Genomic DNA, 144,179 nt, shown 5'->3' with positions numbered 1-144,179 from the left:
ATTTTGTGTTGGGTCAAACTTTTAAATAATACAAAAAGATGGATTTGATGTTCACTGAAAATGCCTTCTCCCCATCCATCAGCTTTTGAAAACACTGCCCCCATGTATGGACTCCCTTTCCTCTTCTCTGATTCTCCAAGTTATTAACACCTTTACCCTTCTGAGATTATTTTGAATTTATAATTTACTTACCTGTATATGTGTTGTCTTCCCCTGCCCCCAAAAAGAATCAATCATGAACTTTTTCATTTTTGCCTTTGTATCCCTATTGCCTCTCAAGGTGCCTGGCACACTGTAGACATCTCGTAAGTGCACATGGAATTGAAGTAAATTGATTTCACTAGTCTTCTATCTGTTAAGAATCACCAAAATTGTAAATAAATGAAACTATCATGAGTTAAGTTCTCTAAATCATTTGACTTTTGTTTTCTAAAAGAAATGGTATCAAATGAGGAAAAGTATTTATTGGCAAGAATGACTTGGAGTCAAAAATTTCATTTTATTTGTTTTGTTTCACTGGACTTGTGCCTTCACCAGTATAGGGATCTCTTTCTAGATCAATGCCTTCTCTGCAATCTCTCCTGAAAAGCAGAATAAATAACATAATCAGTTTTTTAAAGTGAAATCCATTATACTCTACATGTCTTAATGATCAGGAAGTACTTGTAAGAATACTCTATAACCATGGAATTTAAGTTGTTTGGACATGACAGCAAATTACTTCAAAAAGTCTCCTCCTTCCACACAATGTTCATAGCTCTTCTTTCCTGACTATTTCTCTCTCCAATAATAGACCCTTTCCTCTTTCAAAGTCAATTAAACTTTTATTTTAAAACTGGAATCATCTATATACTAAATACTGCTTTCTGAGCATAATGAATCAGTCAAAAGCATTGATTAAATCCTATTATGTTTCACTTATTATGTTAAGTGCTATAAATATGTTTCTTTTAAAAAAGGAAATAGTTCTTGCCTTTAAGGAGTTTATATTCTATTGAGGAAGATAACATATACACATTAATAAAAAAAGGAAATAGTTCTTGCCTTTAAGGAGTTTATATTCTATTGAGGAAGATAACATATACAAATTAATAAATAAAAAAACAAATTAATAAATACACAAAATATAAACAAAGTGAACACAAGGTAATTTCAGGACTGGGAAACATGAGCAGCTGGAAGGATCAAGAAAAGTCCTATGTAGGAGGAAGGAATGGAGCTTTGAACGGAAAATGCTAGGATTGTTCTCTTTTTCCAAATACTGAAAAGTACATATTGAACATTGGATTATTGTATCTTTGGCTTTCTAGCTTCATCAGATTAACCAGACAATTGCCTGATCTCAAATTCAGATGGATTATACCATACCTATTACCAAGCAGCTTCTAAGTGGGCTGCATTTGGTATCAGAAAACTCTCCTATTAACCGGTACCTAAAAGCTATGTAATCTCAAGGTAATCTTTTTTCCTCTCTTGGCCTCAGTTTCCTCACCTGTAAAATGAGAGTTGAATTAGATGGTCTCTATTGTCCTCCTTGTCTAAAAAGGAAAATTCTAGAGTTGAGTTTTGAGCAGTACAAGTAGAAGGAAGAATTATTGTATCCTCAGTTTTCTTCCTTCATAAATTAACCAGATAACTTTAATCTCGCTTAATTCAATATTTTACAGTTGTAGGCCATGGTTTTATTGTTTTGATTTAGGTTAGCTTTCTAACCTCTTCCACAGTCTGTGATGGTGGGGAGTAGGGGAAGAGAGGAGGACTGTTGTTAGGATGAGGGGAGAGTGATTCTCAAGAACTTCAAAACAGTGTAATCTATTCCCCTGTCACAACATCTTGAAAATTCATAAGATGAAATATTTCTCAGAAAGAATGGCTGTGAATAAGACTGTATTTAAAATAGCTATTCATGGAACTCTTCCTGAATGTGATTTTTAATATAAGATGACATCATGTTTGCTAGCAGCAGCCAGAGAGCTCAGCGACAGAATTGTTTTAACCAGTTTCTTCCCTTCTGTGATGACAGTGTAACATTTTTATAAAGTTTGCCACTTCCCTGTTTATGCTTTCCCTTTATTTCAAATATTAATTTTATTTGGTTTCTTTTGATTTTCATTTGAAATACCAAAATATATACATTGACTAATGAGGGAAACTTTTTAAAAGGCAAAGGAGCCTAGGACTATCCATGTCTGAGAAAATGAATCTTTCCCAGCAACACAATTCATCTAGGATTTGAGAGGTGCCCTATTTGGAATTGACTATATTTATGTTTTTATATATAATTTACATTGATCCTTTGATAACTTTAATTTCATCATTGCTTACCATTTTTACAGATCACTGCTCTTTATCTTGACTGTGTTCATTGTTTACTGCAGTGAGGAGGCTAGGTGTTACACGTCACACCGCACTGGGCTTGAGTCAGAAAGACCTGCATTTGAATCATGCTTCTGACAGGATTTACTAGATGTATTTACTACTGGCAAGACCCTGGCTAAGTCACATAATTTCTCTGAACTTTAGTTTCCTCCTCTGAAAAATGGGGATAATAATAGCACCTACCTCAATGGGTTCTTGAGGATCATATGAGATAACATGAGTGAAATGCTTCAGAAATCTCAAAGTGCTTTGTGGTTGTTCAGTCATCGTGACGTAGGCTAAAATGTTCCACAAACCCTGCCATGTAATTGTAAATAATCAAAAGAGCACAAAAACAATAACTAGTTAATTAGTATGGGGCTACCTTTCAGATAAGACATATGAGTTGCTTAGATTCACAATTTTAAGAAAACTCCTCAGATTAATCTTTAGATATATAATCTAGGTCCTTGGTCGGGGTCTCTGAACAGCGAGTACAGGTGGTTCAGTTTCCCAGGCGCATAGAAACTAGGTGTAGACAAAGCTCAATTTCCACAGGGCTTTCCTTAGAGTCTGTGCAAAATAGAGCAAACTTTGACCTAAAGTTGCCCCAGGGTATTTAACATATCGTTAGCATTCCATTTACTCCCTTGAGTGGGCAAACAGAATGAACCATGGGTAAAGCCAAGGGGATCAAAGTGAACCTTGGGTAAAGTGACTTCAGTTCCTTAGAAACACAGGGCAACAACTACCCAAACAGATGATCCCTTTCTTAGTAACTAATCAAGATTAAAAAAAAAAAAAAGCATTCTTAAAAATCTCTACTCACCTTTATTCTTACTCTTACCTTTAATTTTGCTTCTCACCTTTACCTTTGCTTACCTTAGTTACTGTATTGGCTATTTAACTGATTATAGCCACTCTGTTACCATAATAAATAATAATATTTGATTTTATAATAATATCTCTGATAATAAAGCTTGTTTCCTCCCAAATGGATTCAGTTTGAGCCATCGAACAATTCCTTGGATGAGATCCCAATCAGCATTGCCCACATCATTCCCAGTTAATGCTCAACTCTTCATGACCCTATTTGGGGTTTTCTTGGCAGATACTAGAGAAGTTTGCCATTTCTTTCCCCAGCTCATTTTACAGATGAGGAAACTGAGGCAAACAGGGTTAAGTGACTTGCCCTGGGTCACACACTGTTTCATGCCACATTTGAACTCAGGAAGATGAGTCTTCCTGACTCCAGGTCTGGCACTCAACCCACTATTGCCACTTAGCTGCCTTAAATTGCTACCTACATGCTATCTATTATTCATGTAGTTGAGTAGACAGAGATCTTGACCTTGGAGTCAGGAATGATTCGAGTTTAAATTCTGCTATAGACACTTTCTAGTTGTGTTCCTGTGGATGAGCTGTTTTAACCTCTTAAATCTTCAGTTTCTTCCTTTGCTTTTTTTTTAATGTTTTAAAAATATTTTTCTTTGTTTACATGATTCATTTTCTTTCTCTCCCCTCTTCCCTCCTCTCTCTCAGAACCAACAAGAAATTCCACTGGATTATAGAAATGTTACCACTTGGTACCTATTTCCACATTATTCATTTTTGCAATAGAGCAATCTTTTAAAACCAAAACCCACAATCATATACCCGTATAAACAAGTGGTAAGTCATGTTTTTCTTCTGTGTTCTCCCATAGATCTTTCTCTTGACTGGATAGTGTTCTTTCTCTGGGGATTGTCCTGGATCATTACACTACTACTAGTAGTAAAGGCCATTACATTGGACAATTCCACAGTGTTTCACTTTCTATGTATGAAGTTCTCTTGGTTCTGTTCCTTTCACTCTGCATCAGTTCATGGAAGTTCTTCCATTTCATGTAGAAATCCTCCAGTACATCATTCTTTATAGCACAATAGTTTCCTCCTTTGTAAAAAGGGTTTTTGTTGTTGTTGTTTAGTCTTTTCATCTGTGTCCAATTTTTCATGACCATATTTAGTGTTTTGTTGGCAAAGACACTAGAGTACCTTGCCTTTGCCTTTTCCTGCTCATTTTTAAAATGAGGAAATTGAGGCAAACAGGGTTATGTGACTTGCCCATAGTCACATAGCCAATAAATTTCTGCATTTGGAGTTGAATTCAGATCTTCCTGACTCTAGATTCTTGTGCTCTATACACAGGCCAACCTAGCTGTTCCCTAAGAAAAGAGGATAATAATACCTACAGTACCACATCAGTGACAGGATTACAAGGCAAAAAGTAGTAGACTAAATAGAATCTCTGACCCAGATCCCAAATATACAGTAATTTTCTCTAATATATAGGAATTGGGGCCTTTCTAATCCAGGACCCTGATATAAGATTTAATACAGTATGTGAAAAATAAATTCTCACAATTCATACCAGTCTTAGTTGATGACACCCTAGCACAAGAAGTAAAAAATCTCCAGTGATGTAGGATTTCAATTATCTAGATATCTGCTGGAAATGTCTGAGAGCAACTAATATATTTATATCTTGTATTAAAGATAATCACTTCATCCTTCAAAAGGTGAGGAAGAGACAGGAGAATTACTATGCTAGATCAGGTTCTTACCATAAAAGAAGGAAATAGAAATGATGGAAACCTTGGGACAAAGGACTACTCCATCATAGAATGTATAATAAGGAAGAAAAAGGAGAAGAAAACTGGGTATAGTCTATTGTTAAGAATAAAAAATTCAGAGAAAGTATAGATAGAATTAGTAACCTAATATTTCCTTAAAAAGAAAAGTCTTCTTGAAACAAAAATCTGAAGACACAATAGAAATTGTTACCCTTCTTAACAAGATGGAGAAATGCCAGTTAGATAATAGTAGATTTCTGTATTTTAGGGACTTGTTCAATGACTGAATCCAAGGATTAGTTATTATATTATAGTATATAAATTATTATTAATCATTATATTAGTTATAAATGGGCCAAAGTTAACCTGGAAGGAGTATCTTAGTAATTTTAATTTGGTTCTATGCTATTAAAAAATTTTAGACTTAGATGAAACAACAGAAGACATGCTTGTCAAGTTTCATGTGACATAATGCTAGAAAACAATCAACATGTTGAATAAGAGAGTCATGATTAAAAAGATCTTGAGAGATTATGGTGACAGGCAGAATAGAATAAGTTGACATTTCAAAGGGGTAAGCATCAAATTCTATATTAAATTTAAAAATTAACTTTTTACATACAGGATGAGGGAATTGTGGCTAGATAACATTTCCTGAGAAAAAGAGCTAAGGTTTTGTGGTTGTTTTTCAGTCATCTTCAATCATATCTGACTTCATGACCCCATTTGGGGTTTTTTTTTGGCAAAGATACTGGAGTGGTTTGCCATTTCCTTGTCCAGAAAGTTTTAGTTTATTGCAAGTTCAGTATGAGCCAACAGTGTGACATGGAAGACAAAAGAACTCATGCTGTCCTGGGCTATTAATAAGAAAACCTTAATATACAAATCCGTGGAATTGATAATTCAGCTATATTCTATCCTAGTCAAGATTCCTGCCTCTCCCCAACAGAATGGATAGATGAGAACAATTTGTTCCAATAGCCATGAAGGCTAAAACAGATTCTGTGAGTCTCTTATAGTTTGGATGGACCTTCAAGATGCCAAGGTCATCCACTGCCTCCTAAGTCATCACTAGTAGTCCTGACTTTTGTCTTGCCACTGGACTTTGATGACTCTGGAAGAAAAGGTGAGGCTGATGACTTTATGCAAATCTGCCCCACTTAGATCCAATTCATTTGCAAATCAGGACATCATGCCATGATGTCGCTGGACCTCTCCTAAAAATGTAGAATAAACAATAAAAACATCCCGAACAGATGACATTTGAAGTACAGCAATTTTAAGAAGGACACAAGCTACAACATGCCCAGAAGATGTTAAAAGGCAGATTTAATGGGCATTTGAAGGAACTGTGGATATAATCCCAAGACGAAAAGATATTGAGGAGGATGTTGTAATAGGTACAAAATAAGAACCTTAGGCAGGGATTCTCAAACTTTTTTGTGCCTTGGACCCTCTTTTGTTGGTCTGGTAAAACATATAATGCTTTTTCTATTGCAGGGAGGGGAGGGAAGTAGGGAGTCCCCTGGGACTTTTAATGTAACAAATAAATAAATATTTTAAAAGATATACAGATTATTTTTTAAAAGGCACATATGGACCTCCTCTCAGAATAATATTTTAAATGCTTAATGTAGTATTACAAAAGAAATAATGCTTTTTTCAATATAAGATCACAAATCCCAGATTAAGAATCCTTGACCCTGAACCAATGGCCAAATAAAAGCTAAGGATGGTATTAATGCAATTTAACTAAACTGTTATCAAGTGTTCACTATGTACAAGGTTTGGGGGTCTCTCCTTTTCCATTCTGAGTACAACTCACTGCCATTTGCAGTGTCTTAAGGGACAGCTAAGTGGCATAGCAGATATAGCACCAGGCCTGTAGTCAGGAAAACCTGAGCTCAATCTGGCCTCAGAGACATACTAGCCGTGACCCTGGGCAAGTCATTTAACCATGTTTGACTCAGTTCCCTCATATGTAGCATGAGCTGGAGAAGGAAATGGCAAGACACTCCAGTGTCTCTGCCAAGAAAACTTCAAATGAGGCCATGAAGAGATGACTGAAACAACTGAATAACCACAACAAAAGATAATTTGCTATATATTGATGGATGATCTATCTATCCATCTGTGTAAATAACAAACATTATTCATCCCCTTGTTTTTTCCCATGTAGATCATTATATAAAACTTTTTTGGATTCTTTATGATCTCATTTAAGAATATTCTAAATATCCTAAACAATCACTGCATGGTCATCTGTAAACTGAAATATCTAGAAGTTGTCTCCATTTATATAGAATGCTTCTTTTACTCATACCCTGATTTAGACCTCTTCTATAACACTGTTGGATATCTTTGGCCAAATCATTTTCAAGCCTTAGTTGATAATAATGATTAGAGTCATCAAACTGTTACCTCTGTTGTTATGTCTTTTAAAGAATTTTGAATATTGTTTTACATTTATGGAAGACAAAGTGTTGAAAAGAGCTTTAGGAAATATTTTGCTCTGTCAAGTCAAATACAGTAATATATACAAAAATAAACCAAGTGACATTTTGAATATTCTATACCTTTCAATAAGTTGTTTGATGGTAAAAAAAAAATGTCTGCTGTCACTAACAAAAGTCTGTCTTTTCTCTTTTAACTCTCTAATCAAGGATGCCCTTGATGTATATATAGATTATTCACAGAAAAAAAATTATAGAGATGGGAAAGAAGCCATATGGCTCATTTATGCTTGCTATCTTCCTTTTTTTCTTAAAGTGAGGCTTGAGAATCTTTTCTTCAAACACTTTGAAACTCTATCCCACAAGACTTTCAAAGATGTGTCATCTCCAGTACTCACCTCTGGGAATAGTTGGCCAAATCCAATTGCTTTTCCTCTAATTGTTTTCTTCAGCCACTTCCAAATTCTTTAAGCACATCTGGGACAATGATATTAAAAGAATGTAAATGTGGAGACTTTGCTACCCCTGATAGTAAATAGTTCATTTTAGAAAATTTCTTTAGAACTTTTCCATTTTTCACTCTCTTCCTCCTTCCTTCTCATTCTTAAAGGCCATTGGGATGATTTTGCTAGTCAGATCTCTATCTAAATTTTTAAAAAACATTTCTCTTTGTTGCTTCTTGCTGTTTTCTGAGGTAATACTGCTCATAATCCTCTACTTTCTTTCTCCAAAAGATTATACGAATGGGTTCATAACCTAACTCAGCAACCCCCTTACTTCCCATATAAAGCTTCCTCAGAGGGGAGAGAGAAGCTTTAAGGTAGGAAAATAGAGAAAAGATAGAAGTTTTAGCTACCATGAGGGGGATGATGGAGTCGAATTAGAGATATGAGGTGGCAGGAATGAGTCACAAATGCATGCCTTATTAATTGTCAATGAGCTACAGGCAAGCTCCAATCAATGGACTATTCTGAAGGCTTTTACCAGTCCAGAGATCCAGATTCAATACCACACGGGTCTGAGAGATGATAGAAAAAGATTAAAGATTTAGCAAGGACAGGCATCAGTGCGAGCTGGAAGGGAGGAAAAGCAGAAGAGAGCAAGGCGGAGCTGGCTGGGCCATATTTAATCTCTTTGATATGCAAATATACACAGTACACAGGGATGATCATCATTGGTTAATGACAAGGTATGAGTGTGGTTTCTCTTAACCAGGTGAGCACAAAGAAACCTGTGTTCCCGGCTAACCTGGGGGAAGCTGGGGTCAAGGGTCAGAGGCTTTCCCAGCCACGTGCAATACTGAGCATGCTCAAGACTGAGCATGCTCTCTTCTAAGACAATCTGTACACACTGTTTCCCTTGCCCATATCTAGGGGTAGACTGCTACACCATATCCCCATCTTAAAAACTGGGCCAAATGTTTGCTGACTAAGGAAGTTTTTAGACTCTTTTGATTTCCTCACAGCAGAATAATCCATTTGCATCAGTTTAACTTCTGTATTGTTGTAAGGATTAGCTCTTTGCTACAAACCAGGAACAGGAGATCCTACAGGACAGAAGCAGGGCCAAGATTCCAAAGCTCTGAAGAAAGCAGTTCCTGCCTGACAGTTGCTTCTCTGGAGGAGACAGGGGAGTTGGTGAAGTTGTTCTCTGGAGAAGGAGACTTTTAAGCTGCCAAGAGACTGGGACTTTCCTTCAAGCAAGTTTTCATCTTCTAGAAGTGGTAGAGAGAGTGGTTAACACTCCACACAGATGGACTGTGTGAGTGAAACCATTTCTCCCCTTCCTGAACCTGTGTGCCTTTGCTGATTTTCTATTGGGACTTCTGCCAGACCCAAGAGGACATCAGTCTATGAGACTTTCTTTGGCCCTTGTTCCTGTACCTACAAGTCCTTTTCTAATTTTAATAGAGTAATTAAGGTTTAATTAGTATAGTTTAGAAAGTAGACTTATAGGTAGGGAAATCATTAGTTAGTGGGGTTTAGTACTCTGACTTTGGGGGTAAAATCAGATCTTCCCAATTCTCTTCCTTTCCTTCCCTTAGCTTAAATAAACAGTTAGTTATATTCATCTATGTGCTTATTATTCTATATACTATTTCAGTATGGAATTCTTATAATCTGTATCAATTTCCTTTTTTCTATTTCTCACCCCCCCTTTGACATCATTAACTATTTTAAATAGTCCAAACTGGCATTGTTTTATTAGTATGCCATATTTTTTCTAGGAATCATGGCATAATGGATAGTAGGTCTCCAACTGTTAATTTATCAATGTCCTAAGACTATAAGAAATAGAAGTGTCTAGTGAGTTTCCTTACTCCACAAGTTAAGTTCCTATCCCTGTCTCTATCTTTTCTTCATTTTCATTCTTTCTTCTAGCATTGTATTCATTTTCATCTTTGTCTTAACAAATCAATGGTCCAACTATATGCAGACAGATGATTCAGGAATGACTCTACATCAGTAATGAATCATTCTTGTCTTTTAAAAGATAATTAGGTACATTTGGGGGAAGGTTATTCAGTTCTCATCATGCCCACAAATTTTTATCTCATAATAGAGCTGGTTGTTAGTATGAAAGGGTAGAGGTCAACACAAGTCATTTCAGTTCTATTGATGTTGAAATATGTGGGTAATGTGTATGGAAGGGGTTGTATAAGTGTTGTGTCAAGTTTGGATACACCATTCATAGGGTAGATCCAACAGGCAGCTTGTAGGCCAAATGCTATCTGACTAGCTGACAAATAGGTAAAAACATTAAAGATGTGGTTTATTAATATTCACATAAAAAAGGAAGGAAGGACCAGGACCAAAAGAGTTCCTAAGCTCTAAACTCTGGATACTCTTCTCCCCTCTCTATGAGCCTCGTGTGAGGCCATCTTTGAAGATCTTCTGGTTGCCTTTCACTCTACTCTCTTATCTATAAACCCCACACTATCCGACATAACTGGTATTCCAAATTAATGGTAAACAAGTTTATAGTTCATCAAAATATGATGGCTATGAATTCTTGGGGAGTTCACCCTCTTAGGCCTAAGCCAAGATGACTCCAAGCCTTTCCCACAGACAGGAAGAACTAAGAAAGGAAACTGAGGCAAAGCAAAAACAATTAGATAAGAAAAACAATGAAAATTCCCAGGCACCAAAAAAGTTACAACTAGAGAATAAGATATTAGACACTGCTGCAGCTACACTATTTCCTCTCAGGAATGTTACTAATTTCCAACCTGCAGTAGGAATAGTGCATGTGAGAGCTCATAAGCAATTCACAGCTGGAGGTCCATCAGACAGAGGAACCCAAAGTTTTTCAGAGAACCACATAAGACCATAAAGGAATTCAAGAGAGCTGTGAAACTGCATGATTCTGACTTTGCTGACTGTGAAATTTTGCTTCAAGAATTATTTACAAAAAGGGAGAGAAAATAATTTATAGATGAAACAATCCTGAACCAAGATTTGATACCATGGCTTCCTGAGACACAGAAATTTGAATTGAATTCAGTGGAGAGTTACAGGTTTTTAAATCAGGCTAGACAATGCCTAAATAGAGGCCATGAAGGCTAATGCCAAGAGACCTGACACCAGGTCAAAATTTAAGAAAATAAAACAGAAAGTTGGGGATAATCCTGCAACTTTCCTGGATAGACTAATTGAGGCTAGAGAACATCTTCTAGGAATGGACAACTTAATAGACCAGGACATAGCACACATTAGGAGACAATTTGTTAAAAATAGATGTAGTGCTGTTAGAAACTATTTCAGAACAAATTATCCTACCTGGGAGACCATGGAAGAATGGGTTGATGATAAAAATGGGTTGGTGATAAAAATGACCTAGTGGAAGAATTCAGAAATCAACTGAAAGAAACAAATAGAAAACTGAGGGAAACCAAAATAAAAGAAGTTAAAGCAATGGCAGCATTGAGATCCTATAAACCTAGGAATGGATACACACCTAGGCAACAAAGGTCCAACCTACCCCATTGTTTCCTCTGCAATAGGCTAGAACATTTCCTCTGTGATTGTTGGTTTAGGGGTCAATTCTTTAATTAATCAAATAGGGGCAATAGATTTTCAAATGGAAATGAGTGGAGACAAAATGGATATAGGTATAATAATAGCAGATATCCCCAATTTCAAAGGCAGGAACAGTCAAGTTGTTGCAACCATAATTATTGTCAGGGATCCCAACAAGGCCCAGATATTTATAGCATGCAAGAATTTATCAAGAATGGGGCTATACCTAAGTATTCCTAGATGACAGGAACTGGTTGCCAGAAACCAGAGCAAAAATGTGCAATGCTTTTATGAAGTTGTACCCATAAATGCAAAGAATGTGGAACCACAAGGCAACAGGAATTGGAAAATGGGAACAATGATAGCAACAGGAAAATACAAAATAACACCATTGCAGTTAATGCTGAGAGTACAGATGAAGAGCAATTAACAACACCTATTATACAAATAGTAGGAAGAGTAACAGAAATAATAACAATACCTAAAGTGAACAAAGAATAAATAGTAACTAGTAAGCAAGAAAGCAATGAATCCAAACCAGTAGTAGCAAGTGTGAACAATGATCCAAGACTAGCTGAAGGAAACTGTGGGAAAGATAAAAAGTCCTGGGATGACAAAAGCAAGAGAAACTCCTGGAAGTGCAAAGAAATGAAAGTAAATGAGGAGATAGGTTTAGACAATCAGGGGATAAACATAGACTTTCCAGATCCAACTGTATTAGTCCCAGTGATTGATACAGACATTATCACCACCAAATAGCACTGAGCCACACATATCACTGAAAGAGGGGGACCAAGTCTATGATCATCTTGTTGATGCTAGCGCCAGTAAGTCAATGTTACAATCTCCTCTTTGAGGACTGCAGGGTCATAGGGTCTATGAAAGTGGTTGAAACTATGGGTAGACCCCAGAGAGTAGCAAAATTACAGCCCCAAATGGTATCTTTTGGTCCCTTATCTGTTGATCATGCATTTCTTCTCATGCCTTCCTGTCCAATGAACCTAATGGGTAGGGATCTACTGTGCAAACTGAGAGCAACGATTCAGTGTACACCCTGTGGAAACATATCAATCCGTCTTCCAGAGGAACCTTTGAAAGCTTTTCCAATGCTTTTCTTATATTCAGTAGAGGGTGAGGGAGACACAGGGTTTATCTATCCAATACCTGAAGATATACATGAGGGTCTATGATCTAGTTCTTTTATTCATGTGGGGTTATTAAAGTCAGCAACCCCAGTCAGGGTGAGAACTAAAGGGGAACCTCTACCATACATACCACAATACAAACTAAGTAAAGAAGTGGTGGAAGGTATCATATCTATCATAGAATCATTAATACAGCAGAAGATAATAGTACAAACATTCTCAGAATATAATACATCAATCCTTCCTATTAAAAAAAAAAAGCAAAACTACATGAAAATGGCAGACCAGTTTACTAATTCATCCAAGATTTAAGGGCTATAAATGACCATATAATAAAAACTCACTCAATAGTACCAAGCCCAGCAACAATTATCTTCTCTATCCCAAGTCATGCTAGATATTTTACTGTAATGGACTTATGTTCTACTTTTTTATCCATCTCAATCTATGAAGAGTCTCAAAATATTTTTGCATTTACTTAGGAGAGGTTCAAATTTAAATGGACCCATCTGCCCCAAGGTTTCTCCAAAAGTCCATCTGTCTTCTCCCAAATCTTAAATAAAGATCTCAAAACAATTAAATTTATGGAGAACCAGCTAGCACATTTTGTGTATGAAATTCTCCTAGTGCCCCCTAATGCAAAAGTTTGTCTGAGAGACAATAAATTTCTTCTATGTGATCTCTATATAAGCATGGACATAAGATTTCCATGGCAAAACTATTGTGGTACTTGCCAAGGGTTGAATATTTAGCGTTTCTACTATTGGAAGGTTCTAGAAGTATTACCCAGAAAAGAATTACAGATATCCAGAAACTGAGTGCACCTAAAACTAAATAGAAACTCAGAGCAATTCTTGGGACAATGGGATTCTGCCATCAATAGATCCCTGGCTACACTGAGATAACTAAGTGTCTTACTGATTTAACAAGAAACTCAGAACCTGAACCTTTAAAGCTAAAACAAGAACATCTGCAAGTTCTTGCAAAGCTTAAGAAATCTATTTTAGCAGCCTCAGCACTTGGTATCCTAGACTATTCTAAAGATTTTCAGTTGTTTTTAAATGAAACCAGAGTAATAGCATCTGGAGTTCTGGCACAGACTCTGGGACAAAATTTCTGTCCAATTGCCTATTACAGTTCTCAGATCCAATCACAGCTGGCATGATGCCATGTCTCAGAGGTGTCACTGTGGTGGCAGTGTTAGTGTAGAAATCAATAGATTTAGTTTTGGGATCCCCATTAACGGTTTATTGTCTTCACCAAGTTGAATCACTTCTAAGGAAATATTGTACCCAAGCTTTTATGGGTCAAAGAATTTCAATGTAGGAGATTATCCTTTTAAGTAATGAGAACAAAAAATTAAAGAAGTGCAGTTTATTATTAAATTCAGCTACACTGATACCTGATTTGCCAAGTAATGGTGAACCAATGCATAACTGTAAGGAAGTAGTAAAATTAGTGGAACAACCAAGGCAAGACTTAAAATGTAAACCCATTGAAAATGCTGAACTGGTTTTATTTACCAATGGGTCTTCTTACATTTGCAATGGAATTCATTATACGGCAGCTGCAGTAGTCACAGAGTTTGAAACTCTGCAGTTTGCATCATTACCTAACAACATAAGTGCTCAGGGGGCAGAGTTAATAGAATTAAAGGAAGCTTGTAAACTTGCTGAGGGCAAAATTGTAAATATCTACATAGACTCTAAATATATGTTCTCCATATGCCATGTAATAGGGGCAATATGGAAAAACCATGGCTTTATAACATCTGAGGGAAAGCAGAGAGCTCAAGCAGAAATTATCACAGAATTGCTAGATGATATCCAAAAACCAAAGCAGATAACTATAATTCACTGCAGAGCACATGATTTGAGGAAATATTCAGTACCTAAAGGGAATTATAGGGCCACTGTGACAATATGCTGCTAGAAGAGGTCCAGCTTATGTTATGAATCTGTCCATCATAGTTAGTTGATCTCACAAAAGCTTATAAAGACTCTGAGATTCAGGCATGGCAGGAAAAGTTGGAGCAAGAAAAGTACATGGCATTTGACTCTCAGACATTGGAAAGCCAATCTTACCAAAAAGAGTTCTATTACCATATATGTAATTCCATCAATAGTAAAGGACATTTCAGCATCCAAGCCTTAGCAATTCAATTAAAAGAATATGGATAGCACCAGGAATCACCACAGTTGCAAATACAGTCTGTAATAGTTATTCTATCTGTCAAAAATTCAATCAGGTAGCATTTAGAAAGAAAGGGTTAGGAGGAAGATCATTAGCCTACTCTCTGTTTGAAAATTTGCAGATAAACTACATACATATGTCTAAAGCAGGGAAATACAAATATTGCTTAATCTTGGGGGATAGGTTAACACAATGGCCAGAGGCATATCCATCTACAACAAATACAGCAAGGTTTCTAGTGAAGATATCACTAAAGGAGATAATTCCTAGGTATGGAACCCCAGTTACCATAGACTTGGATTGGGAATCACATTTTACAAACAAGATATTGAATCAGCTGTATGAAAATCTAGGAATAAAAGCAAGATTTCATGTGTAATACCATCCACAGAGCTCTGGACAAGTTGAGAGGTTAAACAGAGATTAAAAACTATGGTGGGAAAACTTTGTACACAGATACATTTAAAATGGCCAGAAATTCTACCTTTAGCTTTATTTTACCTATGTACAAGGCCTCCAGAAGATTTACATATTTCCCCTCTGTAAGCAAAAACTTGTAAAACTGCTTATGTCTCAATGCTAGGAGGAGACATGCAGATAGCATCCTATATTACAGCTTTGTAAGACAGGATAAGAGAATTCCATGATATTGGACTGTTAGTTCAATCTGGACCATTGGACTATTCTTTGCACAATATAAAACCAGGAGATTTATTTTATATAAAAATCTTTGCAAAAACATCTGCAACACAAGAAGGTTGGGTTGGATAATTTACAGCTATAGTAACCTCACCTTCAGCAGTTACCTTAGAAAAAGAATCTTGGATTCATTGTTTGCATGTTAAATTAGCACACAGAGAAAACAGAGATGAAGAAGACATAGAGATAGAGACAAGAGAAGAAGGAGAAGAAGAGATAGAAAACAATTACATTGAGGAGAACTGAGAGATTCATCAGGTAACTTGAGTCTGCAAGCAGAAAGTTCTTAAGGGGACAAATCCAGTGGAAGAGAATAATAAAGCTGCCTGGAGGAGAACTGCATAGAAGCAGATGACAGCAAAAGGAGAAGCAGGCAGACGCAGATGACCTGATGCTGACAGAGTAGCAAAGACTTTATAGAAATCTGCAAAGAAGAGGAAGACAAGGAATGGACACAAGACTGTGAGAATAAATGTGTCATTAAACAGTGCATTTCCAAATTAGCTACATGCACTGAGAGGGCAACACAGCAAAGCACTGTGGAGTGCTTAGGGCGTGTTGGAGCACAAAAGACAACACGGCCATAACGACTTTTCGTGCTACTGGACCCAGGCTTCCAACGCCAAGAGTGGGACTGTCTCTGTGCATCAACTTTTCCACTTAAATCTCCTTCACGCACAAGTGTCTTTGTGCACACTCATCTATCATAGATGAAAACCCACAAAGACAATTGTCATCCTCGGTTACCGAGAGACTACTACTACTACTACATGCAATACTACATAAGGTTAACAAGACCTGGAAACAGAAGAATAATCAACAGGCAACATGAGAAGAGGAGAAGCTAAATACAAGCACATAAAGGGATATATGTTTCACTAAATTTTATAAGATCTTTATTAGCTACTATATCCCTGTAAAAATAGATATTTATGAAGTGGTTAATATAACTGTAGGAGTGTTACATATATATATTAGATTCAATAAGGTCTTAACTAAATAAAAGGTCTGATTGAGATATTCTACTTGGGTAATATCAGAGAACATAAAGGGATAAATGTAGGCTTCAGATTCACAAAAAAGTGATGACATGCAATACATATTACACACACATGTACATAGCTCTGTAATATATGTACATACTTATAAAATAGGGATAACATAAGTATAATATAGAGAATATGCATACATGTAAATAAATGTACATGTGTATATATGATTTTGTGTAGTCTGTATATGTATATAAGGTATATAAATTTAATGTCCATAGTTGCTATAATACAGGAATTTTACATATCTGTACATCCATATATACATATAGGTTATTTAAAATAGGTATGTGCATAGTTAAAATGATTGGAAAACCTTAGATTCATAAGATAGAATACTTAGTTCAAAGTTCTCTGTAGACAGTTTTGGTTTTATATAATAGCAATAGCATTTAGCATAGAAAGAGTTTGTTTAGAATTGTTCAGCTTAGATTTTTAAAATACATTTTGCATAAGTTTATTTTTAGTCAGATTGTGTTTTTTTGTAAAAGCTTATGCTACATTGTGTTTATTGTAATTTTTCCATTTTTCCCATTTTTCTATTTTTATACATTGCTATACTATTTTTTAGATAAGATTGCTTTTTGTATTAGTTTAGCAGCATAGGTTTTATTACAAACTATTTTGGCAAAAGTTTTGTATTTGCATTTTGACTTTTGGGATTTTATTCCATTCTTTTATACTTTGAGGTTTGTATTTGTATTCAGAAATTTTCTTTCTTGTTGTGTTTTTGCAAATGTTTATACTTTGCTTGATCTTTGTAGCAGTTGTTGTAAACCCCTTTCCTTTCTCTTCCTTTCCCTTGTTCCAATCTCTAAAGTAGGAAAGTTAAGATAGGATTAGGTAAATAAGTATAGATGTTTGTTATTTGGGGGTAAGAATTTAGATTAGGGATACAATAAGAGGAATTAAGTTTGTTGGTGACAGACAACAAAACGATGTTTATCAAAATGAGTTTTTGTCTGTGGAAGAAAGAAAGTTTGCAAGAGACTAAAGGCAAGAGTTTGCAAAAAGGGTCTTGCCACATGCACAGAACTTTATAGTCTTTATTCTAGAGCCTGGGAAAGAGATAAAACTGGACACAGGGAGACAGTTGGAGTCCCTGAAGGAGATTGGAGGGGTTACTTACTGTGGCTTGGTTTATCTGAGCCAAGTGGGAGTTGACCTACCTGTTTCCTGAGGAGCTGAAGGTTCCTGCTTTCCTGCTTTCCTTTCTTAGTTGTTTATAATTTTCTTGCATCTGGTCTAATGTTTCCTTCATTGCCATTACTAGTTGCTTTAATTCATTGTCTTTTAGGTTTAAGCATTCCCTGTCTTTATTTCATAAAATAATATGATGACCGATTGTTAAGTTTGATAGGTAAAACCATAAGGAACAGTAGCCCTGGGACAAATGAAAAGACTTTTCTTAATGAGAGATCCAGTATAGGAGTGTTGGCATGAGTTCCTAAAACAATGTAACACTGGCCTGGTATTTCAACCAGTAAGAAATTGTAGAGCAGCTTAACATAGTTGTAAATTAGTTTTATTACTGCCATCATTGTTTACTTGCTATTTTTTTTACTTAGTTCTTTACTTACTTGTTATTTGCAGTTTGGTTTTTATGTACTGGCCCTTTAAATTTCAAAAGCCAGACTGCAGAAAAAAAGAAAAAAAAACTTGAGGTTTGGCTGGCTAGGTGATTGACCAAACCCCTTGTTGCTAGGCAGATTTCATCCAATGTTCTAATGTGCTATTCGATAATTTTTTAAAATGGCTGCCTAACTGCGTCACAGAATTACTTCACACAGACCTTTGAGTTTCCCGCAGGTCGAAACCTGTCAATAGGCCAAAAATTGATTTTTTTAGCCTAAAAAGTCCTAGATTTTATAGACTCTTCCCTTTGCCAATTGAAATAGGTGGGTAATATGTATGGAAGGGTTTGTATAAGTGCTATATCAACACCACTCAGAGGGTAGACCCAATAGGCAGTTTGTAGGCCAAATGCTATCTGAATAGCTGACAAATAGGTAAGAAAAATTAAAGATGTGGTTTATTAATATTCACGTAAAAGAGGGAGGACCAGGCCCAAAGGAGTCCCTAAGCTCTAAACTCTGGATAATCCTCCCCCTTTCTATAGGCCTTGTGAGAGGCCTTCTTCAAAGATCTGGCTGCCTTTCACTCTACTCTCTATCTATAAATCCCACACTAAATAAACTATCTGACCCAACTGGTCCTCCAAATTAATGGTAGACAAGTTTATAATTTGTCAAAACATGATAGCTCTGAACTCTTGGTGAGTTTACCCTCTTAAGCCTAAGACAAGATGGTTTCAGGTCTTTCCCACAGACAGGCTTTACTGGGTACTGGCAGTTCTCTTTCAGCAGCCAAGAAACATTCAGGACACAGGATCTCACAGGAACTCAGGTAGATGAAATTGTGGAGACAGGGTTGACAGGATCTCAGGTTAACAGGAAAGTAGTAACCTTTGGCTCCCCAATTCCCACTTGGCTCAGACAAACCAAGCCACAGAAAGTAACCTCTCCAATCTCCTTCAGGGACAGGAACCCATGGCTCCAACTATCTCCCTGTGTCCAGTTTTATCTCTTCCCCAGGCTCTACACTGGAAACTAAAAAATTCTGTGCATTTGACAAGACTCTCTTTGCAAACTCTTGCCTTTAGTTTCTTTTACAAAGTCTTTCTTTCTTTTTCTTCCTCCTTTTTTCTTTCTCTCTCTCTTTCTTTCTTTCGTTCTTAGAAAGGAAAACTGAATTAAGCTCTGAACTTTTGACCACTGAGGTGGAGCAAACAGCAGTTGGAAGGTTAGAATGAAATTGATGAACAATGATGACAGTGGGGGTCAGGGGTGGGACTTTGAGAGTGACAGTTGCTCTTGAAGAAAGGCTCTTTTTCCTGGCCCTCGGCCTGGAAGGAACACTCTCTCCCTGACTCTGGATAGAAGTACCTTTATTCCTGGGTTTTCATAACTGTGTGCTCTACCTGGATTCCTGCATTGAACAAAAGAATTTAAGCCTTCAATTTTAAGGGGAGCAGATTGAACTGTAAGGCCGGTCTTTAGGGGCGTCAGCCTGAAGAGACAGGCCCAACCAGCTCTGAAAGTCAGAACCTTTTCTTCCTTTTGCTGTCTACTGCTAAAGCCTTTGAACTTAAGAAAACTAGCACAGATTAGCATAGAAAGGAATAAAAAAAGACCCTCCACCAGCCTGTGAGGCTCAAAAGCTGAGAGAGGCTCAAACCCAATCTAGGGAAATCCTGATTCCCTCTTCCCTGATATCTTCCCAATACAAACTTATTAAATTCATCTTGAGTTAAATAACCCACAGTCAGATACGAGGACTGTCATTTCAGGGGGACATAGAGGGAATTGAACCCAAGGATAGCCATTCAATCATAAACAATCCTTATCCGACCCCTGCTGGGTGACCTTGGTCTGGTGGGAGGCTTGTCCCTCAGGGGAGTCTGTGCTTACCTGCTCTGGGGTGTCTTCAACATCAATCAATAGAGAAGACATCCTCTCCGGCTATCATAGTTGGCCCATTTCTCCAGAACTCCATTTTGCAAAGATAGCCTCTCAGCAGGGGGTATCTCTCTCCTTTTACCACACCAGCATCCATATTCCCTCTATCCCTTCAACTCCTCCATTCCCTGTTAAAAACCTTCCTTATCCCCTGTACTTTTTCAATCCCTACAATTCCTTTAACTATTACTTTCTTTTTTTCTCACAATGTCCTGGTCCATAACACTCCTAAAGCATATTTTCCAATATTTTTATTTTCCTCTGCCTTCTCATATGTCCACTTTTGCCATGAAATCACAAAGTATCAAATACAAGAGGACCACATTATCTAATGTTTTAGAAAAAGGTCACTGTAGTGAATCCACTTAAATGTAGGAATCAATATTTCTTAATAGTGAAAAAAATGTTTCATTAAGATTTTATCTTGCAAATAATTGAAAATTATGAAAGTCTTATTTTATATTTAACAAAATATAAGTTTTAATTATTACTTGTTCTTATTCTTACAACAAACAAAAAATAAATCAAGCATTTTTTTTCATGTTTTATTTTTCCTGACAAAATTCAAATAGCATAAATTATTTCACTTCAACTTGAATTTTTGAAGCAGCATCATAAAAAGAATTGTCATTACAAAAGCATTTGAAAGCTATATAAAATTTCTCAAGGGCCTCTCAATTCTTTGACATTCAAATTATTTTCTTTTTAAGCATCTACTGAAAATCAGGAGGAGACTGGGATCATTGACTCTCCTCTTGGCTTTTCTACATCTACACATTTGTGCCACTTGTCATCCTGGCCTAGAACACATTTCCTCTTTACCTCCACCTGTTGAAATATCACTTTTTTCAAAGTCTGAGTCAGTGACTACCTCTGCTGTGAAGCTTTCTCTTATCTTTTCTTAGCTGAAAATATTTTTTCTCTCCTCAGATTTTCTTAAGAGCATTTTATGTATGGAGAACAAAACAGAGAGTTATAAAACTATTTTTACTATTGCTTGGTCTTGTTTCCCAAGGAGATCAGGGAAAAAGGGAAAAAACCCTACATGTTCTAAAATATTTATAGCAGTTCTCTTGGTGGCAGAGAATTAGAAATTGAGGGGGTCTCCACCAATTAGGGAATGGCTAAACAAATTGTAGTATGTGATTGTGATAGAATACTACTGCACAATAGGAAATAACAAGTAGACCAATTAGGAAAAAAACAAACAAACTTGGAAACAACTACAAGGGATAATGAAGAGTGAAATGAATAGAACCAAGAGAACATTATATACAGCTGCAGATTTAATACTTGAAGAATAACATGTGAGTATCACCTCCAGAAAGAGAACTAAAAAATGAAAACAATCTACACATGCATATTTGTTTGCTGGCTGATACCTTCTATGATATGGGGAGGAAAGGGAGGGACTGAGATACTTGGAAATAAACACTATTATTTAAAAAAATTTTTTTAAGTATTTTAGATTTCTCCTTTGTCTTATCATAGTCTACCTAGTTATATGCTTCTCTGTGTGCCTGTTATATCTTTCCTGTTGAACTGTAAGTTCATTGAGGTGTCTAAGACTTATTTTCTAGTCAGGTCATTTTTTATACTAGTATACCTCACAATGCCTTTGTAGAGTGCTTAACAAATATTTTGTCAAATTGAATTTGTATTCTCATCAACAGTGGCTTAACATATTTTATATTTCTTTCAGGTTCATATCATTGAGAACATATGGGCATAATGTGCATAACCTTTTCATATGGAAACTGAGATACTGGTGGTGATTGACCTTTCATGCCCCTGAAAAATCTTTTGAATTTTGACAAAATAACATCATCACCATTTTGCATTAGGATTTAGAATAATGCTTTTAGAGTTGAAAAGGATCTCAGGGATCATCTAATACAACATTGACTCTATGGACTAGAATGGATTCATTCTAGTGTAAAGTAGGGAGAAAAATTTGAATAGATATTGGTCAATTCTTTAATGACTATTAAAATAACAATATTAATTTGGAGGAGTTTAGGATGGAAAACACATAGGGATTAACATATAAATATTTTGCTTTTTTTCAAAAGAGAGGAGAAGGAGGTCTTTGGGAAAGGAAGAGAGGGAGAAGGAGGTCTTACAACTTAATCCCTTAGTTTAAAACTCCTAACTAATAATCCTATCTTATCTTATCCTAAACGCCTAAGGGTCAGTCCAACAGAAAGTTCAGAGAGCTTACATATAGAGTCTTTTGGCAAGTAGAGTCTGGAGTCCAGATAAGGAGTCCTAGATGGTCCAGAGAATGGTCAGAGTTCCCAATATTGTCCCTTAGTCCACCTAAGGATATTGAAAAACTCCTGTCCACTCCTACTTCAGAAGGCTGCTTGTAGGATGATCCAAAGATGTCCCCAGGAGCACAGATCAGCAACTTCCAGCTTCTGTAAGCCCCCAAGAAAGTCTAAAAGTCTCCTTAACTGTTTGGAACTTTCCCCCTGCCAGCTCTGAAGATTCTCTGGGATTCTGTGTTTCATGGCCTGCCTGTCAAATCCTTGTAATTCATCTCTACAGTCCACCCTTTGCACAAAGCCTAAATTGGGTTGAAAACACTATTTTGGCATTTGTGCACAACCTAAATTACTTACAGATTCCCTAAACTAAGATATCTGCCCAAAACAAGATACCACTTACACTCAACTATTTTTACCTAATACTAACCTATCCTGGGGATTTTATCAAGGAAAGGGAAAAAAGGAATTAAATAATGAACAAGTACAAATTTCAAACATATGCAAAAGCACTAGCAAATAACTTCAAAACCAAAAGATGAACACAACTTCTATGGAAACATTAAACTCATAAATACTACTCTTATCTACTAATACAGAAAATTCTACTACTGTTGTAATGCATTAACACCAAAGTATTATGTATTCATTTTTTTAAATTTTGAGGTCTAGTTTTGTACCCTCCTTAGCCTCACCTGCACCCACTGAAAAAGCAAATATACTATCAGTTATACATGTGAAGTCTTGCAAAATTCCATATTAGCAATGTGGTGGAAAAAAATGAAAAAAGTAAAAAGTAATCTTCAATCTGCACTCAGAGTTCATCATTTCTCTCTTTCTGAAGATGGATAGCATTTTTCATGAGTTCTTTGCAATTGTCTTGATCACAGTTGATCATCCTTACAATATTGATGTGTTACTGTGTACAATGTTCTTCTGAATCTGTTCACTTCACTTTGCATCAGTTCATAAGAATCTTCCCTGGTTTTTCTGAAACCATTAGCCCAACAATATTCTATCACAATCATATATCACAACTTGTTCAGCCCTTCCCCAATTGACAGGTATCCCCTCAATTTTACAATTCTTTGCCACCAAAAAAGAAAAAGATGCTATAAATATTTTTGTACATATAGGTCATTTTCCTTTTTCTTTAGTCTCTTTGGGATACAAATCTAGCAGTAGTATTGGTAGATCAAAGGGTATGCACGGTTTTATATATCTTGGTGGCCTTTCTGTAAATTTATATCATGAGTATTAAAATGAGATGATCAAGTATCTCATGAAAGATAATTCTTATTACTTTTGACAACCAAGTCTAGCTCCATAAACTACTTTGTCTTCCCACTGACAATTTGTATTTGCAAGCCATTTGCCCATGTAGCTGTAATTGCTTTTATAATTATAATATATTTATAATGAAAATGAGAAGATTATATTTTTCATTTCTCTCAGTAGCATGCTAACTTTTTCATCACTGGATAAAGAGTTTGCCAACAGTTAAATCAATTTTTATTTTTTTAAATACTTTTTTTTCTCTAATTACATGTATAACTATTTTTTTTAAACATTTTTCCCCTTTTGAGTCTTGAATTCTCTCTCCTTCCCTTTCCTCCCCCTTCTCTGAGTCAGTAAGCCATTTGATATGAATTTTACATGTGTAATTGTGCAAAACATTTTTCCATATTAATTCTTTTGCCGAAGAAAACAGAGAGAGATAGAGAGAGAATGAAATATGGTAAGGTAAGCTTTGGTTTAGAGTCAGACTCTACCAGTTCTTTCTCTGGAGGCAGATGGCATTTTTTGTCACCAGTCTTGAATCATTGCATTGCTGAAAAGAGCCAAGTTATTCACAGTTGTTCATCTTACAATATTGCTGTTACTATGTACAATGTTGATCTGGTTCTAGTCATTTTATTCTGTATCAGTTCATGTAATCTTTCCAGGTTTTTCTGAAATCTTCCTGCTTTTCAATTTCCCAATTGATGGGCATCCCCTCAATTTCTGATTCTTTATTTGTACAAAATACTTATAATAAAATAAGTTACTATAAGTCCTTTTCCTTTTTGTCTATTTTCTCTTTGGGAAAGACCTTGTATTGGTACTGCTGGGCCAAAGGATATGCATGATATTGTAGCTTTGGGGAGGCAGGGTGAGGGAATAGTTCCTAAATGCTTTCCCAAATAGTTGAATCAGTTCACAACTTCATAATAGTGATTTAGAATTTCAATTTCTTTTGGTCCTTTTCTGTCATGATAGCCAATCTTTTAGGTGTAAGGTGGTACCTCAGAATAGTTTTAATTTGTATTTCTCTAATTAATAGTGATTTAAAGCATTTTTTCCATGACTATAGATAGCTTTGATTACTTCAACTGAAAACTGACCATTCATATCCTTTGTCCACTTATCAATTGGTGAATGAATGACTTGGGAACTTGGGAATGATGTCTTTAGGAAAATGTCGCAGGAATGGGAATGTCCATCACGGGAATTTCCAAGGGACCTAAGAATTTGGGGTCTTATATACACTTTGGAGAATAAAGGAAAGGAAGGACAATTGATTGGCTTACATAGAGACCAAGGAAAGAAGAGTTTAGCCAGAGACTGAACTACCTGGGAGAGACCTATGGGAGAAACTTTTAAGATGAAAAGATACTTAAGATTTGATTATATATACTACAATCTAAGCTGAGATCATTTGGTTCTTGAAGGTTTATTGTTCAGTGTAGGACAAACCTACAAATCCCATCTAGGGTAATTTAGGAGAGCCTGAGAATTTCATAAAAACAGCTTGTCACCATTAAGAAGAACATTGAAGAAAAACCCAGAAAAAAAACGGAGATTTCAAACTGTTCAGTTGTCATATAAGTTTACTGGAGGTTCATATTCAAAGAAGATAGAGAATTCATTGATTTATTTTACTAATTTCCAAGAAGATAGAATGCTTTTACCCAGGCAACCTTTAGGTCAAAACCAGCCAATAAAAGCACAAAAGCTAACTGGCTAGTAGTGATCCCAAAATGCAATAATAATTTTCTTCCATGCTTCTGGATTTGAAAGAAAACAATTCAGAAGGGAGTGTGCCAAAGGAGTGGCTAGGAAGAAAGTTACATTCCTAGAGCTGAACCCCAGAGAAGCCTCATCCCCACCAAGCAATTCAGGGAAGTAAAGGGACTTACAGCTCCACCTGTTTACTGCCTACCAGTCCAGGAAACACTATAATATGCAAGTTGTCCCCATTTTAGAATGAAAGCTTTTATGGGATGATTTCATTTATGTCTAACCCTGCAGCCTAACAATTAATGAACTTAATAATGACTTACATAATAAATCCTTATTGACTGAATGCCTAGTTGGGAAACCAAGAAAACTTTTTGATTTACAATGACTTCTACTGAAATGTAAATAACTGATAATCAAAACTAAAACAAGAATTTGCAGGACTGAAACACAAACAACCTTTGCCTCAGTTTTGCATGTAGCTGGCTGTCTCTGAACTTCCCTTAGATTTTGCAGAAAGGGCCCTTAGTGAGTTTTACAAAATATATCTCTCATTCTACTATAATGGAAAGACTCCCTGGGCAGAATGTAATTGAAGTGGGTATTGCATGTAAATAAAACATTTTGAGCCATAGCAATGCCCAAAGACTATCTAAAGCTACTGAATTTATTTGAGCAGAACTCATTGGATAAGCAATAAGAACTCCATTTGCCTCTTCCTGGAAACCTAGAACGATTCTTAAATTAGATGAAGAAAATCATCTAGTTTACTAGTTGAGAGTTAAGGAGGAAGAGTAAATGTGACAGAAAGAAAAACAATTCTTTTAACTATTCCATTTTCTTAGCTTGACTACTTAAGTAGACCTTATTCCACATATGATGTGGATGTGTATTGTTTAACTACTAGAAATGAAGAATACTTCTGATATTTTTGCTACAAATCTTGTAGGACCATAATTAAAATATGCCTAACAGAAAACATAACTTGGAGTTACTTAAATACATAACCTTCTGAACAAGAAAATTTTAAATCACCTTTAAAAAAATATACCCTTAAATTACTTTTCTGCCTCACGCTGTGTTCTTTGGAAGAGTAAGTGCCAAAATTTCCAGGAAAATGTTGATCTTTTATACTACTAAGAAAATTAAATAGGAACTAAAATGTTCTCTCAGTAAGATATGCAAAAGGATGCCTGAACAATTTGGAAGCAACCCATGCTTCTGCTCCCTTGTTTTGGGTCTTTGCTAAAAAGATAGAATGAAGTAAAAGGAGTTAGTCCTCTGTTTCAGGGCCCTGATTTGTTTCCATTTTAATGTAAATCTGGCCTTAAAAAATGTGGCATAAAATCTTTATTGATTCTGCAACCCCACCAATTAGGCACCTTTTTTGGTTTGAAATTGCTTTGTATTACTTTGTATTGTCAGCCTTCCATAAAGAGAAATACCAAAATTTCAAAACAAAGGTCTTTAATCAAGGCAAAAGAATTGCAAGTCAGAACTTAAGACAGCACCAAAGTACTAGAGTGCCTGGGAGGGCCAGTAAGGGCAGGGTTTCAATACACTTCAGGTGAGAGGGTGTCTCATAGAAGGCAGAGCCTCTTGACATAACTTGTTTTACAAAATAAACAAGTCCATAGTGAAAACTGAGGAGGCTGGTCATCTGATCAGAACAACAGGTTCCAGATCCCACAATGAGGAGTTTCCAGAGAAATCATAATACTGGCTTCAACAGGTTAAAGCTTACTTTGACCCTGGAATCAAGTAGCCTCTTTGATGTCTGCATTTGACAGTGCAACCTGGAAAAACACAGAACCAACACACAGTCATGTGCACACACAACACCAATACCACACCAAGCTAAGCTCTGACACCGAGAACAGTGTCTTCAGGAAAATGTCCCACAGATGGGAATTTCCATCAAAATGAATCACTTAGGGTCTTGTATACACTTTAGGGCATATAGCAAAGGAAGGACAACGGACCAGTTACACAGGGTTTTGGGAAAGAGGTTGTAGTCTAAGGCTAGAGTATTTAGGAGAGGGTCAGTTCTGGAGTTCCTTGAAGGCAAGTTACCATGGGGCAGAGGTAAATTTTTGGAGTTAGTAAAACAAGATTATCAACAATATTTATTTTGTACTCATCTTCTTGTTCTAGAACTTCAGGGCAATTTTCCTTAATTGCTTGAAGTATAGTGTCTAGGCTCTTTTATTTTTTATCATAACTTTTGGGTAGTATGACAATTATTATCTCTCTGATCTGTTTTATAGATTAGTTGCTTTTTTAATGAGATATTTCACTTTCTCCTTTATTTTTTCATTTCTTTGGTTTTTAATATTTCTTGATGGTGTTATATGAAATCAATATAGTTTGCCCTTGCCGCATTTTAATTTTTAAGGAGTTACTTTTTTTGGTAAGTTTTTAGATTTCCTCTTCTAATTCATTGACTTTCTTTTCACAGTTTTCTTGCTTTTCTTGCATTACTTTTATTTCTTTGACCAATTTCTCAACTTCTCATTTTATTTTTGAAGTCTTTTTAAAGCTCTTCCAATAACTTTTTTAGGACTTATGACTATTTTGACCTGAACAGAAAATTTGATGCCCAAGCACAGAACTCAAGAGAATCATCAAAAGTTAATTAAAAAAGAGGGGAAAAAAGAAAAACAAAACAAAAACAACAACTTTTTAAAAAAGAGATCCAATAAGTTAAAATGATATGTATCCCTATAAGAAAAGAGGTCATTGGTAACTCTTAAAAATTGTTATTATCACCTGGGCAGTTAGAAGAATTACACTTAGAGGGAACAGTGGCAAACTGTATAAGATGAAAGGACAAGACATAAATAGATATATAGATATATGTATGCATAAATACATATATACATGTGTGTATATATATGTTTATATATACACACACAACTAGAGCTATAAAAAGGTTACTTCTAAAAGAAATGGGAAAATAAACAAAAGGGGGTAAATTTATATGTCACAAAGAAGCTTATGAAGGGAGGAGGGAGAACATCAATACATTGGAAGGGTAAAGAGGTAGGAGATAGGAAATACTCAACTCTTACATGCATTGAAATTGACTCAAAGAGGGAAGACCAATCCAATCCATTGGGGCAGAGAATTGATTTGAGCCCTATAGGGAAGTTGAAAGGTAACAAATGGACTGGTCAGGAGGGAAGCAGTACATCAGAGGGAGAGGGTGGGGGTAGTTTAAAAAGACTGTAAAGAAAATGGGGGGGATAAGAAGGGAAGGGGGGTAGAAAGGGAAGTAAGATAATAGTGGAAATTAGGGGGACTGATTAAAAACAAAACATTGGCATAGAAGGAAACAGTGAAAGAAGAAAAGGCAGGACTAGGAATAGAAATCAAAATGCAGGGAAATACACAGCTGATAATCATAACTGTGAAAGTGAATGGAATTAACTCACTCATAAAATGCAAGCAAATAGCAGAGTGGATTAGAATCCAAAACCCTACCATATGCTGTCTACAAGAAACACACACAAGGAAAGTAGACACGCATAGGGTAAGAGGATGGAGCCAAATCTATTGGGCATCAACTGATAAAAAGAAGGCAGCAGTCACAATCATGATATCTGACAAAGCCAAAATAAAATAGATCTAGTTAAAAGAGATAGGGAAGTTAAGTACATCCTGTCAAAAGGCAGTATAAACAAGAAAATGTCAGTTCTCAACATGAATGCACCAAATGGTACAGCATCCAAATTTCTAAAGGAGAAACTAGTGGAGCTCAAGGATAAAATAGATAGAAAAACTATATTAGCGGGAGACCTGAACCTTCCTCTATCAGAACTAAATAAATCAAACCAAAAAATAAGAAAGAGGTAAGAAAAGTGAATGAAATCTTAGAAAAATTAGAGTTAGTAAATATGTGGAGAAAAATAAATAGGGACAAAAAAGAATACACCTTCTTTTCAGCACCACATGGTATATTCACAAAGATTGACCATGTGTTAGGGCATAAAAACATTGCAAACAAGTACAAAAGAGCAGAAATAAATGTAACCTTCTCAGATCACAATGCAATGAAAATAATAATTAGTAAGGGTACATGGAGAGTCAAATCAAAAATTAATTGGAACTTAAACAATACAATTCTCCAAAATTGGTTAAAGAACAAATCATAGAAACAATAACATCATTGAAGAAAATGACAATGATGAGACATCCTTTCAAAATCTATAGGATGCAGCCAAAGCAGTAATCAGGGGGAAATTCATATCCTTGAGTTCATATATCAACAAATTGGAGAGGGCAGAGGTCAATGAATTAGGAATGCAAATTATAAGACTAGAAAGTGAACAAATTAAAAACATTCACATGATGACTAAATTAGAGGTCCTAAAAATCAAAGGAGAAATTAATAAAATTGAAAGTCAAAGAACTATTGATTTAATAAATAAGACCTCACCTCTAATGAAGAGGAAATTAAGGCAATCATTAAAAATTATTATGCCCACTTATATGGCAATCTAGGTGATATGGACGAATACTTACAAAAATATAAATTGCCCAGAATAACAGAGGAAGAAATAGGCTACCCTAAACAACCCAATATCAGAAAAAGAAATTGAACAAGCCATCAAAGAACCCCCTAAGAAAAAATCCTCAGGTCCAGATAGATTCACAAATGAATTCTATCAAATATTCAAAGAACAACTAAACCCAATATTATACAAACTATTTGACAGAATAAGCAAAGAAAGAGTTCTACCATATTCCTTTTACAACACAAATATGGTACTTATACCAAAGACAGGCAGGTCAAAAACAGAGAAAACTATAGACCAATCTCCTTAATGAATATAGATGCAAAAATCTTAAATAGGATAGTAGTAAAAAAATTCCAACAAGTGATCACGAGGGTTATTCACTATAACCAGGTAGGATTCAAACCAGGAATGCAAGGATGGTTCAATATTAGGAAAATATGGTCAATTATGTGGATGGTTAAAAAACAAATTGACAAAAATCACATGATTAACTCAATAAATGCAGAAAAAGTCATTGAAAAAGTACAACACCCATTCCTATTGAAAACACTAGAAAGTATAGGAATAGAAGGGCCTTTCCTAAAAATAATAATAAACAGTATATATCTAAAAACATCAGCAAACATCATCTGCAATGGGGACAAACTAGAAGCCTTCCCAATACGATCAGGAGTGAAACAAGGATGCCCATTATCACCTCTATTATTCAACATTGTACTAGAAACTGTAGCAATTATAGAAGAAAAAGAAATCAAAGGTATTAAAATAGGCAATGAGGAGACCAAGCTATCACTCTTCGCAGATGATATGATGGTCTACTTAAAGAAGCCCAGAGAATGAACCAAAAAGCTAGTTGAAATAATCAACAACTTTAGCAAAGTTGCAGGATACAAAATAAACCCACAGAAGTCATCAGCATTTCTATATATCTCCAACACATCTCAGCAGCAAGAATTAGAAAGAGAAATTCCATTTAAAATCACCCTAGACAACATAAAATACTTAGGAATCTATCTGCTGAGACAAACACAGGAACTATATGAACATAACTACAAAACACTTTCCACACAACTAAAACTAGATCTGAGCAATTGGAAAAACATTAACTGCTCATGGGTAGGACAAGCTAACATAATAAAAATGACAATCCTACCCAAATTAATTTACTTATTTAGTGCCATACCCATTGAACTACCAAAAAGCTTTTTTACTGAATTAGAAAAAAAACGCAACAAAGTTCATTTGGAAGAAAAAAAGATCAAGGATATCCAGGGAAATCATGAAAAAAAATGCAAAGGAAGGAGGACTTGCAGTCCCAGATCTCAAACTATACTATAAAGCAGTGGTCATCAAAACAATTTAGTACTGGCTAAGAGACAGAAAGGAGAATCGGTGGAATAGACTTGGGCTAAGTGACCCCAGAAAAACAGTCTACGATAAGCCAAAAGATTCCAGCTTCTGGGACCAAAATCCAACATTGGATAAAAACTTCTGGGAAAATTGGAAGACAGTTTGGGAGAGATTAGGTTTGGATCAACATCTCACACCTACACCAAGATAAACTCAGAATGGGTGAATGACTTGAATATAAAGAAGGAAACTATAAGCAAATTAGGTGAACACAGAATAGTATACATGTCAGGTCTTTGGGAAATGAAAGATTTTAAAATCAAGCAAGAGTTAGAAAAAAATCACAAAATGTAAAAATCAATAATTTTGATTAGAAATTTAAAAGTTTTGTACAAGCAAAACCAATGCAACCAAAATGAGAAGGGAAGCAACAAATTGGCAAACAATCTTCAGAACAAAAACCTCTGACAAAGGTCTAATTACTCAAATTTACAAAGAGCTAAATCAATTGTACAAAAAAATCAAGTGATTCTCCAACTAAAAAATGGGCAAGGGACATGAATAGGCAGTTTTCAGTTAAAGAAATTAAAATTATTAATAAGCACATGAATAAGTGTTCTAAATCTCTTATCATCAGAGAAGTGTAAATCAAAACAACTCTGAGGTATCACCTCACACCTAGCAGATTGGTTAACATGACAGCAAAGGAAAGTAACGAATGCTGGAGGGGATGTGGCAAAGTTGGGACATGAATGCATTGCTGGTGGAGTTGTGAATTGATCCAACCATTCTGGAGGGCAATTTGGAACTATGCCCAAAGGGCCACAAAAGACTGCCTGCCCTTTGACACAGCCATAGCATTGCTGGGTTCATACTGGAAAGAGATAAGGAAAAATACACGTGCTAGAATATTCATAGCTACGTTCTTTGTGGTGACAAAAAATTGGAAAATGAGGGGATGCCCTTCGATTGGGGAATGGCTGAACAAATTGTGGTATATGTTGGTGATGGAATACTATTGTGCAAAAAGGAGTAATAAAGTGGAGGAATTCCATGGGGACTGGAACGATCTCCAGGAAGTGATGCAGAGCGAGAGGAGCAGAACCAGGAGAACATTGTACACAGAGACTGATACACTGTGGTATAATTGAATGTAATGGACTTCTCCATTAGTGGCAATGCAGTGATCCTGAACAACTTGGAGGCATCTATGAGAAAGAACACTATCCACATTCAGAGGAAAAACTGTGGGAGTAGAAACACGGAGGAAAAGCAACTGCTTGACTACAGAGGTCAAGGAGATATGATTGGGGATGTAGACTCTAAATGAACATCTTAGTGCAAACAACAATATGGAGATAGGTTCTGATCAAGGACACATGTAATACCCAGTGGAAATGCATGTCAGCTATGGGAAGGGTGGGGGGAGAGGAGAAAGGGAAAGAGTACGATTCTTGTAACCAAGGAATAATGTTCTAAATTGACTAAATAAAAATTTAAAAATAAAATAAATAATGACACTCTCCATGCAAAAAAAAAAAAAAGAAGAAGTTCACCTATAAAAGGTTGAAGATTTCTGATAGCTAGCAGGATAGATGGATCAAATAAGGGTTTTGTTTTGGTTTTGAAGATAAGCGAGACATGGGCATGTTTATGTCCGGTTGACAAGAAGAAAGTGAAGGTAAGTGAGAGGATAAGGATAATGGAGAGAACAATCTACTGGAGAAAATGGGATGGAATGGGATCATTTTATGCATGTAGAGGTGTTTTTGTTGGAAACCATTTATCCCTGGGAAACAGCAAAAAAAGAAGGAAATAACAATGCAAGTAATCTGGGTGATATGAGATGAAGAGAATGGGGAGAAGAGGAAACTCCCAGTAAATGCCCTAAACATTCTGTAGTACAAAGACTCCTGAATGAAGAATGAGGATACATGATTTCTGTTCTCATCTCTCTTTCTAATTATCCTGGGCAAGTAACTTTGTACCTTAATTGTTCTTCCTGTAAAAGAGCATAATTAGAGAATCCATGCATTTTATTCTGATATTCCATACTAGAATCTAACATTCCATGGCTTTCATTTTAAAAATCACCTGTTTGACCTTAGTTAAGTCAACAGTGTGATTGACAATCAAAATAGCTTATTTGATGTCGGTATGTATTAAGTCAGTTCTAGTGACCAAGTGATAGTTGTGCAGTACTCTGCCCGGGTCAGACCATACCTGGAGTTCTCTCTTTAGTTATGGATGAATTTTAGATAGTGTATATGTATATGACTATATAGAGAACAGGAAAACTAGAATGGTGAAGAGCATGTGAAGACTTGTTGAAGGACCTGGTAATGTTTAGAATGAAGAGGAGAACATACTAGCTATCTTCAAATAGTTTAGGGAAAGTCATGTGAAAGAGGGTCTAGACTCATTTTAGGGGATAAGTAGAATACAAGTTGGATCAATGGGCAATCCCAAAGTGATTAATGGGCTGCTATAGGAGATAAATCTTCCACTCCACTTAGAGTCATCAAGTAAAGAACAAATGATCACTTGGACATATTTGTAGAAGGAATTCATGCTTAGGCATAGCTTAGACTAGGTAACTTCTAAGGTTTCTTCTGACAGATTGCATGATTCTATGGTATTTCAAGTTATAAAAATTCCATAAACTTGACACTGATAATGTCTATTGTCTTATGGGAAAAAACACTGTGTTGAAGTAGGTAATGTGTATTCTCATTGTGATTCTGTCACTTGTGTGACCTTTGCCCAATTCCTTCACTTTTATGTAATTCACTTTTGTCATCTGCAAAACCAGAATATTGGAACCAGAAGTATGACCACAAGAAAACAAAGTAGGCGGCCATCTGGGGGAACAACAAAAGATACATTTAAATAATATTTTTCATAAATGCACATATTTTTAAAGCAGAAAGTTCTGTGTCAATTAAACATTTTCCGTAAGTGCACATTATAGTGAAGGTGCAAGGCCAGAGATGGACAGTAACATACATGGGGTGTGATTTTCCAGCCTTAGGGCATAAAAATATCTCTTCCCAGCTCAGGCTGGGCTAGATGATCTATTATTTTCCTTCTAAATCTAACATTCTATCAATCATTCCTTAATTCTTTCATTTAACATGCATATCTTTAACACTTTTTGTCATAAAAATACTAAGTACTTTGGGGAGAGGGAGAAGCTGGTGTAAGAGAAACAGGAGTTACTCAGGAACTAGCAGCCTAATTGGGAACTGTGAGTAGCATAGACATAACCTAAGATGACCTCTGACTGAAATGGTGGATGCTTAGAATTGAAAGGATACTTTGGAATTGTCTCTGAGATGTAAGTGAATCTTAGAGTTCTCTCTGCTGTCGTGACTCGCCATTAGGGTCTTGGCCACCAATTTATTTTTTGTGTTCTCTACAAAATGAATACTAACATTTAGAGGAGAGCAAGAAGGGATTCAATCAAGCTTGCTTCTGAAAGGGAAAGGCAGAAACTCAGGAGAACTATCTCATAGGAATAAGAAATTTCAAGGAAAGTTTTGAAGCAGTATTCATTCCTTGGAGGCAAATTAAAAGAAAAGGGGTCAGCCAATGAATAAGATGTAACTAAAAATAAAAAGTAAGAGACTAGCTATTTCTGAGTTATCTTGGGTCATGACCTTACAGTCCCACTTAGTTAAGTCCTTAAGGGTTTTTTACTTCTTTCATATCAGTCTCTTTCCCTTCCACAAAGTACCTGATACTGAAAGAATTGGTGATAGGATCAAATAATAGATCAAACAGAATAAATCTTAAGAAAAATTAAGTTATTCCATAAGGCATATTCATAAATATAAGTGAGAAATTGAATTACTAGATAAGAATTTGAGATAAAGATCTGAGAGATTTAAAAGCTACATATTCAATGTAGGTCAACAGAAGGGCACAGCAGCCAAAATAAGCTAATGTTACCTCAACTTATTTTGAGTAGCATAGTGTGTAGGTCAAGAATGGATTCCATTCTTCTCTGATCAAGTCACATCTGGTTCAGATTGAGGCTTCCTCAATAATTAGTGAAGACCCATCATATTACCAGAAGTCCCAGTCATACTGCCCACTTCCTTTCTGGCTCACCCTTTAGTCTGCTCCACCTCCACACCAGTTGCTTTGCCCTAGAAAAATGACTCCACCCTGAGACTGACTCAATGTTTGGTGGGTACTTGGCAAAAACTGCCACATGAACAGAAGTTCCAGCCAGGCTATCCACTTTCTATCTGAATCTCTCTGCTCTGCTCTACCTCCATACCAACTGTTTTGTCCTGACCTTAGGATGCCCTCCCCCCTTTCCCACTTCCTATGTGTTGTCTTCTCCCATTAGAATGTACATTCCATGAGACATTTTATTTTTGAGAGCATTTAGCATCATTCCTGACACATAGTGGGTCTTAATGAATGCTCTCTCTACTATTTATCTACATCTACTATTTATCAATCATCTATCAATCAACCTTTTTACCTTCCCGTATACATCTGTTATTTCTGGGCACAACAAAAATCTCAGATTTGAAAAAGCCCTGAGATTACTTTATCCATCTAAGACATGTAGAAGAATCACCTCTCCAACATACCCAATTTACTATTCATCCTCTCAATTTCTGTAGGAAAGGAACCCACTCTCCCTTGAAGTAGTCCATTACACTTTTAGACATCTCTAAATGACAAGAGCTCTTTCCTCATATCAAGCCTAAATTTGCCTCTCAGCATCTTTATATTTTTCTCAAGAATCAAACAGAATGAGTCTCCCCCTTCCCCACCCCTGCACCTTGCCAAATGACAGTCCTCCAAATACGTTCAGTTCAATTTAACAATTAGTAAGCATCATGTTTTTACTACGTGCCTACTATGTTTCAAGCACTATTCGGTGTTAAGGACAGAGACAAAAATTACACATTCCCTATCCCTCCTCACACCATAGAATTTACATTCTACTAAAAGAAATAGCAAATACCCAGTTAAATAATACAAAATAAAAGTGAAATAAATATGAGGGTGTGACTTATTCATGGTCACAAAGCCATTGTGGAATTTGGATCCAGGTCTTTTGGACACTGAGTCTAACCCACACTATCTGCCATAAATATAGCTTTATACTTAAATTTAAAACAACAAAACAATCACTAAATATTATGAGTTGGCATTATGCTATGGCAACCCCAAAATCCAATATAAATTTAGGGTACCTTATTTCTTAGTGTCCAGTATATAGGGAGAAGCTAATCTAGCTATATTCTGACCTGGCCAACCATAATTAGAATATTGTATTCAGCTCCAACCCCAACATCTTGGGAAGTTTGTTTATCTGTTTTCCATTTGGAGACTAGGAGTAGAGTCTACTCAAGCCAAATATTGGAATATCCTTGTTATCCTTTCTTTGCTATGGCTAATCGAACCTCTGTTGTTATTGTCAAATGATCTATGAGTGCCTTATCTCATTCTAGCATTGAACTTGAACTAACAGTATGCTGCAGTCCTGAGTCTAGCTCACGTCTAACACTTTCCACAATGGCTTTGTGACCATGAATAAGTCACACCCTCATCTATAAGATGGGAATACGATTCAAAGGGTTGTTTTGAGGATCAAAAGAGATCATATGAGAACCATTTTTGTGAACTATTATGTGTAAAAAATAGACTCGAATACAGGACTACAATCCCCATGAGCCTTTGCTCCACTTCCCCAGAATGCCTTGTAATCTCACCTGGGCCGAGATCAAGAAGGTATTTAAGTTGATTCAAAGGCTTTTGAGGGGCTTTTCGGCTGTTTTGGACTTCCGTTTTGGAGCAGAGGCGTCTCTTCCATGATGTGAGGTTATTTTGTCTAGGCCTCTAGCCTAGGCACATGTTTCTTACTTGTATATATTTTTTTAATCTTTAACCTTTAATAAACCTCTAAAAATTATAATACTCCTTGCAGAGAGAAACTAATTTCTACCTGCCTCAGTCTTCCCATCTCCCCTAAATTTTAATCTTTACATATGCTTGCTGCTCCCTCTTGGTGGCTTTTGGTCTTTTGCTATTCTGGGCCAAGCAAGTAGCTAAGGACTTCATTCCTTACCAAGTTTTCCTGTTTGTGTAATCTAGAAAATACTCCAACTCCCAAACCTCTAGTGGCTTCCTTCTCTGAATTTCTGAAGCTTCTTTCACCAAGCAGAACTTTATAGCACTTCTTCCCTCAATTGTACTCAAGGAGAAAAGAATGAGAGCCTTGACCAGTTGGTGCCTTTTGAATACACATTCAATTCTGGACAAGCAGTCAATTGTAACTCGGGCATGAACATGCTGGTGGCCCAGCACGGCGTCCACTGTGTCTCCTCCCACATCAGTGGAATAGTCTTCCACGATTAGCTGCCGAGTCTTTAAAAATGGTGAGATCCCTACGTGAACTGAGGCCAAATGAAGTGAGCAGAACGAGAAGAACACTGTACACAATAACAGCAATATGATGAACAACTGCGAATGAAAACTATTTTTAGCAATACAGTGATCTAAGACAATCCCTGAGGACTCATGATGAAACATGCCATTTGCCACCTAGAGAAAAACCTGAGGGAATCTGAATGCAGCCAGAGACATGCTACATTTCACTTTCTTTTTTTTCCATTCAGGAGTTCTCTTTCACAAAATGACTAATATGGAAAAAGGTTTTTATATTACTGTACATGTAAAGTCTACATCACATTCCTTGGTGTTTTGGGGAAGGGAAGGAAGAAAAGGGAGGAATTTGGCTCAACCTTTTATAAAGCAAAGGCTAAAAATTAGGTATTTGAGCAAAAAAAAGTTAAAAAATAAAATTAAGATGAGATGGAGTGGTAACTTTCTCTTCCTGCCTTTATATTTACATATAGATTATATGACCATAAACCAAATCAGAGATTTACTCCTCTTTCACCAAGTCACTTCATGGAATCTAAGCTGGGCACAGCAGATAGGAGTCACCTATAGGTCAGATGAAACACCGACAGAAAGAGAGTGCATGTTCTTACCATTTTTAAAGATAAAGGCAGACAATCAAAAGAGATGACCCTTGCCCATATGGAAAATAACACAATGGGCTCCATTCTAGGCAAAATGAGCATGCTCAGGCCTGGGCTCTACAATAGACTAAAGTCTATTTAGTTTTTCACCTCTTTGTTAATAGGACAGAAAAACAGCTGTACATGCTCCAAAACCTATATAATCTTCTATAAGGACTAGGTTCTCATTGGCCACTGCCAGTATACCATTGCCTTAATAAGCATTTGTTGAATCAGAATGCTGTGTTATATCAAGTGCCTCTCCTCTGAATTCTAGCATATATTCCATACAAATATTACACTAATAATAATGGCCAGCATTTATATAGATAATACTTTAAGGTTTGCAAAGTACTTTGATTTGATTTGATTCTCCCAATAATTCTATGAGGTAGGTACTATCACTATCCCCATTTTACAAATGAGGAACCTGAGGTCTAGAGAGATTAAGTGACTCACCCAGCTAGTATCTGAGGCAGGATTCAAACTCAGGTCTTCCTGACTCTAAATCATATACTTTATTTACTGTACCACTTAGCTGCCTAATTTGATTTGCACAATTACGATATATATATAAAGTTAGAATGGTTCTAGAATGTAGGTGCCCTCTGACATCAGGGAAAGCATGCTCAGGCAACATTTATTCAGCAAATTTATTTGTTGATGCAATTAAAAGATTGATTCTAGTCTCTGTCCTTATCTAAGGATCTTAATTATCTAATGAGCAAAGAAGCTAAAACAGCACAAACTGGAATTTTAAAAGCAAGGCTGTACTAAGGCTGAGAAGGAAAAGGAGCAACTAGGGAATCGTGTTAGAAAGTTGAAGAATAAATGAGTTCATTTACCTTTAACAATGTTTTCCAGGTTTCAAGATTTAGTGATTTCCTCCTTCTAACATTTATATTAAAAGTTGCTTTAATATCTTCTTGATGTGCTCCATTTGCAAATCCATTAAAGTCCTTTCTGAGGCTCCTAAATAATTTGCATAACTTGTCTTTTCCCATTTGGCTTTCAATGTTCAGTTCTGCCTGGTAATGATAATAATGAGAAATTATAAATCAAGAGGAATAAGGCACACCCACTGAGAAACTTTCTATCAAAAACAGCCCAGCAATACTATTGGGGAGTGGAAGAAAGAGGATTCAGGAAATAGAAGCCAGCATGTTCCTGGAGATCTAACATTTCAGCTGCAAACCACTCCCCATCCACAAAACATAGGAATCCTTTTCATTATCTCTGCATAACATTTATGATGAAATAATAAGGGCTTAGATGGTTCTAAATCACAGTATAATGTAATAATTCCATTTTTATTTCTTCAAATTATGAGGACTTTTAGAAGGACCAGATAGTATCATTGCAGTACAATCATCCAAAGATGCTGGGTTCTGTTGTCACCCAATGTACATTTGGGGCCTATGACTGATAGACTATGTCAGATATTTGGCAAACTAAAGTCCTTAATATAGTACTAGTCCCATACACCCAGCAGGCTGCTCAATAAACATGAATTGAGGATAATGATTATTATCAGCAACAGCTGCAATCCCTGCTATTTTCTAAGGAAAAAGAAAACAGCTCTCCTAGGGATAGTGTCTTCCAAGGTACAATCAGGGAATAAATCACCTTACCTCCCCCCCAATTTTTTGTCTTTTGAACCTACAAAAAGTTTGAATGAAGGGGAGGGAAATAGTGGGTATGTTGGGTCATTGATAAAATTGAAAAAAAATCACCAGATCAATTAATATTCTCTGCTTGCCAGCATAAAGCTTCTGCAGGAAAATATAAGAAAATTCCAGTAAAAAAACATTGTGACAGGTTGCTAAGTCATTCAAGAAAATTCACAGGTTGGTGCTGAGATTGGCCAAATAGGCCAAACTCTCCCAAAATAAAGTAGGCACACTTAGGGGTGCTATACCAATGAATAAAGCAATTCAACAAGTATCCATCTATACGTGTCTATGTCTCAAGCACTGTAAAAAGATAAAAGCCCCTGGATTCAAGGAAACTTACAGTCTTCTAGAAGGTTCTATTGGAGAAATAATACAAAATGTGTGAAAAATGTATATATGAAAATTTCAAGACACACTAGCAGCCTAGAGGAGTGTGAAGGAGGAGATGGCACTTGATGGGCCCTGGGGATTCTAACAGGCAATAGTGAGGATAGAGTACTTTGAGAAAATACATTTCAGGTATGTTCAAAATACTATAAAGAAACTTAAAGTTGGCAAAGTGCTTTACAAGTTCATTTAATCCTCACAACAATCCTATAAGGTTGGTAATATTATTCCCATTTTATAGATGGGAAAATAGGGTTAAATGACTGACACAAGGTTACATAGTATTTTAGGTAGCATTTCCTAACTCCAAGACCCTCTCTGTGTATGCACTGTGCCACATAGCTACCAACTTGTCCATAGTCAAGGAGATGAGAGGTGGAATGTCCTCTGTTGCATCAGGAATAATAAAAAGACTAAACAAAGGAGAGCAATGTGTAATAAACCTAGAAAAAGAAGTTGGATCCAAGTCTTGAAGGACTTTAAATACCAAAACAGGGTAGTTTGTCTTTGATCCTAGAAGCAATAGCTCTGCTGAAGGCCCTCTTCCTTTTTCTACAATCCCCAGAAGAAAAGACAGCCCCAACAGAGCCTTGGGAGACACTCATAATCAGGGTGTGGGGTATGGATGATGATTTAGTAAAGGAAACTCAGAAGGAACAACCATAAAGGTAGAAGACCAAGAGAGAATAAAGTCACTTAGAAACCCATAGCTGATGTTCATCCTTCATTTTCAGAGTGAATTGGATTTATTGAGATAGAGTTCCACAAAGTCCTCAGCCTCACTTTCTCTTCCAAAGTCTTTGAAGTCCAGGGGCAAGATAAAAGTCAGGACTGGCAATAGCCCAGGATACAGTGGATGACCTCGCTGTATTCTATGTCTGACCAAGCTCTAAGTACTTCACAGTGCCTTCTTCAACCACCTTCATGGCTATTGGAACAAATTGTTCTCATCTGCCCATTCCTTTGGTTCCATTAGTTTTCACAAACTTAGATTATACAGATACAGAGGGAAGTCAATAGTATCAAATAACATGGAGGGGTCAAGTAGAATGAGGATTGAAAACAAGTCCCTTGATTTTGTGATTCAAAGAGCATTAGTAACTTCGGTGGAATCAATTTCAGGAGTCTTGATGTCTAAAATCAAACTACAAGAGTTTGAGAAGTGATTAAGAAGAAGTGGAGACAATAAATATAAAAAACTTTCTATAGGAGTTTGGCTATGGAAAAAAGAAGGGAAATATCTGCAACATGGTTCATGAAAGAATTTGAGAATTTTAAATGAACAAAATTCTCTCCCTTCCCCCTCCTAACACTGAAAAAGAAAAATGAAACTTTTGAAACAAATATGCATAGTGTAGCAAAACAAATTCCTGCCTCATTCTTCACCTTGAATCTATTACTTCTCTATCGTGAATTGTATGGAATGGTTTATTATTAGTTTTCTAGAATCATTGTTGGTCATTGTGTTGGTCAAAACTGTCTTTCAAGGTTGTTTGTCTTTACAATATTCCTGTCATTGTACACATTGTTGCCCTGATTCCACACACTTCACTCTTAGTTTCTATAAGTTTCCCCAAAGTTCTCTGCAATATCTCCTTTCCTAAGTTCTTACAGCACAGTAATGTATACCATGACTCATTCAGCCACTTAGGGAAGGATTTTTAAGGATGAGAGAAAACTAGACATGTTTGCAAGTAGCAGACAGAAAGAGAGAAAGAAGGAATAACCATGGAAGCAACTTGCCAGTGGGTACAGCAGGGGATGAGAGTAAAGATCCAAGTAAAGAACTATAGAAAAAGTATGCCATCAGAGAAATGTATGATTGGGAAAAGAAAGAGAAGGGATATTCATGTGGTGAGAGCAAAAGATACCTGTGGAGATAACCTGTAGGCAGCAGTTGTGCTTTACTTGTATCCTACGGTTGCTGGGAGAAATCAAGGAAGTCATCCAGCATCCTTAGAGGGGCTCCCTCTGGGGAATTATTTGTGGGAGGATATATATAAATTACACAGGCTAGGCAGGAATACACATGGTTACAGTATAAATCATTTGAGGGAACATTCAGATTTTTGCTATAACAGATTCTTTCAAATATTTGTGCTTAATAGAAGCACTTATAACTTGCTTATCACCCTATTGTATGCTACACATTGTCAAGTTTGGTTTTTTAAATATAAGATATGGGGAGAAATATTAATCAGATATTTTACTTGTTTCTTCTAGTGCATAATCAAGTTCTTTTTGCTCCTCAAAAATCTTCAGTGACTTGACTATATGGCTCTTGTCTAACTCTCCATTTCTGTTTTATAGTATTTCCCATTCTCAACTCTCCATTCATTCAAGTTGGACAGCTAGCTGCCTATTTTCTCTTCCATCTTCTGCCTTCTCTGCTTTTGCAGAAATTCACTGGAATGAACTCCCTTGCTCATCTCTAGTAGAAAGAATTTGTAGCTTCTTTAAAAAACAGAACAAAAAAACCTGACACCATCTTTTATACAATACTTGTCCTTATCCTCTCTTGCCATTATTTCTTCCTCTTAAGAATTATTTTATGTCACTTTGTATAAACATTTATTTTATAGAGCTGTATGCAAATTATATTCCTCTCTATATGAGGAAGGTGTAATATTATATTATAAGATGTTATGAGAGGGAGAGCTTCAGAGAAACCATTATATATTTTTATATAATATTATGAAAAACCCTTTGAAGATGGGGACACTCATTGTTGTATGTGTATCCCTAATACTTCACATAGTGCCTTTCCTGTCACTGTTCAGTTGTTTTCAGTCATGTCCAACTCTTTGGGATCCTATTTGAAATTATCTTGGGAAAGATACTGGAATGAGTTGCCGTTTTCTTCTCCAATTCATTTTACAGATGAGGAAATTGAGACAAACAGGATTAAGTGACTTGCCCAGTATCACACAGTTATTAGCAAGTGTCTGAGGCCAGATTTAAACTTGGGTTTTCTTGATTCCAAAACCAGGGCTCTATATACACTGTGGCAGTAGCTGCTTCTCATGTACTAGTTGCTTAATAAATGCAATCGAGACTAATAGTAAACTTAAAGGTCATGAAACCAATAAAAACGAAGGACTAGACACCGGTACTTGGGAGCTCTCAAATCTCTCCCAGCCAAGAGTTATGCATGAGAGAGAGAGCAGTTTTAGCTGTCTCCATGGTATAAGATACCAGTGACATTAACAAAGTAGCATCCTGATAAAATAACAGCAGAGAAGTTTGATCCCCAACTCCCACTGTGCTCACACAACACTTCCTTTCCCACCAACCTGTGTGCTCTTAAAGCTACAAAAATCAATCCCCAGGTTTGCCACACAATTTCTTTGTTCTTCTACCTTTGGTGGAAAACCAAAAAGCAGAAGCGTTCTCTGCCTGGGACTACAGTGTATCAGAACTCTATGCTACAACAGAGCTTAATTAGTAACCTGAAGAGCACAGGGAACTGGGGCAGGACACTACTGGGAGTGACTCTACTAGGCTTGGGATGGCTTTGATTGGGCTTTACCCCTGGAAAATTATTCTTATTATTCAATCCAACAATTCAAAGAACAGAGGGAACTGAGGCAGGATGCCAGTAGGGACAGCTTTCAAGAGGCCTGAGAGAAAGGTCACAGTAACTAGCCAGTGCCAGTTATGTCTCCATAGAAGACATTTGGGCAGCTGGTAGTTAAGAGTACCAGACTTGGAGTCAAGCAGACTTGAATTCAAATCCAGTCTCACATACTTAATAGCTGTGAAACTCTGGGCAAGCCACTTAACTCCTTTTGACTCAGTTTCCTCATCTGTAAAATGAATTAGAGAAGGAAACTGAAAACCACTCCAGTATCTTTACCAAGAAAACCTCAAATGGGATCACAAAGAGTTGGACATGATTGAACAACAATAGGAGTCATTTAGGGCAGAGACTGAGGCTGGTGAAACATGAGTTGCCCAGAATGGAAGGAATTAAGACAAAGAAAACACAATCAAAAAACAAGGAGTCAGAAAGTAAGTAGTGGAGAAACAAAGAGAAAAAATTGAAAATTCTAAAGATCTCATTAAAACTGATTATAAGCAGATCAACAAATAAAAAAGATATTAACAAAAAGAATATTGTCTCATACCAACTAAACAAGTCCAGATATTATGAATATTACAAGAAAAGGGAAAATGAATTAACACCTGATGAGGCAGGAGAACACGTAGAGGCACAAGAGCATAAAAATCACAGCAGTGTTCCTGAATCATTTGAAAGGAAAAAAAAGAAACAAGTTTTGAAAGTAGAATCTATACTTCACACAGTAGAAATAATTGACAGATTAGGAGGAAAAGATCATTCTATAGGGGCTGATCTCACCAGAGGGATGAAAGATCAAATGATTGAAAATGCAAATACACAAAAACTGAAAGATAATCTTAAAGAAGAAAAGCCAAAAAAGCAATGAGGTCAAAAGAAAATATAATCCCTATAAAAGGAAAACATGATCTCAAAGTAACATGCATGGAAAAATTAATAACTGTAAGTCTCTCTAAAGAACATCAGTTAAAAAATCTTGAACACTATGTTGAAGAAATGATATCAAAACTGACCAATGTGACAAAAAAGGAAAATAATAAATGTTGGAGGGAATGTAGGAAAAGGAGGATGCTAATACCCTGTTGGTGGAGCTGTGAACTGATACAACTGTTTGGAAAGCAATTTGGAACCATTCCCAAAGGGCCATAAAACTGTGCATATGCTTTGACTCATCAAACTAGGTCTATATCCCAAAGATAACTGAAAAGGACCTATTTGTGCAAAATATTTATAGCAGCTCTTTTTTAGTGGCAAAGAAGTGGGAATTAAGAGGATATCCATCAATTAAGGAATGGTTGAATAGGTTATATTATGTGATTTTAATGAAATACTATTGTTCCATTAGAAATAATGAACAGGATTTCAGAAAAACTTGAAAAGACTTGTATGAACTCATGCAGAGTGAAGTGAGCAGAACCAGAACACTGCACACAGTAACATCAGTATTGTGTGATAATCAACCACAAATGACAACTACTATCACTGATGCTTAGATCCTTATCCAAGACAAACTCCCAAGGGACGCATGATGACAAATGCTATCTACTGCCAAAAAAGGAACTAATAGAGTTTGAATGCAGATTGAAACTATGGATGTGTCTTAATTCACAGCATGATGAACATAGAAATAAACATTGCATGGTAGTACATGTATGATTCATTTCATATTACTTGCTGCCTTGAAGAGGAAGGAAAGAATTCAGATCACAAAATGCCAGAAAACTAATATCAAAAATTGTCTCTACAGGCAATTGGAAAAAATGTGTAATAAAGTCTTGGGGTGGGGGTGGGAAGGAGAAATGGCTTTAAAAAATTGCCTGGAATTCCGAACACAGAAAACAAAAGGCCAATCAAAAGCATACATAGATTGCCTATTGGGGAAAAAAAAAGATTCAAAACCCCTTGCAGAAAACTCTTAAAACATAATGAAGATAAATTGAACAATTCCAGATTCTGCAAGTGACCAAGAGAAAGACCTTCAAATATAAAGGCGAGGATATTTGAACAAGACTATTTTGCACCCACTAAGATCATAGGACAGAGTGGAATGACATATTCCAAAGAGCAAAGGAGCTCAAGATGCAACCCAAGTTGACATGCCCTGCAACCCTCGGCCTAACTATTAATGAAAAAAAAAGGACATTCAATACAAAGACACTTAAAACATGTCTTCAATGGAAATCTGAGTAATTTATTTGATTTTCAAACATTCAGACAATAGAAATACAAGAAAAGTAAACAGAAACAGAACTGAGAGACTGTTAGGAGATTTATTTCTGAACATAAAGAAGGTGACCAGAGTAAAAGTGGAAGTTAAAAGAGAATAAATGGTAGAGGAAATAGACATGAAACACCATTGATTAAACCTTATAACACTGCACCTACAGGTGAATCAATGGTTTTTGTGGGACTAAACTGCAGAATGAAAGAGTACGTAATAGGGAAGCAGGGCAGGAGATAAAAGGAAATGTCATGGACACATAACCAAGTCAAAAGTTAACAATCAAGAGAAAATAAATTCTATAGTGTCTTGGGAAGAAAAGGATCTACTAGAGAAAGATGAGAGGCAAAAGCAAGGACTGAAATGAAAGCAAAGAAAGAGAGAAAACTTGTCTTAGTGTTTAGAGGGAGTTCCATTGAAGAACACTCTCAGTGATAGAGGAGATTCTTTAAAGGGAGATTAATATATTAAAATGGATATAATCTACAAGGTTTGGATGCTTAGGGAAATTGTTTATTGTGCCTCAGGAGAAGAAAAATTAGAACTCCTAGAACTGACACCCAGAAGACAGGAAGGGAATGAACCCAGAGAAGAGACTATGGAAAATGGGAGAAAGATTATGATAGAGAAGGCAAAGAATAATAATGAATTGCATAATCAGAGACATATAATGGCAGGTAGATAGCCCAGGCCTTGAAAAAGGAGGTCTTGGGTTCAAATCTAACCTGACACTTCCTAGCTATGTGACCTGGGTAAGTCACTTAACCCCAATTTCCTAACTCTTACCACTCTTCTGCCTTGGGACCAATACTTAATTTTCTAAGACAGAAGAATTTAAAGTAATAATAATAATAATCAGGGACATAAGAATAATCCTACCATGAACTTATACTTCTATCCTCTCATATTTCTGAGAGTGAAAGCACAAAAGAAAAAGGTCTTAGAGAGGCAAGATCTTCAAGACCATAACACAGAAACTATTCAGAAGAGAAAACATCAAATGGGTACCTTAGAAGCTTTGATTTCATAAGAAATACAGGGAATAAAAAAGGAATATAAGAGCCATGAACCATTAAAAAGTCTATAATAGACAGAAAGATAAAGAATGAAAAGAATGAGGGAAAGAAAACCTTTTTAGAACAGGGTACAAAAATGAAATTTAAAAACTAATAAATATTAAATTAACATTAGACTGTGAACTCCTTGAGAGTGAGACTCTTTTCCTTCCCATTGCATCTCCAATTCTTAGCACAGTTTAATACATTTGTCATTTTATAACAATAATTAACATTTAATAAGTGCTTACTGACTGATCAAACAGAGATCTTAAAGAATCTAGTCTCAAATAAAGAAATAAAACTAGCCATAAGGGAGCTACCAAAGAATGAGAGGAAGGATGCTTAGGCCTGATGTATCCACAGAAGTCTATCAAACTTTAAAGAATGATTAATTTCCACATTACACAAAATTTTCTCAAAAACAGAAAAAGAATTAACCTTTCCATATTCCTGTTATTAGACAATTATAGTCCTAATAGCAAAACAAGGAAAGATAAAGCAGAAAGAACTATGAAGCAATATCATTAATGAATATCAATTCAAAATTTTCAACAAAAACCACATGATAATTGTAATAGATACAGAAAAGGCCTTTGACATTTTATACTAAAAAATCTTATAAAGAAAAGGTATAGAAGCCCAAAGGAAATAGTTTTGAGTTCAAGTAGATTAAAATCCAATGTTTTCCCCTCAATATAAATATCAATGTTTATAAGTCTCTTCATATTGACATAATGAAAAGCACATTAAAAATTCAATACTTAAATGATTATATAGTAAGCAAACCCAAAAAAAGTGTTTTATGGGTAATACTACATAAAGGAGAGCAAACTATATTGAGTAAAAATGTGTCAAATCAGCAGAATTTGTTGAAGAAAACATTTTTGAGATGCTTGACAAAGGCATTTTGAGGTTTAGCCTTTTATCTGTCTACATTCCCAGCACTTCTCATTCTTTGACTGACAACTGACAACTTGGCTATACCCAACAGTCACCATTTAATAGACTGGTACTGAGATAAGAGTTATCCAGATGTTCCCATGGTGACCCCTAAGACATTTTGGTTTTATTTTCAGTGCAGAGGATAGAATGCCAGGCTTTTGGAGTTTAAATACAGCCTCATCTACTTCCTAGCTGTGTGATCTTAGACAAGTCATTTAACCTTGTTTGACTATATAAGAAACCATAAAATTCTTATGTGTTGTGAAGATTAAGTTTAACTCTCCCCTGATTGTGATGATTAAATTGTAGCTCCTGCCTATTTTTAGACTTAGTCACCAAAAGTGTAAATACTCTACTTAAAGTTGAGTGGGAAGATCTTCCCATTTTTAGATTTAATCACCAAAGGTATAAATACCCCATTCACACATGAATGGGGGAAGTCTGTGACCCACTTGTGCAATAGTGGGTGATGAATCAGAATCGACTGACTGCCTGCCTTCTGGGCAGTCCTAGAGCAGAGGATCAACTGTGATTGGTAGACGTAAAATTAGGGAAGACACAGGAAGTGATGCAAGAGAAAATGTCTTTAAAGGGGAGTGAATTTCCTGAAGGATTAATTTCTTCATGTTTTTGAGTTGAGGCTGGTGAAGAGGGTCAGAAGGATCTGCTGACTGGACCTGAAACCCTGTTCCTTTAGACTGACACGTGGTTAGTGAAAAGCTGACTCTCAATGGCTGGATATTCAGAAGAGACTAACCTCAGGAGAGACCTATCCTCTTGAGAGAGATTCCCTGCATCCCCAGGGCCTCAGCTACAAAGGCAGAGGCCCCTCCAGTTAAGAACTGACTCTCCCTGCCCAGGGGCCGGGAGTAAATTACTTGGTGTTTAGGCTAGATATCTTACCTTATTCTCTCTCTGATTTCTTGCTTGACTCTTTCTACATTTTGTAAATAAATTGTAAATAAAATCTCTTTGGAATTAAATTCCTGGTGACCACACTCTTAAATAATCAAGTCTAACACTCTTAAAATTAACCTTTTCCCCCTTATAGTCCCTTATTAAATATAGCTCTCTACTCTGACACCTAGCTACCCTTGTAAAGGCAAAATAGTTTATCCATGTAAAAATAAAACAAAACTCTCTATTCATGCTCTCTACCTCTTAGATTTTTCTCTTCATCTCAGAGAACACTATCTTGTTTATCATCAAATGGCAAGATAATGTCTGGCACAAAGAAGGGAATAAATGCTTACATCCCCAACCTTTCTACCATATTTTTAAAAATCATGAGTTCATTATTTTAGTTTTTTTTTCTTTAATATATATTCCATCTTCCTCCCCTAATTTTCCCACTACAATAAGCATTATTCTGATTTAACAATAAAAAAGTTAAAATCCACTGTCTCTTCCTCACTGAAAACAAAAACATTCATTACAGCTTCTCCTTGAGGACTGATCTCTGCATTTTCTCCTCATTGACATTTGAAAGTGACTGAGACTTATGTGGCAGGTGTATTAGTCAGCTCACCAACCTGAGAGCATATTTGTCTTCATTGCCCTTCAGACGGTCAAATCCCAGGACTGAATCTCTGCTCATATATTCCTAATGAATGCAAAAAAAAAAAATCATTCATTCAAAATATTCAGGGTTATGAAAATAAACTTCCCTAATATACACAAAAAGGGTCTTTTAGCAATATTACCTTTTTATTCCCCCCAACCCCCCAACTAAATATTTGCACTACAGATTAATTAGCTAAAAATACACATGATAATATGGACCATATTTTTAATCACATCCTTCAGCTGTAGAATTTTTTAGTTTTGAATTTAGAGAATATTTTAATTACACACTATGATAATTAATAAGGAAAAAGCCTAAGAGCTCCCAATGTTAATCTAGGGTTCCTTGCTAAATATATACCATTTTGAATGACAGGTCAGTTTCTCTTACAATCTCACCTACCCTTCGGTTAATACCATCGACAATGAAGTTTGAATTAATTTTCGGAAATTCATTGAGGTATAATGTCAACTAACAAAATGAAGATGTAGTATGTTATTAGTTAGATACCTTTTTTAGAAATTAGTCTTGACTTCAAATATTTTTAAATTTTGGATCCACTTATTTTTTTGCTTAATATTTTAAATTTAGCACATAACATTTTAGTATTAACATACATTTTAATATGTTCCTGGAAACATAATATCTACTAGGGGGAATCAAATAATCTTCCTCTTTTCCCAGGTGTACTGATTTCCATTTTCTAGATTTTCACAGAATCATAGATTCTCATATGGGAGGGAACTCAGGGTCCAACCCTTATCTGAATGAGAATTCCCTTTACAATATATTTCTTATTTCCAAATAAATTATTTGACTTTTTTTCCAGCCTGGTCTCCCTATCTTGTCCAGACTGGTAATTAATCAACCTTTTATAACTCTAATCTCCATACAGGTTGACATGGAAGCTTAACCTGTTCTATTCACCCATCCTTAGGCCACCTTGACCTTCTACTCCTGGGGGCTCATCATATTAATTCCCACATTAATGAGAACACCCAAGTTTTAGCTCAGAACTCTCAAGCAATTCAGACAGACAACTTCCCTAGACTAGAGACTATATACCACACCAGGCATATTTGACTTTTAATTAAGAGACTTTGCAAATTTAGCCCTTCAGTGACATAGAATAAAAAATATATAAGACAAAGATGAGTCCTACTATAGGGCAAGTAGAGTGAAAATTTGGCGATCTTTCTATTATTATGGTCCTAAAGGAGATATTCTGCCTTAAATTAGTTCTCTAATGACCCTTAATTAGCTATGTTTCAACTTAATTAGGACAGATGAGAGGAGGAGTGATGAGAAGTTGTAGTGTTGATTCTCTAAGGTATTTATACTCCACACCATTATTGGTATGACATAAAGCCTCAAAAGACAATCTCTTCCCTTGGACCTCCTAAGTACAAGATTGCTAGATTGAAAAACAATAAATATTCTTAGCAAGGAGTATATTTCTTCAGAATCGAAAATATAAATTTTAATAGCAAAATAAGAATTGTTTGGTTCGTTTATTTCTTTTCTGCCATAGGAGATATTTCATTGGTATTTTCATTGTTTTGCGGACATTTAGATATCTAAGAATTGGGTGGGGGTTTTCTTCCCTTTGGCACAAATCAGTAAAATATAGTCTCACATTTATGTAGACCCTTAGGGTTTACAAAGCACTTTATCTCATTATCTCATTTGCTCCTCACTACAGCCCTTTTGAGTTTTGTCATATTATTATCCCTCTGAGAATGAGGTTCAAAAACATGCCTTTATTTGTCTAGGGTTATGCCAGGCAGAATTCAAGCCAGGTTTTCCTAGCTCCACATTTGGGTCTCTATTGACCACACTATGCTTTCAGAGGCTTCCTACTTGACCTTCTGTCTCTGATTATTCAGTGGAAGTCAAAGTAAAGGAATGTTGCCAGTGACTTAGCTACTCTTCTTTTCCTTTTGAGGTCCAACAATTACTATTTTTATCTCACATCGCACACATGTTTAACAAAGGCACGGCCGTCCTTGGGCTGCCACAGATTTCACCTTCAACTACAAGATGAAGTTATAACAGATACATTTCAATAGCTTCCTTCCCCGATTTGTATGCCACTGCTACCAGCAGAATGCATGGCACATTCCCAACATTGCTTCCATTTGTCAGTCTTTTGTTCTTTTAAGAAAATAAAACCCAGTATTAAAAGTACCAAATACTTTCATTTTTATTCATTGTTATTAAGCATGCAGTTTCCTTAAAACCATACATTTGTATATAAATAGTCTTTCTGGCACTCAATATTTAATAGATTTTTATTGAAAATGACAAATTGATATGCATTTTAGCCACAGGAAACTTTAATATTTCAATAGCACTAATAGTCAATTAATCAATCTACTAGCATTTCATAAGCATATATTATGTGGTAGGCACCATATGAAGCTCTGGTATTCAAAGAAAGGGAAAATCAGTCCCTGTCCTCAATGAGTTCAGGGTCTAATGAAAGAGGCAATATACAAACAACTATGTACAAATAAGAGGCACTAAGATTAAAGAAGACCATGAAAAGTTGTTTGGTTTTTTTTTTTGGCAGAATGAAGAACTTAAGCCAAGACTTGAATGAAAGCAGGGATGATGGGAGACAAAGATAAAGAGGGAGAGTGTTCCAAGTCCAGGGGGCAACAAATGAAAATGCTTAGAATCAAGAGATACCGTGCCACATTCGAGGAACTGCAAGGAAGCCCGTGTCAATGGATCACAGAATACAGAGAGGAGAGTAAAGGGTAAGAAGGCTGGAGTAGTAGAAAGGGGCCCAGGTTATAAGGGGCTTTAATCCAGAGGATATTATAGTTGATCCTGGAGGTAACAGGGAATGACTGGAGTTCATTGACTAGGGGAGTGAATATGGTCAGACTTGTGTTTAGAAGGATCAATTGGACTTCTAAGTAGAGGATGAACTGGGGAGGAGAGACTTGAGTTAGGGAGACTTTTGCAATAGTATATATGTGAGGTAACAGTGGTGGTAGTCTCAGAGGAGAGAAGGAAGCATATAAAGGAAATATTGGGAACATAAAATTGACTGGACTTGATATTGACTAAATATGGAGCCAAGTAGAGACTCACTGGTGGCACTTAGATGACTGGTGGATGGTAGACCCAGAAGACTAATAAGCAGTTAGAGAAGCAAAACAAGCCAGAGGTCAGAAGAGAGGTTGGGGCTAGATAAGTAGTCTGAGAATCATAAATATGATGTTTGAGAAGGCCTATTTTTAGAGGGTTGTGACCAAATAAAGATACAAAAAAAGGAGACAACGGAATTAGAAAGCTAGAATGTGAACAAAGAGCAGAGTCAGAAAAACTAGGAAGAAGAGAATATCAAGAAGAGGTGATTGAAAATGTCAGACCTCAGAGGTCAAGAAGTACGAGAATTTGGAAAAGTTAATTAACTTGTCATTGAGATCAAAAGGCTTACAAGAGAGCTCAACTCTACATCCTAATCCCCATTTCCTTCCAGTTACATAGATATTTGAAATCTGAATGTTCCCTGGCTGCAATTTTAGCAGCACAACAGTGCTCTATAATTCTGAGCCAGAGAATTGAGAAACAGGGAACAAGGCAGAAAACCTTGTGTGGGGGTCTGTGTGGCACTCTAATACACCTAGACTAGAGTCCAGCATCCATTTGGAGCCTGTTCTGTTCCTCCCAAAGTCCCTTGAAACAGAGACCTAGGTTGGTGAACAATTAATTGTCTAGTATAGGAGGAAACTGAGACACTGAGATCCAGCACCCAGGATAACTACCATCACTAGTGAGGGAGTCAGAAAGCTAGCAATGGAAGAAAATGAGGAGAATGACTGAAAATACCTAATACCTCAAGAGGAGAAACTTAAAGACCTTGTGCATGATCAGAAAAAAAAAAAGATGGAGCAGCAGAAGGAAATATGGTCTCCAGGTATAAAAAAAGGAGTTCAGTATGCTTAAAGGGTTACAAAATTTTGCACTAGGTTTGTATCCCAAAGAGATCAAAGAAGAAAAAAGGATCGATATGCACAAAAATATTTATGGTGGCTCTTTTTGTAGTGACAAAGAACTGGAAATTGTGAGGATGTCCAACAGTTGAGGAATGGTTGACAAGTTGTGGTATAAGATTGTGATGGAATACAATTGTGCTATAAGAATTGATAAGCAGGATGCTTTTTTAAAAATCCTGGGAAGACTTATAGGAACTGAAGCAAAGTAAAGTGAATAGAACCAGGAGAATCACAATAGCAGTGAGGTGAAAGTGACTCCTATGTTCTCTCAGGAAGAAGAAAGCTTGAAGGGGAGTGGGGGGAGGAAGAGGAGGGAAATATTTAAAAATCTGGGGAATAAAAAAAAAAGGAGGCCTTGTCTTAGTGGGGAAAGAGGTTGCTACTGATGAACAATTCTAAGGGTACAAAGAGATGTTCTGTAAAGAGAGAGGGTAAACTTATGCCAGGAATTGTCTGCTAGGATTTGGTGTTTGGGGGCACAACTTGTCCTATCAGATCCTGGAAGCAATTTAAATTGCTGGAGTTTAATGGCATGGCATAGACAAGATAAACCTAATCTTTAATCACTTAATTTCTACAAATTGCTCTCTTATTTACAAATAAATTTGCATTTTTCCTATCCTCAAAAAACTCACTTGAGGAGGCAGCTGGGTAGCCCAGTGGATAGAGAGCCAGGCCTAGAGACAGAAAGTCCTGGGTTCAAATCTGGCCTTGGACACTTCCTAGCTGTGTGACCCTGGGCAAGTCACTTAACCCCCATTGCCTAGCCCTTACCATCCTTCTGCCTTGGAACCAATACACAGTATTGATTCTAAGATGGAAGGTAAGGGTTTAAAAAAAAACTCACTTGATCTACAAATTCTCATTAGCTATTGACCTATATGTCTCATATCTCATACCTTCCATGGCTAAGCTCCTTGATATTCAGCACTCGTGGCTAGATTGTACCAATGTAATAAAAGTGACAGTATTGCCAATTTTAATGCCGTATTAATCAAATTGTCAAGGGGATACTTTACAGATTTTAATAACAAATTTCATTAAAAAAACCCAAAATACTAAGAATATCAAGGGAAATGAAATAGGAATGAAGGAGGAATAGCACTTCAAGAACTCAAATAACATCATAAAGCAAAAGTTCTCAAAACCATCTGGTTTTAGTTTAAAAATATAGGTAAGTTGGGGGCAGCTGGGTGGCTCAGTGGATTGAGAGCCAGGCCTAGAGATGGGAAGTCCTAGGTTCAAATCTGGCCTCAGACACTTCCCAGCTGTGTGACCCTGGGCAAGTCACTTGACCCCCATTGCCTACCACTTACCTTACCACTCTTCTGCCCTAGAGCCAATACATAGTATTGACTCCAAGATGGAAGGTAAGGGTTTATATAAAAAAAGAATATATAGATAAATCAATGAAACAGACTAGAGAAAGAGGATACAAAATCAAATTCAGTAATCCAGAATTTGATAAAGTAGAAAACACAAATCACCTGGGAAAGGATTCTCTATTTACTTTTAAAAAAAAACTACTGGGAAAACTGGAAAGTAATTCAGCTGAAATTAGGCTTAAGAATTCTAAAGTATTAACAATCACATAAAAGAATGCTCCAAATCATCAACAAGAGAAATGCAAGTCAAAGCAAGGTAGAAATCTGACAGAAGTGAGAAAAAATGGCACTAGTCAGTTTTGGAAGGGTTGTGGGATAAGCACATTAATTCATTGTTGGTTGTGAATTGGTACAACCATCTAGACAGTAATTTGGAATTATATAAAGTGACTAAAATGTCTATACTCTTTGACCCAGAGATTACTTTACTGGGTTTATAACCCAAGCATCAAGACAAAAATCTTTACACCAAAATATTTATAGTGGCATTTTGGTGATAGTAATTACAAAGTAGATGCCCATCAATTGGGAAATGGCTCAACAGTTATAAGACTATACTAAAAATCTTACTGTGCTATAATAAATGACAAAAAAAATAACAAGAGCATAGGAAGATCTATATAAACTTATGCATAGTGAAATAAGTAGAGCAAAGAAAAAATCTGCATATTGACTACAACAATGTAACCTGAAGTAACAATAAAAAAGCAAAAGTGAATGAAAAATCAAAAATGAAATTGTAGAAGATCAAGCAAGGCTAAAGAAAAGATGTGAGAGGACACTCCCAACTCACCTCTTTGTAGAGGTCAAAGGTCCACAAATGTTGCACATATATTCAGATATCTTTCAGTATGTTAACTTTTTTCCTCTTCTTTTCTTGTTTTTTAACAACTGCTTTTTATTATATGTAATGGCCCTCTGGGAGGAGAAAGGGGAGAGATAAATGGGAAAATTATTATGATTTGAAAAACAAAAGAAATCAAGAAAAGCTCCTTTAAAACGAAAGGGCACCAAATACACAAGAGAGTTCATTAATAACTCTGGAAAGCAGTTTTCATTGAATGGTGAAATTAGAAATCATATTGCAAAGAGTTAAGATGAGAGTAAGAGGAAAGGAAGTGGAAGCATCTATTATAGACAGCCTTTTTCAGGAGTTTAGCCATGAAAGAGAAGGGATGACTAGATAAAGTGAAGAGGGTTTTTTTTGAGGATAAAGGAGATATGGGTGCATTTGTAGACAAGGGGTAATTGAAGATTAGGCTTACCTTGCCTATGCCATTCTATCACATTTCAGGTACCCTCTTCTCACATGGGCTATAAAAAACTGACTCCTGGTCTTTCTTTGCCCCCATCCAGGTACCCTCCACTACCACCCCATTCCCTTTCCAGTCTGATATCCTAGAACAACTCCATCAAAGGAAAAATTCCCTATGGATGACAATAATCTACCAGAATTCACTTATATACCTCTCATAATCTACCCAACCCCAGTGATTTTGAACACCTGTTTACCATCATTGAACTACCATTCTCCATCCCCAATGATTGCTCCCTTATTCTCACACCTCATAACCCATCCCTCCCCATCTCCCACTTGAACACCTCCCAAATTATAGAAGGAGAATGCCTGCTCCACAGGTAACAAACTAATTTTCATATTGAGCTTTTTTTCTTTAATGCTCCTTCATTCTGCTACACTCACAGAGATCAGTCTCCCTCCCAATAACACAGTTCCCTGGTTACCATTTCAGTCACTGGTTGTATTTTCACTCATAACTTTCAACTTACTGGTTACCCTAGGGGAGTTATATTACTTCTTGCTTCCCCATTGCTACTTCTGGGCTCTTCTACCAATCTCACTGGACAAGCTTTGCTGCATTGAGGCTCATTAAGTTCATACTTATCACCCAATTAAGAATCTGTTCACTGTTGTCCACAGATATTCAGGACACTCTTTGCCTCCTCAACGAGTTTAATGCCTGCCTCACAATTTTTCACTTGTCCTCAATTCCTATTCTTGTACAGGGACTTCAGCATGCATATTGATAATCACTCAATTACCTAAATATCCCCATTTCTCAACTTATTCATTTCTTATAACTTATTCCTCCACTCTACCAAAGCTATGCCCAAAGACGCTCATATCCACAGGTGTGTCATATCTATTCTTGAACTCTGAAATTCCTTTATTTGATGAAAATCTGTTGTGATTTGGCTTCATTCTGCCTTGCAACTCCACATCCCTTTCTGCATCTTCACTACTACCTTAAATCCCCTCAACTCCATAGTTTTTCCTTAGGCCATTACCCCAGTAGTAGCTTCCCCATCTTGATCCTTTAGAAAATCAGTTCAGTTGTATGTAGTTCTCTTTTTTTTTGTTTGTTTCTTCATCATATCACCAATCTTGCCTATCAAACCCCAGCCTTGGATTACTCCCACCATTTGCTGCCTTCCCTCCTAACATGCAGCTGGACAAAGCTAGAGAAAATCAAGAAACCATATTGATTGGGTCTACTAAAATTTTATGTTATACAGTTTTTACTGGGCCTTCATTGTTGCAAGACAATCCTTTTAAACCTCCCTACCCTAATTGAGTCACTATCTCATTCATGACTGCAAATTTTTCCAAGCTTTCTTCATCCCTCCTTAAGCCTCTCATGGCTTCTCCTTCCTTTACCCTCTAAGCTCAGAGAGAACCTTGCCTCATAAATTACTGAAAAATCAAGGTCATTGCCAAGAGCTCTCTCCTTCTTTTCTCCTCTTCCTTATCTCATTACCCAAAATACTTCTGCCAATATTGCTTTTCTTTACCCCATCTCACATGAAAAGTCAGCACTTCTTATCAAAGCAAAACTAATAAAAAACACAACTGGTCCCATTCCATCCCATCTTCTCCAGTAGATTGTGCTTCCTCTATAATCTCTACTCTCTCACTAATTGTACATACGCACCCCTACAAAGACAAAAAAGAAATAGAAAGTTATGGTTTGGGTCTTTATTAAATGATGCTTTCTCTCAAAGAGGTACTTTAATACAGAACCCCAGATTCTTAATTGTAAGAAATTCTAATGGCCATAGAGTCTAATTAATATTAAAGGATGACAAGTGGTCATCTACCCTTTGCTTGAGGATGAACCTACCATCACCAGAGCCAGTCCTTTCCTTTTTTACGTAGCTCTAATTTTTTAAGAAATTTTTCCCTTCTCTCAAAACTAAATTTTACCTTTAATTCTCACACATTGTTCCTAAGTCTGCCCTGTGAGTCATGAAGGTAAAGTCTAATCCCTCTTCATCTTCAAATACTTGAAAGTTATTTTTTTCTAGACAGGATTTCTAGGGGTAATTCAGAGGCTGTTTGGTGCATTTCTTCTGGAGAGGACAGCTCAGATCTTAGGCAGTCACTTGAGGAAAAACAGGATGGGAAACATGAATCATCTTCCCCTGAGAAGGGGCCTCTAGCATCCTGGGACCTTTGAGTATAAGGTCTTGACAGCTCCAGAGAATCAATGAGCTAGGAAAGCATCCCTCTAATAATACTCTTACTTTCCCTACCCTCATCTTCATCTTCATCCTCTAAAATTTGTCATAATTCCTGGTTACAGCATTGTTTGGGAGGAAAATTTAGTGTGGGTGGCCCTGGCCTCCCTCTATACCAGCTGTCAGAGTCAGAATTGGGGGTTGGGGGAAGCAGCGAAACTGATCCCCAGTGGGCATTTCTGATGGGTGTATAATAGACTGTGGAGCAGAAGAGATTAGTGAGAGGAAGAAGTTAGCAGTTCCTGGCACAGAGCACCCAGCTTGCAGAGGTTGGATACAAACAGATGGGGATGGATGGTAGAGGAGGTGCCAGGGGGATACATAAGCATCAATTTGGCAAATAGTGTAAATGGATGGGGAGAGAGGCAGAAGACAGAATGTAAAAGATCCAGGTACTGGAATGGCAACTAGAATGATGGCTTCCTGATACAGGATGGATTGAAGCAGAGAGAAACAGCCAGAAATAGAATGGAAGTGATATCTCTGGAGAGGATTCTGCATGGCTGACAGCAAGAAGAGAAAGAAGCAAAACATTTCTATCAAAGCAATTTTCAGCTCTACTCAGTAGGCTACTCAAAACACATGTCTATCTATCTGTAAAATTATTTCTCTTCTACAAGAGCTATCTATTTTTTTATGGGAAAATTAATGAGATCACAAATACAGAAAAGAATTCTAGGGGTAGCTAAGAACCTGTGGGTCCTTGATTCCAACTCACTGAACCCTGGCATTAGAAGCTGAGAAAGAGTCTCAATTCCACAGATACTTAGCTTCATATGTAAAAGTAGCAGATAGCTGGAGGCTGATGACCTAAGGAACTAGATAGTAACTTTTCTGTGTATGTGGAGAGTGGGGATGGGGGATAGTAAGGTGGATCATGAGACCTTGGAAACCCAAGTTGCATGAAGTGACAAACAGAAATATGTGTTATATGATAATATAATATGTATAATCTATATCAAATTATAAGCTTTGGGGGGGTAGGGATAAAGGTGGAAGGGAGGGACGAAAAGAAAGAATGAGACATAGATTTTTGGACAAAGTTAATGTGATAATCTGTTTCTCTTGGATAAGCACATTTATCATAAATTATTACAAATTTATAACAAATAATATATATTATGTTATTACTATGTTATATGTTACATTATATTTATATTTTTAAAATTAAAAATAGTTTTTAAAAAAGAACACTGGGCTTGGAACCAGGAGATCTAAATTCAAATCCTAATATCAAATCAAATCAGCTGTGCAGTGGGCCTAGTCAACATAGTTTCATGATTTTCTCCAGGTTAATTTAGTAGCACATGAGTGGAAATGAGGACAGTAGAGGACTGACCCAAGACTGAGGTTTGGCCAGACCAAATCAGGGATAGGATAAGGGGGCAAGACACTCAAGAGGATAGTGTAGAGTTCAACTGGTTCACCATAGGGTCAATATGGAGAAGTGGGGAGATTGCTAGCTTATTAATTGTAAAATGAGGATAATATTTGCGTTATCTAACCCACTGGATAGTAGTTACTAGGAAAACATTTTATAAATCTCAAAGAACTATAAAGGAATTTTTTCACTATAAAGAACTATAAAGGAATTTATTAATGTTCTCTTTTTCCCACTTCCATGGAAATAAAATGTTTAGCATTTGTTTTCTAATAATTTAAGTTCCCCATTTCCTTGAGACAGTAAGCAATTTGCTATTTGTTAGATATATGTTATAATAGAAAACATCTTTCCATATTTGTCATGTTGAGGAAGAAGATGCATTAAAAAAGCCATGGGAAAAAAATAAAGAATGGTCCACTCTGATCTACATTCAGAATCTATACTTTCTCTGGAGGTAGAGAGCATTTTTTCTTCATAAGTCTTTTGGGATTGTCTTGGATCATTGCTGAGAGTAGCTAAGTCCTTCACAAGTGCTGATAGCACATTATTGCTGTTGCTATGTATTATGTGCTCCTTGTTCTGCTCCCATTAATCTGTATCAGTTTATGTAAGTTGTTTCTGGTTTCTCTGAAACCTTCCTCTTCATTATTTCTTATAACACAATAGTATTCCATTACAATCATATACTACAACTTTTTCAGCTATTCCTCATTTGATGGGCATCTAATCCTTTGCCACCACAAAAAGAGCTGCTATAAATATTTTTGCATCAATAGATCTTTCCCTACCACTACCACCACCACTACTTTTCTATTTCTATGGGAAACAAACCTAGTAGTGGTATTGCTAGATCAAAGGGTATACACAGTTTTATAACCCTTTGGGCATAGATCTAAACTGCTTTTCAGAATAGCTGAAACAGTTCTAAATTCAATCAATAATGTATTAGTGTCCCAGCTTTCTCACAACCCCTCCAACATTTATCATTTTCCTTTTCTGTCATATTAGCCAGACTGTTGCTTTATTTTATGAATCAGACTATTTTTTCATGACTTCAGATAGCTTTAATTTTGTCATCTGAAAATTGCCGATTCATATCTTTTGATCATTTATCAATTGGAGAATGAATTGTATTCTTATAAATTTCACTCATTTCACTATATATTTGAGAAATGAAGTCTTTGTCTGAGATGCTTGCTAAAAATTTTTTCCCCAAGTTTTCTATTTTCCTTCTAGTCTTGATTGCATTAATTTTGTTTGTGCAAAAACTTCTTAATGTATCCAAAATAATCTCATTTTATATATCACAATGGTCTCTCTCTCATTTCATCATAAATTCTTCCTTTATCCATAGATATAATGGGTAAACTATTCCATGCTTCTCTGATTTGCTTAAATCATGTATCCATTTCAAGATTATCTTGGTATATGGTGTGAGATGTTAGTCCATGCCTAGTTTCTGCCAAACTGCTTTCCAGTTTTTCCAGCTTTTGTAAAATAGTAAGTTCTTATTGCATGAATTTGGGTCTTTGAATTTATCAAAAACTAGATTACTGTGGTCATTTTATATTGCATATTATGTATTTATTCTATTCCATTGGTCCAATATTCTATTTCTTAGCCAGTACCAGATTATTTTATTATTATTTTATTGTACAATTTGTGATTTGGTATCGATAGGCCACCTTTCTTAACATTTTTTCATTAATTTACTTGATATTCTTGACCTTTAGTTCTTCTAGATTGGCATTATTTTATTTAATATTAAGATTCTTATAGCTATGAAATAATTTTGGTAGTTTTATTGGTAAGGAAGTAACTAGGAAGTTTAGTTCAAGTAGAATTGGCATTTTATGATCATGTTGGTTCAGCTCACCCAACAAACCACTTGTGTTTTTCCAATATTTTAGAACTGACTTTGTGTGAAGAGTGTTTTGTATTTGTGTTTAAATAGTTCTTGAGTTTGTCTTGGCAGGAAAATCTCTAGGTTCACCATTCTTTTTATTTATGTATGCTGCCCAGGTTCACTCCTATAGTGAGATCAATATCTATGGCATGGCTACCATTTGATTCATCTTCCCATCAGATGATAGACCCTCAGGTCTGGGGTAGGAGAAGAGGAAAGATGTGAGGGATGAGGTAAGGGAAGAATAAAATCTAAAAATTGGAACTGCAAAGATTTAAATTTATTCATTATTTCCTATTTTTAAAATTTGAACTTAATTTTAATTTTTAGTTTCAATTTTGATCATCCATGAACATTAAGATGTATATATACATATGTAAAATCCATGTATATATAATATATAAACATCAGGGACAGAAATGCATAAACAGATAATCATGTTCAGGTATTTTAATTCAGTTCAATATGTATTTATTAAGGGCACTAAACTTGTCCCCAGGAATTCAAAAGCATAGTGTAACAAAACAGAAATAGTCTCTCCTCAGGGAACTTATATTTTTTTTTGAGGGGTGGATCAAATGTATACAGTAGGGGGCAGCTGGGTGGCTCAGTGACTTGAGAGACAGGCCCAGAGATGGAAGGTCCTGGGTTCAAACCTGACCTCAGACACTTCATAGCTGTGTGACCCTGGGCAAGTCACTTAACCCCCATTGCCTAGCCCTTACCACTCTTCTGCCTTGGAGCCAATATGCAGTATTGATTCTAAGACAGAAGGTAAGGATTTATTTTTTTTAATATATACAGTAAATGTAATATAATCCAATTTACATATACTTTATTGTTGGTGAGAATCTTTAATGTGGTTCCACTTAAGTCATATTAAAGATCTGGCAGTTTAAAAATATTACACAGATTTTGTCATTTACATTTTATAAATATTTTTGTCTATACTTCTCAGGCAGCAGACAGAGCCATGATTAGGAATGTTTGTGCTGGGTCAAGAGACCCTAAAGGCACCCTGGAATAAGTTAAGGGAATGAAGGTATCTGACACTGCCCCACTGGGGGAAAGGTACAGATCTGGTAGAGCAGCATAAGCTATTGCTCTATGTCAGCAGTTAGAGGATAGGCAGCCGTGCGGAGAGAGATGAGGACATTGATTCTTACTAACTAGGTGTTCAATTATTTGTCTTTTGTCTCTATTCAACTCGAGGACAGCAAATGCTGTCAGTGCTCTCTACATTTGGTACCCTGGGACAAAGCCTGGTCACCTTGCCCTAATTCTGTTCTAGCAGCAGAATAGAAATAATTAGAGCCACACAAACCAGTCACACTTAGCTGAAGATAAATAAATTCTCTAGGGCTTTTTTTTTGCATTTCTAATCTGGCCTTTCCAACAGTAATTAATCTTTACATTTAACATCACTCTAGTAGACCAATTCTCTTCAAGGTTAACAATGACTTCATAATTGTTAAATCCAATAACTTTTTCTAAATCTTTTTCATTCTCAGCCTCTCTTCAGCTTGTACCACTGTTAAATACCCCTTCCTCCTTGATACTCTCTCCTCCCTTCACTTTTGTGATATTACTTTCTCCCAGGTCTCCTCCTATCTGTCTTTCTAGTCTTTCTCAGTCTCCTTTGCAGGATCATCAGCAGTGTGACAGCTTCTCAATATATTAAAAAAAAATACAGCCCCTCCCATCCGCTTCCACTTAAAACTTCTAGCACTTTGGCTCAATCTACCTTTTCAAATTTATTTCACATTACTCCTCTTCACACAATCTCCATTCCAGCCAAACTAACTTCCTTGCTGCTCCCTAACCTATCTCCCATTCCCATGCCTTTGCATAAACTACCCCAAAGCCCTTGTGGTGTCCACATCTTGGGACCCTTAGCTTTTCGTGAACTATGTTCCACATCCTATGAGGTCACTTTCCTGATCCCAAGGGTATTGCTGCTCTCTCTTCAAATCATCTTGTGTTTAATGAACATGTTGATTGCTCTCCATAGAATGTAATCTCCTTGAGGGCAGGGACAATTTTTCATTTTGACTTTGTATTTCCAGCAAATAATGATTATGTGACCCCAGGCAAGTCACTTAATTTCTCAGTACTCTCTGGAGTCTTTAAGACTACAAGTAAGGGGTAACTAAGTGGCTACTGAGAGCCAGGTCTGGAGACAGAAGGTCCTGGGTTCAAATATAGCCTCAGACACTTCCCACATATTATGACCCTGGGCAAGTCACTTATCCCCAATTTTTGCCTAGCCTTACCACTCATCTGCCTTGGAACTAATACTTGGCCTTGATTCAAAGACAGAAGGCAAGTGTTGTTTTTTAAGACTTTGTGGAGAAGGTGCTACATACATTAGTAGAAGGAGTTTGCTCACCTGAAAGTTCCCTATAACTATGAAATCACAGATCTGTTTCCTATCCATATACTATTCCTAGAACCTAGCACAGTACTTTGTACACCATGTGCCCTTAAAATTACTTGTAAAATTAGATCGAAATAGCATAAATGATTGTATGTCTGTTTACATTTTTTGTGGACCATTTGCTTAAAAACCTATTTACATGTGTCTCCTACCCAGTTTAAGCTTTAAACTTCTTACAGATCATGTCTCTCACACAGAATTCTGCGTTCACGGTTCCCTTTAGTGTGTCCACTTTGCTGAGCTGTATTAAGATGACGGAATTAAAATGCTTTTTTGCGTGAGTCTCTTGTGGTTTCTCAGTTTAGTACTCAATATTTGAAAATGTCTATAGGAAACCAGACTTACATGTTTCCATGGAGACGCCTTACACCACCGCTAATGTGCGGGCACCAGGGTGAAGCTATCTGAATCTTTTAGACAGCCTAAGAAACAGAGACCTCACATAATTCCATGAGATGTGCTTTTGTATAGTCTTTCTGTTTTTCAGTAAAATCCAACTTCATTTACAGTCGTCACCCAATTTGCTCTGTTGTTATTGTGCAGTCATTTCAGTCATGACCTTATTTGGGGTTTTCTTGGCAAAGGTATTGGAGTGGTTCACTATTTCCTTCTCTGGCTCATTTCATAGATAAGGAAACTGAGGCTCACAGAGTTAAGTGACTAATCCAGGGCCACACAGCTAAACTGGATTGGGACTCAGGTCTTGCTGATTCCAAGGCCAGAGTTCTATTCACTGTGCCACCTCACTGCCCTCTTTTGCTCTCAAAGATATCCCAAACTTTTCTGTTTACATGAAACATGTTTACATCTTTCTAAACCCAGTAATGGGTCAAGGTGACCCTTTTGATGCTTCAGAACACTTTCCTTCAAGGAAAAGAATTTCATGACATTCTTCCATATAACATTAACTTTTTCTTATACCTGGATTATGTTTAGTTATGATCCAGATATTTCTTATATTTTATTCTGAAGAAAGAAAAACAACAAAGAAACTGAATCAGAGTAGAGAAGATATCATCATTTTATAAATGAAGAAACTCTGAAAGGCTGTGTCATTTGCCCAAGATCATATAAAACAGACTAATTATAAGGCCAGAGATAAAAAGTCCTAGTACAGTATTCTTTTCATTAAATCAGATGTGTTCTCTACTGGCATTGCCTTTGAGAGCCCAGGGTCACTTCTAAGCCATAATGAGGGAACAGAGTAGGGTTTTTATAGAGGTAAGTGCCATTAAAATGTCAGTTCTCATTATATCATGCTCTATTAATTAAGCACATAATTCACTGATGGTCACCCCCTTTGCATCTCTTATGATAATTTTCTCTCTCCTCCATTATATAACCCAACTTGATTGTCTTTTGCTGAAATAAAAGAGGTTAAGAGAGTAGGCCTAGACCAAATAACTTGATCTTACAGATATTAATATTTATATATAGAATCTGAATTCATTTGTTTCTTTAACCCCTGATAGAGAAGCAAGTTTGGCATCTGAGAGAAAGAATTATGATAATGAAAAATCATACTGTTATGCTCTGAAGCCAAAGACTGAGGTATTTGAGATAGAGACACCGGTCCAACAACAGGTAGTCATTGAGCACTGACCAATTTGCTCTATATGGTGGGTGATACAACAGAAGCATTTAAAAATCCTTTCAATTTTGCAGAAGACACCAAATGAGGGAATAGCAGCACATGCCACATGTCTCTATAAAAACTGACAGCCATGATTCTGAATGCCATGGGAATTCATAAGAAGGGGACCTCAGTGGGAGTGAGCATACACAGCTAAAGAATTGGGGGAGTGGGTAAAAATTTAAAACAAGTCCTGAAGAATATGGATGAGGTCTGAATATGAGGAGAAAATAAAAGATATTTTAAGTAAGAAAAATATGATGTAGCAATAAGCATCAAACGTTTGTGGAATAGTGAAGGAAATAGTCTGACTAGAGGATGTGTTGGGAAGTAAAAGGAAAAAAAGACTGGATGAGTAGAGTGGAGATAGTCTATAAAACCTTGAAAATTGGCACAGAATTTTTTACTTGTTGTGACAGAAAGTGGGGGTGGGGGTGGAGAGAATTCTGAAGAAACAAGACTGGATAAAAGTAATGTGACCTATGGATTTTTGTATAATAAATTAAACTATAATGTCTCTGTAACTTGAATATGGCAAATAAATGGTTGAGTAGATAAAGTGCCAGATCTGGGGGTCAGGAAGACAGTTCAAATCCAATCTCAGACACACTATCAGTGTGACCTTGGGCAAGGCATTTAATCTTGTCCACCTCAGTTTCCTTATCTGTAAAAAAAAAAAGCTGCAGAAGAAAATGGCAAACCACTCCAGTGTCTTTGCCAAGAAAGCCCCAAATGAGGTACCAAAAGAGTGGAACACCTCAGCATTATTATAAAGTGAGCTTCTTGGGGTCAGAAGCTACTTTTGTTTCTTTGTGTTCCCAATGTTTATCACATCATCAAAGTAATAGTAAGCATTTACTATAACCTTCAGTCAGCTGAATGATGAGAGAACCATAATCCTCATAGGCATCCGGGTTCATAAACTTCAAATGATTTTTCTTTTTCTCTCTTACAACTCATATTCAGGCATCTGCCAAGACTTATCTATCACATCTTCTACCTGTCCCTTTCTCTTCACTTACACAATCCCAGGCCCTCATCACCTCTCAGCTAAGTTTCCTTTATTTCTGGCTCCTCCCTTTCTAGTCCTTTCACAAAACCACCCAAATAAACTTTCTAAGCCAAAGATCTAACTGTGACACTTCCCAACTCAAGAAAATCCTTCAGTAGAATCTTAATGTCTATAAAATAAACTAAAAACCCTCCGGTGTTCCAAGTCCCTCCACACTCCCATTTATCTATCCAGTCTTATTGTACCTATTTCTCACAAATTGTTCTAGTAAACCAGACTCTTGGCTGTTCCACCATCAATCCAACTCTCCATTTGTAAAAATGACATTCAGACCTTTTTTTGCTTTTTTGCTCCTTGCCTTATTTTAGGCTTCTATTTTCCATTAGAACCATTGTTGGTATTTGGATTAAAACTTCTGTTTGTTTTATCCCCTTTTCCTGAAACTTTTGAAAATGCAACTTTGATGATAAATATATAGAGGGAAACTGCCTTAGAAAAGCAAAGTTTTATGAATTACAGATATTTTCTAAAGCCTACTCTCCAAGTTCTGATTTTCTCTGAAATCCTGTTTATATTTAGGCATCTGCTACATAGGTAAGGAGATAAATAAGTTGGGGGGTTTTCCCCTGAGAAAGTCCACAATATTATCAAAGCCTGGGAAAAGGAAATAACTCTATTGTCAGCGGAAGACAAGAAAATAGTTTCCTGAATATTGTTGACAATCAGTGCAAAGAACACTGAAAACATTTAAATGATCTAGGGAAGCAGTAGCTATTTTTTTGTTCTGTTTCATTAAATGTTTAAAACATTTTTTGTGAACTACTGCTCTATATCCAGGTTTTCTCTGGCTACAAAATGAAGATAATTATTTACATGATGTTGCTTAGGGGGCCATTTAATAAACTCCTGCTTCATTTGAGACACCGCTTTATGAATGATCTATTACATTATGGTTATTCCTTGCTTTTGACTTCTATTGAGGAAATGTTATGATTGTTCCAAATCTTGTCTCCTGTTGAGTAAATGTTATTATCCCTGCTTTTGCTTTGTTTTTTGGCAAATGTTTCATGCTTAATGTTTAAGAGTAAACCTAGGGCCATTCCCAGTACCTGGCACATAGTAAATGCAATTATGACAAGTTAGAAATAGGAAGGGACTGGGGCATTGGAAAATGCAATGGCAAACAATAAGAATTTATCTTTCTATCACATGAGGTTTCCCCCAGAATCTTGAGTGTGAGTTGTAGGAATATGGCATGCCCTTGGCTTTGTCACCCCACTGCACTCTGGGAAAAAAATTTCTTCAGATTGGCAAGCAGAGGTTAGTGAACAGGCCCAAAGAAAGGAAAGAGGGGTGAAGGTACTTTGTTGGATGCCACCCCCAGGATATAATAGCTGTAAGGGAAGGTAGGGTCAAATAAAGATATTTAATTAAGTTTTAAATTATAGTTTAATAAATATTATGTGAGTTCAGATTCTGTTTTTCTTTTTAAATGCTATTTATATCTTAGTCAGGGTACTTTTCTTCCCTAGGTACTGTGAAAGGAGGAGGATAAGCATGAATACTATGTATTTAAGGGGGAAACATTTTCCCAAATAAAGAAAACTGGAGACCAAAGGAATAGTACAATGGAGTTTTGTTAATAGGAGTGCTTAGATTACAGTAATACCCATCATTACAAGGAAAAACATGAGCCATTCTGATTCTATCTTGAAAGAGGCCTACAGTATCTTTCAGATTGCTAATTACAAAGAAATGCATTTTCTCAGAAGAAGATGCCTCCTGATCTTTAACAAGTCCAGTGACTCAGGTGCATTCTTTCCTCCACCTCCTACCTCTAATAGTTCCTTTTCTGTCTAAGGAATGTCACTAATTAACTATGGGTTTTTTTAAGTTGAGGGAATCTTTAAATATTATTTTCTAAATACATGTAAAAACAAATTTCAACATTAGTTTTGGGGGGTTTTTGAGTTTCAAAATTCTCTCCCTCCCCTCCCCTGTCATTAAGAAAGCAATAGGTTATATCTGTGCATTCATGCAAAACATATTTTCACAGTCATATTGTAAAAGAAAACAGGTAAAGAAGAGAAGTCAAGTAAAAAAGGTATACTTCAATCAGCACTCAATCTCCATCATTTTCTTCTTTGGGGAAAGATAGCTTTTCATCATAAATTCTTTGAAATTGTATTAGAACATTGTATTGAAGAGAATAGCGAAGTCATTCACAGTTGCTCATTTTACAGCATTGCTGTTATTGTATATATACAGTGTTATAGGTCAGCCTACTTCTCTTTACATCAGTTCATGTAAGTCTTTCTAGGGTTTTTTTTTTCTGAGACCATCCTAACTTGTTATTTTTAAAGCACAAATAATATTCAGTCATAACCATATACCACAACTTTTGATGGACATCCTTTCAATTTCCAATTCTTTGCCACCACAAAAGTTGCTGCTATAAATATTTTGTATCTATAGGTTCTTTTTTTATCTCTTTGGGACACAGACCAAGTAGTGCTATTGTTGGGTCAAAGGGTATGTATAGTTTTATAGCCCTTTGGGCATCAACTGTATAACTTTTTTTTCTTTTTTTTCCATTTGAATTAGTTTATTTAGTCAATTTAGAACATTATTCCTTGGTTACAATAATCACATTATTTCCCTCCCTCCCCTCTACCCACCCTTCCCACAGTGCAATTCCACTGGGTACTACCTGTGTCCTTGATCAGAACCTATTTCCATGTTGTTGTTTGCACTAGGATGTTCATTTAGAGTCTATATCCTCAACCACATCCCTTTGACCCATGTATTCAAGCAGTTGTTTTTCTTTGGTGTTTCTACTCCCATAGTCCTTCCCCTCAATATGGATAGTGTTCTTTCTCATAGATCCCTCCATGTTGTTCAGGATCACTGCATTGCCACTAATGGAAAAGTCCATTACATTTAATTGTACCACAGTGTATCAGTCTCTGTGTACAATGTTCTCCTGGCTCTGCTCCTTTCGCTCTGCATCACTTCCTGGAGGTTGTTCCAGTTCCTATGAAATTCGTCCACTTTATTATTCCTTTTAGCACAATAGTATTCCATCACCAACATATACCACCATTTGTCCAGCCATTCCCCAATTGATGGGCATCCCCTCATTTTCCAATTTTTGGCCACCACAAAGAGCTCAGCTATGAATATTCTTGTACAAGTCCTTTTCCTTATTATCTCTTTGGGGTACAAACCCAGCAGTGCTATGGCTGGATCAAAGGGCAGACAGTCTTTTATTGCCCTTTGTGCATAGTTCCAAATTGCCCTCCAGAATGGTTGGATCAATTCACAACTCCACCAGCAAGGAATTAATGTCCCCACTTTGCCACATCCCCTCCAGCATTCATTACTTTCCATAACTGTCATGTTAGCCAATCTGCTAGGTGTGAGGTGATACCTCAGAGTTGCTTTGATTTGCATCTCTCTGATCAACTGTGTACTTTAAAGGAGCCTAAAAAGCTATAAAAACCCAATCTGTATTTCTAAGAAGTTAAAGCTAATACCAGCCCAAGCAGTATTTCTTAGCACTCCACTCAAGTTATTTGACCCAACACACCTTTGAGCAGATCCAGCTGATGGATGAGATTCCTTGGGCTCTCCAGGAATCCAGGCTAAGAAAATTCCCAAAACAGTATTCTTTGATTTTATGGTTTGGTAGGACATTGGGGAAGGGATACCTAATTTTAAAGCTATATATTCAAACAGTAGTGTGGGTAGATTAATCAGGTAAATTTCCTAGACTAGAAGTCAATATCTCTAGCAATCTGAGTCTTGACTTCTTTCTGTCCATGGCAGACAAACACAGATGAACCTGCCTCCTCACCTCCTATTACTGAGACCTTGGAGTAAGTCAAAAATTCACACAGAAAGACCAAAGAAGACACAATGTATCAGTCAAAGCCAAATTAGAGTTTCTGGAGACACTCGGTTCTTAATAGATTTTCTTACTCTAGATACATGCTCTGAATTGTCCTCCTAGAAATTTAGAGTGTGCTTCCAGAGGAAGGCAGGAGAGGAAGTAATTGATGAGAGATCTCTACCCCAGCTGAAACAACTTCTAACCTACAGTAGCCCTGAAACTTTGATTCTCCCAAGTCTCTCAGATGAAGTTTTGTTGACATTGGTATATTCTGTGACTTTCACAAAATATTTCTGAGTCATTTGCAAACTGTTTCTGGTGATTTCACTATCTTCTGTTGCAAAGAAGTTATCTACTTACTGTGACAAGGATACAAGTTTTGTTGAGTAATTTGGGTGGGGGAGGGATGGTAAGTGAGCTTTAATTTTCCCATAAATCACAATATATAAAAGGTGTCTTTTTCCTCCATCTACCTTGTAAAGTAAACAGTTGGCTTATGAAATAAATCAATTGCTAAACATTTCTTTCAAAGCACCCTATGCTACCCTTTGCCCAAAGTGAAGTGGAGAATTATCCTTATTTTGAGGTAAATAAATTTATTTATTTAACTTTAATTTGAGCAAAAAAAAAAAAACTATCACCCTTCCCTCTCCTCCTTATAGCTCCCCATCTCCTGACATGCGTCTAAAAACAACTCATTACAATTCCTAAGTAGTTATGTGAATATTATGAAGCAATTAACTAGACATTCCATTATTCTGGATTTTTCCAACACTTAAAGCAAACTGGACTCTACATCAAGTTGGTTGATGTATGTTCCATCCTGACATGGCAATACCATTATTTTATTAGGGTTTTGTTTCTTACATCACTGCAGTATTCCATGTCCCTTCCTTTTCTCTTTCCCCCTCTCTAAGATCTATCATCTATGACAAATAGTATTTTGGGGATGGGGTGCACTTAATGCATTAAGAAAGTCCAAAAACATATTCAACATGTAATACCTGTGGACCTCTCACCCTCAAAAGGGTGGGTTGGAGATGTCTTCTCATATTTCTTTTTATTTGAGGCCCACTCAAGTTTTATAATTCCATTACATTTACTTTTTATTTTTTTGGTGTGTTATTGTTCTTTCCATTTAGATTTTTGTAGTTACTGTGTTTTTTGTTTTCTTGACTCTGCTTACTTCATTCTATCAGTTCATATAGATCTTTCAATGCTTCCCTGTATCAATCACATGCACAATTTCCTATATTCATATATGTGGAGCATTTTCTTAGAGGATGTTGACAGTTCCTTTTGAACATCCTGATGGATTTAAGTGTACCTGAACCTTAAATAAATTTCAGCACACTGGTCACTCCAGAAATAACCACTGAAGCATGATGTGCATTTCAAAGAATCCCTAAACCAGCCTCAGCACCTAAGCAAAAGTGTGAATACTTGCTGTCATTTTTATTTTCATGAGCTAGTAAGCCCTGCCAAATGGAAACTATTTGTCCCTGAGTTCTGTCCCAATTCCAGATCAGGTAAAAATAATTTCTCTACCAAAATCCTTATTGGCATTTTCTTTACTTACTGTTGCTCAAGAAGATTACTGACTTCTATTATATAACAGTTCTTTTTAAAAACACTAAATCAATAGATTGTGAATTCCACAAGGGTAGGGACTTTCTTTTGCCTTTCTTAGCACAGTGCCTCACATATAGTAGACACTTAATAAATGGTTATTGATTGATTCCTGATTGGATTTTAGGTATTTCAGGAACACCCTTGGTTATCTTCAGATACTTTAAAATTATAGTAAAATCTCACTTAATACAGTGTATTAAGGAAACTTGGTAAAAGTAATGTAGTTTTATTATTTGTTAATATAAATTATTCATCCTAAGGTAGTAAAGTTAATTATTATTCTATAGTTCAAATTTTGGCTAGAAGAGATCCTTAGGGATCTGTTTTAATGACTACATAAAACAAGTTAGTAATCATCTTAGTCATTTACAAATAGCATTAGCAAACTATAAGAAATACATCAGTAAGCAGTGTCTCCAGTGCAAAGTGAGCATAGGAGAACATAAATATATATATATATATTTTTTTTTAATTTTGTAAAAACCTTTGGGGGAAGCTAGGTGGCTCAGTAAACTGAGAGCCAGGCCAAGAGATGGGAGATCCTGGGATCCTGGGTTCAAATGTGGCCTCAGATGCTTCCTCACTGTATGATCTGTGTGACCTTAACCCCTATTGTATAGTTGTTACTGCCCTTCTGCCTTGGAACCAATACACTGTAAGGAAAGGGTTTTAAAAAAGCTTTACCATCTGTATTATAATCAATACTATGTTTTGGTTCCACTGAGCTGATCCTGAGAGGATATTTTTAAAAATTATTTCAAAATATGATTTAGAATTTAAGGAACAAAAAATGTTGTCTTCTTTCAAAATGAATACTCATGCTTACTATCAAGGAGCTCCACAACTACATATTATCAAGGCTTTTTTTTTTCTTTACCAGGAAAGAACTAAAAACCAGAGAAGATTATAGCATCACAAAAAAATGAAACTGACTGCATCTGTATAGGCAGAGAATGACCAGGTCCTGAGATGAGAATCATTAATGAATCAGTTCTCCATATATAGTCAGGCTAGGGACTTTGCTTTCTTACTTCACATGTTCAATTCCTAATCAATAATGTATTATAACCTACTCATACCCATCACTTATCCCTCCATTACTCCTTAGTAATCAACTTTAATTCTTTTATTTAAAAAAAAGTTTTATAAAGGCATTTTATTTTTACATTATAAGCATTTACCAATTACTTCTATTTTGTGAAGTCTCTTATAATCAATGAAAATAGTCAAGTAAAATTACTAATAATTACCTCATCTGAAAGTACATGCAATATTCCCCATTTGTGGATTCCTCTCACTGCTATATTTTTAAAAAGTAACAGAAATCTATTTTTCTGCCTCCCCATTCTAAATGAAAAGAAAAATATTACTTGTAATAAATATACATAGTCTAACAAAACAAATTGCTTTAATGGTTTTATGCAATATAAATCTATATCTATATCCAATCAATGTATGTCTTGGTTTCATTCTGTACCTTTATTCCATGACCTCTCTGTTAGGAATAACTTCAGTCTCAGTTCTTTGGAATTATGAATGATTATTGTATTGCTCATAATTCTTACAACTTTCAGTCATTTGTCTCTTAGTTCTGTTATTATTATGCCAATTGTTCTCCTGGTTCTGCTTATTTTATTCAATGGTGTATAAAAGTCTCCAAAACTGTTCATTTTTATAAGATTAGTGTTTTAGTATAACTTGTTCTCTTGGCTCTGCTTTACTTCTTCAGTCTTTGGTCTTCATTTCAAAGAGGACAAATACTGTGATGTCTTGTTTTATATGTGAATTAAATTTCTATGAGGCAGAGTTTCACAAAGTTGTCAGACAATCCCTCTCTTTCAGAGTCAACCGTTTCCAGTGGCAAGACAAAAGTCAAAATGACTGGCAATGGCCCATAGTGGATAAACTTGGCATCTTCAATTTCTGGCAAAGCCATAAGAGCCACCTTCATGGCCCTTGGAACAAGTTCTCTTCCACCCATTGCACTGGGAGGAAGTTTTTACATGCTTGGGGTAGACACTCCCCTAAGTAACTGACAGGTGTGAGGACTGCCCTTACCTTCAACATAGTTTAGCCTATCTGCTGAGATGCTTTCACTAGGCTGTGGATGCTGCACATGCTACAGTTTCTTGGAGTCTCAAGTGAGAGCTGGTAACAGGTAGACACCAAAGGTGGATAAGCAGCCCTAAAAAGGGACAAATAATCCCTCCTGCCATAGGTGCAAGGGAGGGCTCATAGTCTTAAAGCATCTCTTGGAAAATATTGATATTAATGATCCTTGTTTCAGGAAGAAACTTGGGATTAAAAAAATAACTAAACAGATTCTCAAAAGCAATACAGCTCATTTTCCACCTATTAATGTCTGGGCCCCATCATTATCCATGCACATTATCTGTCATGATAATAGATTATTAGTGAACCTCTGCTATGGATTATCTATTTAAATACATTGTATAGTCTATTCAATAATCATTTTTCATATATTTGGGTTTTTTCCTATGTATATCATAAGATTGGAATTTTTGTTTTAGTGATTATGGCTCTCATTTAACAGGCTCAGAACTGTCTTAGAACTTGTTATAATCAGTACAATGTTATCTACAAAAAGAAGCAGTTACTATTGAGAATCCATCTCCAATTTAAACCCTGACCTAGACCTATGTTATCATAATAACCACCACCTTATTTGGGGGAGGGAGAAGGGTATGGGAATATGTCTTCATGTTTTGTGTCTCACTTTATTTTAATAATCAGATGGTTACTGCACAATTTTATCTTTGTTATTATATCTTCCCAATGATTTTTACAAATATATAGATGATACCTATTAAAAGAGAACCTTTAAGGAAGCATCTTTTTGTACTTAAAGGCTTTTTTTACATAGTTAGCAAACAATAAGCATTGTAGGGCTCTCTGTTCTCTTTGCTTTTCAATCAAGTGTGAGTGAAAAAATGAGGTATCCTGGGAAAAGCTATTTTGTGTGCCTCTATATTAAAAAGAAAGGAAACAAGCATTTAAGTGCCCATTATATACCAGGCAGTGTGCTAAGCCCTTTATGAATATTAACTCATTTGATCATCACAATAACCCTTGGAGGTCAGTGCTATTATTATCATCCTCATTTTATAGTTCTGGAAAATGAAGTAGGCAGAGGTTAAGGGTGGTATAACTAGTTAGTGCCTGAAGCTGGATTTGAACTTCCTGACCCAAGTGTCCTATCCACTTCCCCCTCTAGCTGCAATAAATACATAGGCGAAATACATGAAAAGTAGGCCTCATCCTTGCTCTCATCATCATTTAGAATATATCAAATATGTGTATAGATTTTCTTATAAAAGTTTTATGTGAAGGCACATGGACCAATAGGTTTTTTTTTTGGTATTTTCTTGGTCATTTTTTGGCAAAATAATGATAATGATGATGATAATAATAATAAATCAGGTCTATGATTCCCTCTTGCCATGAATTCTAACAGTAGTAATCTCCTTTCCTTCAGATATTTTCAGACCTATTCCCTCAATTGGGATAAGAACTAGACCTGTGAGTTCATGAGTAAAGGGAACTCTTGGATAAGAAAACTCCTATAATGTAGAGTGCCATGTTTTCTGCAGTCATGGACTACTTTGGCAGTATAGTAAAACCGATGGACCTTTTCTCAGAATAATTTTTTAAACATATGAGATAAAATACATATGATACATGGTTAGTCATTTTTCAGTCATATTCTATGTTTCACAACTCCATTTAGGGTTTTCTTGGTAGAGATACAGGAGTGGTTTGCCATTTCCTTCTCCAGGTCATTTTACAGATGAGGAAACTGAGGCCAAAAGGGTTAAGTAACTTCCCCAGGGTCACACAGCTGGTAAGTGACAGCTGGTATGTGTCTGAGGCTGGATATAAATCAAGTCCTTCTGAACCAGGTCCAGTGGTCTATCCACTACATTATTTAGCTGCCCATATGGCATATAGCCAGTGTTTAATAAATATTTGCTGATTGATTGAAAATATTTTTAAAAAGACAAATTCTCAAACCCCAATTTAAGAAGCCCTGTCTCATAGAGTTGTCTAGGACACTGGCAACTTATGTGACTTATCCAAAGTCACATATACATACAGCCAATATGTATTTTCCTAGCTTAGAGGCTAGCTCATTGTCATATTTTCTGCATTGTTGCCTATCAAAAAACCCAAAAGAAAACAACAAATAAGCCTGTTTTCTCCCACCTTTAAAGAGTATTGAGGACCATAAATTTAGAGCTAGAATGGACCCTCCCATTTTACAAATGAAGAAACTAAGGCCAAGAAAGATTAGGTGATTTATCCATGGTTATCTAGTCAAGGCAGGTCCAGGATTTGAACCAAGGTCTTTGGACTCTTGATCTAGCAGCAGTCTTTCCATTTCATCATAATCTAACAATACCCATCCAAATTATATTACCTCCATCACAGTCCTTCATCTGTGTATACATTGTCCAGTCTAGATATTAATTCTAATTTTTGTGGTTCCATTTCTTCTTCATGATGCACTTTATTATTCAGTCATTCAGTCTTGTTCCAACTCTTCATAACACCATGGATCACACTGATAATGAGGTTTTCTGGCAAAGAAACTGGAATAATTTGCCATTTCCTTCTCCAGTGGATTAAGGCAAACAGAGGTTAAGTGCCTGGCTCAGGATCACATAGCTAATAAGTGTCTCAGTCTGGATTTGAATTCAGATCTTCTTGACTCCAGGCCCAGTGGCTTATTCATGAACTACTAAGCTGCTTCCACACATTAGAACATAATAGAATTCAAATGAAGTGGCTCCATTGCCATTGATGGAAAAAGAATTTGTTATAGAAATCTTGACAGATTTTTTTTCCAGGTGTTCATTGTCTTTTTGCCTTGGTCTTGGAAAGATATTATCAATTTAGTTCTTTCACCAAGCTTTTTTTTTTTTTAACCACATGTGATTTTGTTGCTTTGGGGAATTTCTGGTGAAAAACTTCCTTTTCCAATGCAGATGAGCACTTGCTCATCAAAATTACTTGAAGAATTCAAAGGTTAAATGAAGCCTAGGATCACAGAACCAAAGTGTCAGAGGTAGGACTTGAACCTAGGTCTTCCAGGCCATACACCTACTCACAAAGTCACATTGTCTTACCAAGCTTTCTTTAAAATATTTTTCCCTCTCTATTTCTTGTTCTCTTATGAGACTCCTTATTCTTATACCATCTGACTCTGGAAGGCTTTACCAAACAGTTTGTAATCAAAAATTATTTTGTTTCTCATGTCTCTCTGGTAGGCATTTATTAAAAATAAAAGGGTAAGGGGGGTTTAAAAGTCTGTGTTGGGGTAAGAGGAGGAACAATGAAAAGCTGGAAAATTTGACAGGATTATAAAAAAGATGAATAGAGGAAAATGTGTCTCCTATATTGTTTCTGTTTTATAAAAAAAGGAATGATTTTCAGAATGATGTTTAAAACAAAAATGGTTAAAACATTTATACTCTCAAATATGGTGGGAGTTATTCAACTGGTCAGAAAAAATCACTAAATTCCTTTGTGTGATTGCTGAATTGATACTGGTCATCTTTGAAAGATTCTTACATATGCAAAATATTTTTTCTTCCATGAGAATAGAATTTTCAAATGTATGCTTCCAAGCTTGACTTCTATTCCTTGAAAAATATAAACTGTATTGCTGAAGGAATGGTTTGTGAACACCTGGAAAGGGAAGCAATAATTACTAAAGCAGCATGGCTTCATTAAAAAAAAATAATAGGTCAGAGTTGACTGGTGCAGTCAGCAGTAGTGAGAGTAGGCCCCAGTAAAATCACAGCCATGATTTAGAAGTAGTCAGACAAATAGTTTCCCCCTCAGCCCCCAGCAAAAGAACTTAATCCAATTGTTCCCCAAATACTAAATGTCCTTCCAAGAAATTACTGATGCAGGAATTCTATGAAAAACTCTGTTAGATGGTTACAGGTTGACATAATGAATTATCACCTATAGAAAACTCTATTTAGAACCACAGAGGTAATCCACATCCATTGTTTCTATTTTGTAAATCATTACTAACCATTGTCTCTGCAAAAGACGTATCTAATCTCTTAGCCTACATCATTTTTTCTATAAGAATGTACCCCAAATCATTAAACTTTGTCACTGATCAGCATGAGGACCTTTGTGTCTGTAAGTCTGTCTTTTGACCCTCCTGATCCAAACCCCACTTCTCTTATCCCGATCTTTGACCTACGGATAACTTGATTGACACCTAACAGACTGGCATTAAGATCCTGCCTGTTTAACCATTCTTTGTAATATTATACTTACTACTAACTGATGCCAAATTATTTTATAATCGTTTGAAATGGGAGTGGGCATCTAAGCCTGAACATACACGTAATCCAAACATAATTTTTGGTGGGACAACAATGGCTTAGAGACTATAAATATTCTGCAAAAGTCGTACCTTAACGTCCTGTATCCCTGAGGGGTTATGGTATTGGAACTTAAGTTCCACTGGGTATTGTGAATGTTAGATTTACTCCACCCTGCTTAGTCTTTAGAATTTTAGCAACCAGGAATGTATACACCTCCACTTAAGGATTAAGTGTGGAGGAGAATGGTCTGTAACCTGCGTGTGCTAGTAAGTGAAAATTGGAGACCACTGACTGACCCCCTGGGCTGTCCTAAGCCAAGTTTAAGCCACCATTGGTACATGTGAGACCCAGGAAGTGATATAAAGAACTGCCTTTATATTTCGAGACACTATTTGTAAGAGGAGTTTTTGTAGCTTTTGTGGAGTTGGGTGGTAAAACTTGACTTGAAGGAGCTCTGAAGTGTGGGTTCTGAGACTGCTTCCTTAGGTGACCATGTGGTGAGTTCTAAGGCTGACTTCCTTTTCCCTTGACCCTTCTAAAGGTTCCAACCTCCAAGGAGGCTCCTCATTTTGGAGGAGGCCTCCTAGCTGGAAGCCAAGCTAGATTTAATCTCTTTGGAAGGCCCTTTGGCTGAGAGGCCTCTGAACTCCACCTGGCTCAGGCCAGGCCGAATTAGATCTTTACCCCCTTTCTCTCTTTCTCCTTCTTCTTAAGTTCTTCCTTGTATTATAAATAAACCACCATAACATTCCATTCTGACTTGAGTATTTCATTGGGATTTAGAATTTAAATCCCTGGTGACCACTAAATAATATATTCAGTCTCAACCCTAAATTTACCCCTTGCAGTCTGACCAAGTTGGAGAGAATTGTTTTGGAAAGAGTATGGTCCTGGCAACAGATTAGGTTTGCTGCCAAAGGACCAATCTGGCAAAATATGGTCCTGGTAATATACGCTAACTGAGAACTAGACAGGTTCAAGTGATCAAATCAAATGCTGATAGCAACATAGAGAAATAGGCTTAACATTATATTGATTATATTAAATTTAAAATTTTCTGTACAAATAAAACCAATGTAACCAAAATTAGGAAATTGTGGAAAATGTAATTGAGAAAAAATTTTATTGGGAAAAATTATAACAAAATCCTCTGATAAAGATCTAATTTCTCAGATTTATAAAGAGCTAAATCAATTGTAAAAAAAAAAACAATCAAGCCATCCCCCAACTGACAAATGAGCAAGGGACATGAATAGGCAGTTTTCAGATAAAGAAATCAAAACTATGAATAAGCACATAAAAAAGTGTTCTAAATCTCTTCTAATTAGAGAAATGCAAATCAAAGCAATGCTGAGGTACCACATCACACCTAGCAGACTGGCCAATATGACAGTAAGAAAAATAATAAATGTTGCAGGAAATGTGGCAAAATCGGGACACTACAGCATTGATGGTGGAGTTGTGAATTGATCCAATCATTCTGGAAGGCAATTTGGAATTATGCACAGAAAGCTTTAAAAGACTGTCTGCCCTTTGATCCAGCAATACCCCTACTAGGTTTATACGCCAAAAAGATAATAAGGAAAGATACTTGTACAAAAATATTCATAGCTGCACTCTTTGTGGTGGCAAAACAATTGGAAAATGAAAGGTTGTCCTTCAACTGGGGAATGGCTGAACAAATTGTGGCATATGTTGGTGATGGAATACTATTGTGCTATAAAGAATGATGATCTGGAGGCTTTCTACATGAACTGGAAGAACCTCAATGAAATGATGCAGAGTGAAATAAGCAGAACCGGAGAACATTGTACACAGAAAGTAAAATGTTGTGGAACAATCCAATGTAATGGACTTCGCTACTAGTAACAATGCAACAAGCCAGGACACTCCTGAGGGACTTATAGGAAAGAATGCTAACCACATTGAGAGAAAGAACTATGGTAATAGAATACAAAAGAGGAACTTATGATATCATTTATCACATGTATAGGTGGGTATGTGATTTGGGGTTTAGGCTTTAAAAAATAAGTCTGTAGCAAAAATGAATAATATGAAAATAGGTATCAAGTAATAACATTTGTACAAGCCAGTAGAATTGCTTGTTGGTTCTGGGATGGGGGAGGGAAAAAATTAATCATGTAAACATGGAAAAATATTTAAAACTAAAATTTTTTTTAAAAGAAACAGGCAAATAGAGATTAAGTGACTTGCCCAGGGCCACACAGATTTGAACTCAGATCTTCCTGACTTCAGGTCTTGTGCTCTCTATCCATTGTACCACCTAGCTGTCCATACCAACTAGCTGCCTTCTGGGTAATGCTATAAGACTGCTTACCAAGGAAAACCACAATCTCTGAAAAAAATCTAAATCGGTGGATAAAATTACTCTGCCCTATGTTATCAATAATGACTTGCACACAAGAAGTGATGTAGGAGATATCATTCAAGAAATGTGTGATCAGAAAAGGATGCAGGTTAGTCATATGGTGAAGGAAAGGAAAGGAAAGGAAAGGAAAGGAAAGGAAAGGAAAGGAAAGGAAAGGAAAGGAAAGGAAAGGAAAGGAAAGGAAAGGAAAGGAAAGGAAAGGAAAGGAAAGGAAAGGAAAGGAAAGGAAAGGAAAGGAAAGGAAAGGAAAGGAAAGGAAAGGAAAGGAAAGGAAAGGAAAGGAAAGGAACATTTATTATGTGCCAAGTATCTTATAAAATATCTATTCAGTCTTTTCAAAAGCCCTCTGAGGTAGGTGCTATTAGGATCTTCATTATACAATTAAGGAGACAGAGGCTTAAGAGATTTGTGCAAGGTCACACAGTTATTAAATTCTAAAAGTGTATTTGAACTTAGGTCTTCTCAACCGCAGATAGAGAACTCTATTCACACATACCTGTCTGTGGAAGCAAAACATCATATAAGAGGGTAAAAATCTGAGTGTTATGCTGGTTCACACAGATATACCGGTATCCACAGATTATTAAAGACTTGCATAAAAACCCCCATCTGTGGGAGAGTACATAATGGAATATTGATGGGAGGATATGGAAAAGAATCACACAGGATGAAAAGGCATAGATAAGAGGTGATTCACACTAAGGGAGGGAGTCTTCAAATCAGTAAAATCACAATTCTGTTGAAATTATTTTCTATATATATTTATGAAGAAGAGATTTTCTATGCAGTGATAAAATTTCCAGGTGTTAGTTGTTCATTCTTTTCCTGAATTTTCTCCTGCAGTCTCCCTTTCGATATGAAGCCAGAAGTCTCTGGGACTGGGACAGCGGGTAATTCCTTATGCTTCCTGAAGAATAATACACTGGCAAACTCCTATAGACTGGAAAGGATGGAGGACAATCCTTCCTCCATCTTAATGGTTATGCCAACCCATATTTAAGTGAGCAAGATCTCTTTCATGCTTGATGGGAAGGAAAGAATCCAAATCACTGTTTGTTATCAAACCTTTCAAGCATAAAGAGAAGGATGAGTTAATTTCCATATTCCCAGGGGATGAAAAAGGTGTCACTGAGCTTGCGTTACAGCTTGGAGGAATGGCTGAGTCTCTTAGGGTGTAGACTGAAGGAGGAATCTTCTGACAGTGTAAATATAACGAATATAACCGACTCCTGAGACACCCTTGTGTTAGAGATTTTTTAACATAAAATTTCTTCTGCCTGAGATGGCTGAGGCGTACTTGAAAGCAAAGGAATGGAAAAGATGCCCCTTTTTTCTTCCATTCGATTCTGTTATTTGGAGATTTTCTGATGAATGACATGTAAGAGGGCAAAGTATGGACATCTAAATTCCAAGAAATATTTAAAAGACAACATGTGTTACGCTTAGAGATGAACTTGTCACATTTGCATTCTACAAAGTCTTGCATTTTATAGTAGAGAGCTTGATTTTTATTCATGACACTAAATAAACCAGAAGTCCTTGCTTGGGCAAGAAATGCCATGACATATTTACATAGCTGAGATTCATCCTGGCAAGGTAGAGAGTGAGTTGGCCTTGGGGTTAAGAACACCTGAATTAAAGTCTGGCTCTGAAACATATGGGCTGTGTGATCCTGACCAAATTGCTTAAACTCTTCAGTGTCCCAGGCAGTTCTAAGACTATCAATTCCAGAGCATGTGTCCATCTGCTATGGGGAAGGGAGTTTCTCACCAGGGGTTCTCTATGCCACTGAAATCATAGGTCAAGTCAGCCACCCTAAATTCCAACAGTGCTTTGTGGCTTGCAAAACTAAAGCTTTTGAATAGAAATAAAACTCTGGATTTTCTAATTCTTTCACCTATTTTGAATATTAGTTAGAATTCATATCTAACCCAATCAACCAGTATCAATGACTATGAAATAACTCTCTTCTGTAAAATGAGGGTATTGACAGAAGTGACCTCTAATCTTACTTCTAGTCCTAATATTCAGTGTTTACATGAGTTTAGATTCTATCTGGATAGAGCCTTCATAATTCTAAAAAAGCCTTCCCTTGACCCTCAAGAGAGACCATCAAATGAGATAATGTGTATAAAATGCATCACAAACTTTATAATTTCATATAGCCAATTATTATTCTCATTCGTTTTCCCCCTGTCATTTGACTTGAAAATATGTGTACCTAAAATCTTTACTCTCTTTCTATTTATTCCTTTGTAATCAGATTTTCCCATCTACCAATTTATAAAAACTACTCATTTGAAGCTCTCCAGTGGCCTCCAATAATCTCTATTTCATTCCTCTTCCTTCTTGGCCTCTTTGTAGCTTTTGACAATATTGATTACACTTACTAGTGGATATTCTCTCCAGCCAACACTTCTAAGACACCATACTCTGCCAGTTTTCTTTATAACTAACGAATCCTTATTTAACTCCATCTCTGCACCCTCCTCCTCATCCACACTCCTTAATGTGGATATTCTACAATATCTTGGACCTCCTTTCTTCTCTCTCTAAATTCTCTCCTTTGACAATATCATTCATTGACAGTCTGTTTTAAATCATCTTCTCTATGCAGATGCCTCCAAAATCTACAATTTTTAACCTTGACCTCTCTGCTGATCTTCAGAACCACATCTCTATCTAAGCAACTTCACCTCTCTACACCACTGAAAATGTCCCAAACTAAGTTATCTTTCCTCCTGCACCTGCCATCTCACCATTTCTTTCAGTGGCTGTTGAACACTATTCCTGGTCTCCAACATCTGAAACTGTGGTACTACCTTTGACAGTTCCTCCTCTCTGACCTCTCATATCTAGTTAGATGCTAATGACCAAAATAATAAAATATCTCACTGCTATCCCCCCTCTCTGAGAGACATCTGATGGTATAGTGATTTCATATATATTCAAATATATCCTCAGACATTTAATAGCTCTGTGATGTTGGGAGAGTCATTTAATTAGAACTTGTCTATTTCTTCAACAGTAAAAGGGAAAAATAAAAGCACCTAAAACAGAGCTGTTGTGAGAATCAAATTAGCTGGCATTTGTAAAAAGCTCTAACTCCAGTGCCTGAACAAAATAAGTAATATAAAAATGATTGCTCCCTTTCCCTCTTTCTGTTCTCGTTGTTTTATTTCTACTACGGTCATCATTAACACCCATCTTGACTATTAAAATAGTCCTAAGAAGTTTTCTTACTTTCACTTAAAAAAGTTTTATTGATATTCTTTTAAAAAACATTTTTTACGACCCAATTACTCATTATCTCCAACAAATAGAACCCTTTATTTTAACAAAAAAGGTTAAATAACACAAATCAACACAGTATCCACATTTGACGTGTGCCTCATTCCATACCTGTAGTTACCACCTCTTTGCCAAGGGGAGGGAGGTCATGCTTCATGCTCAGTCCTCTGAATACACAGCTGGTAACTTCAACAACAGATCTTTTTTGCTAGCGAATCAAATCAGTATGCCTCTGTAGTGATGAACTCTACCTATCAATAAAGGAACATAAAGTATGAATGAAAATGTCAATACAATTTCTAATTAAAATTTGAAACTGACAGGTTGAAAAGGCTTAAAGCCAGCAGTTTTTTGGAAGAGTGCAAATGAAACCAAATGGTATATGTAACTCTCATAATTCTAGAGCTCAAGTTGAAGGGAGATCAGAGGTAGATACTATAAATATTTGATGTGTCTTTTCCTCTAACATTCTTTAAATATTACTGCTATCTTGTCTTAGTCTCAGGTGTCCATTATGAAAAGAGAAGAATGAGGTTTCACTGCTGCTATGAGATTTCCTCCTTATGGGAAAAGCCTTTAGAGATACTCAGCAACAGAAAGTCTTTTTCCCTGAAACGAGTTTAAAAGTTCTTTTGAGACCTTTCCCATGAGAGTACTGAGAAATGGGCTATTTTTCATATTTCAAAAGTCACTGCTAAACCACTCTGAATTCTTTTTTTGACCCAAAAGGAAGAAGAAATTACTGTTGGTTTTTAAGTCCTTACTTTTTGTCTTAGTAACAAATTTAAGACAGAGGAGCAAAGGCAAGGCAAATAAGGTTACATGACTTACCCAGCATCACACAGCTAGGAAGTGTCTGAGACCAGATTTGAACCCAGGTCCTCCTGACTCCAGTCCTGGTATTCTATCCATTGTGCCACCTAACTGCCCCAGATATCACTTTAAAGCTACTATAGAGATGGGCAGAGCTAAAATGTCAGAGAAGGTACATAGACCCAACTGATTTCTACCCAATTACCCTTTAAAAAACTATGATATAATGTCTCAAAACAAATTGTAGAGCAGTATAATCTATTAAAAATGAGAAAAAATAATTTTTCAGCCCCAAACAACTTAGAAGACAAGCAGAAAGAATCTATTACTCTGGGGTGAAAGTGGAGCACGCAAGTTACATGCCAAGGCAGGCCCTGCCATAGCAACAGCCCTCGGGAGCAGCTGAACTGCTCAGAAGGAGATTACAGGGCTCCTTTTGCTGGTTCTATGTGCAAGATTTTTGTTGCATTGCCCATAAGAGATGCAGGTAACAATCTCAGCACAGGGTCTCAGGGAGAGGCAGAGCATCAGCACACATCAGCACTTGCTGCCAAGGGGAGCAGGGGACCCTCCCACAGTTTCAAGGCAGAAAAGAGTACTTGTGGTTACTCACAGACTTGAACACAGGCTGGGAATGGGTTAAATACACTTCTCTTTATATCAAACCACCTTGGAAGAACTGAAAGTGAATAGATTCCAGAAGCTAGCTCTGAAAGCAGCTGCACAAAGAACTGGAAGTTTAGAACAGTTTTCCCTTTGCCGCAGCTGTAGAATCCAATTTTAGCCATTTTTTTTCAAATTAAAAGAAAAGAAAAAGGCTGGAAAATGAACAAACAACAAAAAATAAACTCAACATAGAAATTTATTTTGGTGACAGGGAAGACAAAAACATACACTCAGAAAATAATAAAATCAATACTGCTGCATCCATAGCCTCTAAGAAAAATATGAATTGCTCTCAAGCACAAAAAGGATTAATGGAGAAGCTCAAAAAACACTTTAGAAGTCAAGAGAGGTAGAAGGAAAAATGTGGAAAAGAAATGAGAGTGATACAGGAAAATCATTAAAAAAATACTCAAGTAATTAATATCTTAAAAAACAGAATAGGCCAATTGGTAAAATAGGCACAAGGATCCACTGAAGAGAAGAGCTTTTTAAAAAACTAGAATTGGCCAAATGGAAAACAATATTAAAAATGCAATGAAAAGAAGAACTTCTTAAAAGGCAGAACTGGCCATATAGAAAAAGAAGTACAAAAATTCACTGAGAAAAAAGAGCCTTTTCAAAAGCAATATTGACCAAATGGAAAAGGTGGTACTAAAAGTTCACTCAAAAAAATCATGTCTTAAAAATTAGAACTTGGCAAATGGAAGCTAAAGACTCCATGAGACAAAAGAAACAATCAAAGTCAAAAGAATGAAAAAAGGGAATATTTCATCGGAAAAGCAATTGACCTGGGAAACAAAGCAAAGAGAGATAATCTAAGAATTATTGACTACCTGAAATCCATGATTAAAAAAGAGCTTAGATATTATCTTTCATGAAACTATCAAGGAAAAGGCAAAGAAAACTGCCTGGATATTCTAGAAGCAGAGGGTAAAATAGAAATGGAAACAATTTACCAATCACCTCTTGAAAGAGATCCCAAAAGGACAACTCTCAAGAATATTATAGCCAAATTCCAGAACTCTGAGGTCAAGGAGAAAATATTACAAGCAGACAAAAAGAAACAATTCAAATATTGTAGAGATACAATCAGGATAACACAAAATTTAGTAGCTTACATAAACAGATCAGAGGGCCTAGAACATGATAAACCAGAGGACAAAGGAGCTAGGACTTCAACCAAGAATCACTTCTTGGCTGATATTGAACATAATCCTTCAGGAGAAAAATTGGTATTCAATAAAATAGAGGACTTCAAACATTCCTGATGAAAATACCAGAGCTGAATGGAAATTTGACTCTCAAATACAAGACTCAAGAGAAGCATAAAAAGGCAATTAAACAGTAAAGAAAAATCAAAAGACATTTAATAAGGTTTAGTTGTGTACATCCCTACTTGGGAAGATAATTCTAATAACTCCTAAGAACTCTATATTTATTGGGGCAATTAGGAGAAAACATAGAAAGAGGATATGAGCTTAAGTTGAAAGGATAGATTGATACCTAAAATAAATAAAATTAAGGAGTTAGAAAGGGAAATGCTTTGGAAGAAGGGGGGAGGGAGAAATAGAATGGAATAAATTATTTCACATAAAAGAGACGTGAAAGAACTTTTACAATGGAAGAGAAGGTGGAGGAGGAGGGGAGGGGAGCACCTGAACTTTACTCTCATCAGGACTGGCTCAATGAAGGAAGAATAGACACCATCAATTAGGTATAGAAATCTATCTTGATCTATAGGAAAGTAAGAGGGGAAGGGGATAAGAGGAGGGAATGGGGCTGATAGAAAAGAGGGAAAATTGGGGGATATGGGATCAGAAACTAAACAGATAGAGATATAATATACAGATGGAGAGTAATAAACAGGAATCATAATGGTTAAAAATATTTTATAAATCTCTCTAATAAAGGTCATGTTTCTCAAATATACAGATAAACGGTCAAAAGATATGAACAGTCAGTTCTCAAAATAATTAAAGTTCTCTATAGGCATGTGAAAAAATAAATTACTATTAATTAGAGAAATCCAAATTAAAACAACTCTGAGGTACCACCCCATATCTATCATATTTGCTATTACGACAGATAAGGAAAATGACAAAACTTGGAGGAGATGTGGGAAAATTGAACACTAATGCACAATTGGGGGAGTTGTGAACTAATTCAACCATTCTGGAAAACAATTTGGATTTATGCCTGAAAAACTATAAAACAATATATCATAGCCTTTGACTCAGCAATACCATTACTAGGTTTGTATTCCAAAGAGCTTTTTTTTTAAAAGAGGGGAAGGACATATATATACAAAAATATTTTTAAAAGCTCTTTTTGTAGAGTCAAAGAATTGGAAAGTAAGAGGATACCCATCAACTGGGAAATGGCTGAGTAAATTATAGTATATGAGTTTTTAATGGAACACTATTTTACTATAAGAAATAATGAGCAGGAGGAGCTCAGAAAAACCTGGAAAGACTTACATGTATGCAAAAGTGTGCAAAGTATGCAAAACCAGGAGAACATTGTACATAGTGAGAGCAATGCTGTTCAAGGACATCTATGTATAACTTAATCTATTCAAAGCAATACAATGATCCAAAACAATCCCAAAGGACTCATGATAAAAACTACTTCCATCTGCTTCCAAAGAAAGAACTGATTCTGAATCCAGACCAAAGCAAGGCTTTTTCATTGTCTTTATTAATTTTTTGTTTGAGTTTCCTTCCACAAAAGGATTAATATTGGAAAAATGTTTAATAGATTGCAATGTAAAATCTATATTAGGCTGCTTACCTTCTCAACAGGGGCAAAGGGGGGGAAGAGGGAAGAAGGGAGAAAATTTGAGACTTGAATTCTTTTTAAATGTTGTAACTGTCTTTACATATTTAATTGGGGAAAAATAAAATAAAGACAAAAAATTAAAATCATTCTATTTACATCTATATCTGTGTGTGCATATATATATATGTATATATATATATATATGGAGAGAGAGAGAGAGAGAGAGAGAGAGAGAGAGAGAGAGAGAGAGAGAGAGAGAGAGAGAGAGAGAGAGAGAGAGAGATTTGAAAACAGAATTAATTCTGCTGATCCTTCTCAGGAAAACCAGTCATGTAAGCATGTAAGGAAGAAGATCTAGACAGGAATTTCTACAATAGTTCTCAAAACTTTTGGTATCAGTACCCTTTTACATTATTAAACATTATTGAGGGAGCAGCTAGTTCTTTCATGGATAAAGATGGGAGGACCTGTCAAATTTGGCCTCAGAGACTTCCTACCTATGACCCTGGGCAAGTCACTTATAACCCCAATTGCCTAGCCCTTACCACTCTTCTACTCTGGAACTAATACTTATTATCAATCTAAAATGGAAGGTAAGGGTTTATTTTTTAAAATATATAGAGAGAAAGAACTTCTCTCCCAAGAGATTTTGTTATCGGCTACATCTACTGATATATTAGAAGTTTAAATGTCTTAACACTGTTATGAAAATAAGGAAGTCATGAAAGGGTCTCAGGAAATGCCTGAGGTTTCCACATTTTTCCAGACCACATTTTGAGCACTACTGCCCTAACAAACGGAGAAAGCACCAGAGAAAGGAGAATAATAGTATCTCCTGAAGCTCTTGAAGGTAGTTTAAAAATCTTTTTCTAAGGCTAGAATATTGATAATAATCTGAAATGAAGAAAAATAAAGTTTTGGGAACATTAATGGTAATGGGCAACTATAAACAAAATTGATCCAATTTCATGGACTCTATTACTTTCACTTATATATTACTATAATAGAAATGTAAACTTGTAGACTAATTTTGACGTTAGTCAAATCAAGTCAAATGTGAGCAATTCGAAGAGGTACATTTGTCTATTATTTCAAAGAATATTCAAAGACCTCATCTCACAAACTTTCCCAAATGTTGTAAACCTGAAAAATAATCAGCAGCTCATTCTGTACCATTGTGTGTTTGTTTGTGTTTTGGGAGTGTTCCTCAAAAGTTACTAGTGATATGTTGTGACTTGTGTTTAAAAAAGAAGTTATACGACTTCCGGTTAAGATGGCGGCTTAGAGAAAGCTGAAGTTCAGATCTCCGGAAAACCCTTCCCGACCGATCTCAAACTAGAAGCTCCTAAGGCGCCGAAATTCAAAACGATCAACAGCACAGACCCTGGGAACCCTCCTCCTGGACCTGGACCCGGTTCAAAAGGTACGGCTCCCCTTAAAAGCCAGAACCCGAGATCCCTCGGACCTCAGGGGTAGGAGCGCAGAGTCCAAGGCTCCCGGAAGCGGCAGCCGCGCCGGGCTCAGAGAGCAGGGTCTGAGGAACAACAACCCTCAGGGTCTTCTACCCAAGTCCCAGTCCGGGTGAAAGTTACTGCCTGGGGCTTCCGCTGCAAAGAGCCGGTTGGTCCGGGTGAAAGTTACTGCCTGGGGCCTCCGCTGCAAAGAGCTGGTCGGTCCGGGTGAAAGTTACTGCCTGGGGCCTCCGCTGCAGAGAGCTGGTCAAAACAACAGCAACCCTCAGGGCGGGCAAGACAGCCTCACGGGCTGGATCCTGCTATCCAAGTCTCAGTGAAAGTCTGTGCTCTCGGAGCTTGGGGAAGCGGCAGCCCATCCCCCCGCAGGCCGAGGAAACAGCCTCACGGCCAGGGATTCTGAAGGCAACTTCCGGAAATCGAGCCAGGGGGAGAGTGTGGCCTCGTGGTCCGACCCTTCCATTCCAGTTCCAGTGAGGCATATTCAGTTTAACCCAGGGAAAGTCATAGAACCATCTGCCCAGGACTAAAGCCCCTGATCACCAGACAAAGACAAGAAAAGCCAATCCTCCACGTTCAGAGATGACAAACTCCACAGAAGCACAGAAGCCCCAAAATACCAAGAAAAATAAGAAGAAAGGGGCGACTCTGGACACATTCTATGGAGCCAAAATACAAAATACAGAGCAGATAGAAGAAGATATACAAGAAAATTCTCCAAAATCTTCCAAAGGAAATAGAAACTCTCCACAAACCCATGAAGAATTTGAATCAGAAAGGACCAAAAAGATGGAAGCCCTCTGGGAGGAAAAGTGGGAAATGATGCAAAAGAAATTCACGCATCTACAAAACCAGTTTGACCAAACTGTAAAAGAAAACCAGGCTTTAAAGCAAGAACTAATAAAGCAAAGCCAAAACACCAAGAAATTAGAAGAGAACATAAAATATCTCACCGACAAGGTGATAGATCTGGAAAACAGGGGGAGAAGAGAAAATTTAAGAATAATTGGACTCCCAGAAAAGCCAGAAATAAACACCAAACTGGACATGGTGATACAAGATATAATCAAAGAAAATTGCCCAGAGATTCTAGAACAAGGGGGCAATACAGCCACTGACAGAGCTCACAGAACACCTTCTACACTAAACCCCCAAAAGACAACTCCCAGGAATGTAATTGCCAAATTCCAAAGCTATCAAACAAAAGAAAAAATCCTACAGGAAGCCAGAAAAAGACAATTTAGATATAAAGGAATGCCAATCAGGGTCACACAAGACCTTGCAAGTTCTACTCTGAATGATCGTAAGGCATGGAACATGATCTTCAGAAAGGCAAGAGAGCTGGGTCTCCAACCAAGAATCAGCTACCCAGCAAAACTGACTATATACTTCCAAGGGAAAGTATGGGCATTCAACAAAATAGAAGACTTCCAACTTTTTGCAAAGAAAAGACCAGAGCTCTGTGGAAAGTTTGATACCGAAAATCAAAGAGCAAGGAATACCTGAAAAGGTAAATATTAAGGAAAGGGGAAAAATGTTATCTTCTTTTACTCAAACTCTCTTCTATAAGGACTACATTTATATCAACCTATGTATACTAATATGTGGGGAAAATGTAATGTATAAATAGGGGGTAAAGAAAGACCAAATAGAATAATGGTTCTCACACAAAGATTCACAGGGGAAGGGGAGGGGAAGAAAACTCCTATAAGAAGGAGAGGAAGAGAGGGGGGGGGTTTACTTAAACCTCAATCTCAGGGAAATCAACTCTGAGAGGGAAAAACATCCAGATCCATTGGGATCTTGAATTCTATCTTGCCCAACAAGGGTAAGGAGAAGGGAAAACCAAGGGGGGGAGGGGGAGAGGGAGAACAAAAAGGGAGGGAAAGAGAGGGGGGAGGGGGAGGGAACAAAAAGGGAGGGACTAAAAAGGGAAACATCAAGGGAGGGGACAAGGGGGACTGATTCAAAGTAAATCACTGGACTAAAAGGTAGAGCCGAAGAAGAAAAGGTTAGAATTAGGGAAGGCAATCAAAATGCCAGGGAGTCCACAAATGACAATCATAACTTTGAACGTGAATGGGATGAACTCACCCATAAAACGTAGACGAATAGCTGAATGGATTAGAATCCAAAACCCTACCATATGTTGTCTTCAAGAAACACACATGAGGCGGGTTGACACCCACAAGGTCAGAATTAAAGGATGGAGTAAGACCTTCTGGGCCTCAACTGATAGAAAGAAGGCAGGAGTGGTAATCATGATATCTGATAAAGCCAATGCAAAAATAGACCTGATCAAAAGGGATAGGGAAGGTAATTATATTTTGTTAAAAGGGACTCTAGACAATGAGGAAATATCATTAATCAACATGTATGCACCAAATAATATAGCACCCAAATTTCTAATGGAGAAACTAGGAGAATTGAAGGAAGAAATAGACAATAAAACCATACTAGTGGGAGACTTAAACCAACCATTATCAAATTTAGATAAATCAAATCAAAAAATAAATAAGAAAGAGGTAAAAGAAGTGAATGAAATCTTAGAAAAATTAGAATTAATAGACATATGGAGAAAAATAAATAGGGATAAAAAGGAATACACCTTCTTCTCAGCACCACATGGCACATTCACAAAAATTGACCATACATTAGGTCACAGAAACATAGCACACAAATGCAAAAAAGCAGAAATAATGAATGCAGCCTTCTCAGATCACAAGGCAATAAAAATAATGATTAGTAATGGTACATGGAAAACCAAATCTAAAACCAATTGGAAATTAAACAATATGATACTCCAAAACCGTTTAGCTAAAGAAGAAATCATAGAAACAATTAATAATTTCATCAAGGAAAATGACAATGGCGAAACATCCTTTCAAACCTTTTGGGATGCAGCCAAAGCGGTAATCAGAGGCAAATTCATATCCCTGAAAGCTCATATTAACAAACAAGGGAGAGCAGAGATCAATCAATTGGAAATGCAATTGAAAAAACTCGAAAGCGATCAAATTAAAAACCCCCAGCAGAAAACCAAATTAGAAATCCTAAAAATTAAGGGAGAAATTAATAAAATCGAAAGTGATAGAACTATTGATTTAATAAATAAGACAAGAAGCTGGTACTTTGAAAAAACAAACAAAATAGACAAAGTACTGGTCAATCTAATTAAAAAAAGGAAGGAAGAAAAGCAAATTCACAGCATTAAAGATGAAAAGGGGGACAGCACCTCCAATGAGGAGGAAATTAAGGCAATCATTAGAAATTACTTTGCCCAATTATATGGCAATAAATACACCAATTTAGGAGAAATGGATGAATATATACAAAAATACAAACTGCCTAGACTAACAGAAGAGGAAATAGAATTCTTAAATAATCCCATATCAGAAATTGAAATCCATCAAGCCATCAAAGAACTTCCTAAGAAAAAATCCCCAGGGCCTGATGGATTCACCTGTGAATTCTATCAAACATTCAGAGAACAGTTAACCCCAATACTATACAAACTATTTGACATAATAAGCAAAGAGGGAGTTCTACCAAACTCCTTTTACGACACAAACATGGTACTGATTCCAAAACCAGGCAGGTCAAAAACAGAGAAAGAAAACTATAGACCAATCTCCCTAATGAATATAGATGCAAAAATTTTAAATAGGATACTAGCAAAAAGACTCCAGCAAGTGATCAGAAGGATCATTCACCATGATCAAGTAGGATTCATACCAGGGATGCAGGGCTGGTTCAACATTAGGAAAACCATCCACATAATTGACCACATCAACAAGCAAACTAGCAAGAACCACATGATTATCTCAATAGATGCAGAAAAAGCCTTTGATAAAATACAACACCCATTCCTATTAAAAACACTAGAAAGCATAGGAATAGAAGGGTCATTCCTAAAAATAATAAACAGTATATATCTAAAACCAACAGCTAATATCATCTGCAATGGGGATAAACTAGATGCATTCCCAATAAGATCAGGAGTGAAACAAGGATGCCCATTATCACCTCTACTATTTGACATTGTACTAGAAACACTAGCAGTAGCAATTAGAGAAGATAAAGAAATTGAAGGTATCAGAATAGGCAAGGAGGAGACCAAGTTATCACTCTTTGCGGATGACATGATGGTCTACTTAAAGAATCCTAGAGATTCAACCAAAAAGCTAATTGAAATAATCAACAACTTTAGCAAAGTTGCAGGATACAAAATAAACCCACATAAATCATCAGCTTTTCTATATATCTCCAACACAGCTCAGCAGCAAGAACTAGAAAGAGAAATCCCATTCAAAATCACCTTAGACAAAATAAAATACCTAGGAATCTATCTCCCAAGACAAACACAGGAACTATATGAACACAACTACAAAACACTCGCCACACAACTAAAACTAGACTTGAACAATTGGAAAAACATTAACTGCTCATGGATAGGACGAGCCAATATAATAAAAATGACCATCCTACCCAAACTTATTTATCTATTTAGTGCCATACCCATTGAACTACCAAAATACTTCTTCACTGATTTAGAAAAAACCATAACAAAGTTCATTTGGAAGAACAAAAGATCAAGGATATCCAGGGAAATAATGAAAAAAAACACATATGATGGGGGCCTTGCAGTCCCAGACCTCAAACTATATTACAAAGCAGCAGTCATCAAAACAATTTGGTACTGGCTAAGAAACAGAAAGGAAGATCAGTGGAATAGACTGGGGGAAAACGACCTCAGCAAGACAGTATACGATAAACCCAAAGATCCCAGCTTTTGGGACAAAAATCCACTATTCGATAAAAACTGCTGGGAAAATTGGAAGACAGTGTGGGAGAGACTAGGAATAGATCAACACCTCACACCCTACACCAAGATAAATTCAAAATGGGTGAGTGACTTAAACATAAAGAAGGAAACCATAAGTAAATTGGGTAAACACAGAATAGTATACATGTCAGACCTTTGGGAGGGGAAAGGCTTTAAAACCAAGCAAGATATAGAAAGAATCACAAAATGTAAAATAAATAATTTTGACTACATCAAACTAAAAAGCTTTTGTACAAACAAAACCAATATAACTAAAATCAGAAGGGAAACAACAAATTGGGAAAAAATCTTCATAGAAACCTCTGACAAAGGTTTAATTACTCATATTTATAATGAGCTAAATCAATTGTACAAAAAATCAAGCCATTCTCCAATTGATAAATGGGCAAGGGAAATGGATAGGCAGTTCTCAGATAAAGAAATCAAAACTATTAACAAGCACATGAAGAAGTGTTCTACATCTCTTATAATCAGAGAGATGCAAATCAAAACAACTCTGAGGTATCACCTCACACCTAGCAGATTGGCTAACATAACAGCAAAGGAAAGTAATGAATGCTGGAGGGGATGTGGCAAAGTAGGGACATTAATTCATTGCTGGTGGAGTTGTGAACTGATCCAACCATTCTGGAGGGCAATTTGGAACTATGCCCAAAGGGCGACAAAAGAATATCTACCCTTTGACCCAGCCATAGCACTGCTGGGTCTGTACCCCAAAGAGATAATGGACACAAAGACTTGTACAAAAATATTCATAGCTGCGCTCTTTGTGGTGGCCCAAAACTGGAAAACGAGGGGATGCCCATCAATTGGGGAATGGCTGAACAAACTGTGGTATATGTTGGTGATGGAATACTATTGTGCTCAAAGGAATAATAAAGTGGAGAAGTTCCATGGAGACTGGAACAACCTCCAGGAAGTGATGCAGAGCGAGAGGAGCAGAACCAGGAGAACATTGTACACAGAGACTAATACACTGTGGTATAATCGAACGTAATGGACTTCTCCATTAGGGGCGGTGTAATGTCCCTGAACAACTTTCAGGGATCCAGGAGAAAAAAAAACACCATTCATAAGCAAAGGATAAACAACGGAGTGGAAACACCGAGAAAAAGCAACTGCCTGAATACAGAGGTTGAGGGGACATGACAGAGGATAGACTTTAAATGAACACTCTAATGCAAATACTATCAACAAAGCAATGGGTTCAAATCAAGAAAACATCTAATGCCCAGTGGACTTACGCGTCGGCTATGGGGGGTGGTGGGGAGGAAAAGAAAATGATCTATTTCTTTAACGAATAATGCTTGGAAATGATCAAATAAAATATATTTAAAAAAAAAAAAAAGAAGTTATACAACTGTCTCTAAAGAGTTTTTCTCCCTAAACCTAATTATCACTAAGTAGAGAGTTGTTATTACATACTGCAAGATCATTCAACAATCTAACTTTTTCTTCCTAAGGTAATTTAAGGACATTTGACAATACTCAAAAGAGAATACTTAAAAATTATTGATTTAAAGCTATTTGTCTCAAAACCAACAGTTTAATTCCAAGTGAAATATACTATAGGCCTTGAAATATTCTTTACATATAGAAACATTTTTTCAATCCTGGCATAACACTTTTCATAGTATAAAGCTTTTTCTAATTAAATAATATGTCCACATTTGTTTGAGAACTGTCTAGAGGAGACCCATATGCAGGTAGCAAGATTCATTACAATATGACCACAGTGGTGAACCCATTGTCTCTAGAGCTAGCAGTTTCAAAAGTGAAGATAAAAGCTTGGGCAAAGAGTAGAAGATAAAGTCATTGAATGGTAAGTGAAGTATAAAGGGAGGGGCAAACAGGTAGGAGAAAATGAATACTAGAAGTCTGGAACTTAGAATAGCAAAAAGGCAGAGTAAATCAAATCCAATCCAATAAGCATTTATGAGGTACCTACTCTGTACAAGGCACCATGCAAGGTTGAGAAGAGAAATGGATAAAATACAAACAATTCTCATACTGAAGAAACTTATATTCTTCACATTTAAATAGGTAGATCTAAACATGATAATTTGAGGAGGAAGAAAGAGCACTAACCAAAAGGATCAAAAATAGCTTATCCAGTAAGGAGTGGCATATGAAATGATCCTTGAAAAAAAGTAAGAGTTTCTAAAAAGCAGTGATGAGGAAAGAGCATATTCCAAGCACAGGGCACAGCTTGTTAAAAGATATGGAGGCTGAAAAAGAAATGTCAAATTCAGGGAAGAGCAAATAGGCCAACTTAGCTGAAACATAAAGTGTATAAAGGAGAGAAACGTGAAAGAAGTCTAGAAAGGGAAAGGAAAAAGGAAGCTTGGAACAGATTGCATAGAGCTCTACATCCTATAAATTGAGGAGTTTGCTTTTTTTTTTTCCTAGAGGCAATAAGAAACCATTGGTGGTTCTTGAGTCAGAAAAGTGCTGTAATGAGATTCATGCTTCAGGAAGATACTTTGGACAGCTGTGTGAAGGATGGATTGGGTAAGGGGGAGATTAGAACCCAGGAGTCCAAGTAGAAGGCTTTCCCAATATCACAAGCAAGAAGTGACAAGTGCCTGAAGTAGGATAGTGGTTCCATGAATGGAGAGAATAGGATGTTTGTAAGAAATGTTATGGAGTTTAACTATAACATTTGGTAACTGGTTGGATATGAGGGTGGAGGCTGAAGGAAATAATGTGGGTGGATGGATACTGATGCAGCAAAGAAGACTAAGAAGGAATGGTCAGAGGCAAACCTGGGTGACAAAAAGGATGGTGGTTTCCTCAACAGAAGAAAAGTTGAGAGAAGTGCTAGATTTTGGGGTTGGGGGAATAATGAATTCCTTTTTGGACATATTGAATTAAAGATACCCATCGTATATCATTGTATATTTCACACTGCTCCCTCCTAGGGTTAGGGTTAGGAGGGAGCAGTGTCATGAAAGCCAGTGGAGAAGATAACCTAAAGGAGGAGGGATCAGTGATGTCAAATGCTGCAAAGAAGTAGAGAGGGATTAAGTCTTTAAAAATCTGTGAAATATACAATGAAGAGAACTTCAAAAATATAAGAGCTCATCATTTGAGTTGAATAGTGATGTCTGAAATCAGAGTGCAAAGGACTGAGAAGTAAGTAGAGGAAGAGAAAATAGAACCAAAGGACTTTTCTAGGACTCCTGTGAAAAGGAAGCTAGATAAAAATATAGCTTCTTATTTTCAATATTCCTTCAAACTAGGTGCTAGTTAGATCTTGGATTATAAAATGGCAGGGTAAAATATGGAGCAATCCAACATCTTTCTTAACCCTCCTGCCCCTCCTTTCCATGATCACCACCATAATCTGGCTTCACAGGTAGGCAACTTTCATGGACTCTGTTTCTCCATTTCCTTGGTAAAGGAGGCAGGTATTTATTGGTAAAAGGTCAGTTCCTACAGAAAATTGAAGCCTGTGGAAAGTAAGAGCTTAGTTGAACTTATGGCAGTAACCAAAATCCATCAAAATTTATAACGTGTTGCTCCCCTGCCCAAATCACAGGAAGTCAAGCTTTCCTTTTCTCCATTGATCCCATAGTCCAGCCTCCCCTTTCTTCCTGCTGTCTCCTATGGCAGAAGAAGGGACCTTTCTGGCCATGCTTGTCTAGTACCCAAGGTACTCATTCTGAGATACTTTTAAAGATTGGAGTCTATTGCTTTTTCCATCTCTGTGATCCCATTTTATTCTATAACCTTTGGCAAAGGAGATTCCTGATTGAGATTTCATTAGATTCTGATGGAGTTGAGGAGGTGGTGGATAAACTGAGTTAATTGGAGGTCTCTGGATATTTGGTACTCCTTATCCTCCTGAAGCATCCTCTTATATATTGCCCCTCCTCCAATGCCTATGGCATCCTCTTGGAGTGCTCTATATTCCACTATACTTGAATAATGACTTCATTTTCCTTGCTCTGTTAATGGCTCTGCTTATAGCCATAACATTTTATGAGTCTTTGAGGCTGACAACTACAAACGATTGATTAGATGTGACAAAAAGAAAGTGGGAGAAGGAATACACAACAAGCAAGGAGAAAGACAAGGTAGGACAAAGCGAGGATAAGAGATAAGTAAAACTAGAGGGATGTAGAAAGGAAAGGAATTAAACAGTAAAGGAATTGGGGTATACATAATAGAAGAGAGATACAATGGGAGAGGGATAGAATAAAAGGAAGAAAAAAATGAAGGGATAATGAGGTGAGAAAAAAGTTTCAAGTTCCTTCTTAATACAAACAGAATTAATATTAATATATTAATTCTGAATCTATTGTGGTTAGAAGTTATACTTGGTACTTGAAAAAGCAACATCAAATCCAAAAATATACTCACCTTCAAGACATTTAGCATGGTTAAGGGGATTTTAGCAAATGAACATTGGAATGCTGCAAACATAGCAGGACATAAAGTCTCAGCAGCTCAGGAAAAAGGGAATTGTATTACAATGTGACAGAGCAGGGAGAATATATTTAAGGTTTCAAAGGCACAGATTTTAATCCATTATTTAGACCAAATATGTTGAATACTAAAGGGAAAAAAAGACATAGAAAACTTTTGATTCCAATCATTTCTCATTTGCTCCAGCAATGTACTCGGCCAGATTCATCTAATACTCAAAAAACTCCCTGGGTAAGTGAGGCCACTTTGAGAGCTCAGTTACCAGTAGCTCAGGCCACTAGGGTACCATTCAGTAAATGAGTGCCTACTCCACATTCTCATTCCATTGTTGCCTGGAAGCTGAAAGAATCTGACTCAGAGGATCACAATAATATAAGGCTAGATATCCTGCCATCCATCATTCATGAAACTTGATTGTAGTAACTGCTCTGATAACAAAGCTGTTGGAATTAGGGAGGTATGAATGTGGACACAGCTATTAGAAAGTGAGAGTGATTGATACCTGATGGGGCAATCTTATTTGCATGATTAAACCAAAATGGATTCCTAGCACTGGATAGACTTAAAAGGATAATATATTGGGAGATGGAGCTATAAGCTATAAGCTATAAGACAGAGGAAGAAAAAAAAAACCATAAGAAGGACAGGAAGAAAAGAGACTAGGCTATAAGAATAAATGATAACACTGGGAAAAACCTGAAGGCTGGAGACGGGAAGAGAAGGGAAGGAGAGGGGAGAAGAAAAGAAAATCCACAACCTGTGGAACAAAATCTAGAGCTACAGTTTGTTTTTCTGAAAGAGAAGAAAGCACCTGAAGATTGTCTATTTCTTTTCTTTTTCCCCCAAGACTCAGTTAATGAAAAAAATACTCTTACCTTCATAGCAGGAGGGGGAAAAAAAGAGCCAAGCTGAGCTAAAACTCAATTTGGGTTTTGGTCAGAGGAGAGAGCTGAAGTGAAATCCAAACTGTCTCTTTTGGTGCATCTGAATGAAATAGCTGCCTGTGTAAACTGAGGAGAACTCAGCCCTGGTTCAAGATCTCTGCATCCCCTCACTTTTGTGATTTCTAGAGGAAATAGCTGGTATAGTTTTATTTTTGTACACATATTTATTTCTCCTTTTTTAAACCACTTTCTTTGGTGGTAACCTAGGACACAGAGAAAGTATCTTAATTATAGTCACACCAGTTTAAGATTTTCTTTAACCATATGTACCTTTTTTTAAAGGGCCAGGAGGAAGGGTCATTTTAGGGAAAGGACATTTCTTATTTGCAAGGCTTAGGAAGACATACAGACATATTGATACATAAGCAAACAGGAGAAGAAAATTTCAGGGGTTGATTTCATTCCAAAATCGATGGAAGAAAAGGCCAGGCACCGAAACAGCTCTGAAAAGAGCCCCACAAGCAGGAGTGAGTCTGATCCTGGCACAGATGTTGGTTCTGAATTGGGTGGAGTAGCACTGAAGAAAGAGATTGGGTTGGTCAGTGCTTGTGGGATCATTGTAGGAAACATCATTGGCTCAGGAATTTTTGTCTCCCCAAAGGGAGTTCTGGAGAATGCTGGCTCTGTGGGCCTTGCTCTGATTGTATGGATTGTAACAGGGCTCATTACAGCCATTGGTGCATTGTGCTATGCTGAACTTGGAGTTACTATCCCTAAATCTGGAGGAGACTACTCTTATGTCAAGGACATCTTTGGAGGACTGGCCGGATTTCTAAGGCTGTGGATTGCCCTGCTAGTTATCTACCCCACCAACCAGGCGGTCATCGCTCTCACCTTCTCCAGTTATGTGCTGCAGCCATTTTTTCCCATTTGTTTTCCTCCAGAGTGTGGGCTTCGACTCCTGGCTGGAGTCTGTTTATTGCTTCTCACCTGGATCAACTGTGCCAGTGTTCGATGGGCCACCCGAGTACAGGACATCTTCACAGCTGGAAAGCTCTTGGCCCTGATCCTCATTATCGTCATGGGGATTATCCAGATCTACAAAGGACACTACTACTGGCTAGAGCCCAAACATGCATTTGAGAATTTCCAAAAGCCAGACATCGGCCTCATCGCCTTGGCTTTCCTTCAGGGCTCCTTTGCCTATGCAGGCTGGAACTTCCTTAATTATGTGACAGAAGAGCTGGTGGATCCTTGCAAGAACCTTCCTCGAGCTATTTTCATCTCCATCCCACTGGTCACATTTGTATATGTCTTTGCCAACATCGCTTATGTCACTGCGATGTCCCCCCAGGAGCTACTGGCCTCCAATGCTGTGGCCGTGACCTTTGGAGAGAAGCTTCTGGGGCTCTTCTCCTGGATCATGCCCATTTCCGTCGCTCTGTCTACATTTGGTGGAGTCAACGGATCTCTCTTTACATCCTCCAGATTATTCTTTGCTGGAGCCCGGGAGGGCCACCTGCCCAGGGTCCTGGCCATGATCCATGTAAAGCGTCGAACTCCGATCCCTGCACTCCTCTTCACATGTATCTCCACCCTGTTGATGCTGGTGACCAGCGACATCTATACACTCATCAACTATGTAGGCTTCATCAATTATTTGTTCTATGGTGTCACCATTGCTGGGCAAATTGTCCTGCGTTGGAAGCAGCCTCGTATCCACCGCCCCATCAAGATAAATCTGTTGTTCCCTGCTATCTACCTGTTCTTCTGGGCCTTCCTGTTGGTCTTCAGTCTGTGGTCGGAGCCTGTGGTTTGTGGTATGGGCCTGGCTATCATGGTGACAGGTGTTCCTGTCTACTTTTTGGGGGTGTCCTGGCAACACAAACCCCAGGGTTTCAATGACTTTGTCGCTTCCCTGACCTCAGTGAGCCAGAAGCTGTGCAGAGTCGTGTATCCTCAGATGGATAAGAAGCCATCAAGAGAGGAGGAATCAATGGATGAAGTGAGAGAGCAGCAGCCCATCTACAAGTCTTCTACGACCCGCTGGGCGAAGTCCACAGACTCATCCCACCTCTGATGCTGACCCGCTCTTCTCCAAGCTTCTATGGTCTTTGATCCCCTTTCCAACCCTCTCCACGCCCCTCCTTCACTCAACTTCATTCTTCCGCCTCGCACCAAAACTGTTCTCAGGCAGGAGCAGACAGCTAGGAGAGGGACATGATAAATAAAGACAAAGTAATTTGTACCCAAAGAACCTGCCAAAGACCATCAGGGTCTGAGTAGGAATACCACTCACAAGTGCTGTCCCTAGGCAGGGGAACCCCTACTCCGAGCTCCTTACGAGAAAGAGAATCTAGCCAAGGGCCCCCCTTTTACACAGACCCCAACCCTTTAGGAGTGAAGGCCTTCCAGGGATATCATCCTTAGGAAATCCTAGTTCTAGCAAGCATGTGAAAACCCCTAGAAGTAGCATCCTCAGGTACTGCCCTCTCTTTTTCCCTTTCCAAGTCTAAGGAACAGAGGCCAGAGTTGGGGAAGGAGATACAAATCAGAGATAGAAACCAGAGGCCTCTAAGGGAAGTAGAACAGATGTCAGCAACAGCTTATAAGCCTGTTGCAGACTCTAGGAGTCTCAGCAAAGGAAGGAGACAGGTGTTTCCCCCACCACCACCACCACCACCCACCTGGGCTTGTTGTATCATTTGTGACTCCTTGCCAGAGACATACAAATACCCTCCAGGGTGAAGGACCAACAAAGGATGATCACTTACCCTCCCAGCCCCCAACACGCACTGAGGCATGCAAGCATACCTGGGGCCTATGGAAGGGATTTAGAAAGATCCAAATTACAGCCAAAGCTTTCTAATTAAGGCCAGAGAAGCTAGTTTCCTGATTCGTTTAACAGAGGTGGCCCTTCCCCTCCCTACCCCACCTCAGGCACAGGGTTTTGCAGCTCCTCTCTCTTCCCTGGAGCTGCCCTTAGTGGTAAGGAGACATCTGGTAATTACCACTGGTTTCTACCCTTCTTCCCCCTCCTGCCCTCGCACCCCCTTTGACTCTAACTCTCAGCTCTGCCAGTTTTGCAGAATTCGAGTATCTCCTTGTCTGGGGTGGGGCTTCCCCTTAGAGGGAGACTGTGAGCTACACAAGTCTTCAGCTTGGAATCAGGGTTGGGCCAAATTCTTCCATCATCTTCCCTACCAGGATCAGAACAGGAATCTTTCCATTTTTCTTTCTTAGGACAGGCTTCCCTTCCTGCTGGAGCCACCCACTTCTTACTCGGGAGCTTATTCTACAGCCTCAGCTACTCAGCCTGAGAGGAAAGACTTGGAGAGGAGCGTGCCCTGAGGGCTAGTGCCATCTTGTCTCTTTCCTATTGCCCTAAAGGGCTCCCTTTCTTTCCAAACAATCCTCCAGACCCCCTTCCTCGGATACTCCAATCCAAACAGTACCTCCCCTCTCTCCCTTCAGGACTGATTTCCAAAGATAGGACAAACCAATAACATAAAGACAAAAGAGGCCATTTGTGAGGGGAGATTGAAGGCAGACCCTAAATCTCTAGATTTCAGAAAAATCCATCTAATAACTGCACCTCCTTTCTCCTCCCTTACTAGAGAAGATGAATGCCTTTAACTGGCTACCCAAGGCAATGAGGATTAAGTCCTTTGCTATTTCTTAGGACAGACAGACTCTGTCTCTTAGTTGATTTCCATATGTTTCATAGAAATGCAATGTTGGTCCTTTGTAATAAGGCTAATTTTTAACACATCTCCAACCATACCTGCAGGGTTAGAGATGAAGGTGTGGATATTGGATCTTCACAGCCTTCTGAGATCTGTTCGTTTCTCCCTTGCTCTCTAGCCTTTCTCACTTACCACCCATCCCCATAGAGATCCAGAGCTAGGGCATTTTCCATCTCCCATAACCCTCCCAGGGCCCTTCTTCAATCTCCCCAATTACCCTGGAATTCCAGGGATAGATCCATTTCCTTCCCTCCCCCTTTTAACACCTGGTCTGGGGTAGTTTCCCATCTCTACCCCACTGTTTCATATGATTAAGTAAACAAGACAGGTTTTGATAAGAGCAAGTAGCCAAGGTGCAGGGAAGGGGAGACAACCCCCTCCTATTGACCCTCCTTTCTCATCCCCCTAAATCTTTTCCTTGTATAATTGTTTTTTGTAAAGTGGATGCTTTACTTTTTGGATAAATATTTTTGAAGCTGTTATTTCTATCTCTTTTTTTTTTAATTATTTCAGATTTTTTTCTGGGTTAAACATGAAAGCCTGGATTATGACCTTCTTGTATCTTTGGGTTGGTATGGATTTTAGGTTTGGTTGTATTTGTTTATTTGTTTTTGATGTAAAAAAATTTTTAAATGGAAAATGATTTTTAAAAATGTAATATATTTAGCTGTATTTTCAACTGTGCTTAATTCATTGCTTCTGGACTTTTCCATGTGCCAAGGCAAATAAGTAAAAATCAACCTATGAGAGGAAGAAGAAAAAGGAGATAAAAAAACTATTAAGAGGAGCAAGTGAGACAGGAAAAGGGAAGAGAAGCTGATACTAGGGGCAGGTAAAGTAGATGATCACCCAGATCATAATCCTTCAGAGTGGAGAGGTGGAGTTTTATGAGGGACACATTAAATGATTACTTTACAAATTCAATGCATATATTAAAGGCCAAAAAATTATACACACTGTAGCATGTATGTATTAGTTTGTAATACATCAAACCACATGTTACAGTGAACACTAAAAGATTCCACAAAATAGAACTATGACATTTTGGGTGTACCTAGTAATTGTCACCAAAAAATGAAGGAAGCAGTCCTTATCAAGAATTCTATCAAATAGGGGGCAGCTAGGTAGCTCAGTGGATTGAGAGCTAGGCCTAGAGACAGGAGGTCCTAGGTTCAAATCTAGCCTCAGATACTTCCCAGCTGTGTGACCCTGGGCAAGTCACTTGACCCCCATTGCCTAGCCCTTACCACTCTTCTGCCTTGGATCCAATACACAGTATTGACTCCAAGAGGGAAGGTAAGGGTTTAATAAAAAAAAAATTCTATCAAATGCCACCGAACACAAATGAGGTGATGTAAATGCTTCTGTAAATCACATCTTGTTTCAATGTGTTTTGTGTATGGAAAGGAAAGAGAAATGCAGAATTCAGTGGTATGTGTTACCTTTATTTAAAGAACTGTTAATTATATAATTTTCATCTATACAAGTGTTGATGTTCACTTTCCTCCTTACTCCAACACTAACCATCAGTGGATGTCAGATAATTAGGAAGGTATTTTAAGCATTCAGTCAACCACAAATTTAGTGCTACTGACTGCCCACCACTGTTATCAGTAACAACACAGGCATGATAGTAAATCAAAGAACTAATAACTGGCTGCAAAACAACGAAAAACATTTTTGTTTGAAAACTTTTGTGGGAGCCAAGAGGAGATCTGTTAAATCAGGGTTGATTGTGTTCATTGTAAATTGGCACTTCCCGAATTATGAAGATGATGAGAAAGAAAAAGTAATAGTACAGTGTAACCAGTGACAAGGACATAGAGGCTGACTATTTCATAGGACTTCCGGGGACTGAAAGTCCTGGAGGATTTTTTCTAAAAAGGCTCACACTTGACATAAGAATGTCCCTGGAAGGAGAAAGCTGGAGATAGGGCATACAAGAATGACAACTACGTTTAGGATTCTTTATGTTGTGGCCTTACTGTATAGTCTAGTAAAGAAATTTCCTTTTCATGAATAAAGAAGCCAGCTAACAGAAGAAGAGTCCAGAGATACTTCAGAGTGGGATCAAGCAAGAATGGTGGCCCAGTAACCTGCCATAGGGACTGTTTGCAAGCCATTCAAAACTCGCCCACTTTTTGCTTCAGCACCGGATGGGAAACTTTTCCAAGCACTTAAACTGTCTGTTTTACCTCCAAAAGCCAGCTGGCCAGAGTAAATTTCCACACTATAGCGTTGGGAGGGCAGGGTGAGGAGGAAAATGACTGGAGCAGCAAAGAAGACTGAGGAAGAAATGGGAGGCAGTATGTGCCAGGTATGTCAACATTCTACAATCACCAGCACTTTGGCTACCATTTCCCCTCAGACTTGGATGAAGACAGCCGACTAAATTGAAGCTAAGAGCTTTTTGAATATCAGCATTCCCCCAAACCATTAGACTGCTTTTAGCACAACTCCTCAAGCGATCAGTGAGGGCACAAATCATTGTGAAGGAAGAACCCACCTTACTCATCACCACCAGCAACAATTGCTGACCAATTGCCACCAACAGGCAAATTCCCAAACCCCCCAGCTCAGCAGTTCTGTAGGCCACTGCTCCTGCTTCCAGCTCAACCCTAATAGTCATCATCTAGTGAGGCATATCCTGGAGAGGAAGGGTTAGTTATCTTCTCTAATTACCAAGAAATCATAGCAACAGGCAAGCCAGGCTAGTTGAAGCAATGAAGTATCTTTGAGGCTGTGCCCTGAAGATAGCAAAGTGCCTGAGGAAGAGATGGGAGGAAGCAGCCCCAGGCAAGTCCAATTGCCAATACCACCTCTGCTACTGTCTCTCCCAAGACTCTTATAGAGAAATTCCAAGACACTGACCCAAGAACCATTGTTTCCAGCCCGGAACCCCCAGTCATTATCTTGGGAAGCAAGTCCTATTCTTCTAAAGGTGCTCCAGTTATATACACTGAATTTCCAGAAAGGAAAGTTCTTAGAACCAAAGTTCTTGGCATTGTTAAATAGTTATGCATCAGAAACAGGTATGATTTTATCAGTAGAAAGACATTAAAGAAGAAGCATTAGCATCTCCTTTGCTGATGCACCCTAAGGATCATTTGACTTGTAGCTAAAACTAAAAAGATTTTTTTTTAATTTTCTATTTGTAATCCCAGCATGGTACTTTGTACATAGTTTGAACTTAACAAATGCTTTATTCGTTCATATTTGCCATTTAGTTTATTGTTGCAAAGGTAAAGAGACAATGGTTTAAGTCAGTGGTTCCCAAACTTTCTAATGCCGTGACCCCGCAATACAGTTTCTCATGTTGCCGTGACCCCAAACCAAAAAATTATTTTGGTGGCTGCTTCAAAACTGTAAGTTTGCTACAGTTATGATTTGGAATGTAAATACCTGATAGGCATTATGCATTCTCATTGCTACAAATTGAGAGGTTGAGAACCGCTGGTGTAGGTAGATGAGGATAGCCAGAGATCTGGATTGGTGGACAGAAATATCTCCAGGTATGCTTACGAAATTAAGTTAGCCAAGGAGGTGGTAGCAGTGGATGAAAGCCAACCATATCCAGGAGGATCTGAAATGGAGAGAATGTAAGTTCCTTGAAGGCAGGGGCTATTTCATTTTATCTTTGTATATATAAAGGCATCTAATAAATAAAATGTTTGAGTAATTGAGAGGAACAGGCAGTTTGACTAATCTCTCCAATATTTCTGGGTGGTCATAATTTCAAATAATGAATATTCATATTGTGATTAATATGGTGTCCAAAAGAAGCATGATGAAAACCTGGGGGGGAAATGAAGTGGAAGAGAGGTCACAATCTAGGAACAGAGAGAAGGCCAAATCTACATGAATTTATAAAGAACAAATTGAGCAGAACCAAGAGAATATTATATATAGCAACAGAAATATTGTTTGAAGAATGACCTATGTATATCTGCCTCCTGAAAAAGAACTGATAAATAGAAATAAGCAAACTATACTTTTTTATATACATATATCTTTCTGTCAAATGATGCTTTCTCTAATGGGGAGAGGGGAGGAAATCATCTGGGTATTTTAATGTAACAAATAAGCAAACAGTGATTTTTCTAAAATAATTGTATATTTTTAATCACCTGGTGAGGTACAACAGAGGACAATGGAAGTGAAAGACAGAAAATGAGAAGGAACTTAGTACAAATGGAAGCAAAAAATTGTAGCGTTAAAATTTTAAAATATTAATATATTATTTATTTCATCTTTTTTCCATCCTTTTGTTTTATATTTTTATGTTTTGAAATTTATAGAATATGTTAGGAAACATACAGAATTTTAAAAAATATAAACATTTATTGATAGTACATTTTGACTATTAGAGATATAGGATTAAAGTTTTGTAGAACATTAGCCTAGGGTGTTAAATGACTTACCCAGGTTCATGAAAGGAGGGTTCTGAAGTCACGTCTTCCTGATTCTAAAACTAGTTCTCAATATACTCAATCATAGCTAATACAAATGCACACACATATACATAAACATATGCTACTCTCCTTCGCTCTCAGAACTATAGGAATTATATCTCTATATGCATAAGGGACTGTGAAAATTGAATGGATCATCAAACATATTTTTAGAAGTACAAGTAAAATGTGCAATTGTAATCAAATAATTATCATCTTCTATCTTCTAGTACTACCACTCTCATATTGTTAAATTGAACCACTCCCATTATTATTTGATATAATTTTAGCAATGCTAGTGATAACAATTAGACAAAAGAAATTAAAGGAATAAACAATGGCAAGGATAAGATAATTTCATCTCTGTCTGCAGGTAACAGGATAGTTTACTTTAAAAGTCTAAAGGAATTTATAGCAATATATATTATGTATTCACAAAACATTATTAGCATTTATATATAGCAATTTTTAAAAAGCTTAACAGAAAAAAATAGAAAAAGAAATCCCTTTTAAAATAACTACAAAATGAATAAAATATTGGATACTAAATCTAGAAAGACACTCTCAAGGTATATAAATATAATTTAAAACACTATATTGAAATAAATTGAATCGAAATTTTGTTCATGCTTTCAAGGTCAGAGGGAAGAAGGCGGGAAATAGGATTTACAAATCTTGCCTAGAGTGCCCAAATGCCTTGTTTCAACTTGAAGGGGAGGGATAATAAGCCTTTAGAACATCAGATCCCTTTCTATTCCAAAGAGATATTACTTGCAATGGCGTTTGCCCTTGAACATGAATTTGAGTTTTCAGTCACAATCAATGCATCATTACAAGTTCCTACCACACTGATTAGGGGCATTGACTGACCTTAGTCTAACAACTATCACTTCTTTGAAGTCTGCTGATTGCAATTCTGTCCAGGATCTCCAATAAGCAATTTGGGTAAAGTGGAGTCATTTCACCTGGACCAATGTGCTCCTTTTATCTCTTGCCTTGGAAGAGTGTGATACAAGGAAAATTCAAAGACTCAACTCCTGATCTCTAAAATATGTACAATAATCAATACTTAACTCACAGAAATTGTTGTAATTAGTGTGTTTTACATACTTTGAAGTGAAACAAATGAGTTATTAAAACTGCAATTTTCTGGATATTATCATTGCTATTATAAAGTACTCTACATTATTTCATAGTACTCCTTGACTTGTTTTTTCAAATGCTTTTATCACATATTTCATTTTGCTTGGGGGAAAGTGGACAAATGAGGAGGGGACTGGCATAAAGGAAAGGGACATTACAGTTTTCCTAAGGATGGCCATTTCTTTACAGGGAAAGTGGGAGGATGATTGCATTTGCCTGTTGTTTTTCAGTGGTGTCTGATTCTTCATGACCCCATTTGGGGTTTTATTGACAAAGATTCTGGAGTGATTTGTCCTTTCCTTCTGTAGCTCATTTTATAGATGAGGAAAATGAGGCAGAGTAAAGTGACTTGTCCAGGAAAGAAGAGGGAGGGAGGGAGGGAGGGAAGATAAGAGGAGGAAAGAAAAGAAAAGGAAAATCCTTTTCTCCAGCTCCATTTGATTCATTTTGATTCCTTAAGCCTTGTTTTCCATATGTGTTATCTCTTCCATTAGACTGTGAGCTCCTTGAAAGCAAAGATTTTTTTGATTTTCTATTTGTAAAACCAGCATGGTACTTTGTACATAGTTTGTAACAAACCAAGGTACTGCTAATTCAAGCTAATAATAAATACTTCAGAGAAGGAGGAAGCATATTTAAATGGATGATTTTATGATGCTTACCAGCCATGGGCTTGGGGTTTTTTTAAATATTTTTTTCTTTTTAAATTTTTTCCATGGTTACATGATTCATGTTTTTTCCCTGCCTTCATTCCTCACACCTCCCAGAGTTGACAATCAATTCCACTGAGTTATAAATATATATATACATATATAAAATCAATCAAACCTATTTTCATATCATTTTTATAAAAAAGCAATCCTTTAAAATCAAAACCCCAAATCACATAATGGGCTTGTTTTTTTTTAATTGTGTTATTTAAAAAACATTTGAAACATGTGCTTTACATACTTTGAGAGTGTCTGAGTATGACAAAGCAGAAAAGGACCATATTACTCAATCTCATTCAGCTCCCTGCAGTTTAGTTCTGACTGATGGTGTACCCCAAAGTAGAATGTCAGATACTCTCACTTATTTTCTGATAAAACAGCAAATAAGTGACCAAATCTTTCTCATTACTAGTTTAGCCACAGTCAAGCAGAACTATACAGTTCCATTATCCTTTATCACCATAAGTATTATAATAGGATCTTAATAAATGCTTATTGAAAGTTGTCTAAAAGATATCATGGGGCTTAGGGTTGGAAAGTATCTTCGAGATCCTCTACCCTACAGTCATTTTACAGAGGAGTAATATGAGGTACAGAGACATTATTGACTTGTACAAGGTCACATTAGAAATATGACACAAAGTTGAGATTTTAATTCAGATCTTCAGACTCAGTCAACAAACATAAGTGCCTACTGTGTGCTAAGTGCTGGAAATTCAAAAAGAGACAAAAGACAAGCGATAGCCACCCTGGCTTCTACGCTTTTCAGACCTGTGGCATGATCATGTTTATGATGAGAGATTTGAGAGATAGAAGAGGCTTTGGGGGGTCATTTAGTCCACCTCTCTCTGTCTTGTTTTTACAGATGAAAAAAGTAAAACCTATAGAGTTCAAGTGTCATACAGGTAATAAGTGAAATGGGATATTTACATACATTCACGCTAATATCCAAGCGCTTATGTCTCTACTTTAAAACTGAGGAAATCCATTAGGAAATATTCTATTAGCTCAATTCAAGCTTCTAGAAATACTAAAGTATTATTTTAGAAGTATAATTCTTTCTTTTCACAATTCAGACTCATTTATCTAGATGGCCTGAGTCAATGAGTCTTTCCCCCAATGCCAGAATTACTCCTTTTAAGAAAATCCTCTGCTTGGTCCTCTGGGTTGCCCAACCTAAAAACCTGAACAGGTTGTTCAGAAAAGATTACTTTTCTAGCAATGACCTCTGTTTGGTTTTTAAGATGTACTCCAGTAAAAAAGAAATCAGAAACATTTATGCCAGTTCCTAGAGTCTTTTTAGAGCTGAAGTTGCCATAGAGACTATACAGTTTAACCATATCTTCTACAGAAGAGGAAACTGAGGCAAATGCAAGAAAATAAAGCAACTTGCTGAAGGTCCCTGAGGTTGTAAGCATCATAGGCAATGCTGGAACCCAGACAGTTCCATGCAGTTGCTTAAGAGATATGAATAAGGGGGCTGCTAGGTGGTTTAGTGGATTGAGAGCCAAACCTAGAGACAAGAGGTCCTGGGTTCAAATTTTAGCCCAGAAAACTTCCTAGTTCTGTGACTTTGGATAAGTCACTTGACACCCCCCCATTGCCTAGCCCTTAGGCTCTTCTGCCTTGGAACCAATGTACAGTATTGATTCTAAGGCAGAAGGCAAAAGTTAAATATACATATTGTTAAACTTAAAGCAAGTAGGTTACCTACAGAGTGAATGTAATGGGGCTCACACTAAGTATGAGTCCTGGAGCCTTTTATCTGTGCCTATTAAGTCACAATTTATTCCAGTTAGTACCTAAAAATGATTAGCAATTGATAATTTCCCATCTTCCCATAGACTTGGATTAATGTCATAAATAATTATACTGTGACATACTTATGAGGCAGTTTGGTGGTACAGTGAATAGAATAGCTGTGTGACCTTGGGCAAGTCACTTTAATGTCTGTAAAGTGCTTTGCAGTCTTTAAAGTGCTATCTAAACACTAGTTTATTATTATTCACTATTATTTCCAAAGTTAAAGAATATTAGCCTACTATGAACAATATGTCATGATGGAAGAAACTATAAGAATCTTGTGCTTCTGAACAACTATAGCCAAACAATCTCCAAATCATAAACAGGCTTCTGAGCCTGAGCTTCTCCAGAGGAGTTCCAGCTATTTCATAATTGCCTATGTGTGCTGAGTTGGGTCCAGGGTTAGATTAAGGTCTGCAGAACTCAAACCTGCCAATCACATAAGCACCTTCTAAAGGAACATTAAATACCCTTAAAATAAATAACATTTTGCTTCCCTGCTGATAGAAGCAAATTACAGAAAAAAACTGGTCAAGTTGGTCCAAGCTTTGCATGGAAAATAAAAACCAAAATCTTGAGTGAATTAGAGGAGGGTCTGATCTCCTTTATGGCAGACTTTAATTATAATCTTCTGTCATCATGACCAAGGAAAAACCTTCTTGGTCCTGGATGAGTGAAAATAAGCCACGGAAATAAAAGAAAAAGTCATTTTCTTGATTCAAAAATGGAAAATTTTTAAAAACCTCATTAAAAGGATCTTGGGCTTTGCTAAAATAATTGCTAGATGCAGAAATATGTTGCTTGATTATATATATTTCTTACAAGACTTTCTTTTTAATAGGGAGAAGTGAGGGAGAAAGGGCAGCTTTTTGTTCAATGAAAAATACAATTTGATTTTAAAATATTAAAAAAATTAAATTTCTATTAAAATGACTGATAGCAGGAAGAAGCTTAAAACACCATGGGGCTGATAATTTTTTATTCCGTTAAATTCAGAGGTTATTCAGTTGATATAAATTCAGTGACCCACCAGGGACAAAGGAAGAGGACCATGGTCTCACCTGCTATCCCCTCAGTTCCTCCTTTTCTCACCTAGAAACACTTCCACCCCATACATACCTTCCTCCACCTCAAGTTCATATAATATTGAAGAGATAGACTTTTGCACACAAATAGATAAGCATATAGCCAAAGTGTGTTCTCTGGGTAGAAACTGGCATTTCTGATATTCCCCCAAGAGGGCTTTGTTCTAATAATCTGTATGAAACTGAGTGAAATCCCCTATGTAGGCTAGGTTTCCACCCCTGTTTGTTTGCTAGAGGATTGTTATTTACTGTCTCTGCGGTTGTTCTGGTGTGAAAGGTGTTAGATTTCTGTTGGGGCAGACTTTGGCAAACAATGCTGATTTATGTGTAAATCCTGTACTTTTCTTTGCTTCTGTCTGGAAATTAAGAACAAAGGAAGCAACCAGAGGAAAGGGGGGACATGTGGGGGATAACCAGTGAACAGCAAATCCCCTCTTAGAATTCTTCTTTGCTAAGACCTCCCAAATAACAAACAGCAAAGTTTTTCCTGTATTAAGAAACACATTGTAGTTATCACAATCACAAAAACATGAGGTCAGGAGAAAGGAGGTAGCTGTTGTCTTAACATGGCTCAATTCAGTAGGACTTAATAAATGCTTGTTGGCTAGTCCTAAAGAGGATGTCAGTGTCTCTTCCACTCCATTGTGGCTTGTAGAGGGTACAGGAAAGAAGAAAGCAAGAAGCTCTGATGCTTGTTATAGGCCAGTCTATATACAGAAGTAATTTTCTAGTAAAATAGTATGAGAGACAGGGGAGGGGGAAGAAGGGGGGAAGAGAAACAGAGAGACAGAGACAGAGACAGAGACAAAGATAGACACAGAGAGAGACAGAGAGAGACAGAGAGTATCACACTAGAAGAGATGTCTGAATGCCAGAGCAATGTGACTTCTGAGGGTTATCATTCCTTGATCTTTTCCCTTATCTGACTGGATCTTATTAGAAGGTGAGTTTCTTGAAAGCAGGGATTGTCTTAATTTCCTATGCATATCCTTAGTACTTAGAAGGCCCTGTGTTCTATACATATTAACTTTTTGTGATTCAGTTGTGTCTGACTATGACCCCATTTGGGTTTTTCTTGAAAAAAAAAATACTAAACTCCCAATCTTGAATTACTCCCCAAATTTGTCTTTTTATTTTTTATTCTTGCTCAATCTTATTTTCATGATCTGAACAACACTGAAAAAAGTCACTCAAGAGTTCCAACTGAGTTTACTTAATTTTAACTTTATATTATCTAATCTCAAATGGGTCCTCACTGCTGCACAAGAAGAATCCTTTTACTTTTTATCAATTCTCTGTCCCACTACCTATAAATATCTTTCTTCTTAATTGAACTAGATCAACATCATCATTATCCCTCTTCATCTTAGCAGAGGACCTGGCCTCATTGCTAACTGAAAAAATTAAGACTACCTATCTCAAGCTCTTCTCCCCAATTCTGCAATTTATATCTCCTCAACATCTCTAACTTAGGAGATGGAGTGATCATTCTTCTCAACAAGGCCAAACTTGATTTATATGTATATATATATATATATTTCAGTTTTTAAAATTGCTTTTAATTTAAACATTTAGACAAACATAACATAATTCCCAATAATCTCCTTTCTGAAAAAAAAAATCCTCAAGTACAAAACAATCTTAAAAAAAAAAACACAAAGCAAAGCATGCCCCCATTTTATGATGGGGACAACAGATGGCCAAAGGAAAGATATATAGATATATATATATATATATATATATATATATATATATATATATATATATCAGGGAGAATTAGAGAAGAACCAAAATATAAACACAAAGGGAAAAGGTGGATTATCCTGTTTGTTTTCTATTGAAATGGAGTCTTTAAAGATGGAGTTACTCATGCCACTAGAGGTGATATACAAGATTCCTCTCTCTGTGCCTTCACACTACTATTCCCTCAAGTGATTATCCTAGATGTCTCCTTTCAAAGCCAACTCCTAGGAAGGGTTACCTGCCCTCATCCTCTCTATTTTCTCACTTCCTACTTACTTATCAATCCCTTGAAATTAGGCTTTCTACCTCATCACTTAACTAAAACTGTTTGCTCTAAATTCACCAATTACCTTCTTAGTGCTAAATCCAATGATCTTTAAAAGTCCTCATCCTTGTTGATATCTCTGCAAAATTTGACCCTGTTGACTTTTCCTTTCTTCTATACTAATGAGATATTTATAAAGCACTTAGTGCAGGGTCTAGTACATAGTAGACACTTAATGTTTATTTCTTTGCTTTCCTTCTTTTTTAATTTAAATTTCTTTCTTTCTTATATTAAAATACCCAAGTAAATCCCTCCTTCCCTCTTCTCCTCCCATTAGAGAAGGCATCATTTGACAAAAAGATATATGTATATATAAAACTATGTCTTGCTTATTGCTATTTACTAATATTTCCTCCTTTGGAGAAGGACATACACAAGTCATTCTTCACACATTATTTCTGTTGCTATATATAATGTTCTCTTGGTTTTGCTTGTTTTACTCTTCATAAGTTCATGTAGCTCTTTCCCTGTTTTTTAATATTAATTTATATAATATATATAATTTTAATTTTAAATTTTAATTTTAATTTTAATTAACCTGTTCATTGTTTCTTATTATTCTTGTTATTAGTAGTATTCCATCACAATCATATGCCACAATTTGTTCAGCCATTCCCCAGGTGATGGGCATCTTTTCAATTTCTAGTTCTTTGCCACCACAAAGAGAGTTACTCTAAATATTTAGAATATATAGGGTCTTTTCTCATTTTCCTTTATTAGGAAATAAAGCCATAATTTTTGCGACATTACTCTGTCATGTACCTTAAGGAAACTGAGCAAGACAACTTAGCAGGATCTCTTTTTACTTGTAATACCAAGGTTTCTCAGTCTTTGGAGGTTCATCATCTATGTCCCATCCCCTATGTATGAACATATCCCAAGGTCTTGTCCTGGGTTCTTTCTTCTTTCTCTAAACTCGTTTGATACTTCATTTCTACTCATTCAACTATCTCTATGTAGGTGAGTCCAAAACCTATATATCTTTTCTTTTAAACCCTTACTTCCATCTTAGGATCAATACTGTGTATTAGTTCTAAAGCAGAAGACCAGTAAGGGCTAGGCAATGGGGGTAAGTGACTTGCCCAGGGTCACACATCTAGGAAATGTCTGAGGCTAGATTTGAACCCAGGACCTCCTGTCTCTAGGTCTGACTCTCAGTCCACTGAGTCACCTAGATGCCTCCCCAAACCTATATATCTAGCCATCATCTCTCTTGAGCTCTAGTTCTATAGGCCTCTCAAATTCAGCATATCTTTAATATCTTTCCCTACCCCGCAAACCAATACCTCCTTCTAAATTCCCTATTTCTGATGGTCATTCTTCTAGTCACTTAGTTTAACAAAGTTTAACAACATTCCTGATTCCTCCTTCTCCCTCCCTATATATCTGATTTGTCGTTGAGTCTTTTCCATTCCTGCTCCTCAGCATCTCTCCCATCAGTTCTCTTCTATTCACTCCCACTAGGACATCCTGGTCCAGGCTCTCATCAGCTCCAATGCAACAGCTTCCTAACAGGTCTCCTTACCTCCAGCCTCTTCTTTCTCTAATCTATCCTCCCTATAACTACTAAAGTGGTTGTCCTATCACACATCTCTACAGGGTACCTACCTGGTGCAGTGGATAGAGTGTCAGGCCTGGAGTCAGCAAGACTCATTTTCCTGAGTTCAGATCTGGCCTCAGACACTTTTACTAGCTGTGTGACCCTGGGCAAGTCATTTTTTATCCTGTTTGCCTCAGTTTCCTCATCTTTAAAATGAGCTAGAGAAGGAAATAGCAAACTACTCCAGTATCTTTGCCAAGAAAACCCCAAATGGGGTCAGACATGCCTGAAACATGACTAAAACAATACACAGATCTGACCATGTCACTCCTCTACACAAGATGAATATCTTTTACCGTCAGGATAAAATACACTTATCTCTTTTACATCTAAAGTTCTCACATTTGCCTCCAGCCTATCTTCCCAGACTTCTTGCATATTACTCCTGGCACTGCACTCCATGATCCTGCCAACCTTCCCCGTTCCTGGTCCCACTGTACAACGCGCCATCTCCCACTTCGATGCTTTGACGCAGACTGTACTCCATTCCTGGAATATCCTTTCTCCTCATCTCTGCTTATTGGGAATTTTTGCTCCCTCTAAAACACATCTCAGTTGCCACATCTTGCAAGAGTCCTTTCCATGTCCCTAGTTTTCAATGCTCCCCTACAAATTGCTGTGTATTTATTTTGTATTTTCCATATATACTTATTTATGAACGTGTTGTATCTCCCTAATAGAATGCATGTTCATTGAGAGGAAGAATGATCTCTGTACAATCCTCAGCATCTAGGATGGTGCCTAGCAAAGAGTAGACAATGAAAAATTACCGATAGGTTATTTTTTGTGGTCTCCTGCATTGTGAGCCCCAAAAAGAAATCCTTAGTGCTGAGCTATGCTTTGACACAATCAAAATCATAGGACTCTGATAATGTGGCCTAGAAAAACTTGAAATCCAAAAACTTCAGACTTCAGATCAGTTTCTTATGAGAATTCAGACTTAAGATCAGTTTCTTATGTCATATGAATCCTGGAAGCTTTAAAAAAAAAACGTTTTTGTATATTCTGTTGCTTCAAATTAAACTATTAAAAATTTCTCCTTACATCAAGACAAAATTAATTTCAGTTTAACTTAATTTTTAAAAAAAGCATTGATTTTTGACATGGGAGAAGCAGGAGGGCATCCATCATAACTCAAAAAGAGGTAGAATCATGGACCTATTTCCAAGTATAACTGTATTCTCAGAATGATCATTCCCTGGAAAACAACTGCAATACAAATGACTTTACATCCCCATACCAATAAATGGAAATAGCATATACTGAACTGAAATTTCATTTCCTGTGGTTCAGCAAAGAATTTTTCTTGAATTCAGGAAAAATGTAATGACCTCTGCAGCAAAGTATAATAAATTTATTTGGAAAATGGAGTGTAGGCTTTTGTCTTCTTAAATGATGCATTAAAGCCTCATCCTATCACAGCACCAGCTGTGGAACTGTACTCTATGACTCAGCTGCAGGTTATATTAGCACATCCAGGTGTGTCTCTGAGTCCACATGCTAAAAATAGAGACAGATGAAAAGGAATTCAGGAGAGAAAAGAATTACTGCCTTTTTGAACATTGCTTGAAGAAATGGGAAGGTTCTTTTAGGATCTTTTAGCAGCTGCTGGACATTTAGAACTGACTGGCATGAATGTGAATTGATTTATAGCTAATAAAGCTATACATTTCATTAAATGTAATGGCTATTCTAAGTAGTCAATCTCATAATCCCAAAGATAAGGTAAAGTCTTTCTCATCTGAATTAAATCATGAAAATAGTAATGTATTCAGCTGATGATAGTGATTCCGAAATAAGGTAATGCCCAAGTTATACAAGATTCTACTACTTATATGTGCTCAAAATCTAAAGTTCTGAGACGAAAGGGTAAAAGCTACATAAAGAAATTCATTTGCCTCAAGGTCCTCCATAAAGAAAGAGATGTATTGGGTTTCATGAAATTATTCTTGAACATTACTTATACAAATATTCCTTCATTAACCCAATCCTAAAAGCTATGAATGAAGGATTGCTTTAATTAATAGAAAGTATTTACAGTAGCATGGCCAAAAATTTCCTCTTCTACCCATTTAAGAAGCCACAAAACAACTATATTTCATATAGTTGGTTTGATCAGAATAGGTACTGTATGAAAGGAATAACATCCATATGGATGATTTGCTATATGGTGAGTGGGTGACATTCTACTACATAGAATACTATGTAGTAATATGTATATAGATATAAATTTATGTATTAATATAATAATGATACATACTATATAGTAACATGTATATATAAATATATGTAGTAATATAATAATGACATATACAATATAGTAATAGTAATTACTTCTCAATGATCCACATTAAGTAGGAAGTTTGGCTATATGAAATGCATTTTTGTTTTTGTTCTATACTTATTTCATTGGACTCTTCTGTTAATTACTTCCTATTTATTATAGTAATAATGACATATACTATATAGTAATAGTAATTACTTCTCAATGATCCACATTAAGTAGGAAGTTTGGCTATATGAAATGCATTTTTGTTTTTGTTCTATACTTATTTCATTGGCTTCCTCTGTTAATTACTTCCTATTTATTCTGCATATACCTTGCTTTGTATATATTATTTATTTACATGTTGTCTCCCCAATAGATTGTGAACTCCTTGAGGTCAAGGACTGTCATTTGCCTCTTTTTGCATTCCTATTGTTTAGCTCAGTACCTGACATAGCAGGTGTATACAAATGTTTATTAATTTATTGATTGGTTGTGGTAAACTCTCAAGGCATAATTTTCCTTAAACCAAATCATCAATTTATAATCTTATAGAATTGCCTAGGGCACTGACAGTTTAAATAATTTGTTCATGTTTGCTCAGCCAGTATGTGGTTATGGTTAGAATTTGAGCCCAAGGCTTCCTAGCTGCAAGGATGTCCTTCTTTGTCCTTCAAATGAAATCCACAGATAACATATTTGTAGATAATGTACTCATTTGTCAGGCATAATTTCAACTTCCCCTCATTTATAACTAACAAATAATACTATCCTTTTTGGAAAAATTTTAAATCCTGCCCCCTTTTTGTTTGTCTCTGGCAGAGAAGTTGTTAAATTGTGATTATAGCTATGAAGTGAACAAGGAGAAAATGTTAGAGAACTTGAAGATTCATGAAGCTGTCTAGTTAATTGCTAAATCATGTAAAATTTATTGTTCTTACTGTTCTTAGAACTTTTATCAGAAAAATACATCTCTCCTACAGCTTCCCTATTTCTGGGCATTGAAATAATAGCTTGTGTGTGTGTGTATATGTATATATATGTACATATACTAGAATAGCAAAGGATTGCTATTCTAGAGTAATCTCAGATAATTTCCAGCCATTGTTTCTAGTGTAAGCTTTCAGACACATGGGCAAGTGACTAATAAACTAGACATAGTTCTATATAAAGAAGCTTAACAAATAATACGGATGGAAAAAGCTCAGGGGAAATTACTTTTATTTCAATGACATTAAATGGCCCTCTTTGTAGTGTATTAGGAGTCAAAGGTTTGTTTATAGCTCTTAACATCCTTTGTATCCTTCCTATCTCACTGTACTTTCCAGACTTTTTCTTCACTGAACTGTTTACACAGCTATCCCCCTCAATAATTGAAGAATATGTTCACACTGTCCCTAAATCCCTCACCTTGAAAAATGAGTTTCTGAATTTCATGAAGAAATAATGCTCCCCTTAACTTTATTGAGCTATTTGATTCCTTTGGTAAAGGCCATATTAATAGGAAAAGGATAAAATGAGGCCTAGACTAAGTACCCAAGAAGATTGTGAACCACAGTTTCCTTTAAATGACTTTATTTTGTAAAATTGCTAGTGCACTTTCCTCTGCCTCCATAGGCTAATGGGAACATCTTAAATTTGTAGCAATTGACAGACAAGGAGTTTTTCATGTTGGCAATTTTAAAAATGACTAGCAACTTTTCAATGTGTCATGGATATTAAGAAATTTAAAAATAACAAAATTCAATTATCCTTTTATGAAATGAGTTTTTTGTGAGATGAAAATAGAAATTAGGTTAGCTTGAAAGGCACGTTTGCTCTTCTTTTTCAAAAAACTTCTTTTGACTTTGGACTATTTTCTCAAGTTTTCTGAAATTCTGGTTTTTAGTAGGTTTCTCTAAGAGCTGGGATGAAGAAATACAATTCCCCCCTAGCTTTGCACAACGTTATTCTGCTGTAGGAACAAGAACATTCCATCCAGGGTCCATGTTCTGCTTCTAACTAGCAGAGTCACCATGAAGAAATCGCTTAACTCATTTGGGTTAGTTTCACCTGGTGACATAGAAGGAAACACTTCATATTCCCACAATATTTGGGACAAGGAAAAGCCATTTTCTCTGAGAATTTCCCCAAAAGCAGGGGACTAAGAGAAAGTCACTATATGTCTAATAACCTACGTGTTGGAGTTGTGCACAATAACACCATCACCCTGTATGCATCAGGATTGAGTAGAAACAGTCCCCAATAAAGACAGTTTAAAAGACACTAAGAGAGTCTTATAGGAGTTTTGGAAATGTCTGAGATACAACTGCCAGTGGACATGAGCACAGTCAGGGAAGAGAGAAAGATAAACAATCATAAACACCAGTCGTGGGGGCAGCTGGGTGGCTCACTGGATGCCAGGCCCAGAGACAGGAGGTACTGAGTTCAAATCTGACCTCAAGCACTTCTTAGCTGTGTGACCCTAGGCAAGTCCCTTAACCTCCATTGCCTAGCCTTTACCACTCTTCTGCCTTGGAACCATTACATGGTATTCAATCTAAGATGAAAGGTAAGGGTTTTTTAAAAAGTAAAAAATAAATGTTAGTTGTGACTAGAATATTCAATGGACAGGAACATGGACTTTAGGCACAGCAGGTAGAGATAATGGAAATGGCAAAATCATGGAAAGATCAGCTAATAGTTATAGAACTGGTGCTTCTGTTCTGAAGCTCTGGCTCTCAAAAGGCATACACTTGTTAGCTGCTATTTTAAGATGCACTAAGAAGACAAAAGATGTAGGACTTTGATCTCTGAAGCCCATGCTATGAATTTAAACTGATAGTCCCTCTCCTGTTGTTTTGAAAGACAAAGATTAATTGAAGGAAGTTTACAACCTGATTCAATTCTTGCTTTAAATTGCATTATTTTTATTAAACATATTTACTCCCTATTTCATGTCACATGGCAAAAATTAGCAAAAAGTCATTGAGTAAGGGTTCAGAGCTTTAGACTTACATAGATAATGGCCCAAAATAGGACATTAAACTTGGAAAATAGGGAAGGGGCCCTGGTTTCTTTCAAACGTTTCTTTTCAAAGGTTTCTTTCAGCTCTGACAAGCTGGGCAAAGCTGTTTAATTTCTCTGTGCCTAAGTTTACTCATATATAAAATAATATGATATATTGTATAATATATAATATGATAAACACGTACATCAGACCTGTAAGGTACTGACCTCCCAGGACTTTGGGAAGCTTTGCAAACTTCAAAATACTCTATATATTGTCATTGTTGCAATTGTTGTTTGGTGATGGTGATGATGGTGGCGGTGGTGATCTGAATTGGCTTCTCAGATAGGAAAGGTAGCTCGAGACTTACTTGAGCAGAAATGTTAGATTTTAGCATTTAGATAATTGTTGGCAATGGTATAGATAATAATTAGGATATGGTTTTAGTATCTTAGATACATAGACCCAAGATGTTTTAGAGTACCCAAACCGCTGAGGTAGCATGGCATTGGAACAGATGACAATGTTTGTGTCCATGTGTGGCTTACGGAGAAAAAACTGCTCTGCTATGTATGAAAACCCAAACAGGAAGTAAATCATCTATGATAGAAGGTGGGTAATTGAGAGGCTATTTTTTAGCCACTGGATCCTGAGGTCCAAAATAAAAAATGATCATCTCCCCTAAATTCTTTTCTAATCTCTTATGATCATAATAGCTAACATTTATATAGTGTTTTAAGTTTGCAGAGCACATCATTCTCTCATTTAATATTTATAATAATACTGTGATATAGATACAATTATTGTCCTCATTTTATAAACGAGGTAACTGAGACTAAGTTAAATTAAATGACTTTCCCAGAGCTATGTAGTTAATAAGTGTATGAGTCAGGATATGAACTCAGGTCTTCCTGATTCAAATCCAACACCAGCTATCTACCACCTAGCTACTTCTAACTTCATCATGGCTTGGAAATGGCCTGGGATCTTAAAGGCTATGAAGGTGGTGCTCAAGATCTGATAGAGCATGGCAAGATAAATAGGCTTTGACTGAAATTTGGGGATTATATGAGACCCAGTCTAGCTAATTCTGGAGAACTATATATGCTAGTTTGTCTTCAGGGTGCAAAATTTTTCAGCCATAGTGATTTTCAAAGATTGGGCACTAAGTCAGAAAGGGCTATTATCTGTATTAGCCTGGGTACAGAGTACTTTTACCAATGCAATTACATATTCAGTAAGTACTAAAATATATATTAAGGTGGGAAGGGAAATAGTGCTGCAGATTTGGGTCATTCAAAGCCACAGAGGAATGTTTCTTTTTACCATTAAATACCAGATGCAATTTTCTCAACATTTCTTTTAAAAGGAAGATATCATTCTATCCTTTAAGGTGAACACTTCACCTACTAGGACTAAAAAAGATTCTGGTGAGTGACTGCTAAGGAATAGAATTTGGGGAAAGCAAAGCAAAACCAAAGAGCCAAGAAAAAAATTAATACCAGTTGGAAATATATAGAATAGTTTCATACCTACCCTTCTGCAAACATTATCATTTTAAACATTAAACCACTGGAATATCCATGAATTTACTTTATGGAAGCTCTTGGCTCAGAGTTTGATGTAAAAGTGGTACTTTTCCTTTGTGGTTCCAAATCTGGATTCATTGAGAACCCATCCTGCATTATAGGAAGCATGATATAGTGGGGAAAAAAATTGCTCATCATATAATCCCTACTGACCCAAAATCATCTTATAACTCTGATAACTCTTAACAGTGTTACCCTACAAAATCACACTATTAACCTATTAACACATAAGCAACAACTCAGAGCCTCTATTTCCTTATCTGTAAAATAAAAATAATAGCTGTAGTGGTACCTACCTCCCAGGATGGGTATGAGACTTCAAAAAGATGATGTATGACTTCCCAGCTGTGTGACCCTGGACAAGTCACTTGATCCCCATTGCCTAGCCCTTACCACTCTTCTGCCTTGGAATCAATACTGTGTATTGGTATTGTATTCCAAGGCAGAAAGTAAGGGTTTTTAAAAAAAACATGATGTATGTAAGGGGATTTGTAAATGTCAAAGTGCTATATGAATGTCAGATTTATGCCAGGATTGTGCCATTGCTGCCTTCCTGCTACTCCATTTTGATCCTAACAAGAGTAAAATGTTGTTTCTGATGTACACAGGAAATAAAGTCTGTGCAGCTTGTACTCTGGTCCCCAGAAGGCTGGTGAAGACATCACCAAGGCAACTGTTGATAAGATAAGACTAAGGATCACAAGAAAACTGGACAACGAGAAAAGACAGGCCAGGTTTGATTTTATACCCTCTGGCTCAGGTCTGATCATCAAAACTCTCAAAGAACCTCTGTGTGACAGAACAATGTAGTCGTATTTACACTGGCTATATTTAAAAAGAAAGGGATGTCAGGTTTGATGAAATCCTCAATGCTGCTTTTCAGATGGGGTGCTTCATTCACCAGAATCACACAATCTCAGAGTTGGCAGGGGCTTCAAAGGCTGTCTAATACAGCTCATACCTGAGCAAGAAACTCATCATCCAGCCTAAATATCTCCGGTAACTTTAACCCCTTCTTACATGGTGTAATCCTGAGTCCCTTCACTGCCTTGTCCACCTTCTTCAAATAATCATCAATGACCTTCCTAAAATGCTGCCTCAGAAAACAGCATATTTATTCTAGACATGATTGGACCAGGGCAGAAGGGGAGATTGTCACCTTCCTATCAGTCAATTAACCAATAAATAAATATTACCAAATGTCTATTAAGCTTCAGGGACTGTACCAGAACCTGGAAATAGCCAAAAGTCACAAGTGCTAACTCAAGGCACTCATGTTCTATCACGTTTTTTTTTTTTATTTTTTTAAACCCTTACCTTCCATCTTGGTATTGGCTCCAAGGCAGAAGAGTGGTAAGGGCTAGGCAATGGGAGTTAAGTGACTTGCCCAGGGTTACACAACTGGGAAGTATCTGAGGCCAGATTTGAACCCAGGACCTCCCATCTCTAGGCCTGGTTCTCAATCTACAGAGCCACCCAGCTGCCCCATGCTTTCATTTTAATAGTCCCTATTCTCAGATTCTATGCTTGTCTCAATACAGTCTAACATCACATTAGATTGTTTTGGCTGCCAAATCACACTGTTAACATATATTAGATTTAGGGTTCACTAAAACCCCAAAATCATTTTTAAACAAATTACCACCTATTCACACTCCCCACATCCTGTACTTATTAAATTAATTTTTTTTACTCGCTGAAAAGGCTTTACATTTAACCCTATTAAATTTCATCTTCTTAAGAGTCAGCACAGGGATTTTTCCTGTCAATATCAATATGCACATATTTGTATTTGGTATAACATAGATATAAATAATATACATACATATGTATTTATGTCTATATGTGTCTTTATACCTAGTACATATATGAGTATGTGCTAGTACATATATATTTCTATCTATAGATATAGTACACATAAAGATGTGCACTAACATCTTTTTAAAAGCCTAAGTTGACCAATGAGTTCCTTGCACATTCACATTGGTCTCTATACATAAAAATGGTTTCTCTTCGTGTCTTTGGAATTTCATTTTGGAGTTCTCATTTCCCATCTTTCATGAGATGATTTTGACTACAGAATTTTAGTGCTCAGCTATCCTTTTCTATGAACCTTTTGAAATCTAGTCACCAAGAGTATCAGATGCATATCAAACTATTCCCGGGCTTTCCTCTCCTCTTTCACAAATTCTAAGATGAAATATTTACTTCCTTTTGAAGTTCTACCCCAGTTCCTCCTTAATGAGAATTAAATTCAAAGTAGAAATTCAAGTTGTTGGTTCCTCTATTTTTAAGGATGAAATTATTATTAAATCAAGACAAGGAATGAGTAGTTGCTATGCTTTTATTAGAGAGAAAGCTCCAGTTGATGACTACTATGTCAAGCCTCAATGACAGGCTTATGATCTGTTCCTTGGAGTCCTCATCTTCAGTTCAGGTGGTCTGTAGTATAGTCTAATGATATTTCTTTTGTTTGAACCTTAATTGATTTTATAATGTTTTTCACCATGTTCAACCCCACCACTTCCCATTCTTCAATCTTTTTCTATGAACGTATCTTTTTAACGTGTAGTACTAATTCATACACACATCTTACCTATCCTCTATCTTAAGATCAATCTTCCAGTCCAAATCCCAGTTATGGATCTCCATTGTTCCCATTGGGTGTCTTGTGGGGAGCTCAGTGTTACACAGAATCCTGTGTCCCATCAGTGCCCCTGGGAACTGAGCTTTTCTACTCTTTCCATGGCCCAGCTGGGAAGAGGTGGCCTGTTTCCAGAAGGAGACATCTAACAAGTCCCTAGAGCCTGCTTCACGAAAGGAGGGGGAGCTCTTCAGACTTGAGGCTTTCTGCCAAAGGGTTAGAGGCCAGGATAGAAACCAAGGACAAGCCAGTTTAGCACCCCCTCAGGGGTGCCTCAGAAAAGGGCAGGCAGGGGCTATGTGGAATAGAACTCCAGAGTTTCATTAGAACTCTGGGGGTTGGGGGAAATGGAGGGGAGGGGAGAAAAACTGGCTTTCGGGCCTGGGGGACCAGCCAACTTCTACAGCTCATTGCAGCTATAAATCCATCTGGGAAGGAGGAAGGCGAAGGAAGGGTTTTCCAGGAGCACCTGGGGAGGTGGGGGGAAGGGGGAGATCTCAGTCTGGGGTTAGGACCAGATTCTAACTTGTCCACTCCTTCCCCCAGTGTATGGCAGCAAGAGTCCTCAAAGCTGGGATCCCTAACCCTGACCCTAACCCACTCCTGGGCCATAATCACAAACTGGACTCAGTCATTCACAAAGTCTTCTAAAAAAAAAGTATTGGTGATATCTATCAAGTCAAAATTGCCTCTTCATATTAGAATCTCTAGTTGTTGCCCATATGATTGACATCTAAGTTTATGGAACTTATTGATGTCTCTCTTTTGTGGATATACTTTTTGGGAATTTATGGGCCATATCTACTGCTATTTTTCTTCTGGAGAAAAAGCCATTCATCCCCATCTATTGCCACCCAAAGATTATAGGTTAACTTAAATGAAGCAGCAAGGGATCCTGAGGGAGAAACAGGAGGTAGCATGTGCCCATCAAATTAAACCACCATCATCATTTTGGCCACCAACACCCCTTGGCCCCAGTGCAGCTATTTCAGAAACTTGAACCCAAGAGCCTTGGAAATAGCAATGCTTCCAACCCATGATTTGCAATCTAAGAAACTACTTCTGCAGGTGTTACATGTAGGCACAGCTACTGAAAGACCAGAAAATATTTTTTGTCACCCAAGTTCTTAGCACTGTCAAATGATTCAACATCCAAAATAGACATGATTTTATCAGTAGAAATGACATAAAAAAGTTATTACCATCACTTTTGTCATTGTACCTAAAAGACAATGAGACCTTTCCATTTGACTTGCAGCTAAAATCTTTCATGTGTCTCCCTCTTAAAATGTGAACTCTTGAGAGCAAGGACCCTCTTACTTTCCTATTTGTATCCCTGTTACTTAGCACAGTGATCTACACATAATAAGCACTTGCTGTTTTTTATTCATTCAGTTGTTTTCTTCTTTTTCACTAGATTTGCAGGGCTGCCCAAATCAGTTCTTGCCAGAGCTTTTTGGATATAATCACTACCTAGCCAGGAAACTATTATTACTATATATGGACTTAGTCCAGAAATCAAAATCTCATTTTCAGAAACTATCTTCTTAAATAGCTTCTCACTTCTTAAATCTACCTTGATCTTTTGAAATCTTTGACTTTGGCAGAGGTGATTGATGTTCACATGAGTTCCCAAAGTCTTTAGTTTAGTTTAGTTTTCCCAAGACTTTCTCTAGACTCCATCTGACAGCATCATTTGGGTCCACCTGAATCTTCAGAAATGGGCAAAAGCTGCCTGACTTAAGTCTTGAGATATTCCAGGTCATGTTCTCTATGCATTCTCTAAAAGACAGCAGACCTGTCTCTCTTATTGAGCTGATAAATAGTTGCTGCGGTGCTCCTAAAGAGGCAGCCCCCAAACCACCAAACCATCTCTTTTCCCTTCTACCGTCAGTGGCTAATCTCTCCATTTAGCTCCACCTATAGATCAACAGCAGCATCACTCCCTGAGGACCAGCCCACTGCTCTTCGAGTAGAGAATCATATCCGTTTCTTAACTCCCAAGTGTCCTTTTTTCCTTTCTCTGTATCCCGTACTAACCATCTGCATCTCATTTCTAATTTCCTGATACATGTCAGATTTTCCCTAGGCCTCTTAGTATATCTTTTCTTTTTTATTTTCACACCAAAGCCTCTCTTCCATTTTTTAGAGGAATGCTTCATTTTTCATTATACTGGGGGAGGGGTGATTTAATTTCCATGACCCCCACCTCCTATAGATTATATGATCATGAAATGCAAAGAGTAGATAACAAAGATGAACCACAAAGAGTAGTTAATGGGACGATGTAGAGTTGACAATTTTCCCTAGGCTTATCTGGGCATGCCCCCTTCAGTTCATGTTGATGCTTTTTAGGGGGCCCTTTGAGAATGTTGTTTGGCTGACATGGAGCCTGCTGCTCCCCCTGGGAGAGGTTAGACTCCTTTGATGGACTGTTGTTAAAACGCAGTTATTTCTCTTTTTTTAGTCATCCTGCTTGGCAGAGAATCCTATCTAGGCCCAACACTGATGCCACAAACTGAATTGGTAAGAAGGGAGAGACTTAATGCCCTGCTCCCTCTATTTTACTCTTGCTCTGAGAAGCTCCAGGGCTATCAGGAACTCCCAGTCAGTGGGAATCGCCTCCAGGACTTGAAGTTGAGGAGAAACAACACAAAACAAAAACAAACACCTCCAGGCCCATCTCTTAGGCTGGGTAAAAGAGAAGGATCAGGGAAGCAAGTCCCTCCCCTCTCACTGGTTCACGTCATGGGGTTCCCCATCAAAGAATGACAGAAAAGGGCACTGCAGGGGGAAAAAAAGAGGAACTGCTCAGTCTTGCTAGTTTGAAAGATGCAGGCAAGTCCATCAAAGGAGGTTACTCTCACCCAAGCTGTAAAGGATGCTGTGTTAGCCACACTGGATCTGCTCAAAAGACCCCACAAAGACTTCTCCATGAGCCACACTGGCCATACTCAGGCCAGCCCAGGTTCCACAAGATATCAGTACAATGTGAACTTTTTATAATTTTTTTATTTATGGCATTTTTATAAAATATGAATGCCTTTCTCTGATAGACTAAAAGGTGGCAGCCTCGTTGGAAGTTCAAAAATGGTCCAAGCCTTTTCAAGGCTTTAAATAGATAAGCTCTAAATGAATGTGAAGGTTTGGGGGAATCCAATACCAGAGACTGAAGTGTAAACGTAGCCCAGCCCTTGAGAGGGAATTATCCTTTCTTCTTCACCTACCCCCATCTGCTATGTTGTTTTGGAGCAGAACTACTAGGCCATAAGGAGAAAGAGACAATGACTCAATAGAGAAAGCAGCTTCCAGGAAAGGTATCTCTGGCAGCAAGGAAGGGGACCCATGAAGGATTCCAAAAAAGAGATAGCCTTGGCAAATAAGAATCAAACTGCTGAGAGAACCTGGGAGTCCAATGAGCCATCTGCCAAGTGGAGACACTACTAGGGAGGTGGGAGTGTGGAACTGCTTGAGGACTCCACAGAAGAGAAAGGAGAAATCACCCAAGTAAGGCAGCTAACTGGTATAATGGATAGAGCGCTGAGCATAGATTTCAAAACATTTACCAGCTTTTCCGCCCTGGGTAAATTCCTCAATCTCTGTCTGCCTCAGATCCCTTGATTGTAAAATGAGGATAATAAGAGCAGTCACTTCCCTGGGTTGTTGAGAGGATTAAATGAGATATGTGTAAAGTGCTTAGCACAGTGCCTGACTGCTTGTTTCCTTCCCCTTGACATAGGGGTGCCTCATTATACTCTAAATCTGAGCCCACTCTGACCATGCTGTGGGTATTTGTGGGAGAATATGCTTCAAGTTAATTGGGGGGGAGGATGTTTTGAGGCTCTTTTTTAATCTCTTCCATTTTACTAAATACTTTTACTAAGAGTTCCTTATCTTTGATGACTAATGGAAACACAGTGGTGGGGGCTCATGAGTTATCATTTTAGAAGTATAAAGTCACAGATTACCCTAGATCCAAGGTAGGTACCCAACTGACAAGGATGAATGAATGACAGGTATTATCCTGAGTCCAGTGTGGGTGGTAGGAAGAGGTGCTTCAATGATAGAAAAGTGAGAAAGGTATTCTTCTAACTCCTCCCATACCTTTTATTCTAGATGGTAAATAAGACTATACTTTGTCTATAGTTAATAGTCATTTAGCCTTGAGAGAAAAGCAAATGTCACTTGTTCTTCACTACAGACATCTTCCTGTTCTCCATACCTATAAGAAATGAGAAGGGGCAGCTGGGTATCTCAGTGGGTTGAGAGCCAGGCCTAGAGATGGGAGGTCCTAGGTTCAAATCCAGTCTCAGACACCTCCCAGCATCCCAGCTGTGTGTGACTCTGGGCAAGTCACTTAACCCCCATTGCCTAGCCTTTACCACTTCTGCTTTGGAACCGATACACAGTATTGATTCCAAGATGGAAGGTAAGGGTTTTTATTTAGAAAAAGAAAAAGAAAAAGAAAAAAAAAGAAATGAGAACTTCAGTCTTTTTTCATTCTCTCTAGGAACTACTCTCCATTTCAGCCTAAATTAATGCAACATAAACAGCAACAATAAAAATGTTCTTTTTCTCATTTAAATTCTATAAAAGATAAAGTAGAAAATGATAATATAATCATATTTCTATATTCCTTTAATTAATGTATAAACTGTCACTTCAGTTTCTAGATCAGCTGAACAAATATTAGATATTTTAACTGAGCCAACTAACAACTTAAATATTTTTTAATTATCAAAACATTAAAAAAAAACTTCTAACCCACCTGTATTTATACATTGACCTTAAAATAAATTAATAAAAGAAAATAATTCTATTTCTGGGATGATGACTAAATATCTGCATAGCTACTGATTGCTTTTGATTGGTTTTGGATTAGGAGGAGTTGACTCAAAACCAAAACAAATATTTATTGAACATTAAATAAGATTTCATTGGGGTTTCAGTCATAGAAATTCGGTTAAAATTTTCCATAAATAGAAAAAATTTACCAGCAGCTAGAATAAAACAACCCTACATTTATTCCAACAAAATGATTACAAAAAGTATATTTAGTTTTCACCTACAAGCACTTGGCTTGAATATCTTTCTGGATAAATGTTCCTTGTAATTTTCTTTTCCTTTTTTTCCCTTTTTTTAAAAATCCTTACCTTCCATCCAAGGCAGAAGAGTGGTAAGGACTAGGCAATGGGGGTCAAGTGACTTGCCCAGGATCACACAGCTGGGAAGTGTCTGAGGCCAAATTTGAACCCAGGACCTCATCTCTGGGCCTGGCTCTCAATCCACTGAGATACCGAGCTGCCCCACCTCTTTTCCTTACTTTTTTTTTAATATTGAGTAGAAAATGTGCTCTATTAGTAGAATACCATGTGACAGACAATAATCTATACAGATTGTATATACTGGGAGTGTCAGAAAATAAAAGAGTTGCTTCTCTTTAACAAATATTCTTTTAATTTTTTTTAATTTTCTCTTTGGGAAGAGGCACTGTGATCACTAAGTGATTTCAAATTTTAAAATCTGAATACTTGGATTCATTTTTCGGCTCTGCTACATACTCCCATGTGGTGAACCTAGACAAATCCCTTAAGTTCTCTGAGTCTCGTGTTTCTCCTCTGTACATTACAGGGGATTGAGTCAGATGATCTCTAAAATGCCTTCTGACTCTAGATCTATTATCCTCTAATATCTTGTCTTCCCATCCACCATTAATGGTAATAATGTGGAGTTAAGAGGTCAACCTTTAGAAAATGCAGAAGCAAAAGACCCAAATATTCAGCCCCCAAATGGTTATATTTTAGCGTTAGAAGAGATCTTAGAGGATAGCTAAATGACTCAGTGGACTGAGAGCCAGGCCCAGAGATGGGAGGTCCTGGGTTCACATCTGGTCTCAGACACTTCCTAGTTGTGTTACCCTGGGAAAGTCACTTTGCCAAGCCCTTACTGCTTTTCTGCCTTAGTACCAATACATAGTATTGATTCTAAGACAGAAGATAAGGGTTTAAAAAAATAAAATAAAATAAAATAAAGAAGAGATCTTAGTCATCATTTAGTCCAATTCCTTTCATTTTACGGATGATGGTGATGACTCATCTAAAGTCACACATCTAGTCAGTTGCAGACCAAGATTTAAACTCAAATGAACCAAGTCCAGAAACCAGTATTGTTTCTATTTTTTCCCTAAGAACAAAATAATTTACTGGCTGGAAACCTTGAAATAAATATTCTTAATTAACTAGGAGCTACTGATGTGAAATGAGAAAAAAAGGTGTTATGACCCAGTAGAATAAGAACTGGGCAGCTAGGTAGCACAGTGAATAGAGTGTCAGGTCTGTTGTTAGGAAGATGAGTCTTACTGAGTTCAAATTTGGCCTCAGATAAATAAATATAAATACTAGCTATGTGACCCTCTGTTTGTCTCAGTTTCCTCAACTGTAAAATGAGCTGGAACAGGAAATGGCAAACCACTCCAGTATTTTTGCCAGGAAAACCCCAAATAGGATCACAAAGAGTCAGATATGACTCAAAAATAACTGAACAAGAAGAAGCACTCATTAAAAGGAAGCCTTTGTGATCTTACATCTGCTACCTAGTGCCAAGGTGACTTTGTATGTATAGCTCTACTACCAGGTGCACTTGGTGGTTTCCTAAAGGATAACCATATAATTCTGTGTATGTATAGAGTGACTTCTTGATTGTCCAACTGACTTTTGAGGTGAAAAAATTGTCCTCACCCCAATTAAGCTAAGATTTCATCTTATTCCCAGGGCATGGAGACTTCTAACACCTAAACTCTTCTGCAAAGTTTTCCTGACTACTATTCTATTTAATTACTTTAATAAATATATTCCATTGCTATCTATGATTATCTTTGGGATAATAAGTGTCTGGAGAATAAGGGAATAGAAACAAAGCTCTGGAAATTAAGCTGTCCTTCATTTCTGGGGATGAACTATTTGCTCCCTTTTCTAAACAACTAGGGAATCAAAAATCCTGGACAATCATATCCCTAGACTGCAAATATCTTATTATGACAAATATAGTTGTTAATTCAATACCTCTCTTACAGATAGGAGAATTCAAATCATTGAAGATTCAAACTCAAGTCTTCTGTGTCTAAATCCAGTACTATTTCCACTTTCTCCCTAAGAACAAGATAACTTCCTCCCTGGAAACTTCCAAACAAGAATTCTTACTTCATTAACTGGTAGCCACTAAACTAAACTGAGAAGGAAAGGGAAATGAGGGAGTGATTGTCTAGCCATGACTGTCCTCCTGCTCCTCAGAAAGATGGAATTCCAATCTCCTGAAAATTTGGAATAAAGCATTCCAAGTCTATCTATAAATTTCTATTACATAAACTCTCACGTTACATCTATAAAATGACCTGGATGGCCCTTTAGGCCCTTCTAGCTCTAACTCTATGATCTTAGAACATTTGGTTGATTACTCTAGTTGGGGAGGGAGGAGGGATGGAAAAAAAGAGGTGAAAAGAAGAATGAGACTGATTTTTAGATAATAGCTATGTAAGATTTAAATTAATATCCAATAACTTCAAGTATTATATTTTATAAAGTTTATTAATAATCACTTGAAGTAAAACAAAAATAAATTAAAAGAAATAGAAGTTCAAACCTAATTATCTAACAGAACGTAAACCCACGTTATATATTCTCCTGTCTGGCGTAAATCCCGCTTTTCCAGCTGCTATATGGGAAAAAGAGCGAGGGGCAGAGCTAAACAAAACTTATATCCTCCCTACATTAGCATGTAACATGAGAGGAAACATGGGAATCTGGGATTTAGAGTTCTGGGGAGCAAATCTTAATTCATCTAATATGAGAATTTTAATTTCTCTTAGATAAGCATAATTTGTTACATATTTATAACAAATCAGATGTATTATTATATTACATATAAAAATAAATCATAACCAAAAAATTAGAAAATTATGGAACATATTAACTATCAGATTTATGGATATGAGAATTTATAAATATACCCAAGATATAAAGCATTGTGAAGTGTTAAAAAAAACCTAAATGAACAGGATAAAAATGTAAGACAAAAAATATAGATAGATATAGATATATGTATAATTTCTATTTGTCATTGTATAGAGATCTGCATATAATTGATTTGCACATATAGTTCTCTATGCTTCTCTCTTTCTTTTTCTGTTTGTATTTACTAAGTTTGTTGTCAGAAAGAGTCAAAAATTATCTGAAAACTCAACAATCAAGTAATTGGCCTTGCCATAACCCAATGAAAGGAAATTAACTAAGGATATTAGTATGTTTTCTAGGCCCCGCCCCCACTGATATGACCCCCTGAAATTTTCTGAATTTATTGTTTGTTTATTTTTTTTAATTGATTTAGCAAGAAAAAAAAATATACCACCTTACAAGTTCTTTTTCAACAAAATGTACCCCATCTATATATCCAAATCATTCAATTTTCCTTGAATTTAAAACCTGAAAGGTTCTAGCTGGGACTGGTGCCAAGCAGACCATCCTTCTCCTTCCCTGTGCCAGTCTTCTTGCCTATGATCAACCCCTCCCCCAACACAGAGCCCCTTCCCCCCTTCCCTACTCCTGGGAAATCCAGCATTCCCTATTAACTGGGATTCTTGAGCCACTTGGACTTTCTCCTCTGAGCCCAGAGCCCTGCACCCTCAGGGCTCTGCCTACGGTCCCACCTGTGAGTAGCCTCCCAGTGTTGTCACTTGTAAGTGGAACACATTTTCTGAGTGCAGGGACAATATCCTTTTCACACTTAGCTAATCAATTCGTATATGGCTAGGCACCTAAGAAGAACTTAAAATTCCTTTTTAGTTCATTTTTTTAAAACCCTTATCTTCTGTCTTAGAATCGATACTAAGTATCAGTTCTATGGCAGAAGAGTGGTAAGGGCTAGGCAATTGGGGTTAAGTGACTTGCTCAGGGTCACACAGCTAGGAAATATCTGAGGCTACATTTGAATTCAAGACTTCCCATCTTTAGGTTTGGCTCTCCTTCCACTGAGCCACCTTGCTGCCCCTTAGTTCATTCTTGAAAGATATAGTGGGGGTAGGGAGGGGGGAAATTCATAATCTTAACTATAAGAATTAGTTAAGGCATAGAAATGAGAGATGAAATCTCTTCGAAGATGTTCTCCACTGTGAAAGAAGAGATCCAACACAGAGCACAAGTAGAAGACAGATCTTCTGTGAATGGCAAAGTCTCTAGATATTTCCATTTGTGACCAACATAAAGCCAAGGAGCCCATAACTCCATAATGAAAGTAAATGGAGAATACGGAAATTCCCTCTTCCTCTGATTTCATATTTTTCCATGGAGTCAAAAGCATGTTTGAACTCTAGGTATACTCCAGTTTTGTTCATAGTTTTTGTTATTGACTTTTACAGAGAGCAGTCATAAAAAAGTTCTCTTTTCTTCATAAATTATACCTTGTAAAACAAACAACAACAAAAAACTGCAGCCTAATAATTCAAGTGTATAAAGTAAGTATTCAATGTTATTACCATAGATACTGTCTAAATAATGGGACCTAATCATAGCAAAGGTAGATAAATATATTAATCTGGACAGAGCAAAAATAAAAGCCATTTATATTATGAAAAACCAACAGTATTTTTCATTGCAAAAGTATTGTATATCACAATACTTAAATATCTACAAGTTATCATTAGCATCATTAATTGGAAAAACCAGGATATACCAAATTATTGTTTTTTTATAAAACATTTGACATTTAAAATGAAATTTTATCTTGCTCACAGGCCAATGAATAACTAATATATTTCACGTAATATTCATTTCTTTGAAATATTCCCCCTACTATATGTTTTCCCCATCCCTACAGAAAATTCAACCCATGTTCCCTAGTCATGTTTTCTTTTTTCCTCTTCTTTTTAAAAATCCTTACTTTTTATCCTAGCAACAACCCCAGGGCAGAAGGGCAAGGGTCAGGCAAAGGGAATTAAGTGACTTGCCCAGCTGGGAAATGTCTGAGGTCAGATTTGAACTCCTGACAGAGTATAACCCTGTGGCCATGGAGAAATATTTTCTGGACACATAATTCGTATTTTTAAAAATTAAATGACATTTGCTTTGGACTAATGTATCTAATCTATTTGACTTAGTGAAAATGTTAGTCAATAAGCACGTATTAACCTTCAAGTAGCATGCTAAATTCTGGGGATACCAAGAAAGGTAAAAATCACCCCTGTTCTCAGAATTTGCTTTAGTAGAGACACAGATGCAAGTTTGAGTGAATGCTAATCCATAGTCACAAAATGCCCTGGAGCTGGGGAACCATTCTTGGGTTTACGAAGAAGGGGTCCCCAAGAGGCCACCCAAAAATCAGCCCTGGAGAGGATCTATTCTTTACCTGACATGAGCATCATTATATTAGCGCAGATACTAACGATACCATGTGTTCTTTGTGCATACAAGCCTTATCTAAAATTGTGGTAAACATTGTCTTCTTAGGCTCTTCTCTTTATGACTTCCTGGCTACTACTTCTGCTTCCTGTTCCCCCCAGTTTAAGGGTCATATGAGATCTGGTGGTTAGTACTATGAGGAGAATGTTGGAAAAAGAATATGCTTCTGATCAAATGGGAGCCATAGAATGGCAATTAGATTATCCAAGATGCCTAACAAAGGCAGATGCTTTTGTGTTAAGCAGAAATGAGTCATAGACAGATACTCAAAGTTTTCTTTTCCCCAAGGTGTTTGGCTAAGTGCTAGATATTTATCCATGAACAGATTGAGAAATCAGGCTCAGAAATGCTTCCATTTCAAACATAGCTGGTTCAGACCCATTGACATGATGCTACAATTTATAATTAAAGTGGCTTCAATTTCCTACAACCCAAAAGGATCCAGCTGAGTACTGTTGCCATTCTCTCCACAGCTGTGTAAATTGTTAAGCTGAATTTTAACGTGCCCTTTGGAATTAACTTTTTTTTTTTGGTCAATGGCTAGAACTGAAACAACCTATTAATTAAAAATCATAAATGCTTTACACAAGCCTTTCATGGCTAGCCTAATTTCAGAATTATGTTTTCAAATCTTAAAAGAAAAATAGCCAAACAATCCCCTGAAAAGTGAAAAATTCAATCACTTATTTTGTTTATAATTGCAGACAGTCTCAAAATGAATATTTACTTTACTTTATAGCAGTAATCCATTTGTACTACTATTATCTCAGTCTTTGTTTCTCTTCATGAAATGCTGTTAACTTGATTACATATTTGTGTTTCAAATGATAAAAGGCTTTATAATTTGACTGGGGGGGGGTGAGAAAAGAGGAGGGGTTTTGGGCAGCCCAAACACCAGCTGGTTTAGGTCTGCAAGTCCAATAAATTCTAAGAAGCTCAAAAAGGATTTGATTATGTTTTCTTTTGTTTGCCACCCTCCATCCTCCACTGAATTGAATTCATTAGATGCTGTTTTGACATCATCTGCAAGTATTTATTAATTGCTTCCCATGTGCCAGGCAGTGTGTGAAGTTCTGGTAATACAAGAAAAGGCAAAAAAAAGCAGCCCCTGCTCTCAAAGAGCTGACAGTCTAACAAGGGGAAACAACATGTAATTAACTATCTATGAAAAGATTATAAAGAAAAAAAATCGGATACAATCTCAGAGATAAGGCACTAGTATTGTAGATCACAAAAGGCTTCTTGCAGAAGATAAGAAGATGGACATGAGGAGGGACAATACACCAAGCAGGGGAGGCACTGGGTTGGGAGAGGGAATATCATGTTTGAGGAACAGCAAGACCAGTGTCACAGAGTCCATGAAGGGAAGGAAGAGCTGAGAGCCTGGAAAGGAGGAAGGGGCCGAGGGCTTTAAAAGACAAACAGGATTTTACATTTGATCCTGGAGGTAACAGGGTACGACTGGTAGGGTCAGATCTGCCCTTTAGGAAAATTTCTGATGGGTAGGAGGACATGTTGGTCAGGAAGATCAAGGGGAATCACAGATCCCAAGGGCTGGCCAGTCTCTCTGCCTGATGCTGGATTTTTCTGGGTTAGGGTTGGAGGGAAGAGGGAAAAGAAAAGAGAAGGAAAGGTGATGGTGGGTTTTTAAAAAAATGGATTTAGTGACCTGTAGCAATTCCAGTGAATCACTGCCTCTCTCTCCAATTTCTCAGCTTACCATTGGTGGTCCATAGAGTTTCTTTGCTCTAGCCCCTTCTCCTGTACTCCCCCAATAGCCAAGAATCTCCACCTGGTACTGGTAACTCATTATACCCCCACATGGCAGCTTAAGCCATTCGCCTATCCCTAGTTGAACCCTGCTCTAAATTGTTTTTCTACTCTATATGTGCCCTCCAGCTTCCCCAAGCAAATAAAGGTTTTTCTTAACTTCTATCTAAGCATGACCACTACATTTACATAAAAACACAATTCAATAATTCCAGAGCAAATGAACATCAGAAATAGATTGTTTTAATTAGTTTAATCAACTTATATTTAGTAGTATATAATTGTATTCAACATTATTTATCCCTGAAGTTATAACCACTGCTATGCCCTTTTCTTAGGATGCTCCCATTAAATATATAATTTAAAATATAGATAAGAATAAAACCAAATTGTATGTTTAACACAGCAGTATGCAAAACACAGTAAGAAAAAATGTTTGAAAATAATTAATGGATTTGAAAGTTTGGAAAATTAAAAGTTACCTCCCCCCCCCAAAAAAAATCAGCTACAAAGGAATATGAAATGATGACAAGAAAATAGAATTAACATTCTGCCATTTCCCTTGGGTCTGTCCCCATTATAGGGGACATTATAGGGGCACTGCCCCTTTTACTTAGAAAATTTTCTTCACTAACAGAACATCCTTTTTGCAGAAACAAAAGCTTCAAATCTAGGTTGGGCATGAAATCAATAAAAAGAAACCTGGAGATATAGTGGAGATCAATAATACTCACAAAAGAGAACTTCATTGTCCTAGACCATTGTGCTTCAAAAGGACATAAAGCTTCTGATTATGGTAAACAAACTTCAGGTTTAAATATCAAAATTCTTCATAGAATTATAGATGTGAGCATCAAGAAGGATTGTAGTAGCCATGTAAACCAATCTGTAAACTGAAAAAAAAATTCATCTATTACATACCCAACAAATAATTATCTAATCTTTAATGAAAACCTCAAGGAGGGAGAACTATTTCCTGAAGTAACTCATTCTTCTCTTGACAATCCTTGAAAATGGCAAAAAAAAAAAAGGAGGGGGGAATTTAGCATTGGAGTAAGCATTGTTCTTAGTTAGTCCTGTTCCCTGTGTTTAAGCAGAATAAATCTAATCCTTCTTCTCCATGACAACCCTTCATAGACTTAAAGATAACTAACATGTCCTCTAAAATCTTCCCTTCTCTGGGCTGATCATCCCCTGTTCCTTCAAAAAAAAATCTTCTGATGACACAAACTCACATCCTTTCAGCATGCTGGTTGCCTGCTTCTGGACATTTTGTAGCTTATTCAAGGCCTTCCTAAAATGTAAAAGTTAGAACTGAACACAATATTCGGGAGTCCAAGGTAGAGTCAACAGGATCAGCATTTTCCTGGTCCTCAATGCCAGCTTTAGACCATATTCACTGCTATATCATTCTATTAACTCATATTTAGCTTGTAGCCCCTAATACTTTTGGACCTTTTTCAGGAAAATTGCTGTCTAGACATGTCTCCCTGACCTTGTACTTGTAAAGCTATAGGTAGAAGGAATTTTTGAGACCAAAGGTAATACTTTACATTTCTATTACATTTTATCTTAATTACTTTGTTCTGATGCTCAACCCTCTCTCAAGATCTTTTTGAAAGCTGTCCTACTTCTCTGCTTTATGTTTTCAATTTTTCCTGAGTATCCAAGATGTAGGCCACAATTTATAATTATGTTGGGTATTAGATCCTGGCTTTCCCCACAATCCTGCCTATGTAAATAAATGCCTATTTGGTATTTTAAAGTCTCCACAGTCTGATTTCGGTTTATTTTTCTAACCTGATTTAACATTTTTCTCCGTCACATTCTCTATGCTCCAACCAAACTGGCCTAATTGCTCTTCTTTGCCTATGAGCTGCATGTCTTGCCTCTGATTTTGCACAGGTTTTCCTGTAATGACTTTCCTCACCTCTACCTCCTGAAACCCCTGGATCCCTTGAAGGCTCTATTCAAGGTCCACATCCTACATCCTACTTCAGGTCTTTCCCTGTTCCTCTAGTTTTTGATGCCTCCCACCCATCCCTGAGACATTAGTAACCACAGAGACAATGGAATTTACTCAGGACTACCACCCTATCAGAGGATACTCAAACCCCAAGGGTGAAAAGCTACTAGCATCACTAGGGGTGTGTGTGTGTGTGTGTGTGTGTGTGTGTGTGTGTGTGTGTGTGTGTGTGTGTGTGTGTGTGTGTGTGAAATTGCTGGATGAATATCTAGATAGTCTCTGAGACTCTAGCTGTCTGATCCCTTGGTCCTGTGATTGCTGATAAATATTGAATAAAGAAAAATGAAACCAAGCTGTGACCACAGGACAAAGGACCTGAATGAGTCCTCCCTGAGAAATCCAGATTCTGCTGTTTCCTCGGGGTGCCTTCTCTCTGTTCTCTGCCTTCCCATCCACTTCCAGTTCTCTGAATGACATCCTCTAGAAACCATCCTGGCTTGGGGGAGGAGGGAGTTGGGTTTAGAAAGTGTTTGTGTTTTCTCTGGGCCTACAGTAGGGATGGCCTTGAATAAGACAAGCTGTTGCCACAAGCAGAAGGAAGAATGCCTGCAGTCTAAGTTTCCTTTGGATTTTACTAGGTAGGAAGGAGGGAGGAGGGAGAGAAGAGGAACAAAGGCATTTGGCCTCAGAATCACAAAGGTTCTTTTTCTAATTGGCCTTTTCTAACCACAAGGGCAGCAGGGTGGCCCAGGGGATAGAATGCCAGGCCTGGAGGAGGAAGACTCATCTCCCTCAGTGCAAATCTTTCTTCTGTCACTAACTAGCGCTATGATCCTAGGCAAGTCACTTAAGGCTGTTGCTTCAGTTTCCTTGTCTGCAAATGAGCTGAAGAAGGAAAGGCAAACCACTCCAGGGGCTTTGCAAAGAAAACCCCAAATGGGGATGGCGAAGAATCAAACATTCTTTACCACACAAAGGACTTCGGTAGATCTCACCTGGAAAACACCTGGAAAAATGAAACAAAAACCCAAACCCTCAGAATCAGCTGACAGAAAGGAAGGCCTGGGTTCATCCTCCATTGGGCTTCTGCAGGGCAGCCCCAGGGAGGGTGCACAGTACAATGAAGATGAGACCAGGGTGAGAACGCTAGGAGGTCCTGAGGCAGAACACACCCCTTTGTGATTCTCTCTGTCTCTTAACATTTTAAAAAGGAGAGATATTTGTCTAACGTGAACATAAAAGATTTACAATATATTTGATGAAGAAAATAACTCAGAAATAAATAGCCCCAGGAGGAAGGGAAGGGAAAAGGATTTTGAATAGCAGAATTTGTCATAGGGATATAATAGAGAAGAAGCAAGGGACAATCTGACAAGGATATTTGAAGAGAGCATTTACAAAGGGTTCAACATGAACCAAATTTTTAGAAAGGAAGTCAGGCCCAAAAGGAAGAAACTCAACAATGAATTCTTCTAATGCCATATGAGCAAACAGTTTTAATCAAGAATTAGGGCAAGTAGGTGGCAAAGTGAATAAGACACTTTAGTCTTGGACCCAGGAAGACTGAGTTAAAATTCAATCTCATATACTTACTAGCTGTCTGATCCTGGGTAAGCTGCATAGCCCTGTTTGCTTCGGATACTCATCTGCAAAATAACCTGGAGAAGGAAATGGCAAAGCACTCTAGAATCTGTGCCCCTCAAAAAACACCCCAAAATGGTATCACAAAGAGTTGGACATGATTGAAATAACTCTACAACATCATAATCAGGGAAAGAGATTTTCTAAAAAGATGGAAGGTTGACTCTCCTACTCTGGCCCTCTCTCTTCATCACCTCCTTTCCTCCAGGCTCTAGGGAACAGCTGGGCCTTCTGTGCCGGGGCTAACATTTCTACTTTGACTCTCAATCCCTTCCCTACCCATCTCTTTCAGAGGACTGCCTTTTTGGTCTTTTCCTCTCATCTTCAATCTCTCCTTATCCACTGACTTCTGATCCCCCATTGGTATTATATGCAGGTTTTTGCCATTCTTTGAAAACAAAAATGAAAAACCAAAGGCTTTCACTTGGTCCTGCCCTTCTCTCAAGGGCTCTCTATTCCTTGTCACAGCCAAACTACCAGGAAAAAAAAGGAATGGGTACTTTCTGCCTCCATCTCCTTAATTCCTACTTACTTCTTGATCCCTGGAAATCTATTTTCTAATTCCACCACTCAACTGAAACTGATCTCGCTCCAAAGATACTTATACTCTCTTAAAGTTCTGTGGGTGGGGGATGGGAAGGAAGAAGAGAGATGGCCTTTATACCTGACTCAGTGATTAGTCCTCTTTGATGGGAGCCCTCAGTTACCAGGGCAGTGTCCGTGGGGACTAACTAACCAATGATAAGATAGTCAGACTAGCTAAAAGAAAAATTCAAATGCGCCCCAAACATCCATGTGGCTCACCAAAGAGGTAAAAAACTTGGAGAAAAGTACCATGGTTATATGTGAACTTTAGCAAGTGGCCCTAAACCCTTCCCATCAATTTCCTATGGAGTAAATTAGGGCACCTGCTTCAGAGGATTACTGTTGTAACATGGGGGTCCATGGACCTTTGTAATCATGGGTTGATTTAAGGAAGTCTGTAAATTAGGTTGGGAATTTTCAGCGACCTCTAATCTCTTTGGTAATCCTATGTATTTTATTTTATGCATTTAAAAACCTGATTGTAAGAGCTGGGTCCAGAGGTTTCACTACAGAGGTCTATGGCACAAAAACTGACCTCGTTAAATATATATTTTTTTCCAGATGACTCCAAAATCTATATAGTTAGTCCTCATCTCTCTCTTGAACGTCAACTTTGCATCACCGATTACCCTATGGATGTCTACCTGGATGTCCCAAAGACATTTCAAGCTGAACATATCTTAAATATAATTCATTATCTTTCTCCTGAAATCTACCTGTTTTCTTAATTTTCATAATTCTGTTGAGAGTTATAGTAGGCAAAGACAGCAAAGTTTAGAATATAAGCTTGTGAGGAAAACTTTACAAGGGAAGGATAATGGAAGTTTATGAGCCTTATAAAGTAAGAAGAAACAGTGGAAGGGGCAAACTGTTGGTTTTTTTTTAAAGCTTGGCAAAAATCCCAAATAAACAAATAGATAAAAGAGGGAAAAGATCTGCAAATATTTTTATAACAAACTCTTTTATTAAGGATGAGTATGCCATCTCATTTAGGCTGTCCCAGACATGCTTTTGGAAAAAAACAAAGATGAGGAAAAACGGCAGCAGTTGGCTGAAACAAAGTATACCCATGCTGGAGGTGACAGATTTGAGAGTTCTGACACGTCTTTTTCGCAAACAAATAGTTTTAGGCTCTTCTAGGCTTCATCTATTTTCCATTTTCAGTTAGAGTTATTTTTAATAGCACATGATATATTTTTCTTATTTTTATTCTTTCTTCTTAATTCATATTAACTTCTGGACAAATTAGC

At 37.0% G+C, this 144,179-nt stretch overlaps 1 protein-coding gene and 2 long non-coding RNA genes across 6 annotated transcripts; 1 reads left to right on the top strand and 2 right to left on the bottom strand.

Annotated features, from left to right (window-relative positions):
- Positions 1 to 449: 449 nt before the first annotated feature.
- Positions 450 to 5,127, bottom strand: LOC130457436 (uncharacterized). Its single transcript, XR_008916658.1, has 2 exons — positions 2,563 to 5,127; positions 450 to 581 (listed from the first exon to the last, which is right to left on the bottom strand). It is a non-coding gene; the product is annotated as an uncharacterized LOC130457436 (long non-coding RNA).
- Positions 5,128 to 26,762: 21,635 nt separating this feature from the next.
- On the bottom strand, positions 26,763 to 143,141 carry LOC103105971 (uncharacterized). Of its 4 annotated transcripts, XR_008916656.1 has the most exons (8): positions 142,877 to 143,141; positions 142,297 to 142,361; positions 139,472 to 139,630; positions 84,647 to 84,786; positions 55,848 to 55,970; positions 49,628 to 49,698; positions 39,080 to 39,262; positions 26,763 to 27,108 (listed from the first exon to the last, which is right to left on the bottom strand). It is a non-coding gene; the product is annotated as an uncharacterized LOC103105971 (long non-coding RNA). The 4 variants fall into 4 exon arrangements; XR_008916655.1 differs by lacking the exon at positions 142,297 to 142,361 and having other exon boundaries at positions 142,877 to 143,136; XR_008916654.1 differs by lacking the exon at positions 142,877 to 143,141 and having other exon boundaries at positions 142,297 to 142,829.
- Positions 99,876 to 104,653, top strand: LOC100030520 (large neutral amino acids transporter small subunit 2-like). Its single transcript, XM_056818693.1, has 2 exons — positions 99,876 to 102,535; positions 103,669 to 104,653. Exon 1 carries the CDS (start codon positions 100,898 to 100,900, stop codon positions 102,503 to 102,505), a length of 1,608 nt encoding a protein of 535 aa, XP_056674671.1. The 5' UTR covers positions 99,876 to 100,897; the 3' UTR covers positions 102,506 to 102,535; positions 103,669 to 104,653.
- Positions 143,142 to 144,179: the final 1,038 nt, after the last annotated feature.

This window comes from Monodelphis domestica, chromosome 2, assembly GCF_027887165.1.
Source record: "Monodelphis domestica isolate mMonDom1 chromosome 2, mMonDom1.pri, whole genome shotgun sequence".
In the NCBI taxonomy this organism is placed as follows: Eukaryota; Metazoa; Chordata; class Mammalia; order Didelphimorphia; family Didelphidae; genus Monodelphis; species Monodelphis domestica.
The sequence above is the reverse complement of the archived record's forward strand: the minus strand, read 5'-3'. Positions and strand labels throughout refer to the sequence as shown.

Bases quoted from the DNA above. Each gene is read 5' to 3' on its own strand.
- LOC100030520 (XM_056818693.1), top strand. From the start codon at position 100,898: ATGGAAGAAAAGGCCAGGCACCGAAACAGCTCTGAAAAGAGCCCCACA.